The following is a 144,179-nucleotide window of genomic DNA, read 5'->3' as shown; positions in this document are numbered from 1 at the left end:
CAAACAGCTTTTATTAGAACACTCCACATGCTGAGGAGAGCCTGCTGCCTCGTAGCCAGGAGCTGTCACACCCACCCCAGGGGGGGCATGCATGGTGTTTATATGGAAATACATTCCATCGCGAAAAGGTGCAGCCGTAGAGCTCTCCTCTCTTTTCTTCAGAGGGGTGGAATTGCATGGTGTAAAAGGGTAGAAGAGGTTGTGAGGTGTGTGTGTGGGGGGGGTACCTGTGTCTGTTGAGGCTGCGAGTATGCAGGCGGTTCTTCCGTAGGCTTCATGATGGCTGGCTGTGTGTTGGTGGTGGTGGGGGCAGGTACTTTGGGTGCCGTGCCAGAAGGGACCTGGGAGAAAAAAGAATCATCACACACTGGTTTAGTGTCAACCCACACCCTATTCTCCATGTAGTACACTACTTCTGACAAGAACCCCATGTAGCTCAGCTCAAAACAAGGTAGTGTACTAGTGGTCCTCTGTTGGTAGAACATGGTGCTTGCAACCCCAGGATAGTGGGTTCAATTCCCGGGACCACTTAAAATGTATGCACATATGACTAAATTGCTTTGGATAAAAGGGTCTGCTAAATGTCATATAATATATCACTAATGAGGGAATAGGGTGTTAGCTGAGAAGCAGACATTCAGGAATCAGAATCTTCAACCACTCATCCTGGAAGTTAACGCTGAATATAATACCATAACGAACACTAATCATCTGTAGTCACCATCAGTACCATATCAGCTCTTCTATTTATCTCATCAATGGTGTCGCTATCTCACATCCAACAGCTCAACTCTCCTCAACACTTCTAACAGTGTGCAGTGTACTGTGCAGTTCTCACCGGCTTGGCATCTGTGAAGGGGTTGTACTCTTCCAACCCTGGAGGAGCATTTTGTGTTACTTGTGTCACTGACGGATCCTGAGAGGAAAGGAAAAGAGAGAACAAAGTCAGTGTTCATACAGTATATCACCAGGAGCAGTGAGGCCGTCAACAGGCTGCACTCCCATGTAGTAAATCAGGCCTTAATAACAGGCTCTCAAATTGCCTTGAATGAACTCTGAAGCCACTCCAGTGTGACGTGAACGGATCATCTGTAGTGGATGCTAGCCTAGCCTAAGCTTACTTCAACCCAATCTATGATGTCTGCTTACAAATCAAGAGCAACACCAGCCTCATCTACCTAACCTGGCCTCAGGTTTTCAAAATAACAAACAGAATGTACTTTTCATCTGAAGAAGAGAATTCCTCCACAATTACAAGGCTGCAGACAGACAGACAGACCGACCCAAACAGCAGGCTACCCTTCACTGTCAACCCAGGGCTATAATCCAAAACTGGCAAAGACAGGATGATTCCAATCATTTTCCCCACCACAGAGAGCTATAAATATGGCAGAGCCCACTAGTTAGAGAAGAGAATGCCTTCCTCTGCTAAGAAAAAAAGACTGGGTACTGCTGCTGGCATGCTGTGCTGTGTAGACAGATACAGTCTAGGCTAATCATTATATTTCATCAACCTTTATTTTAGGCCATGCAGATTCAATGTTGGTATCAGTCAGTTAAAACTTCAGTTTCATTGGCCTACTTTGTTCTCCAGTCTCCTTGTAAATCCAGGAGGCTACAGGTAGGCTATTTGCCAAGTGCTAAAAGTAGGCCTATAGGTGCACCTCCCAGGACTGATGCATTGTTTAACTACTGTGTGTCCACTGTGTCTACAGGTGTGTGCTGCGATCAGCTCTGAAACAGAGAATAAGGTGTGCTTTGGTGTAGGCTATATCATCACTGTGTGTGCATGGATGCACGCGTGTGTAGGGTGCATTTCAGGTAGCAAGCTCACAATGACAAGAAGTTTCACTCATGCAGCATAAATTCAGATGAGACTCAGGTTCAGTGCAGTCCAATATAGCAGTTTATACTGGATTCATTGGCTACAGACTAGTGCAGTATAGCCAGTTACAGCCGGTACAGTCCAGTATCAGAAAGTCTGTCCCAGTCCAACCCTCCTCCTCTGTGCTGACTGAGTCTCATGTCTGTGTTTAACAGAAGCAGGCTGCTCCTTGTCCCGAGGACAGGCCAGTCATCAATATTTCAGGGTATATCGTGATGAATCTGTAATACGGTCCTGACGCACAGCCACAAACACACATCGCTTAAGTATAAGCACACCCCATGGAACTTCAAAAATACAAGATAAGCTACTGCTTTTGTTAGCCTACAGTACAACAGATTCAACAGGTTGGACCGATCTAGGTTATGTGAAACACAAAAAACATCTCAGTTAATATTAGAAATGAGGGGCCGTTAACATAGCTCCACTAGAAGGTGAAGTATTCCTCTCCTTCTGAGAGCATCTCACAGAGAGAAAGCAGCCGTACAGGCAGTCACTACTGCCACAGCAACAATGATGCTGACTCGCACAATGTAAACACACAAACACGTGGGTGTGTGTGTGTTAGATAGGGATAACTTGTAGCCTCTACAAGCCTCTCATCAATCTCACGGAGACACTGCAACAACGACTTCTTCATCAGCTATTTGGTAGATGGGTTTTAGGAAGGCAAATGATTTGATAAGAGAAACTACCATGAAAGAACGGGATGCAAGTCAGGGGAAAGCAGCCAAAAATACCCTAAGCACCAGCTGTCGCCATGACAGCACCATATGATTTCATGAACTATTGAAGAGAGCCCGGAGTTGCAGGGAATTAATCACTAGGCTACTGGCTTCAAGGCTAAAACAGGCTGAAATGGGGAGTCAATGAAAAGCGGCTATGAAAAGTAAACTGACATTTACTCCTGAGGTACTGACCTGTTGCACCCTCTAGAACCACTGATTATTATTTGACCCTGCTGGTCATCTATGAACATCTTGAAGAACAATCTGGCCTTAAATGGTCATGTACTCTTATAATCTACACCTGGCACAGCCAGGGTTCCCAAGTGGCGCAGCAATCTAAGGCACTGCATCTCAGGGCTAGAGGTGTCACTACAGACCCCGGTTCGATTCCAGGCTGTATCACAACAGACCATGATTGGGAGTCCCATAGGGCGGCACACAATTGGCCCAGCGTCGACCAGGTTGTCATTGAAAATAAGAATTTGTTCTTAACTGATTTGCCAAGTTAAATAAAGGTTAAATAAAAATAAAGAGGACTAACTACCACCCAGACCCTGGTTCCTCTCTAGGTTTCTTCCTAGGGTCCTGCCTTTCTAGGGAATTTTTCCTAGCCACCGTGCTTCTACATCTGCATTGCTTGCCGTTTGGGGTTTTAGGCTGAGTTTCTGTATAGCACTGTGACATCTGCTGATGTAAAAAGGGCTTTATAAATACATTTGATTGATTTAACTAACAATGCCATTACCGACAGTGGTCTGTTAGGTTAGCCTAGACCTAATTCTGGGGTGCACAGATTTGGTCATTGAGGACAGCAGTCCCTGCTGCTTTTCATCCATGCCTTTTAATCACTTTGAGAAACTAGGTGTGTGCTGTGCACTCTGTGCAATATGTGATTTATTGATCCATGACAGGGAGGAGCCAAACAACAGGACAGCGGCCCACTAGGACTGGGGTAAGGCAGGCACTCGTGTCCCAATTCAAGTGACTGAGTGACAAATGGGAGCACTTCAGATGGAATCACTACTGCCTTCCAGCTCTGAAATCTGACCAATCCTGTATGTTCACACACACACACACACACCTGAGATTATATATACAGTACCAGTCAAAAGTTGACACACCTACTCATTCAAGGGTTTCTCTTTATTTTATACACATTTCTACATTGTAGAATAATAGTGAAGACATCAAAACTATGAAATAACACATATGGAATCATGTAGTAACCAAAAAGTGTTAAACAAATCAAAATATATTAAAGATTCTTCAAAGTAGCCACCCTTTGCCTTGATGACAGCTTTGCACACTCTTGGCATTCTTTCAAACAGCTTCATGAGGAATGCTTTTCCAACAGTCTTGAAGCAGTTCCCACATATGCTGAGAACTTGTTGGCTGTTTTCCTTCACTCTGCGGTCCAACTCATCCCAAACCATCTCAATTGGGTTTAGGTTGGTTAATTGTGGAGGCCATGTCATCTGATGCAGCACTCCATCACACTCCTTCTTGGTCAATGAGCCCTTACACTGCCTGGAGGTGTGTTATGGGCCATTGTCCTGTTGAAAAACAAATGATAATCCCACTAAGCGCAAAACAGATGGGTTGCCGTATTGCTGCAGAATGCTGTGGTAGCCATGCTGGTTAAGGATGCCTTAAATTCTAAATAAATCACAGACAGTATCACCAGCAAAGCACCATCACACCTCCATGCTTCATGGTGGGAACCACACATGCGGAGATAATCCGTTCACCTACTCTGCGTCGGCAGTTGGAACCAAAAATCTAAAATTTGACCAAAGGACAGATTTCCACCGATCTAATGTCCATTGCTCATGTTTCTTGGCCCAAGCAAATATTTTATTCTTCTTATTGGGGGCCCTTTAGTGGTTTCTTTGCAGCAATTCGACCATGGAGGCCTGATTCACACAGCCTCCTCTGAACAGTTGATGTTGAGATCTGTCTGTTACTTGAACTCTGTGAAACATTTATTTGGGATGCAATTTCTGAGGCTGGTAATTCTAATGAACTTATTCTCTGCAGCAGAGGTAACCCTGGGTCTTCCTTTCCAGTGTCAGGCCTCATGAGAGCCAATTTTATCATAGCACTTGATGGGTTTTGCAACTGCACTTGAAGAAACTTTCAAAGTTCTTAATTTTCCGGATTGTCAGACCTTCCTGTCTTAAAGTAAAGTAATGATGGACTGTTGTTTCTCTTTGCTTATTTGAGCTGTTCTTGTCATAGTATGGACTTTTACCAAATAGGGCTGTCTTCTGTATGCCACCTTTACCTTGTTACAACACAATTGATTGGCTCAAACGCATTAAGGAAAGAAATTCCACAAATGAACAAGGGACACCTGTTAGTTGTAATGCATTCCAGGTGACTACCTCATGAAGCTGGTTGAGAGAATGCCAAGAATGTGCAAAGCTGTCAAGGCAAAGGGTGGCTACTTTGAAGCTCAAATATTTTGATTTGTTTAACACTTTTTTGGTTACTACATGATTCCATATGTGTAATTTCAGTTGAAATCTTCACTATTAATCTACAATGTAGTTAAAAAATAAAGAAAAACCCTGGAATGAGTAGGTGTGTCCAAACTTGATTGGTACTATATATCTTTTTTAGGATCCCATTAGCTGTTGCAATAGCAGCAGCTACTCTTCCTGGTGTCCACAATCTGCAGCAATACGTGAGAGCAGAGAAATGCAGAGAGGGACTAATCGTGTATAGCCCAATAAATAAATTACTGTTTGTGGCACTGTGGTCAGCACACCACTCCACAACTCGTGTTGAGTTACACACATTTCTATACAGCACAGGTAGCTGTGGGAAGTACACCATTCATTCCTTCTCTAACAATAAAACCATGCTTACGATCAATTATCAATAATCCTTACACATAGGCCTAAGCATCAACCTACAGACCAAGCCACATTATTCAAACAGCAAGGAGGGGACAGAATTTAATGAGGGCAACTCTGCTGCTCCCAGGGTGACAAAGCAATGATTAAAGGACAAGAGTGTATGTGTCTCAGAGTTGAGAGCTAGCAAGTAACCGTGGCAGTGATTAAACTATAATTTAATTGAAACAGAGAGAGAAAGGGCGAGAGAGAAAGCGATAAAGGAAGAATGAGGTTTGTGTCTAAAACAAGGAACAACTAGCCTGGGAAGTAACCTAACCAAGTAAAACTCAACTCTGCGATGCAGGCCTATTTCTCATCAACGGAGTTAAGCGGCGCCTAGTGTGGGCGGACTGCAGGTCACGACATCACATAAAATTAAGTTATCAAAACTACAGATTTCAGCAACCAAATAGCCCACAATTACACAGGTAAATGTCCATGTGATGTTGCGAGCTCCAGTCCGCCCACACTAGTCGCCACTCAACTCTGTTGATATGAAGTTGGCTACATCATCGAGTTGAGTTTTACTTAGATAGGAAGCAGCCTAGGCAAACAATACAAAGCAGGACCTGTTTACCAAGCAAACAGGGTAAAATGTGCTGTGAGGATCAAATACACAGTTTCTCCCTGGTGAGACACTTCTACATTGACAGTCTACAGATCTAAGTAATAGTGTTACGTTCCTCAGTTTCTGTGTTGTGGTTTTGTTTGTGTGTGTGTGTGTTTCAGGATGGCTTCCCGGATTCCTCTAAGCAGCTGATTGGTCGGCCCCATTGATTTGTCATCCTTACTCACACCTACAATCCCATACCACTTTCACTCAACGGGGAGTTGAGTTGTAGCAGGGTGTTGTGTTCCCTCTTCCTAGAGGCGTACGTAACAAATAGGCTACCATTATCATAATGAAAGCAATGCAACATCTCATCTTTCAACCACCACAGTAGCAGGTATCAATGCAGAATTCCTGGAAAGCAAATGTGGTAGTGGGGTTGGGGGGGATTTGGGTCGCAGAATTATTATATTTTTTACCTTTACATTTTCCTAGGCAAGTCAGTTAAGAACAAATTCTTATTTACAATGATGGCCTACCCCGGCCAAACCCGGACGGCGCCTATGGGACTCCCAATCACGACCTGATGTGATTCAGCCTGGATTTGAACCAGGGACTGTAGTGCCTTAGACTGCTGCGCCACTCAGGACATCACAGCAGCACATCAAATGACTGTAGGCATTCATCATATCATGTTTTGATTAAACGACTTAAACTATTGGCTTGAATAGAGTAATCTGCCTGTCAATCACAATGAGGTGACAACATTGTTAAGACAACAGTTAAGACAGCGGGCTACCATTAGACCATACACATCATGCGAGACTTCCTACCACAAAATCTACCACTGTTTACACAGCAGGAATATGGTGCAGTTTGGACAAAGTTGGATTCAGATGTTTATTTGATAGCGAAAGACATTTCACTTCATGTCTGGTAAATACAGTTCTTAGAAATTATACATATGCTTTTGTTGCCAGGAAACGTTTTTTTTGGTGATGTCAGTTATATTGTGGTATTGTTATTTTCCATCACCAAACACCAGAAGGATGACCATCTCAGGGAGTCCAACCAATTCACAAACTACCTATGTTGTGTCCAAAGCGATCTGAGCCGATGGACACCCTCAAAGACTGGGATTATCATTCCCAGAATCACTGACAACAAAAGGTGCCCCCACAGTTCTCCCATTCACCCCTTCTTCAAATCCCCTGGATTATTTCTTCCAAATACATCACACACGTTTTCATAGCATGTGGGTTGTGCTCAGACTTCTACTCTGCAGACTTTACATTAGTAAGCATCAGCGTGTGGCCATTGAAGATTAACCTACATTGTGTCAGTTGTGAAAGGGCGTGTTTTGGACTTTGGACATATAAAGGTATGTTGTTTCCCATAACATAAAAAATGGTCAATGTTACACACAGTCCAATACAAGCAACACTTTTGCCCGATGAAGTTTGTAACACTGCTGTCATGTCCACCATGTCTGTAACACTGCTGTCATATGTAACGCCAGGCACTAACTGCCTACCAACATCAATTTCAATGAGTTGTCCTAAATTAATAACTCACAAGTGCTTAATGAATCAACATGAGATAAGGCCACATAAGTGTGTGTGTGTGTGTGTGTGTGTGTGTGTGTGTGTGTGTGTGTGTGTGTGTGTGTGTGTGTTAGACCATATACGCTGCCGGTCTATCAGAGATAAACAGTTCAGGTGAAGACGCACCACAACAGATGGGTGGCAAATCATAAGCAAGTTAACGTTAGCTAGCTAGATGTAGCAGCTAGTATACTGACACTGATAACATCACACATGACAAGAATACGCCAAATCATCTAGCTAGCTAGTTTACTGTACTGGCTAATATCGTTTGTAAATAATTGCCTGATATAGTACAACTTTATATTTTTTCAAAAATAACGAATTGCTAGTTACTGTATTGTTAACGTCTAGGTTGAAGATGACAATATATTTTCAACCTAGGCTAATGTTAAACGTTTGCTAAAAAGTATTGCAAGCTAGCTAGCTGACGTTACTGCTGCTATGTTGTCAGTCATGCCAGGAGAAACGACCTGACACTACTATGGCTAGAAAGCTAGCTAACGTTAGTTTAGTAAGATAAAATGCACTCAACAGAGATGACATAGCTTGCTAGTTATAATAATCAGACTAACCAATTAGCATAGCCAAATGACAGACCGGTGAGTATTACACCTACCTGAAAAGGATTATTGAATTCAGGGTCCGCGAACGGGTTGTGGTCGAAATCTGACATCGTACTTCGATGATGTCTTCAATTATTAAAAACCGAAGTGGTAGTAAAAAATAAACAGCTGTACTTCAAAACAACGGCTGCAGCAAGTCTTGTCGCGGATTGCGTTGACCTCCGTTCCACCAGCAAGAATAAGCAAGACCTAGCCAGAATAAGGCCGTGTCCTCGGCGATTGTCCTTCAAAATAAAAGTTCCACAATGAAGATTGTGAAAAATATTAAAAATGGTCGAAAATCTTAACATTTTATGAGGAAATGTTAGCAGACGTATGTTGTTTAACAATATAAAAAAGGGAATAAAGTGAATCGCCTTTATAGCACAAATAACAATATAGCATTGACAATGTTAACATCATTAAAAGTAATGATTACCAGATAGTTATAACTGTAACAGTAATACAAATAAAAAAACATTTGTTATAATGCTACTATTAATACTAATAATAACAATAGTAATAATAATATTATAATTATAATAATCAACTTTAGAAAACACTTTTAAATCCCCATTGTTAATTAGCCCATTGTTGGTATTGCACAATGTTCAGTACGTTTTTCATATTGGACATACTACACCATTGTGTCGCAGAAAAAGGGGGTTCCATTCTACTCAGGAGTACTTACAAATAAACAAAAACAAAACATGGCTCACATTTGGGAACACACACAAACGGCTTCACCAGGAGGAGGGGAAAGGATTGGTATTTTTGAAGGCCGATGTTCAGCCCATCCAATCAAGCAGCTCAGTTTACCAGCTCTTACCTGCTTGTGTACTTGTATCCAACAACGGATCAGTAGAGACGGCTGGATGCGCTTGCATCGCTGGCCTTGGAAAGTCATGCAGCCTCAATTTTGTGGAAGGTAGGTTAAAAACTTCTTGTCAATAGGGGTGCGCTGTTTTCACTTTGAAAAAAATCGTGCCCAAATTAAACGGCCTCGTACTCTCTTCTAGATCATACAATATGCATATTATTATTACTATTGGATAGAAAACACTCTCAAGTTTCTAAAACTGTTTGAATTATATCTGTGAGTAAAACAGAACTCATTTGGGAGCAAACTTCCATATAGGAAGTGAAAAATCTGAAAACGAGGCTCTGTTTCAGGGCCTGCCTATTCAACTGGCTTTTAATCACTTTGAGAAACTAGGTGTGTGCTGTGCACTCTGTGCAATATGTGATTTATTGATCCATGACAGGGAGGAGCCAAACAACAGGACAGCGGCCCACTAGGACTGGGGTAAGGCAGGCAATCATGTCCCAATTCAAGTGACTGAGTGACAAATGTGAGCACTTCAGATGGAATCACTACTGCCTTCCAGCTCTGAAATCTGACCAATCCTGTATGTTCACACACACACACACACACACACACCTGAGATTATATATACAGTACCAGTCAAAAGTTGACACACCTACTCATTCAAGGGTTTCTCTTTATTTTATATACATTTCTACATTGTAGAATAATAGTGAAGACATCAAAACTATGAAATAACACATATGGAATCATGTAGTAACCAAAAAGTGTTAAACAAATCAAAATATATTAAAGATTCTTCAAAGTAGCCACCCTTTGCCTTGATGACAGCTTTGCACACTCTTGGCATTCTTTCAAACAGCTTCATGAGGAATGCTTTTCCAACAGTCTTGAAGCAGTTCCCACATATGCTGAGAACTTGTTGGCTGTTTTCCTTCACTCTGCGGTCCAACTCATCCCAAACCATCTCAATTGGGTTTAGGTTGGTTAATTGTGGAGGCCATGTCATCTGATGCAGCACTCCATCACACTCCTTCTTGGTCAATGAGCCCTTACACTGCCTGGAGGTGTGTTATGGGCCATTGTCCTGTTGAAAAACAAATGATAGTCCCACTAAGCGCAAAACAGATGGGTTGGCTATTGCTGCAGAATGCTGTGGTAGCCATGCTGGTTAAGGATGCCTTAAATTCTAAATAAATCACAGACAGTATCACCAGCAAAGCACCATCACACCTCCATGCTTCATGGTGGGAACCACACATGCGGAGATAATCCGTTCACCTACTCTGCGTCGGCAGTTGGAACCAAAAATCTACAATTTGACCAAAGGACAGATTTCCACCGATCTAATGTCCATTGCTCATGTTTCTTGGCCCAAGCAAATATTTTATTCTTCTTATTGGGGGCCCTTTAGTGGTTTCTTTGCAGCAATTCGACCATGGAGGCCTGATTCACACAGCCTCCTCTGAACAGTTGATGTTGAGATCTGTCTGTTACTTGAACTCTGTGAAACATTTATTTGGGATGCAATTTCTGAGGCTGGTAATTCTAATGAACTTATTCTCTGCAGCAGAGGTAACTCTGGGTCTTCCTTTCCAGTGTCAGGCCTCATGAGAGCCAATTTTATCATAGCACTTGATGGGTTTTGCAACTGCACTTGAAGAAACTTTTATTTATCGATATGTATGCACTTCATACGCCTTCCACTAGATGTCAACAGGCAGTGGAAGGTTGAATGGGGTGTCTAGCTTGATCTGAGGCCGAATAAGAGCTTTTGGAGTGACAGGTCCGGTATTTTCTTTGTCTTCGACGGCGCGCGGGGGAGCTCGACATTGTCTTCTGAAAAGCGTTCGGTATACACAGCGAATATCTCCGGCTCTGATTTTATTTGATACATATGAGAAAAACATCATAAAGTAGGTTTTTTCAACGAGTTTTATCAGTTTATTCAACGTTTAATGGGACTTTTGGAATTTTCCGTTCTTTGCGCCAAGAGAGGATGGGAATGTTCGCGCCACAATGCTAGCCAAGGTTGCTAATTCGACAGAAGAAATGGACATTCTAAAACCAAACAACGATTTATTCTGGAAATAGGACTCCTTGTACAACATTCTGATGGAAGCTCAGCAAAAGTAAGAAAACATTTATGATGTTATTTCGTATTTCTGTGTAATATGTTGATGCCTATTCTCCGCCGTGTTGGTGAGCGCTGTCTCACAATAACCCAAGCTGTATGTTGTGGTAAAGTTATTTTTTTAAATCTAACACAGCGGTTTTATTAAGAACCAGTGCATCTTTCATTTGCCATACAACAAGTATTTTTATGTAAAGTTTATGATGAGTTCTTTGGTCAGATTAGGTGAGTGTCCAAAATATCTCCGGACATTCTGGGGAAATGTTGCTACGTATTCACAATGTATAACCACGATTTGCAGTTCTAAATATGCACATTTTCGAACAAAACATAAATGTATTGTATAACATGATGTTATAAGACTGTCATCTGATGAAGTTGTCCAAAGGTTAGTGATTAATTTTATAACTATTGCTGTTTTTTGCGAAAGCTACCTTTGCGGTGAATAAATGCCTTTGTGTGTTTGGCTATTGTGGTAAGCTAATATAATTCTATATTGTGTTTTTGCTGTAAAACACTTAAAAAATCGGAAATATTGGCTGGATTCACAAGATGTTTATCTTTCATTTGCTGTACACCATGTATTTTTCATAAATGTTTTATGATGAGTATTTATGTATTTCACGTTGCTCTCTGTAATTATTCTGGCTGCTTTGGTGCTATTTTTGATGGTGGCTGCAATGTAAAACTATGATTTATACCTCAAATATGCACATTTTCGAACAAAACATAAATGTATTGTATAACATGTTATAAGACTGTCATCTGATGAAGTTGTTCAAGGTTAGTGATTAATTTTATCTCTATTTTGTCGGTTTTGTGAAAGCTACCTATGCGGTGGAAACATGGTGAAAATATGCAGTTGTGTGTTTGGCTATTGTGGTTAGCTAATAGAAATACATATTGTGTTTTCGCTGTAAAACATTTAAAAAATCGGAAATGATGGCTGGATTCACAAGATGTTTATTTTTAATTTGCTGTATTGGACTTGTGATTTCATGAAAATTATATTATATGATATCCCTGTTCCGTTAGGCTAGGCTATGCTAGTCAGCTTTTTTGATGAGGAGGATCCCGGATCCGGGAGGGTGATGAAGTAGAGGTTAATAAGCAAAGCCACTTACATTTCTAAGTCTAACATTACTTAACATAAGCGATTACAGCATACAAGCAGCCTACATGTGTTGTGGTGACAGTTACTATAATCCATAGGCTAACATTATGATAGAGTTCTTAGACGATATGATCAATCTCCGCATTACTTTTCTATTTAACCAGGAAGCGCTCATTGAGATTTGAAATCTCTTTTTCAAGAGCGTCCTGGCCAAGATAGGCAGCACCAAGTCATTACACAATTACAGACAGACAACATGAAAAACTACAAGTAATCTAGTAAAAAATATAGAATTCACAAGAGTATAACAAAATCGTAAAACAGCAAATTAAAAACATTGACAGGTCAGGGAATCAGCCTCAAAATCCTGCGTCAGTGATTTAAAAACACCAATCGGGACAAGTTCTTCCAGTTTAAAAGTATTTTGTAAGGCGTTCCAAGCCGATTGCGCAGAGTACATAAAAGCCCTTTTACCAAATTCAGCTCGGACATTTGGTCTTGTAATTGATGTTTCTAGCCTATTTTCTTCGTTCCTTGTATAGATGAAAGTGCGCAATACTGCCTTACACATAATGATAAGATAGTCAGGCTTAACATTTTTATTGAACCTTTATTTTTATTTAACTAGGCAAGTCAGTTAAGCACAAATTCCTATTTACAATGACGGCCTACCCCTGACAAACCCGGATGACGCTGGGCCAATTGTGCGCAATCAGCCTGGAATCGAACCAGGGACCTCTTGCACTGAGAGTCCCTTAGACCGCTGCGCCACTCAGGACATCACAGCAGCACATCAAATGACTGTAGGCATCCATCATATCATGGTGTTTTGATGAAATTACTATTGGCTTGAATAGAGTATTCTGAAAAAACAAACAAACATAGCAGTTAGACCAAACGTTTTGTTGGATGAAAGCTGAATTGAGAATGTCATGATGTATTGGTTATGTTAACATGTATTTGTGGATCAACAGAACTGCTGTATTAATGTAGGGAATCTGTAAGTATTCTGTCAAATCTCATGTTGGTGAAGCAAGGTAGGTTAATTTAGTCCAGGTGAGTAGGGTATAAAATGTATTTAAACATGTTAGCATCATGCTTTTTTAGTGTTATTAGTGTCTAGTGTTATTGTTTTTCTGGGTGAATAAGGTTTGTAAAATATCCTTGTAGTTGGGCGGTAATGCTTAAAGTATGGTAAGTATAAGTGGTCTCATCTCATTGGGAACAATAGCAAGGTAAGTTTATGATGAGACTTGCATGTGTTTTGATTAAATTGATCACATAGTCCTGAGTCACACAATTGTTAGTAATGAGATTTTCTCTGAATGTCTTTTTTGTAACAATCATTCTATCACAGGTGCAGAATGCAGTGTCCAGTGGGCTAACAGGCATAGCCTGCACAGTTGAGCAGCGACAATGGAATGCAGGGACTCGGAGGAACCTTGAGCCAAAGCAGTTAAACAGCATTGACTTCACACACCATAAGGCCAGTGACCAATATGCAGAAAAACATCCAGAATGTCCACCCCTGGTTCCCACTCCTGCATTCCACTCACAGGGGGAATTGAATAGGAGCCTGAGACACCTGAATCTGCCTGTGGGGAGTCTGCTCTATAAGTGTGTTAATGCTCAACCGACAACAATATCACAGCCAGTAGCATCCCAGGTAAAATTGGACTGAAAGGAATATTTATTTGTGACTGTACCATTTTAATGTATTTGATGATGCTGATGGCCTCCCAGTGGCTGGAAGACTGTGGATACTCTGTGGACCACAGAGGCACTGTTGTCAGTGTTGAAGAGCCATGGCTATCAGCAAGCCCTGACAGAGTGCTGAACTCCAAGGAGCTGTTGGAGATCAAGTGTCCTGTCATGGGGACGGGCTGTGATTCTCTGGATGATGGCTTCAATGGGAAAGCCTGTGATGTGAAGGTGGTGGAGGGCACATCCCAACTGCAACCACATGGGCCACGTGGCTACTACATGCAGCTACAAATTGGTATGTTTTGCACAGGACTGAGAGAAAGTAAGGTGCTCATCTGGACTCCGTCCCAGCGAGTTGTCATCCCTGTTCCCTATGATGCACAGTCCTGTGCAGAGGCTGTCATGAGGTTGAAGGCATTCTACTCAACACACATGCTGCCATTTATCTTTGAGGAGCATCACTGAGTGACAAATACATGCAGCTCTGTAGAAGTATGTAGTCAGATGTCTCTCCTGTTTGCAGTTACTATTAACAAATAGTTTTCAATTAAAAAGCCTGATTTAATGCATCAACAGTTTCAGTATTGCGGATATTGTTTTTATGGTTTTGTTTTTTATTAACTTCTTATGGCTGCAGGGGCAGTATTGAGTAGCTTGGATGAAAGGTGCCCAGAGTAAACGGCCTGCTCCTCAGTCCCAGTTACTAATATATGCATATTATTATTAGTATTGGATAGAAAACACTCTGAAGTTTCTAAAACTGTTTGAATTATGTCTGTCAGTATAACATAACTCATATGGCAGGCAAAAACCTGAGAAAAAATCCAAACAGGAAGTGGAAATTCTGAGGCTGGTCGATGTTAAACTCATCGCCTATTCAATTCCCTGTAATATATGGATCTGTTTGCACTTCCTACGCCTTCCACTAGATGGCAACAGTCGGTAGAACGTTGAATGAAGTTTATACTGTGTTGTGGGGCCAGATGAGAGGGGAATGAGTCAGTGGTCTGACAGATTGCCAGTTCCTGGTCATGCGCATTCCTCATGATATCGCCTTGCGTTCCATAACTTCTACAGACAGGAAGGAATGCTCCGGTTGGAACGTTATTGGATATATATGATAACAACTTCCTGAAGATTATCTACTTAGTTTGACCAGTTTATTCGACTTGTAATATAACTTTTTGAAGTTTTTGTCCGACGTTTGCCTGCATCTGCGCGAGTATTTGGACACGTGTACTACACATGCAAGCAAAAGTAGCTACTTGGACATAAGTAATGGACATTATCGAACAAAACAACGATTTATTGTGGAACTAGGATTCCTGGGAGTGCATTCTGATAAAGATCATCAACGGTAAGGGAATATTTATCATGTAATTTCTGGTTTCTGTTGACTCCAACATGGCTGCTAATTTGGCTATTGTTCTGAGCTCCTTCTCAGATTATTGCATGGTTTGCTTTTTCCGTAAAGTTTTTTTGAAATCTGACACAGCGGTTGCATTAAGGAGAGGTATATCTATAATTCCATGTGTATAACTTGTATTATCATCTACATTTATGATGAGTATTTCTGTTGAAACGATGTGGCTATGCAAAATCACTTGATGTTTTTGGAACTAGTGAATGTAACGCGCCAATGTAAACTCAGATTTGTTTATATAAATATGAACTTTATCAAACAAAACATACATGTATTGTGTAACATGAAGTCCTATGAGTGTCATCTGATGAAGATCATCAAAGGTTAGTGATGAATTTTATCTCTATTTCTGCCTTTTGTGACTGCTATCTTTCGCTGGAAAAATGGCTGTGCTTATTGTGGTTTGGTGTGACCTAACAATCGTTTGTAGTGCTTTCGCTGAAAAGCATATTTGAAATCGGACACTTTGGTGGGATTAACAACAAGATTACATTTAAAATGGTATAAGACACATGTATGTCTGAGGAATTTTAATTATGAGATTTCTGGTTTTTGAATTTGGCACCCTGCACTTTCACTGGATGTTGTCATATCATCCCGTTACCGGGATTGCAGCCATAAGAGGTTTTTAATAAGTATGTAAAACAAATAATTAAGTTGAGTTGTTATAGAATGAATTGACATTTATTTAACGTAACTTTTGACAACTTTAATTCATATTGGGAAATCGACATTGAAAATGGCATTTGACTAGTCAGTTCATTCAGCATCTTCATGATTGATATCACCACGCAGGTTACACAGGGCTGCACAGATTCTAAGTATTTTGTCCATTTTAGATGAGAGGTTGATTGGTATTGTTTGTGATGATTCTAAACCGTTTGAGCCTTTGAATTACGCGTTCCACATGAACCCTCACGTTAGCTATCCGTCTTGTACATGTGGTGTCCTCCTCTGATAGCTGTGCGCCTCTTTTTGTGAAGGCAGGAATTGTTCATTTAACCTTCCTCTCGTGTAGCAGATCATGGATTGTGAAGCCATGACCTCATCATCTGGACAGAGGTACTCCAGGAACCTAGAATCCGATGTTATATATTTGTTGCTACATTTACCTCCATGTGCTGAGGAGATGAACATCACTAGACCACAAGGTGCAATGGCCACCAGGTACTTGATAGTGTTCTGGGCGTAGTAATGGCTGAATTACTCCCACCTTGAATCCAGATTCTTGCACTTCTGTAAAGCAGTTAATAATGCAGGTTGTTCCTGGCTAGTGGTCCTTAAAACATTGTCACTGCCACGTATACTCCCTCTCCGGCCTTACTGACACTCACCTGGACTCCATCACCTCCTTGATTACCTGCCCTATTTATGTCACTCCCTTTGGTTCCTTCCCCAGGCGTTATTGTTTCTGTTTCATGTCGGTGAGCTGTTCGTGTTTCTTGGCTTTACATGATCACCTGAGCTGTAGTTGTGATCGCTTAGAGATGGGTCTTCCCATTGGGTTTGGGCATCCTCTGAAGGCATATCCATTTTTTCTATCTGTTGGCCAATCCCCATTTTCAATTTGGTGAACACTTGAGCCTGTCTTCTGTTAAGAAGTCAGTATGGCTTGTTAAACAAGTCAATTGACAAAACCGTACAATAAGACACCATACTGCATGAAAGCTCTTAATATTTAATAATCATATATATATCAAATGGGATTTGATTTTGAGTTGTAGAGGAAATAAATTGTGCCATTATGAGACTATGCTTAGATGCAAGAGGGAGACACAATGAGAGCTTGCAAACTGCTCAAGCTTTTGGCTTACCTGTCACTGATAACTGCCTGACCGACGCTTCTTCACGAGTGGAGCATCGTGGCCAAACCATTTTTCTGAGTAAGGATGCTCGACTGTAGGCTTCTTGTCAAAGAAGTGGTAGGAGCACACAAAGGGACGTTTTGATGGTTTCTTTGGGTTCAACGCTTTGAGCCAGAGCCGCAAAGACTATGTCTCTTTAGGAGGTGGGTGCAGGTCGTATGGGGCTCCACAGGTGCATTCAGAGAGACGTAGAGGTTGGTGTTAAAAACATTGTTGTTGTAAAAACTGTCTCTTCATCCAATTATTGTGACAGGCTCGTACTGAACATATAATGCTTGTCATGATCGAGTTTAGAATTTTGTGCGGTTCTGTCAGTGTAAAACTATTAAGCTTTCAACTAAAAGTGCCACTTTCGCCTCCCGCCTCTAGCATCCGCCAGCGTAGCAAACACAATTGCAACTAAATCGCCGAGATTACTGTGACGTTCCAGAATAAGGCAAATAAGGGCCGCCAAATGAGCAGCGACACTCCTCTGGGTGTAACCTCTGTGGATTAGGAACTAGAATGACAATATCTTATAGAAATACTTGTAGTTATTCTTTGTATGATAACTACTATAAAATATTGATAATTGTGCACCTTTTCCATCATTTTCGCCCTAACTATTCATTTACAAAGTATACAGGATGGGACTTTTATTCTGAATGATTCCAAAAATCAGTGACCTGGAAGTACTTAGTTATTCTTGCTTGTTTCACAGCGGTCTTGTTTAGCCTCGGCAACAAAATGGCTAACATGGATACCAGTCTCTTTAGCGAACGTTCCACTTCTTGCCACTCATTGTCATTGCCAAAGAAACTTACTTGCCTTTCCGCAATCTTCAAATATGAACATTATATCAGGAATGAGCTCGAAGAGATAAGAAGAGTTGATCCTGATATAACCCGCACAGCTATCATCCAATCACAATATTTATGCAAATTAGATTGATAGGAAAACGTTCTAAAGTTTAATTCATACATTTGATTGGAAACATTTAAACATTGGATATTCTGACGTAATACATGTAATTTTAAACATAAAAATTGGGCGAGGGAGAAAAGAGGATTCACGTTTATTGCATTTTTACCACCAGCCAATGTGATCACAATCACACCAAAGAAACTCTAGCCATTCAAACGTTCTCGCCAGTTCATTGTGAACGCTGTAGCCTATTTTATATCCATCAAGCAAGAGCAAGGTATTGATATATTATATTGATATATTTCTAGGAACGCATTGGGCTAGGCTACTGGTTGAAGAGCTATAAACTGAAGAGAGAGAGAGGCCAGTGGAGCTGCCAACAGAGATGCATAAATTGCGCAAGAATGAAACAGTGAAGACAGATGTTTAATTAGAAATGAATTAATAGGCTGGACTATTAATGCAGCATTCGTACACTAGCCTATATAAACTCAGCAAAAATAGAAACGTCCACTCAGTGTCAACTGCGTTTATTTTCAGCAAACTTAACATGTATAAATATTTGTATGAACATAACAAGATTCAACAACTGCGACAGACATGTGACTAACAGAAGTTGAATAATGTGTCCCTGAACAAAGAGGGGTTAAAATCAAAAGTAACAGTCAGTATCTGGTGTGGCCACCAGCTGCATTAAGTACTGCAGTGCATCTCCTCCTCATGGACTGCACCAGATTTGCCAGTTCTTGCTATGAGATGTTTCCCCACTCTTCCACCAAGGCACCTGCAAGTTCCTGGACATTTCTGGGGGAATGGCCCTAGCCCTCACCCTCCGATGCAACAGGTCCCAGACGTGCTCAATGGGATTGAGATCCGGGGTCTTCGCTGGCCATGGCAGAACACTGACATTCCTGTCTTGCCGGAAATCACACACAGAACGAGCAGTATGGCTGGTGGCATTGTCATGCTGGAGGGTCCTGTCAGGATGAGCCTGCAGGGAGGGTACCACATGAGGGTGGAGGATGTCTTCCCTGTAATGCACAGCGTTGAGATTGCCTGCAATGACAACAAGCTCAGTCCGATGATGCTGTTACACACCGCCCCAGACCATAACGGACCCTCCACCTCCAAATCGATCCTGCTCCAGAGTACAGGCCTCGGTGTAACGCTCATTCCTTCGACGATAAACGCGAATCCGACAAACACCCCTGGTGAGACAAAACCACGACTCGTCAGTGAAGAGCACTTTTTGCCAGTCCTGTCTGGTCCAGCGACGGTGGGTTTGTGCCCATAGGCGACGCTGTTGCCGGTGATGTCTGGTGAGGACCTGCCTTACAACAGGCCTACAAGCCCTCAGTCCAGCCTCTCTCAGCCTATTGCGGACAGTCTGAGCACTGATGGAGGGATTGTGCGTTGCTGGTGTAACTCTGGCAGTTGTTGTTGCCATCCTGTACCTGTCCTGCAGGTGTGATGTTCGGATGTACCGATCCTGTGCAGGTGTTGATACACGTGGTCTGCCACTGTGAGGACGATCAGCTGTCCGTCCTGTCTCCCTGTAGCGCTGTCTTAGGCGTCTCACAATTTGCAATTTATTGCCCTGGCCACATCTGCAGTCCTCATGCCTCCTTGCAGCATGCCTAAGGCACATTCAAGCAGATGAGCAGGGAGCCTGGGCATCTTTCTTTTGGTGTTTTTCAGAGTCAGTAGAAAGGCCTCTTTAGTGTCGTACATTTTCATAACTGTGACCTTAATTGCCTAAGCTGTTAGTGTCTTAACGACCGTTCCACAGGTGCATGTTCATTAATTGTTTAGGGTTCATTGAACAAGCATGGGAAACAGTGTTTAAACCCTTTACAATGAAGATCTGTGAAGTTATTTGGATTTTTACGAATTATCCTTTAAAGACAGGGTCCTGAAAGGGACGTTTATTTTTTTTAGCTGAGTTTATTAGGCTGGCCTACTACAGTGATATGCAAGCCAGAGACAGAAACATATTTTTGTCTGACGAACGTTTTGTGACGTTGAACCTTGCCAAATACGTCAGTTTAGTTAAATGTGCAATAAAAACGTATAGTGCCTATGCCTATTTAATGAAACCCTGGATGTAGATGTATGCATCAGATCGCAAAGCAGGGAATCCCCATTCCCCACTGAACTAATTTTTGGAAATGGCAAGTTCACTTTCTCACCCATAAATGCCCTATCAGATTCTGAGTGTTTAATAGTCACATGTACAGGGTTGCATGTGTGATTGCAGAGTACAATGAAAATCTTAGACCCCGAGCTCCAACATGCAGCACGAAGTGAAATAAAATAATGAAAATGGCAATAAAAAAACAACAATTGAAATGGAAATAGCACTATATACAGTACCAGTCAAAAGTTTGGACACACCTACTTATTCAAGGGTTTTTCTTAATTTTTTACTATTTTCTATATTGTAGAATAATAGTAAAGACATCAAAACAATGAAATAACACAAATGGAATCAAAAAAGTAACCAAAAAAGTGTTAAACAAATCAAAATATATTTTATATTAAAGATTCTTCAAAGTAGACACCCTTTGTCTTGACAGCTTTGCACACTCTTGGCACTCTTGTGATTTTTTGTATTTATTGATATTTGTATGTAATGGAGATTTTTCAGGGGGTGAGTGGGACTGAGAAAATGGCTTCCAGTTCCAGATCATCTCTCTCAGAGGAAAATGTATCCTCTGTGCTGTGACATCTTCAAGGATCCCGTCATCCTACAGTGTAGCCACCGCTACTGTAAAGTCTGTCTGCAGCAATGCTGGGAGTCGAAGGGGTTTCAGGAATGTACCATTTTCAGGAAGAGATTTTCAATGGGTAATCCTCCCTGTATCCTGGCTCTAAAAAACCTGTGTGAGGCCTGGCTTGAGGAGAGAGTTTCAGCAGAGTTGGAGTCTAAGGTCCTTTGCAGTCTGCACGGTGAGAAATTAACTCTATACTGCCTGGAGGATAAACAGCCCGTCTGTTTGGTGTGTCAATCAGAAGAGGCTGGTGGGAGGAGCTATAGGAGGACAGGCTTATTGTAATGGTTGGAGTGGAATAAATGGACTGGAGTCTAACACATGGTTTCCATATGTTTGATGTGTTTGATACCATTCCATTTCAGCCTACAATGCCTCCTGGCAGCCACAGTAATTTTCTGTGGATTATTTGGCTGCTCTTACAAGGCAGGAAAGACGACAGAAAAAATATGTTTACAGATTCCACCAAGGAGATAAGACTCAAGTCAGAAAAGCGAATACATTTTTTTGCCCATCAAGACCTGAACACAGACATCTGTCAGTACAGGGTCTGCTACGATAATTTCATCACTGGTAAATCTGATTGATTATTTCAAGTTTAGTTTATCTCTTTAGTTTATCTAACCAGGTGTTAACAACAACACTAAGTAAACCAAAATTAGCTAGCTCGATAGCTTGTAGTTTAGCTATTAGCATGTGTCGAATGAGTTTCAAGTTTTGGGGAAACAATTTTTTACCATAAAAAGGCACCTTTATAACAAATGATTGCATGCCTATATTGTCACATTTGCAGACTTATGTAAACCTACTATTCCATATTTAAGCTATTAATAAACTCGTAGTGGCATAGGTTTATATGCTATAATAGATATATTTATTTTCTTTCCACTGGAAAAATGTGGCCTTTGAAAAACATTTGATGCAATTCTATTACACTTTATATGACTGGAGACATTAGCAGAATCTTTTTTAATACGATGGTAGCGTAGGCCTACTCAACTGAGACTGACAACATATCAATAAAAACGACCTTGTCTTGAATGCAACCATGTAATCTAGAATATGACTTTAATTTGACAAAAACTGGATCCCTTCTAGCCATGACCATGAAAAGGGGAGAAGCAATTTGTACAACATCACATTCATATAGCCTGGAGGACATTATTGTCCCAAAAAAACTCCAGTGGTTATTATATAGTCATATGATAACCTATTGAGAACTTTATTCAGGTGGGAAAATGTATGGACATTACAACACAGGACAAAAACCTCAATGGGATAGGACAACCTGCCGTGTTGACTATTGGTTGTTCCAGCCCAACAATAGATTTAATCTTTATACAACATGAGAATTATGAGAATGAGAATTATGAGAATTATGTTTTGTTATGAGAATTACAACACCTGAATGAATTAAACACATCCAAACAATTAAGAGCCAGATGGTATAGGTGACCTAAAGAAGTGCTATTCTAACATCAGGTGTGTTTTTCGTTTGTTTATATTCTACTGTAGGTTCACCAGATGACCTCTATCAAGACACCCATGTTGACTGGATTCCCACTGTGAAGATGAGCAATGCTGCAGCAACATCAGCTTCTACTTCTACTTTGTCCTTTTCCAGATATGAAAGGAGACACCCCTCAGTTATACAAGATTGATTGTCACATGATTCTGTGCCATTTGAGTAGAAAGCACCTTCACCTTGTTCTCATGACAAAAGTACCACCTTAAACAATATGAATATATAAAACGTAATCTGGAACATGTAAAATACTATTGTTTATGATATTGTAAACATACTGTACTTTAATAATAGGCTATAATGGTGTATGGGTGAAATGAAAAGGATTGTCATCTCTGCTTTGCCTAGCCCCATTGAATAAAAACTATTTCTTATAGCCTGACTATTTTCTTTCTTTTACAATTTAAACATATTTAACATACACAATGTAATTGTTATGGTAGTCTTAGGAAAACCATCTTCATTATCATAGTAGCACCTCCAAGTGCCACTCAGACCTTCTGGGAGAAAAGTATCTGGCATTGAACTTGGTGGTAGTAGTTGTGTGTATGTTTGAAGCGAAGGGTCCCATCATCTCCTGCTTCCAGACATTTCACCACCTAGGTTACAAGGGTTGGATTTGCACTAAACAATTTCATGTCAGCACAAGGCATGTACAAAATCTTGCATAATGATTAGCCTCATAAATTGTCTACTGGTATACAGTGCATTCGGAACGTATTCAGACCCCTTGACTTTTTCCACATTTTGTTACCTTACAGCCTTATTTTAAAATTGATTTAATATTTTGTTATGAGAATTATGTTCTCAATATTCATAAACTCAATTCAATTAACTACTCAGCCTGAAACCCAGAATTTGTAGGAAACTGGTTGAAGTGAATCAGACGGAGGGCCAGCTACAATAGTCAGAATGTTTATTTACGAGAGCTCTGCCCATCCTTACATGTACATTGGTTTATATGCCTCTCATTTCGTCATAACTGTCCCTCCTCCTCTAAGACAATGACAATATAGTTCACAAGTCTTCTCCTTCTCATACATTATCTGCCACCTGTTATACAATCTACTACAAGCCCAAGGTCTCTCCCCTCCCTGGATGGGGACAGAATGTCCTGAAAGGAACACAGTAGTACAGCTTGTCTTTCGATAGCTCCTCTTATCTCATACATTATCTCACACTTGCACCCTGCTTACATACTAAAAAGGAACAAAAAGCCCTTGTTCTAGTTCTGACTAAAACTACACACATCAGATTTATAGATTTATGATTCTAATAAATTTCATAAAATCATACAGTGACATGGTAAAATTCTGTTAGTTATAGTTCTATGTTAAATGTATACATCATTTAGTCATTATTCATAAAAATCATAACATATTTATTTTTTCTCATCAATCTACACACAATACCCCATAATGACGAAGTGAAAACAGGTTTTTAGTCTTTTTTGCACATTTATTAAAAATAAAAACAGAAATACCTTATTTACATAAGTATTCAGACCCTTTACTATGAGACTCGAAATTGAGCTCAGATGCATCCTGTTTCCACTGATCATCCTTGAGATGTTTCTACAACTTGATTCGAGTCTACCTGTGGTAAATTCAATTGATTGGACATGATTTGGAAAGGCACACACCTGTCTATATAAAGTCCCACAGTTGACAGTGCATGTCAGAGCAAAAACCAAGCCATGTAGTCGAAGATATTGTCCATAGAGCTCTGAGACAGGATTGTGTCGAGGCACAGATCTGGGGAAGGGTACCAAAAAATGTCTGCAGCATTGAAGGTCCCCAAGAACACAGTGGCCTCCATCATTCTCAAATGGAAGAAGTTTGGAACCACCAAGACTCTTCCCAGAGTTGGCCGCTCAGCCAAACTGAGAAAACAGGGGAGAATGGCCTTGGTCAGGGAGATGACCAAGAACCCGATGGTCACTCTGACAGAGTTCCAGAGTTCTTCTGTGGAGATGGGAGAACCTTCCAGATGGACAACCATCTCTGCAGCACTCCACCAATCAGGCCTTTATGGTAGAGTGGCCAGACAGGAGCCACTCTTCAGTAAAAGGTACATGAAAACCCGCTTGGAGTTTGCCAAAAGGGACCTAAAGACTCTCAGACAATGAGAAACAATATTCTCTGGTCTGATGATACCAAGATTTAACTTTTTGGCCTGAATGCCAAGTGTCACGTCTGGAGGAAATCTGGCATCATCCCTATGGTGAAGCATGGTGGTTGCAGCATCATGCTGTGTGGATGTTTTTCAGCTGAGAGATCCTTGATGAAAACTTGCTCCATAGTGCTCAAGGACGTCAGACTGGGACAACGGGAGAACGACCCTAAGCACACAGACAAAAATAACACAGGAGTGGTCTCTGAATGTCCTTGAATGTCCCAGCCAGAGCCCGGACTTGAACCCTATCGAACATCTCAGGAGAGACCTGAAAATAGCTGTGCAGCAATGCTCCCCATCCAACCTGACAGAGCTTGAGAGGATCTGCAGAGAGGAATGGGAGAAACACCCCAAATACAGCTGTGCCAAGCTTGTAGCGTCATACCCAAGACGACAATATGTAAACTGAACAATATGTACAATATGTAAACAATGTGAGTTAAGCTATTCTCTGCTTCAGATGCACAATGTCAAGAGGTGCATTGCAAATGCTCATAAGGCTAATGCCATCATGGTTCCCAACTCCGGTCCTCGAGTACCCCCAACAGTACAGTTTATTGTAGCCCCGGACAAACATGCATACAGTGGGGAGAACAAGTATTTGATACACTGCCGATTTTGCAGGTTTTCCTACTTACAAAGCATGTAGAGGTCTGTAATTTTTATCATAGGTACACTTCAACTGTGAGAGACGGAATCTAAAACAAAAATCCAGAAAATCACATTGTATGATTTTTAAGTAATTAATTTGCATTTTATTGCATGACATAAGTATTTGATACATCAGAAAAGCAGAACTTAATATTTGGTACAGAAACCTTTGTTTGCAATTACAGAGATCATACGTTTCCTGTAGTCCTTGACCAGGTTTGCACACACTGCAGCAGGGATTTTGGCCCACTCCTCCATACAGACCTTCTCCAGATCCTTCAGGTTTCGGGGCTGTCGCTGGGCAATACGGACTTTCAGCTCCCTCCAAAGATATTCTATTGGGTTCAGGTCTGGAGACTGGCTAGGCCACTCCAAGACCTTGAGATGCTTCTTACAGAGCCACTCCTTAGTTGCCCTGGCTGTGTGTTTCGGGTCGTTGTCTTGCTGGAAGACCCAGCCACGACCCATCTTCAATGCTCTTACTGAGGGAAGGAGGTTGTTGGCCAAGATCTCGCGATACATGGCCCCATCCACCCTCCCCTCAATACGGTGCAGTCGTCCTGTCCCCTTTGCAGAAAAGCATCCCCAAAGAATGATGTTTCCACCTCCATGCTTCACGGTTGGGATGGTGTTCTTGGGGTTGTACTCATCCTTCTTCTTCCTCCAAACACGGCGAGTGGAGTTTAGACCAAAAAGCTCTATTTTTGTCTCATCAGACCACATGACCTTCTCCCATTCCTCCTCTGGATCATCCAGATGGTCATTGGCAAACTTCAGACGGGCCTGGACATGCGCTGGCTTGAGCAGGGGGACCTTGCGTGCGCTGCAGGATTTTAATCCATGACGGCGTAGTGTGTTACTAATGGTTTTCTTTGAGACTGTGGTCCCAGCTCTCTTCAGGTCATTGACCAGGTCCTGCCGTGTAGTTCTGGGCTGATCCCTCACCTTCCTCATGATCATTGATGCCCCACGAGGTGAGATCTTGCATGGAGCCCCAGACCGAGGGTGATTGACCGTCAACTTCAACTTCTTCCATTTTCTAATAATTGCGCCAACAGTTGTTGCCTTCTCACCAAGCTGCTTGCCTATTGTCCTGTAGCCCATCCCAGCCTTGTGCAGGTCTACAATTTTATCCCTGATGTCCTTACACAGCTCTCTGGTCTTGGCCATTGTGGAGAGGTTGGAGTCTGTTTGATTGAGTGTGTGGACAGGTGTCTTTTATACAGGTAACGAGTTCAAACAGGTGCAGTTAATACAGGTAATGAGTGGAGAACAGGAGGGCTTCTTAAAGAAAAACTAACAGGTCTGTGAGAGCCGGAATTCTTACTGGTTGGTAGGTGATCAAATACTTATGTCATGCAATAAAATGCAAATAATTTCCTTAAAAATCATACAATGTGATTTCCTGGATTTTTGTTTTAGATTCCGTCTCTCACAGTTGAAGTGTACCTATGATAAAAATTACAGACCTCTACATGCTTTGTAAGTAGGAAAACCTGCAAAATCGGCAGTGTATCAAATACTTGTTCTCCCCACTGTATTTCAACTTGTCAATTAATCATCAGGCCCTCTGAGTTGAATCAGGTATGTTTTTCCGGGGCTACAGCAAAAAATATGTGCTGTTGGGGGTATTAAAGGACTGGAGTTGGGAGCCACTGAACATGAAAAGTTCACGTTCCAGGTATTCAGGAGCTGGAATGCTAAAGCTAGTTGCTAACAGAGAAATGGCTGCCATGGTTGGATCGGTATCTCTTTTTGTATTCGATGATCAATCATGGGAGGAATACTGTGGAATACTTGGTCAAACTAAATAGAAGATGATGACAAGAAAAGAGACATTCTGTTGAGTTCAATGGGAAGCCAAACCTACAGTCGTATGAGAAATCTGCTTAGTCCTGGTCAGTGGCGATTTTAGGATGTAAATCTTGTTGGGGCAAACCATTTTTTTTTGTTGCGTGCCAGCAAAGCCACAACAAAGCCCATCATCTGTTAGGGCCTACATAAAGCAGTTTTTTTTAATTTTTTATTTATTTAACTAGGCAAGTCAGTTGTGAACAAATTCTTATTTACATTGACGGCCTACTAAAAGGCAAAAGGCCTCCGGCGGGGACGTGGGCTGGGATTAAAAATAAAATAAAAATATAGGACAAAACACTCATCACGACAAGAGAGACAACACAACACTACATAAAGAGAGACCTGTCCCAACAGCAGAGTCCCAACAGCAGTCCCAACACCTAACCACTGCTACACCTGGCTATCAGTGGAGTCTTGTCTGGCAGAGAAATAGTTCATTCAGCCTCATTTACTGACTTTTAAGAAAATCATAGCTGATATGGCTGATTTGCTTAACCAAATGTGGTTTCTTCTGACAATTGAGATGTAAAAACTATGGCATAAGGGGACGACGAGCAGATAAGAGGCAATCCGTAATTTAGATTAAGACATTAATGAGCGAGCTAGGACGGACGTAGTCAATATAACTATTTGTTCAGCACTTTTGAAATATACAGCGACAGAATTCAGAACATGGGCCGTTCTTACAGTATTCTCCCTGTACATCAAGTCAGAACCATAGGATAAATAAAAGGGGCAAATAAGCAGACAATGAAATCTCTTACAATAAATGTGCACCACCAAATCAGAACAGTGGGCTAAATTATATGGGGAAAAGGGACCAAATTGTTAGGGTGAGGCATAGGTGAGGCATAGGTAACTAACAGCTTATAATACACAACATACACTTAGTATTACTTTCTTAGCTACAGTATACATATCTCCCTGGCATATTACATAATGTATGCAGCAACATCCAATACATTTTTGGACTCACCTTGTTGTGCTGTGCTCACTTGAACAGGAAGGTGGCGTGGAGGTCTTTCATGGGCAAATTTTGTCATCAAACTTTGTCATCAAAGTCTATCATTCTCTGGATTTATGGTGCTTTCAAGACAACAGGGAACTCAGAAAAAAACTAGGTTGAATCATGATGTTACTGATCTTCAGGTCGGCGCTCTAGAAAGAGGCCCGAGTTCCCGACTTGGAATTCCAAGTTGGATGACTGTTTAAAGCGTATTTTCCCAGTTGGAGCTCGTTTTGTTCCCAGTTGTCTTGACCACACTGAAGTCTGAGATTACCCAGTTCCGAGTTTTCAGTTGTTTTGAAAGCAGCAGAAGTCATGCTGGATTGACAGCATAGCCAATGCTGAATGTTTATCCTTTTAAGCTTGGACAAGAGACCCTTAAACCCAGACTTGGACCATACATCCACTCCACTGAATAGTAGGGTAGTCATTGCTTTTTCAATGCTTGCAGTTAGCCACTGATTCCTTCCAAATCACTCATTGTTGAATTTGCGATTTCCAACTTCTTGTGTAATGTTTATGTCCAATGGCCAATGAGCACCGATATGTTTTATCTATAATTTCTCTTCATAATGTCTATCATATGACAATTCGCATACCGCCCCAGGAGATGACGCAATCTTAATCGTACTCCACACTGCCCTTTCCCACCTGGACAAAAGGAACACCTATGTGAGAATGCTGTTCATTGACTACAGTTGTGGCCAAAAGTTTTGAGAATGACACAAATATAAATTTTCACAAAGTTTGCTGCTTCAGTGTCTTTAGATATTCTTGTAAGATGTTACTATGGAATACTGAAGTATAATTACAAGCATTTCATAAGTGTCAAAGGCTTTTATTGACAATTACATGAAGTTGATGCAAAGAGTCAATATTTGCAGTGTTGACCCTTCTTTTTCAAGATCTCTGCAATCTGCCCTGGCATGCTGTCAATTAACTTCTGGGCCACATCCTGACTGATGGCAGCCCATTCTTGCGTAATCAATGCTTGGAGTTTGTCAGAATTTGTGGGTTTTTGTTTATCCACCCGCCTCTTGAAGATTGACCACAAGTTCTCAATGGGATTAAGGTCTGGTGAGTTTCCTGGCCATGGACCCAAAATATTGATGTTTTGTTCCCAGAGCCACTTAGTTATCACTTTTGCCTTATGGTAAGGCGCTCCATCATGCTGGAAAAGGCATGTTCATGGATGGTTGGGAGAAGTTGCTCTCGGAGGATGTGTTGGTACTGTCGTGTCTTTGCTATCATTAAATTGAAGACTTATAGTTTATATCAAAGATTCCTGTAATTAGGGATTACGCGATCAACTGATTAATAACGTAACTAATTAACTATGAATTTTGGGGGCACCAGGGAAAGTAGTCAGATTACAAAGTTATAATTTCCCAATATAACCTTTCAGATATTTTCATATCTGATCAATAGTCTTCTGATTAATGATTTATTTATTTTACCTCACGTTAGTCTCATTCCAAACGTCGTAAATTGTTGGTTATCTGCACGAACCCAGTCTTCACTATGAGTCATCCATACATCAATTGTCTTAAATCATTTATTTATTACTAACTAAGTAATTAACAGAAATGCATAAACAAATAAAAAAACTTAAAATGGTTACATGAAATGATGGGAGAAATATGCCCTAGTGGGCTGAACCGGCATGGCGGCTTGTTAGACAAAGGGAAAATTGGGGGTCGACTAGTTCATAACTATAACAATTGACATGCTAATCCTTTACACATGAACGCTCACTCATTCGGGAACAATTGCAATCAAGATATATATATTTACGCTGTGTGTCGTCTTGATCGCTGGAGAAAAGTTAGTTTCTGTTGGAGAGATTCGTCTGTCTCTGTCTTGGTTATGTGGATAGTTCAGAGTGACATTCGTTATAGAATGGATGTTTCGGCGGTTGTCTTTTTTCGCGTTCAATGATACCAAATTCCTAGCTGCAGACTAGTAGTCAATATCAAAGACTTGTTCTTATTCGTCTAAGAGTTTAACCACGTGGTATGGTTAAAGATTCAGCAATGGTACTTAACCTTCGTTCTCCTCCTATGGAGAAAAAACATGGTCTGTTGATAATTTCTCAGAGTTGGGTTTTATTCGGAATTGCAGAAAGGGGCTGTCCCAGGATGTCTGACCCTAACTGGGCTCAGGGGCGGTCCTTGGATTTAGTTCAAATCAAAAGGGATTTGTATTTTTCTTCATTAAACAGTCCAAAATCATATTACACAATTATACAAACAGTATCATACTCACTCATTCATTTTATACAACAAACAGATGTAAACCTCATATCTGAGGTTATTATACAAACAGCGGTATGGTAATGTAGCCACACAGTCTCCCATGAGTTTCCCACATTGTGACAAACGGACCGGTTAATAGCTGGAATCTTCACCGATCTTTTATACTTTTGCAGGAACATGAAATCTGTTCGTACCTCAAATTCTGTGAGGTGGAAGAAAACCCTTTGTCCTGAAAGTTTACCCTCTCTCTAATACTGTTTGGCCATGAGGAGATTCTCAGGAATTTACGACGTCTCTCTGTGACCACAGCATGGGTTGAAGGAGGAAAGGGGGAGGCAGGGAGTGGCAGGGAGAGGGGGGTGGGCTTTATGTACCTAAACAGGCAACGTCATGACAGTACCATTCTTTATTCATGGCTGTGTTCTTAGGCAAAATTGTGAGTGAGCCCACTCCCTTGGCTGAGAAGCAACCCCACACATGAATGGTCTCAGGATGCTTTACTGTTGGTGTGACACAGGACTGATGGTAGCGCTCACCTTGTCTTCTCCGGACAAGCTTTTTTCCGGATGCCACAAACAATCGGAAAGGGGATTCATCAGAGAAAATGACTTTACCCCAGTCCTCAGCAGTACAATCCCTGTACCTTTGCAGAATATCAGTCTGTTCCTGATGTTTTTCCTGGAGAGAAGTGGCTTCTTTGCTGCCCTTCTTGACCCCAGGCCATCCTCCAAAAGTCTTCGCCTCACTGTGTGTGCAGATGGACTCACACCTGCCTGCTGCCATTCCTGAGCAAGCTCTGTACTGGTGAGGCCCCAATCCCGCAGCTGAATAGACTTTAGGAGATGGTCCTGGCGCTTGCTGGACTTTCTTGGGCACCCTGAAGCCTTCTTCACAACATTTGAACCGCTCTCCTTGAAGTTCTTGATGATCCGATAAAGGGTTGATTTAGGAGCAATCTTACTGGCAGCAATATCCTTGCCTGTGAAGCCCTTTTTGTGCAAAGCAATGATGACGGCATGTGTTTCCTTGCAGGTAACCGTGGTTGACAGAGGAAGAACAATGGTTCCAAGCACCACCCTCCTTTTGAAGCTAGCAGACTGTTATTCGAACTCAATCAGCATGACAGAGTGATCTCCAGCCTTGTCCTCGTCAACACTTACACCTATGTTAACGAGAGAATCACTGACATGATGTCAGCCGGTCCTTTTGTGGCAGGGCTGAAATGCAGTGGAAATGTTTTTGGGGGATTCAGTTCATTTTCATGGCAAAGAGGGACTTTGCAATTATTTGCAATTCATCTGATCACGCTTCATAACATTCTGGACTATATGTAAATTGCCGTCATACAAACTGAGGCAGCAGACTGTGTGAAAATTAATATTTGTGTCATTCTCAAACTTTTGGCCATGACTGTACAGTGTTCAGTGTTCAACACCATAGTGCCCACAAAGCTCATCAGTAAGCTAAGGAACCTGGGACTAAACACCTCCCTCTGCAACTGGATCCTGGACTTCCGGACGGGCCGCCCCCAGATGGTAAGGGTAGGCAACAACACATCTGCCACGCTGATCCTCAACACGGGGGCCCCTCAGAAGTGCGTGCTTAGTTCCCTCCTGTACTCCCTGTTCACCCACAACTATGTGGCCAAGCACGACTCCAACACCACCATTAAGTTTGCTGACAACACAACAGTGGTAGGCCTGATCACCTACAACGATGAGATAGCCTATAAGGAGGAGGTCAGAGACCTGGCTGTGTGGTACAAGGACAATAACCGCTCCCTGAACATGAGCAAGACAAAGGAGCTTATCGTGGACTACAGGAAAAGGAGGGCCGAACACGCCTCCATTCACATTGACAGGGCTGTAGTGGAGCGGGTCGATATTTTCAAGTTCCTTGGTGTCCACATCACCAACAAACTATCATGGTCCAAACACACCAAGACAGTCGTGAAGAGGGCACAACAACACATTTTCCCACTCAGGAGACTGAAAAGATTAGGCAGGGGTCCCCAGATCCTCAAAGACTTCTACAGCTGCACCATCGAGAGCATTCTGACCGGTTGCATCACTGCCTGGTATGGCAACGGCTCGGCATCCGACCATAAGGCGCTACAGAGGGTAGTGCATACAGCCCAGTACATCACTGGGGCCAAGCTTCCTGCCATCCAGGACCTCTATACCAGGCGGTGTCAGAGGGCCCTAAAAACTGTCAAAGACTCCAGTCACCCTAGTAATAGACTGTTCTCTCTGCTACTGCACGGCAAGCTGTACCGGAGCGCCAAGTCTAGGTCCAAGAGGCTTCAAAATAGCTTCTACCCCTAAGCCATAAGACTCCTGAACATCTAATCAAATGGCCACCCGGACTATATACATTAACCCCACCTTTGTTTTTATACTGCTGCTACTCTCTATCTATGCATAGTCACTTTAATAACTCTACCTACATGTACATATTACCTCAATTACCTTCTGAGGTGCATATTGAAGATATTGGAAGAACTGTTTACATTTACTTTTCGTCAGCCAACAAGATGAGTAGGACTAAGGAACAGCAAAAGCACTAGCCTATGTCAATTTACTATCCCCCATAGTACAAAAGTTTACGTATTCTATTCTGTGCGAGAAATAAATATTCTAAGCATAGTCTGGGACAGTTATGGGATGCGATACATCCCAAATTAATACAACCGCTGGCATAAAAAAAAAATGTTTATGCAATGTGGCTGACGCAACAGATCAGAACATTTAGCTTAAAATGTTGATAAACTATTGGCCAATTTTTTCACATTATAAATGCAGCAATACGTACATGGTAGTAGGCTATAAGCGCAAATGTTCTATTACCGGAAAGACGTGCTACCTGTCCCAGAGCTGCTGTTTTCAACTCTCTAGAGACCGCAGGAGTGGTAGAGATACTCTTAATGATCGGCTATGAAAAGCCAACTGACATTTACTCCTGAGGTGCTGACTTGCTACACCCTCGATAACTACTGTGATTATTATTATTTGACCATGCTGGTCATTTATGAACATTTGAACATCTTGGCCATGTTCTGTTATAATCTCCACCCGGCACAGCCAGAAGAGGACTGGCCACCCCTCATAGCCTGGTTCCTCTCTAGGTTTCTTCCTAGGTTTTGGCCTTTCTAGGGAGTTTTTCCTAGCCACCGTGCTTCTACACCTGCATTGCTTGCTGTTTGGGGTTTTAGGCTGGGTGTCTGTACAGCACTTCAAGATATTAGCTGATGTACGAAGGGCTATATAAATAAATTTGATTTGATTTGATCAAAAGTGACCACAAATGCAATTATGCTTTTATTATAAAGGTGCATTTTTATGGTGAAAATTATCTTCCCCAAACTTGAAACTCATGCGCTGCTTACATATGCCAGTTAGGCTCTACACCCCTTGTAAAGCAGATTCATGTGCTTAATTTTAAGAAGTTATTTGGCCACTTTAGTTGTGATACAAACCTTATTAAAACATATAAGTCTATGAGCTTGGCTACATGAAGTGTGCGACTATGATTTGAACATGTCGCAAAAAAAAGGCATTGTTTCTTATGCTGGGCCTTTTAATTTTATTTACTCGGCAAGTCAGTTAAAAACAAATTCTTATTTACAATGACTGACTACACCGGCCAAACCCGGACGACGCTGGGCCAATTGTGTGCCGCCCTATGGGACTCCAATCACGGCCGATTGTGATACAGCCTTGATTCAAACCAGGGTGTCTGTAGTGACGCCTCTAGCCTTAGACCGCTGCGCCACTCAGGAGCTCATTCACAAGTGATTATATATACTGTAACTCACAAGTGATAGGCTAATATTGTCACCCATCAGACAATTCTTGATTTAATCTTGTCTTTACATATACTAAATAATATATGTGTGACATTTGTTTTGATTTAGAATGGACCATTATCATGCACCTGAGAAAAAATACATGTCATCTATGCACTTAAATAGCGAATGGAGGAGGTTTTTCCCCGTGGGTATTTTCATGCCAGCCAGGTAGGCTATACTCCTGTTGTAAATATAAGCAATGTGCTTAATATTAGGAAGGTTGAGAAATATATATAGTAGGCCTAGCCTATAGAAAGCGGATGGGATCCCCCTCTTTTCATCACAACATTTGCATTGATGTCAGACTGATTAGAGGGACAATAGAGTCTAGAGTACCAGGCAGTTAGCAAGTTTGTAGGCCACTAATGACCAGTAGCAGCATCAGAGCTTGGAGAAGCCTAATTATCGTGACTAAACGGTAATGTGGAATTTGACTGCCTTCATGACTCGTGACCACCGGTGTGGGGGTAACACGGTCACTGCAACAGCCCTAGTTGTGACCAAGAAGGGGTTCTGGATGAGCAGCAGCAGTTTTCTTCCAACAGTGAAGTCATCAAAGCAAGCCTTGAAGTTATCCATCAGCTTCTGGGTGAAATCAACATAGTTGGGAACATCTTTGTCTCCCTGCGTTTGCACCAGAAGATTGGGGAAGTGGACAAGTTCTCCCTGGAGATAATTCTTGAAAAGCTCCAATTTCCTCCTTGGACTGCTACTCTCTGTCCAGTGATCCTGCCGACCAAGGTTGGGTCTGAGGAGCTATTTGGTAGCTAGCTGCCTATCGAGCCAACGGGGTTTCTTGAAGTCTTGAATGCAGCCCAAGACGCGGTTAGCCATTGTGGCTTGGACCGTGGATTGTCCCGGGTTTGTCTAGAACCCTGCTGTTTGTTGTTTTCAATCTTCCCTGTGACCTGCCCTGTCTGGAACTTCAAGGAGTAACAGCGTAACTAACGTTGCTAGCTACCATGACAAAGACCAAAACCGGCGATCAAAAACAGTTCTACAAGCAGTTGTTACAACAACAAGAAAATAGCTTTAAGTGTTTTGTCCAAATACTGGTGGATTCAGCTAATAAAAGAATGGATGACCTGACCAGAGAGGTCCAGGACCTGAAGAACAGCTTGCAGTTCTCCCAGAGTCAGCTCGATGATTTTAAACATGAGAATGGCAAAATGACAGAAATCTTTAAGTAATTTAGAGAAGACATCAGTTCTGTGTGGGAATCCATGATAACAATAATGGATAAATCAGACTATCTCAAGGGACAATCAAGGTGGAATAACATGGTTGTGGATGGAATTGCAGATTCTCCACATGAGACCTGGACGGAGTCTGAGGACAAAGTGAGGGAAATATTCTCAGAGAAATTGAAAATGGACCACAGGAAGTTTGAGGTGGAGCGCACCCACAGAACTGAAAAACATACCACCGGCCAAGGTGACAGACCCAGGCCAATAGTTGTCAAGTTCCTGAGGTTCAAGGACATGGTAGCTGTTCTGGAAAGAGTGAAGAACTTGAGAGGAACGAATACAGTGGCTTGCGAAAGTATTCAACTCCCTTGGCATTTTCCCTATTTTGTTGCATTACAAACTGGAATTAAATTTGATTTTGGGGGGGGTTGTATCATGTAATTTACACAACATGCCTACCACTTTGAAGATTTTTATTGTGAAACAAACAAGAAATAAGACAAAAAAACAGAAGCGTGCATAACTATTCACCCCCCCCCCCCCAAAGTCAATACTTTGTAGAGCCACCTTTTGCAGCAATTACAGCTGCAAGTCTCTTGGGGTATGTCTCTATAAGCTTGGCACATCTAGCCACTGGGATTTTTGCCCATTCTTCAAGGCAAAACTGCTCCAGCTTCTTCAAGTTGGATTGGTTCTGCTGGTGTACAGCAATATTTAAGTCATACCACAGATTCTCAATTGGATTGAGGTCTGGCTTTGACTAGGCCATTCTAAGACAAGACATTTAAATGTTTCCCCTTAACCACTTGAGTGTTACTTAGCAGTATGTTTAGGGTCATTGTCCTGCTGGAAGGTGAACCTCCGTCCCAGTCTCAAATCTCTGGAAGACTGAAACAGGTTTCCCTCAAGAATTTCCCTGTATTTAGCTCCATTCATAATTTCTTCAATTCTGACCAGTTTCCCAGTCCCTGCCGATGAAAAACATCCCCACAGCATGATACTGCCACCACCATGCTTCATTTTAGAAGATGTTCTCGGGGTGATGAGAGGTGTTGGGTTTGCGTCAGTCATAGCATTTTCATTGATGGCCAAAAAGCTCAGTTTTTGTTTCATCTGACCAGAGTACCTTCTTCCATATGTTTGGGGAGTCTCCCACATGCCTTTTGGTGAACACCAAACGTGTTTGCTTATTTTTTCTTTAAGCAATGGCTTTATTCTGGCCACTCTTCTGTAAAGCCCAGCTCTGTGGAGTGTACGGCCTAAAGTGGTCCTATGGACAGATACTACAATCTCCGCTGTGGAGCTTTGCAGCTCCTTCAGGGTTATCTTTGGTCTCTTTGTTGGCTCTCTGATTAATGCCCTCCTTGTCTGGTCCGTGAGTTTTGGTGGGCGGCCCTCTCTTGGCATGTTTGTTGCGGTGCCATATTCTTTCCATTTTTTAAGAACGGATTTAATGGTGCTATGTGGGATGTTCAAAGTTTCAGATATTTTTTTATAACCCACAACTTTGTCCCTGACCTGTTTGGAGAGCTCATTGGTCTTCATGGTGCCGCTTGCTTGGTGGTGCCCCATGCTTAGTGGTGTTGCAGACTCTGGGGCCTTTCAGAACAGGTGTATATATACTGAGATCATGTGACACTTAGATTGCACACAGGTGGACTCTATTTAACTAATTATGTGACTTCTGAAGGTAATTGGTTGCACCAAATCTTATTTAGGGGCTTCATAGCAAAGGGGGTGAATACATATGCACGCACCAATTTTCCATTTTGAATTTTTATTTTTATTTTTTACAAGTTATATTTTTCATTTCACTTCACCAATTTGGACTATTTTGTGTATGTCCATTACATGAAATCCAAATAAAAATCTATTTAAATTACAGGTTGTTGCAGGATGAATACTTTTGCAAGACACTGTATCTTCCTCAATGAGGACTATCCTGAAGCTGTGCGCCAGAAGAGGAAAGAACTTATCCCAGCCATGAAAGCTGACAGAGAGCGTGGGGACATTGCTTACATTCGCTGACAGGCTCATTGTCCACCCTCCCTCCCAGAAGCCTGGAAGGGATGAGAGAGCCAAGTTTGACCAAATACAATGCTATTTCTTTGTAAACAAATTAACAACAGACTTGCAGCATGTTTATAGAGAAGGGCACTCAAACATGTACTGCACTGACACAAATGACTGAAGATTGGTTGAAAGAAATTGATAATAAGAAGATTGTGGGAGCTGTACTGTTAGATTTCAGTGCAGCCTTTGATATTTTTTACCATAACCTGTTGTTGAAAAAACGTATGTGTTATGGCTTTTCAACCTCTGCCATATCGTGGATTCAGAACTATCTATCTAATAGAACTCAAAGGGTTTTATTTTATGGAAGCTTCTCTAATGTCAAGTGTGGCGTACCGCAGGGTAGCTCTCTCGGCCCTCTACTCTTTCTATTTTTTACCAATGACCTGCCACTGGCATTAAACAAAGCATCTGTGTCCATGTATGCTGATGATTCAACCATACACCTATCAGCAACCACAGCTAATAAAGTCACTGAAACCCTTAACAAAGAGCAGTCTGTTTTGGAATGGGTGGCCAGTAATAAACTGGTCCTGAACATCTCTAAAACTAAGAACATTGTATTTGGTACAAATCATTCTCTAAGTTCTAGACCTCAGCTGAATCTGGTAATGAGTGGTGTGGTTTTTGAACTATTTCAGGAGACTAAATTACTTGGCGTTACATTAGATTGTAAACTGTCATCGTCAAACATATAGATTCAATGGTTGTAAAGATGGGGAGTGGTCTGTCCGTAATAAAGATGTGATCTGCTTTTTGACACCACACTCCAAAAAGCAAGTCCCCTAGGCTCTAGTTTATTCTTATCTTGATTATTGTCCAGTCGTGTGGTCAAGTGCTGCAAGGAAAGACCTAGTTAAGCTGCAGCTGGCCCAGAACAGAGCATGTCTTGCTCTTCATTGTAATCAGAGGGTTGATATAAATACTATGCATGTGTTGGTGGAATTTATAGCTTTAAAGGAATGATTAGAATACTCCAGTCTGAAACCATATAATTGTAGACATTGACTAGAATCATAAAGTTATAATTAATGATGTATGTAGTTATAGTCAGTCAAACAATATGTCTATTATAGTGTCTTGAACACAGACTGTCTGAGAAAGATTCGGGGCCGACCTTGGCTAGGGGCCACTGAGAGATTGGGGAGAGGACAGGGAGTGATTCTCACGGTGTTCTCACGGTCCCTAATCTTTGTCGGCTGGGTAGCAGGACAGTGTGGGCGTAAGATACTGTAACGGTTTTCGTCCTCTGAAGAAGAGGAATCAAACCAAAGCGCAGCTTGGTAAGTGTTCATGCTTTTTATTGAAAACTGAAGACTAATACAAAATAACAAAGTGAATAACCGAAACCGAAACAGTCCTGTAAGGTGCAAAACACTAAACAGAAAATAACTACCCACAAAAACCATGTGGGAAAAAGCTACCTAAGTATGGTTCTCAATCAGAGACAACGATAGACAGCTGCCTCTGATTGAGAACCACACCCGGCCATACAACAAAGAAATACAAAACATAGAAAATGAACATAGAATGCCCACCCAAATCACACCCTGACCAAACCATAATAGAGACATAAAAAGCTCTCTACGGTCAGGGCGTGACAGATACCTACTGTTTGTGTGCAAATGTATGTGCGTAGCTATAAAATGGATGTCTTTGTATTCTTGACTTTAGAACGTTCCCGTGAATAAACCTTATTGACTATTTTAGCTGGGCCTCTGTCTGCTTCATTTCAATCAGTATCTTACAAATCCTGATTAGCAGACTGAGTAGTTTGACTGAATTGGTTTATGAACACTGAGAACATAATTCTCTTGACAACATGCCAGTCTCTCTTGGTTAAGAGTTGAGGAGAGTCTAACTGCATCACTTCTTTTTATAAGAAAATTGTTTGCATAGTCAACTTACACACAGCTCTGACATTCACACTTACCCCAGCAGACATACTACCAGGGGTCTTTTCACAGTCCCCAAATCCAGAACAAATTCAAGAAGGCGTACAGTATTATATAGAGCCATTATTGTATGGAACTCCCTTCCATCTCATATTGCTCAAGTGAACAGTCATCCTGGTTACAAAAAACAGATAAAGCAACACCTCACGGCACAACACCTCTCCCCTATTTGATCTAGATAGTTTGTGTGTATGTACTGATACAGTATGTAGGCTATGTGTGCCTTTTGTATTTTAGATTTTATGTAGTTCTGTCCTTGAGCTATTCTTGTCTATTAATGTTCTGTATTATCTCATGTTGTCACGATTGTCCAAGGGAGAGAGAGAGGACCAAGGCGCAGCGTGTAAAAAATACATCTTCTCTTTATTTAGGAGATGAACGAACGAAGCAAAACAACAAATAGACGACCGTGAAGCTATAACCGAACAAAATGCAAACATGCGACCTAGACACAGACACAGACCTAGACAGTGACCCATCAAAAACATGATGCCTATGGCTGCCTAAAATATGGCTCCCAATCAGAGACAAATGAACGACATCTGTCTCTGATTGAGAACCACTCAGGCAACCATAGACATACCTAGAAACATTCACTCAACCATAGACATACCTAGAAACATTCACACAACACAAACCCATACACTAAACCCAACACCCCCTTTTCCATATAACCACCCGAAACGAGACAAAACACAAACATTCCCCATGTCACACCCTGACCTAACTAAAATAATAAAGAAAACAAAGATAACTAAGGCCAGGGTGTGACACATGTTTCATGTTTTGTGTTGACTCCAGGAAGAGTAGCTGCTGCTTTTTGCAACAGCTAATGGGATCCTAATAAAATACCAATTACAACAAGCCTGGACTGCTGTTATCATATCACACACTGTGTTGTCCTGTCCCTGCAGCTAAACATTCAGTTGGTTAACATGCGATGTAATGTCTGTCAAAAATGCAACTGTTTCCATCTTCTCCTCATCTTCCAAAAACTCTATAAACTGAGTTGCCTTGTCACTCTTTTGCTCTGATAATAAAGCTTAGATTTCGCCCGAATGGCCCAATAGATTTCCAAAACCCTGCCTTTGCTGAGCCATCTGACATTGTTGTCATCAAAACTGGCATTGGCCTCTGTCAGAATGCCTCGTAGCATGCGGTGTTGTAGGGATGATGTTGCTCTCAAAAAGTTTATCATTTTCATTATCGTTGTCATGACTTCAGAATACTCTTTTCCCCCACTGGCACACAGGACAGATTGATGGATGATGCAGTGATATGATGTCTGGTCAGGGTGGTCCTCTTTCAAAAGTGCAACCAGTCCCCTCCCTTTCCTATCATGGTTGGAGCTCCATCTGTGGAGACCACTGATTTCAGAACTATCCCCCTTTTTGTCGGAATCCCTTTGATGGCCTCATGGATATCCTCTACCCGTGTGTGTGCTTCTAGATTTGTTAAGCCCAACAGTTCCTCACAGAATTCCTTCTTTGTTTCGTTATAAAATCTGGCAATCACCAGAAGCTGGGCAATTATCAGTGTTATAAAATCAAATTGTATTGGTCACATACGCATATTTAGCAGATGTTATTGCGGGTGTAGCGAAATGCTTGTGTTCCTAGCGCCAACAGTGCAGTAATATCTAGCAATTCACAACAATGCACACAAATCTAAAAGTAAACTAATGGAATTAAGAAATATATAAATATTAGGACAAGCAATGTCAGAATGGCATTGACTAAAATACAGTAGAAAGTTGTATTCCTGGTCGTAATGCTGGTGATTTACCGCCGGTATACAAAAGTTCTTTCCGGCTGTATGTAATAACACAAAAAATGTTTTGGGCTAATAATATAACAAATAACACACAAAAAAATAATACTGCAAAGTTGCTTAGCAGCTAGAAGCAGAGCTGCCATGTCTGTCGGCAACATCTTTTCTCCTTATCTAATTAAATGCATGTTGCATTCTGAATGGCCTCATCACGTTGTGAAGTTAAATCTTCAGCTAATATTTCAGTTCTACTCATTGCTTTGGAATCTGACAGTGGGATCTGTTTGATCTTTCCCTGAGCTCATCTTTTTCTTTACCTTCCAGCAAGGTGTCAGCAACTTCACACATGCATTTGTTTACCATCTCAGCGTCTGAAATGTTTTTTTTGTGTGTTTTCACAAAACCCAAGCTATCCTCAGTGAACACTCCATTGCATGTTGTTGGGCTGCCAGGGAATTGACAAGGATTTTGCAGGACCTCTCATATTGGGATGTGAGTTGGTTAATCTTGTTTGTTCTCACCTCTGTGTTCAGGGGATACGTCTGATCGAAATTACTATGCCTGGTGTCATAATGGCGCTTAACATTGGACTCGCTGCATATCAAGCACATTGGTTTTGTGCTGCAGTAGTTGCGGGGCGAATGAATACATACTGTTCCGTCCATTCGTCTTTGAATATACCGTTTTCAGCGTGAACTTTTTAAAATGTTTTACCAGACATATTAACAAAGATACTGGTAACTAAGCTCCTTTTATCTGTGATATTTTTGAGCCGTGGTCAAATCTTTCTGTTTCTTTTTGCCTGCTTGTCCCAAGGTTCCGCAGAGGAAATTATGGATTGATGTGAATGGGTAAGATGCTGCCTGTTATATTTGCATATAACCATGCGATTGGATTAGACGGGGCACTGGTAAAGGTGGGCGTTGCTTCGAGAGAGAGCGAAAAAGAGGTTGCTGAGTTAGAGAGGCCGCTGCACTCGGTTGAATTTTTAAAGCTGTCTAAAAAATCATTTATTCACTTCTATAGAACAAAATGCGATGTTGTCCGTATTGGCCATTATCTGGGTCCGGGTCCAGACCATGGTCAGCCAGTTGAGTTTGGCTGATGTACAGCACGTCAGAGAACATTCCAAAAGTGGCTCCTATCAAATCAAATCAAAATCAAATAAAATGTTATTGACCACATACACATGTTTAGCACATAAAAATGTAAAGTCAATTAATCAGATTTGAAGTTTGAAGTGGATACAGCGTGCAGTGTAATCATAATGAATAGATCAGAGTACTCAAAGTTGTGGGACAGTGCAAAAGTTCCAGACTTAAATATTTGTTCTCTACATCTCAAAACGTACACAAGTGAGAGAGTAGACTAGACACATTTGGTGCATCTAATGTAACTGTGCAGCACAGAGACACAATGACTCAGCTACCTGTAGTAATCGTATCAAGCAACGGACCAAACCTGCTAGGTCGGGGCTGAATAAAATAACTGAGGAACAGTAAACCAGATTGATGAGGGTCAACAGTGGACATTGGAAAAAGGTGTTGACAAAGCATGAGAATGTGTTCAAAGAGGAACTTGGAACATTGAAAGGCCGCCCAGCTAAAATATATGTAGACAAGGAGGACACACCAAGGTTTTACAAACCAAGACCTGTGCCTTATGCCATAAAGTCAAAGGTAGAGGCAGAGATTGACCGTCTCTTGAAAGAGGACATTATGGAACCAGTCAAATTCTCAGAATGGGCAGCTCCCATAGTGCATGTTTTGAAACCTGCCAATACTGTGAGAATCTGTGGGGATTACAAACTGACTGTTAACAGAGTATCCAAGTTAGAGCACTATCCTATTACAAAAACAGGGAATTTATTTGCAAATATGTCTAGTGGACAGAAGTTTACAAAGTTAGATATGAGCCATGCATATCAACAGATCACTCTGGATGAGGAATCTAATAAGTATTGTAAAGTAAACACACACAAAGGGTTGTTTATGTATAAACATTTACCTTTTGGTGTCTCCAGTAGTTCTGCTATTTTTCAGAGCACCAACGAGGGCGTCCTTCAAGGAATTCCACGTTGCCATTTACTTGGATGACATCCTAGTGACGGGGAGGAGTGACCAGGAGCATCTGTGCACACTGACTGAGGTACTACAGAGATTGGAAAGTGTAGGCTTAAGTCTCAAGCGGAGTAAGTGTACCTTCACGAGGAACGAGGCAGTGTTCCTAGGACAAAGAGTGGACGCCACGAGTATCCATTTACTCAATGACAAGGTCCAAGCAATCCAGAACGCACCTGCTCCTACAAATGTGACTGAGTTAAAAGCTTGCTTGGGACTGCTAAACTATTATAACAGGGTTTTGCCAAACTTGTCAACAGTGTTAGCACCGCTTCAAACACTACTGTGTAAAGAGACAGTGGCAGTGGGGGCGAGAGCAGGAGGCTTGGGGTTCAGAGATTCCACAAATATATACAGTGTATGGCAGGAAGTTTACCATTTGTACAGATCATAAACCTTTACTGTTAATTTTCAATGAAACGAAGGCAGTTCCACAGATGGTGTCTCTGAGATTCCAGAGGTGGGTAGTGATGTTGCGGCCATACGAGTATGTCACCGTTTTCAAGGCAGGAACGTACCATGGCAACGCAGATGCCTTGAGCCGTCTTCCGCTGCCGTACACGCCCATCATAACAGCTCAGGAGTGCAGATGTTTGTGGACACAGACACAGCACTCGTGACTGCAGAGCAAGTGAGAACCTGGACAGGTAAAGATCCAGTGCTGTCTAGAGTTAGAGAATATGTGGTAAGGGGATGACCACAACAAACAGAAGTAACTGAACTCACACCACACAGTGTCAGGAAAGCAGAGATGAGTGTACAAGATGGTAGCGTTTTGTGGGGAGAACGAGTGATTTTCCACAGCCAGCATGCCAGGATATGCTACAGCACATCAGAGTCACCTGGGGGTCTTGCATATGAAAGATCAGGAGATGGAGAATTGAGTCAAGACATGTAACACGTGTTAGGAACACAGAAAGGCAACAGCTACACTCCACCCTTGGGAGTTTCCAGAAAAACCTTGGAAAAATTGCAAATGGATTACGCAAGGCCATTAATGGGGAAAATGTTCCAATGCACATTCAAAATGCATGAATGTGTATCCTGTTAGTTCTGCTTCATCCACCACTACTATAGATGGCCTACAATAGAGCTTTAGTAACCAAGGGATACCGGAGATGGTGGTGAGCAACAATGCGACCTGTTTCGTGAGTACAGAAACACAAGAATTCTTCAGAAACAACAGTATTGTGCATGTGACATCTGCTCCACATCATCCATCTTCAAATGGACTGGCGGAACAGGCAGTACAGACATTCAAAGAAATGATGACGAAAAGTGCAGAAGGGAGCATAGCAGCAAAGTTGTCACGTGTTCTGTGTAGCTACAGAATAACACCCCAATCCACAACAGAACTTTCTCCTGCTGAGATGTTATTAGGTATATCTACACTCCACATTGTACCTAGTCTATCCAGACCTGAAAAGGAAAGTTGTCCCCAAACAAAACAGAGAGAAAGAGAACAATGACAAACGCACCAAGGGCCGGAGTTTTGGAGACACGGACCCTGTCCTGACCAGAAATTTCAGTCATGGGCAAAAATGGATTCCTGGATTCATAGACTCAGTGACTGGTCCTGTCTCCTACAAAGTCATGTTGGGAGATGATAAAATGGTTCGTAGACATGTTGATCGGATTCTTGTCAGACGAGAAGGAACAACCATTTAGTTACCAGTTGTGATGACAGGCTGTTCTCTAGCTATCCAAGTGCTTCTGTGGTGCAGCTTCTGCAGACTGTAACAGAGGAAACAGTTCACCAAGAGTAGAATCCAATTTCATACTCAGAGCCCGGCTCAGAAACAGTTGGTGGCTTTTCAACCATTGAGAATGAACACTACCCCAAGTGTTCGTCGATCCCAGAGGCATGCAAAGCTTCCAAGCCGCTTCAAATTTGATCTCCGAACAAGAAAAAAAAAGAACGGTGATATAAATTGTTTTTAAAAGACAACTGAAAGACTCACAGTAAAAGACTCAAGTGTTAAATACTCAGCTTCCCATGCATTTTAAAATCGAATTATTGTGAACATGTGAAATGTGGTATAAACGTCATTACACATACACAACACCTGGTGGTGTAGCACTTGGGTATCTATTGGTGTCTTTGTTAGAGTGTTGGAATGCACAGCTGACACACAGAGTGTAGCTGCGACTGCCTACCTGTAACACCATGCTCTGGGTTAGTAATATATATATATGTATATATATATTTTTTTCTTCTCACTTTTATTTAACTAGGCAAGTCAGTTAAAAACTCATTCTTATTTACAATGATGGCCTACCCCAGACATCATTGGGCACTGCCCTATGGGACTCCCAATCATAGCTGGATGTGATTCAGCCTGGATTTGAACCAGGGACTGTAGTCTCACCTCTTGCACTGAGATGCAGTGCCTTAGACCACTGAGCCAAGTAATACATTTACTGCAAACCTAACCCCTCACTCCTTCCAAGGTATAAAGAGTTCCATGGGTTATTACAATCGATAATTTGATATAATTTTGATATCATTATATTTTCTCCTAACCTACATTATTATGTAAAAAAAGCATACATGACTCTTCCTGCATGTACAAAACCCTGTCACAGACGTTCTCATACGCTCTCAACTTAAATGGGGCATCAACAGTAGGGCAACAAAAATACTGCACGCTCCCACTTCCGTTTAGCGCGCATGCGCGTCATTGAATACGCCCCTCAGCTAATTTGATTGGCTTGCGACCATATTTACCGTGGCGGTCAGGTGCTTCATCGTTCCCTCCTGTCATGTGACTAAAAGTTATCCAACTCATACTTCCGGTTCTGGATGGATGAGGGGAAAAAAGTTGCATGTTCATGATAAAGTTTTGTATCGCTTCCCCTTCTAATTAGCATCATAAAACTGTCAACGACGGCAATTTTGTTTTACGATAGTTTAGCTTTCCACAATAAACATTTCTGCACACTTGCAAAACGTCAAATGTTGAGTATGTCGACGAACAATTTGTCGTACAGCGACCAAGGAGGAACTGGTTCAGCGGTGGAGGTTGGGCAGGAGACTACCCCGACCACCTCCAACGCTGGGGCTGGATTTGGCCTGTTCAGCGTCGACTTTAAAAAGTAAGCCAGTTAGCTAGAAAGCATTTTAGTAACTTGCTTGTGTGTAAGCTGTGTTTGCAATTTAATTAGCTAGCTAACATGGCTGGTGGTGGTAGCTAGCTAGATATACAGCTGTCAACCCAGTTGCATCTTTACCTAGTCTAGCTGGCAATAGATTTTATGGTAGCTTCAGGCTTGAAAACGCGTTTGTTGATAGCCAGCACTTATCAAAGATGCAGTTTGCGTGGAAGACATGTTGACATAAACAAAAAAAAGATCACAAATAAGCACCCTTTTTTTATACTAGCACACATTTTACGTTACACACCATCACGTCGTTTTATGTTATAGAGCTGTACTGCGTCAGATTATTCTAAATGAATAGCTACATCAAAATAGTGCTTGCTGTGCTCTATGCACATAGGCTACCCTCAGTTGTAGAAAAAATACCACATCTTCTTCCCCTCTCACTGTCATAAACTAAAGTGACTACTATACATTCCCAACACTTGTAAATGTTTGTAAACTACCCATTCAGACCCTTTCAATTTGAAAAAGAGAGATGAAATGGAACTGACAAAGTGTACAAGGTGGTCCTCCGCTGTCAGCGTCAAGTGATCATACCACTAGAGGGCAGTCCATCATCAGTTTGGCCATCCTGTTGTCATGTGGCTTTACTGTAAATCAGGGCCTGTATTCACGTAGGATCTCAGGGAAGGTGTGCTGAATTAGGATCCGTTTTGTATAGCCTAATCTTATTCATTATGATCTTGAATATGAGCCCAATAGTTTAGTTACTCAGTTGTATGATTTGAGAGGGATAACTGTGTTTCCCAAACCATGCGCTGGGTGTTGGGATCAGTTATTATTTTACTATCAGTAGGCTAATCTTTCCCCAGCTGGCTAAAGACAAGGCTATTTTGTCTCGCAAAGTCTCACAGTCAGCCCATTATATGACATTTCTTTCAACCTGAGTATCTTTGAAGCTTTGAATTAGCCACTTAGTTTGTCTGTATTTCTCTACAATTGGGCCTATTTCCCATGTAGACTAATCATTCTAGCAGTTTTAAGAGGTACCAGTATAAAGGTTTCATGTTTGCGCTGTGCAAATGCCATCATAGAATGGAATGTCTCTACTTCTATCTGTTCTCCAGTGTTACATGTAGCCTATTGTTGCTCTTTTTAGCAGCGGACAGTAGAACAGCTTCAACTATCTCAATTTCCATCAAGCAGTGACTTGTCAGCCTAATGTTTAATGTGGTGTGGCCCTCAGTGAATTCTTGAATTCCTCTCACATGACAGTTGGCCTGTTTGGTGGTTCAGGGCCAGTAGGCCAGGTCTGGTAATGGAGACTAGATTACCCTTGGTTGGGCTGCAGGGCTTGTGGGTGTGAATGATTCTACTCTCTCTCTACAAACTATGACACATGATACCTAGGCTTTACTCTGAGATCTAGTAGGGAGTCTGTCCTAAAGGATTATCAGTATCACATAAGCTAGTAACCTAACCTTGGCTAATGTCAGGCATCCATACATTATCTCACTCTTTCACAGGCATTAGTCTAATTCCCTTGACATTATATTGTTCAAATGAAGAGGTTTTTTTCCGGAACTTCCCAAACTCAAGTCAGTGACCGATAGCATGTGTATTAAACCAACTCACTAGCCCCACACCTCTTGTATATCTGTATTGATTGAATGGGTGTTAGTATAGGGTAGTTGAAGGTTTTATCCCATTTAATACTTTTAGACCTACTGGAAGATGGATTTCTGAGAATGTTGCTCTGTAGTTCTCTATTTTGCAATGATTGTACCATAACCATAACACTAGATGGCAGACTTGAATGGTAAAGCGGTGAATCACTGATAGTTTTTATGGCTTTTTTTAACTTGCCTTTGTTATGCATTTATTGGCAGTAAACTTAATCCTGTCTTGCACCTTTTTGCTCATAAAGATATTAATAGATGGCTTTTGTTTGAGTCGGCTTTCTCCAATGAAATAAAATTAGTCAGTTTGCGGTTTTATATAATGTTTGTCGTGTGACACAGTCAGGGGCAAAGCCACATTCCTGTGGATTATCCTTATTAGCCTGGGCTCTTGTTACCTCACGGTCTACTCTGCTTCTCTGCTTGCTGGCCCTGACTGCATCACAGCACAGCAACATGTGACTGACTGGCTGGTTGTCCTCAAGTGATCAGCTGCATCCTATAATGCCATATTATTTTATTGTGGTTCAGTCTCCCATGATGTTATAGGGATTTTATGAGGACCTGGTTTATGTCAATGGGGCGGGCATTTCCCTTTTAACTTCTTTGGGGTAGGGGGCAGTATTTTCACGTCCGGATGAAAAGCGTGCCCAGAGTAAACTGCCTGCTACTCCGGCCCAGATCCTAGGATATGCATATTATTAGTAGACTTGGATAGAAAACACTCTGAAGTTTCTAAAACTGTTTGAATGATGTCTGTGAGTATAACAGAACTCATATGGCAGGCAAAAACCTGAGAGAAAATCCAACCAGGAAGTGGGAAATCTGAGGTTTGTAGGTTTTCAACTCTTTGCTTATCCAAGATACAGTGGAAATGGGGTCATGTTGCACTTCCTAAGGCTTCCACTAGATGTCAACAGTCTTTAGAACCTTGTTTGATGCTTCTACTGTGAAGTGGGGGCGAGAGGAGATTGAGTAAGTTCTCTCCCAGAGTGCCACGAGCTGACCATGCGCGTTCATGTGAGAGTTAGCTGCGATCCATCGCATTTCTGAATACAAAGGAATTCTCCGGTTGGAACATTATTGAAGATTTATGTTAAAAACATCCTAAAGATTGACTCTATACATCGTTTGACATGTTTCTACGGACTGTAACGGAACTTTTTGGACTTTTCGTCCGTACTCTCTTTGGGTTGATTTGTCGTCTGAGCGCCGTACTCAGATTATTGCATGGTTTGCTTTTTCCGTAAAGTTTTTTTGAAATCTGACACAGCGGTTGCATTAAGGAGAAGTGGATCTAAAATTCCATGTATAACACTTGTATTTTCATCAACATTTATGATGACTATTTCTGTAAATTGATGTGGCTCTCTGCAAAATCACCGGATGTTTTGGAACTACTGAACGTAAGGTGCCAATGTAAACTCAGATTTTTGGATATAAATATGATCTTTACCGAACAAAACATACATGTATTGTGTAACATGAAGTCCTATGAGTGTCATCTGATGAAGATCATCAAAGGTTAGTGATTCATTTTATCTATATTTCTGCTTTTTGTGACTCCTCTCTTTGGCTGGAAAAATGGCTGTGTTTTTCTGTGAATAGGCACTCATCTAACATAATCGTTTGGTTTGCTTTCGTCGTAAAGCCTATTTGAAATCGGACACTGTGGCTGGATTTACAACAAGTGTTTCTTTAAAATGGTGTAAAATACATGTATGTTTGAGGAATTTTAATAATGGGATTTCTGTTCTGAATTTGGCGCCCTGCAGTTTCACTGGCTGTTGACGAGGTGAGACGCTACCGTCCCACATACCCTAGAGAGGTTAAAGGACCTCTGTGCACCATTTTTTTTTTTACTAAGGCATATGTGCATTTTTCAACAACTTCCCATCCTAGAAATTAGGAATAAGCAAAGGCTTTAATTTCTGGTCAAACAGATGGAAAAGGGGTTTTAGAAATATTCAAGAAAAAGTCTTAAAGGGTATTAGAAATACATTGAAACACAAATACCCCTGCCAACTAATATCAACACTTATATTTCGTTTTGGATAAATGATTTGCCTTCTTGAAGTTTAAGAAACATTGCCTTGTAATTCCTTACCAAAAACCCACATCTTTAAGATATTTAAACATTTCTAATGAAAGTTCACAGAAGTAACAAGTAAAGGTAGACTACTGTACCAATTAGTTAGTGTTTTTACTGATATCAAGCTTGTTTATGAATTATTAAGTAATTAAAACTCGTAATTCTATTACCAAATCGCTAATCATAGTAGTCACAAACCACAGTTGGGTCACCTGCTATTGTCCTCCTTTCCACTGGCATACTGTTATGTTTTCTGTCATCTGGTGGTCAAAGCAAGACGGATAACAGTCTCCCTCTCGCTCTCTTCCGCGCTGTCTCCTCCCTTTCTTCAGTTGATGTCACATCTCCTGGCTCTTACTGACACATACCATGACACCTATCAAATCAAACTTTATTTGCCATATGTGCCTGAATACAAGTGTAGACTTTACCGTGAAATGCTTACTTACAAGCCGTTAACCAACAGTGCAGTTCAAGAAGAAGAACATATTTACCAAGTAGGCTAAAATAAAAAGTAATAATAAAAAGTAACACAATAAGAATAACAATAACGATGCTATATACAGGGGGCACCGGTATCGAGTCAGTGTGCGGGGGTACAGGCTAGTTGAGGTAACCTGTACATGTAGGTGGGGTCCATGTGACTATGCATAGGTAACAAACGAACAGCGAGAAGCAGCAGTGTACAAGAGGTGGGGGGGGTCAATGTAAATTGTGCAGTGGTGATTTTTATGAATTGTTCAGCAGTCTAATGGCTTGGGGGTAGAAGTTGTTGAGAAGCCTTTTGGTCCAAGACTTGGTGCTCCGGTAGAGCTTGCTATGCGGTAGCAGAGAAAACAGTCTATATCTTGGGTGACTAGAGTCTGACAATTTTATGGGCTTTCCTCTGACACCGCCAATTATATAGGTCCTGGATGGCAGGAAGCTTGGCCCCAGTGAAGTACTGGGCCGTTCGCACTACCTTCTGTAGCACCTTACGGACAGATGCCAAGCAGTTGCCATACCAGGCGGTGATGCAACCGGTCAGGATGCTCTCAATGGTGCAGCTGTAGAAACTTTTGAGGATCTGGGGACCCATGCCAAATCTTTTCAGTCTCCTGAGGGGGTAAAGGTGTTGTCGTGCCCTCTTCACAACTGTCTTGGTATGTTTGGACCATGATAGTTCGTTGGTGATGTGGACACCAAGGAACTTGAAACTCTCGACCCGCTCCACTACAGCCCCGTCGATGTTAATGGGGGCCTGTTCATCCCGCCTTTTCCTGTAGTCCACGATAAGCTCCTTTGTCTTGCTCACATTGAGGGTGACCAACCCTCTTTGCATTTACTATAGCAAGCAATATCACCCACTGAGCAACGGACGTCCATGGACATTGAAAAGTCAACCAATCATAGACGTCTATGTTTCACAAGTTTGGACAGCACAGTAGAGTACTGTACAGAAAAGTAGAGTACAGTAGAGCACAGAGAACTTTCATGTACCTTAATAGCAAACTTGTATGCCATCTGTAAATAAGAATAAAATGGATAAATTACAAGCCTAGTTGGTTTAGCCACAGAAAAAGGAAGCAACCTTCCCGCTAGCCGTAATTGGCTGAGATAATGAGTGGGCTGGACTTGCCGAGAGATGAGTTTTGGATTGTGTCTGCCATATAGCATGCCTCTATTTGAGCTGTTCTGTTTGTCTAGGTAATCCTGTCTAACACTGCTTTAAAAACAAAAAATTGTATTGTGTAGTAAAACTGCATAAGTGTTGCTCTCCACTTTCTGGACGACAGATTTTTGAAATCAGTGGAATTTGAGTATGATAGCTAAGGAGAAAACGCCTGTCTCTGGATTACATCTTCAAACTAAGGGCAACCATGGCATCCGACAGGAGACGCGTCCATCCATGATGTATGCAGCTAGCTAGCTACATTTTCAGATATTACACATTGGCTATCCACTCCAATTTCAGACCATGGATAAGGTAGTCTAGCTAGCTACATTTTCAGATATTACACATTTCTAATTTTGACAAATTATTTTCATTTAAAGTGTACGATCATATTATTCGTATCTGAGCCATTTGCTTGGCTAGTTATAGCCTTAATGTTAGCTAGCTAACATTGAACCTGGTTGGTTAGCTACCTGCATATTCATGCAGGGTAGTAACGTCATGAGTTGGGATTATGGTTCATTGTTTAGCTAGCTAGCTAACAGAAGACTCCACTTTGCAAATAACCATTTCGGGTGCGTTTGTAAATTCGGGCTGGCCATCTACACCGATTTCAGAGCACTCTCACCTGAGTGTGCCAGAGCGCAGAATAACTGATGAATTTACGAACGCTCAACACCCGTTGAATATGGCTGGTGTCAGTAAACGTCAGGAACAGTTTGCAGCACAGTTAGACACCAACGCTCTGGATAACATGAAAACAGCCTAACCAGCTCTGCTTGGGCGAGTAAAATGGGGTGTTCTCTCATTTGTCTGGAAGTAGCTAGCCAATGTTAGCCAGTTAACTTAGGTGCTTGACTGCCGTTGTTAGGTCAGTCCGTTCGGATCAACCCTACTCATCGGCCAGAGCGTCCAGTGTGCACTCTGAATGCTCCGAATTTATGAACGGACAATCTGACAGCACAGTTGCAATCACCAACGCTCTGGATAACATAGCAGGCTAACCAGCTCTGCTTGGGTGGGAAATGTTCAGTGAGCTGTTCTCATATTTGTGTCTGGAAGTAGCTAGAAAGTTAACTTGGGTGCTTGACTGCTGCTGTTAGTACAGAACGCTTGGATCAACCCTTAAAGAGATGGGAGGTGCTACAGTTTAAGAGGGTGCGAACAATGCTGAATGGGTGTAGACAAAGAAGGGCTCTCCAGTAGTAGTATCAACAAATTAAAAGGCCATCTTCTCAAAAGTGAGTTTACAAGTTTATCAACTTTCAAAGCAGAATTACTTTCCCATTGTTCCTCAACTGTAGTGTATGATATACCATTTTGTAGCTCTGAGTCTCTACTTCTATCCAATGTAAAAAGAAAAAAGAAGAAAAAAAAGACACCATTTCAAATTTTATACCTAAGACTGATTTCAGTCGGTCGGTCACATTTGACTGTTTTTGGATTTTTTGTTAATTTACTGTTCATTTTTTATAGTTAGTTGGCAGCAAAATGGAACAAAATTTGCATCCCTAATTTCTACCTTTTGTATACCTATTAAGAATACATCACCATGAAGACAATGATATTCATATCCATAATTATGCATTTCTGTATAGTACAGAACAGGGACCCATGATGTAATTCCGTTACAGTAATTCCGTTACCGAATGTAAATCCACTTCCCTTGCTGTAATTCCATATTCAAAAAAATTTGTTCAAATATATAGCTGACACCCCATTCTTTCTGCAGACATCTTTGAATCATAATTCAAAGCAGATATTTGAGTTTTTTTGGTCACATAAAAAAGTGAGGTAGATTTGACTAATTCTGTTACTAAACTTTGCATCTGCACAGTTCTTCCAGTAAATGTATTTTTGTGAAATGATCTATGTAAATTGTTCAAAATAGTCCTTGTCCATGGAGTTTGTTAAACTTTGAAATCAATGGCAGACAATAGTAGCCTATGTAACGGCAGCTAATAAACCAGCTGATTGGAGCAGTTTACAGCACCTTATCCTGCTGGTCGCCTTTATCTAGCCCAGCCCTGGCATCTGTTCCCTGGGAGGGCACAAGGCAGGCGTGGGTGTAAAGTGGTGTATTGTGCTCTGGACAGAGGTGGTGAAAGCTTCTGTGTGTTTACCCTGAGGCTGATAAGGCCCTCCCGTTTCCCCTAGAGGGAAGTAGTCACAGGCAGAGACACAGAGAACTAAACTACCACCCTACAAGCACCGACTCTGGCAGACAGAACCAACTGAGCTACCACCCTACAGCTACACACGGACAGAGAACTAATGTACGTCCAGAGAAGAGGAGGAGAAGCGGACGAAGTAGCCGTTGACTGGTGGGCTAAGGATCTGTCAGACAGGGAACTTCATCCCTTCTCCAGATTGGATTTAAAACTGTGAAGACTGAGTCATACTAGTAGTCTGCAAAGAGGGCAACTTCAACTTGCAACTCCCTCTATCGACATCGAGCTAAGGAGATGGTTCTCAATAGTTTAGTAGCCTGATGTGGGAGAGCTAGAGAGAGAGCTGGGGAGAGGGAGAGCTGGGGAGAGCTGGGGAGAGGGATAGCTGGGGAGAGAGCTGGATAGAGAGAGAGAGAGCTAGGGAGAGAGAGAGAGCTGGGGGGAGAGAGCTAGGGAGAGAGAGGGAGCTGGAGGTGGAGAGAAAGCTAGAGTGAGAGAGAGAGCTGAGGAGAGATCTAGGGAGAGAGAGAGAAAGCTGGGGGGGAGAGAGAGAAAGCAGGAGAGCGAGATGACAGGCAGGAAATGCCTGGAGTCACAGGACTGAAATAAAGCAGAAGAGAGTATAACTGGATGTCCAGGGGGAGCTGTCTGTGCCAGGGAGAGGGCCAGAGGTTTAGCCAGCTGCAAGGGCATCCTGTGTCTCCCCTTACCTACTGACAGAAGTGGAGAAAGAAGACTGACAGAGAGACGAGAGGAGAGCAACAGACAGGCCTGTAGAAGCTGTAGCAGTATGAATGGTCACCGGGGTTTCTCTGTGCTGCGTTCTGAGGCAGCAGGAGCTGTGAGGACAGCTCTGGTGTCTGCTGAGAACCTCCAGCTCACCTTAAAGACTGAACTCAGCCAGGAGGAGCAGCACCTCACACCCCACACACACACCAATGGAGGCCCTGATGAGACACACACCAAAGGGTACTGTACAGAAGTGTGAGTCTTGGCACTTGCTTGTGATGTGTGTCTTCAAGTTTACCAAATAGCTTAGCGTTTCCTGATCTCTAGCTGATTAGTGTTAGTTGATTGTGACATTATTGTGAGTCACTCACGACCTGACATTGCTTTCTCTGCGCCTGGTAACAACACCCAATATGGTTAAGTTGTGTTTTGTGGTTTTCGTTCTCTCTACCCATCCCCCTCTCTCCCTCATGTTGTTCAATTTGATTTATTTGATTTATTAGGATCCACATTAGCCGACGCCATTGGCGACATCTAGTCTTACTAGGGACTAAAAAGACATTACAGACAAAATACTTTACAATTTACGTACATATAAAAACATGAACAGTTACACATGTCAGTACATACACACAACAAGTAAGTCACATGGGGAGGGGCGTTGTGCCGTGAGGTGTTGCTTTATTCGTTTTTTTAAAACCAGGTTTGCTGTTCACTTGCGCAATATAAGATGGGAGTTCCATGCAATCATGGCTCTTTATAATACTGTATGTTTCCTTGAATTTGTTCTGGACCTGGGGACTGTGAAAAGACCCCTGGTGACATGTCTGTTGGGGTAAGTGTGTGTCTAAGTTGACTATGCAAACACAATTTCCAAGTCAAACTCTCTGTGCACCACAGTTTTCCATTCTTTAGTTAATGAAATTCATTAATCAATTCCTGGCTACATCAGTGAGAGTTGTCTGGTGTACAAGCGCATTCTGCTATGCAAATAAGCAGTGTGATAATATTAAATAGCGTATTGTACATTTTCTAATCTCTTTCTCCCCCTCCAGGAATGATGACCTTAAAGAGATGCTTGAGAGCAACAAGGAGTCACTTAAACTGGAGGCCATGAAGAGGGTTGTTGGGGTGAGTAGTAGAACCTATACACACATTCCAAGCCTGATAAGTGCACATCAGCTAAGTGCACTGCAAACTCAGTTCAAGTGTACTTCAGTTTTATAGTCTCAATTCATTTACTGATTTTTTTTTTTTTTATCCTCCTTTGAAAAAGTATAAATAGATGCAGTACATTGCTGTAGTATGATATGTACAATGCAATAGTAAATTGAATACTGTGGTGAAACATGTAAGTGATTTTCTGTTTACAGCTGATCGCAAAGGGGAAGAATGCCTCTGAGCTGTTCCCAGCAGTGGTGAAGAACGTGGCTAGTAAGAATATAGAGGTAGGGCATCATCCACACACACATACACTGAGCATCCATTCTATTTGCACAACATGGTTGAAAACATTTAGAAGGCTCTATCTAAAAGAACATGGAGGACATCTCCCCACTGCAAGTATGAGACCACAGAACCACTGCCCGGCCAGATGAGTTCCCCACTCCTGGTAATATTGATCAGGAGAATAAACATGCAGTAGGAAAGGGTGTGTGTGTGTGACAGGGCAGCCAATGGTAGGGAACTGGAGCAGGTTGGTGGGGGTAATTGGCAGAGGAGAGCCCATGGTCACGTCCTCTCTCCCCCCTCACACACACCAGCTGCTAGGGTAGTGCTAGATCCCTCTCTGGGCCTCTTTGCATCTCTCTGTCTGTCTTCACCTCTCTTTCCACCCTCTCTCTCACCCCCTTGCTTGTTCTCTCCTCCACAGGCCTGTGTAGTGCTGTGTGTTATTGATTGTCTCTAATCAGAAAGCAGCACAGGACACAGAGTATTGAAGGAATAATGTGATTTAATATCAGGATGCTTTGTTTTCTTCAACTAGTTCTAGGAACAACACCCTGATACTAGACATCCTGGAGGTGTGTGTATGAGTGGGAAAATGAGGGTAGTATGGAGGGGGAGGGGGGCTAGACTATATGATGACTGATCTAATAATGGATATTCAATCACTAGCTTATTTGATTAGTATTCCTAGTTTTGAACATCTATTTTCTGTGATGTCGATATGATGTGATTCCCTTAAAACGGGGCCAAATGGGTTATGTCCCCTCTTAGTCATTAATGCTGTTAATTCACCCACTAATTACTGCAATGATTGAGAACTGTTTCACCACAGCTGAACCTCCCCGTACACACACCGAATAATACTGGTGAATCATGAAAGGGCCAACCTTTAACCCCCAGTCGGACACTGTACAAATATTAGCTCAGTCTCCTACGTGTGAAGTGAGAGAGGAGGAGGAGAGGGGGAGGGAAGGAAGTGAGGGAGGAGGAGAGAGGGGGAGGGAAGGAAGTGAGGGAGGAGGAAGGGAGGAAGCGATAACGCTACTGAAACTTTCTGAATTCAAACAAAAAATAGTTTTGCTCATTCTCTGCTCTCCCTGAAACAACATGGATCTAGACTGTTATAATATCAAACAGGAACACTTTCAACCTCCGCTTTCCCCCTTTAAAACAACTAAACCAAGACGTACATCTGACGTCTAGCCAAAGCACTGTTCTCTCCACTGTCAAAGAATAGTGTTACCTACATATTCTGTAATGTGGATGGTCTGTGCTCAACCCGAAAGCTAATGAATGAATGGATTTAGGATTTGTTTTAAAATAAGGGTGTATTAATAACTAATTCAAAGTATGTGTGTTTTCCAGCTGAAGAAGTTGGTGTATGTGTACCTGGTGAGGTATGCAGAGGAGCAGCAGGACCTGGCTCTACTGTCCATCAGCACCTTTCAGAGAGCCCTCAAGGTAATGTGTGTGTGTGTGCGCGAGAGCCCTCAAGGTAATGTGTGTGTGTGTGCGCGCAGCAGGATTTGATGCTGAGGGTTCTACCGTTTAAATTTCCACGCACTTGTACTCTTAGACGAAGGTGTCATGTTTGGTGTGTGTATGCATGTGTTTTAAAGGTGTGTGTGTGTGTGTTGTGGAGAAGTATTGAGCCGTTAAAGAGTCTGTCTGTCTCTATGTGAGGTCACGGGCCAACAATGGGGTTTTTAGAGGCTACCCCATCATCATCATACACCAGAGCTGGAAAGCTACTTTCAACCCCTGATTTCAACCCCTGCTAGCTCCATACCATGCTTCACTTCCTACCTGTGTGGGTGGGTGTGATGTCGTTTTAGTGTAGTGCTGTATCATGTCTTCAGTATCTCACACCACATGATTTCTGTCTCCATTCCTTTCTTTCTATTTTACTTTCCTCTGTCTCAAAGTGTAGATAATACTAATACCGGCTATCTCTCCCTCTGCCAGGACCCTAACCAGCTGATCAGAGCCAGTGCTCTCAGGGTTCTGTCCAGTATCAGAGTCCCCATCATCGTTCCCATCATGATGCTGGCCATCAAGGAGGCCGCCTCCGACATGTCCCCTTACGTCAGGAAAACATCCGCCCACGCCATCCAGAAACTCTACAGGTGGGGTGTGGGTGGGTGTGTTTGTGCACGTGTGAGTGTTTTTCTGTGTGTGTGTTTGGACCTTGGAGTTGTATCAAAGCTTTCCTCCTCCTCCTCAGCCTGGACCAGGATCAGAAGGAACTCCTGATAGAAGTCATTGAGAAACTGCTGAAGGACAAAAGCACAGTGAGTAGAACCAGTTTACAGTACCAGATCATATATAATTATCCACAGGAGACCGCTTACAAGACCTCAGTAGACAACATGCTCTCCATACAGTGTTAATTTTGTCAACAATAGCTATGATGTAAAATACTGTCAACAATATATTTTTCCTGGCTAAAACTATGACGATAGTTTAGATACGTTTTCTCTGTGCTCCTGTCCAGGGCGAACAATTTACTGTTAATACTTGACCAACACTCTCTACCGTGTTAATTTTGTAACATTTAATTAGGAATCAAATCCAATTCACTAATTAGCCTATTTTTTTCTGACATTTTTGGCCTTTTCATCGTAAAATGTCGAAACAACAACGGCCACGAGTCACATCGCGCTCTAGCAACTCCTGTGGCGGGCCAGGCGCATGCACGCTGACACGGTCGCCAAGTGTACAGGGTTTCTTGTGATGCATTGGTGCGGCTGGCTTCTGGGTTAAGCAGGCATTGTGTCAAGAAGCAGTCGTTTTTCGGTGGACGTGTGGCTCTCAACCTTCGCCTCTCCCGAGTCCGTACGGGAGTTGCAGCGATGGGACAAGACTGTAACTACCAATTGGATTCCATGAGATTGGGGAGCAAAAAAAAAGATATATATATTTTTGTAAATAAACGTGCCTCCACCCTGCTGCCAAAAAATTACAATTATTCTTCCAGTAACTTAATGTTATGAACAATGATGGTATGTATAGGGTGACATATTCTCACAAGAACAATATAGTTTGAATAGTATTTTATTTGCTGTTCTGATTATTGTCTTATTTCACTGTAGAGCCTCTAGCCCTGCTCAATATGCCTTAGCCAACCCTTTAGTTCCATCTCCCAAACATGCAGTGACATCAGCTGGTATAAAAACAATATCTCTCTCATCATCACACAATGCCTAGGTTTACCTCCAATGTATTCACATCCTACCATACCTTTATCTGTACATTATGCCTTGAATATATTCTATCGCACCCAGAAACCTGCTCCTTTTACTCTCTGTTCCGAACATACTAGACGACCAGTTCTTATAGCCTTTAGCCGTACCCTTATCCTACTCCTCCTCTGTTCCTCTGGTGATGTAGAGGTTAATCCAGGCCCTGCAGTGCCTAGCTCCACTCCTATTCCTCAGGTGCTCTCATTTGTTGACTTCTGTAACCGTAAAAGATTTGGTTTCATGCATGTTAACATTAGAAGCCTTCTCTCTAAGTTTGTTTTATTCACTGCTTTAGCACACTCTGCCAACCTGGATGTCCTAGCCGTGTCTGAATCCTGGCTTAGGAAGACCACCAAAAACCCTGAAATTTCCATCCCTAACTATAACATTTTCCGAAAAGATAGAACTGCCAAAGGGGGCGTAGTTAGCCTGCAGAGTTCTGTCTTACTATCCAGGTCTGTACCCAAACAATTCGAGCTTCTTCTTTTAAAAATCCACCTTTCCAGAAACAAGTCTCTCACCGTTGCCGCTTGCTATAGACCACACTCTGCCCCCAGCTGTGCCCTGGACACCATATGTGAATTGATAGCCCCCCCCATCTACCTTCAGAGCTCGTGCTGCTAGGTGACCTAAACTGGGACATGCTTAACACCCCGGCCATCCTACAATCCAAGCTTGATGCCCTCAATCTCACACAAATTATCAATGAACCTTCATAGATATCATCCTAACCAACTTGCCCTCCAAATACACCTATGCTGATTTCAACCAAGATCTTAGCGATCACTGCCTCTTTGCCTGCATCCGCAATGGGTCTGCGGTCAAACGACCACCCCTCATCACTGTCAAACGCTCCATAAAACACTTCAACGAGCAGGCCTTTCTTATCGACCTGGCCCAGGTATCCTGGAAGGATATTGACCTCATCCCGTCAGTAGAGGATGCCTGGTTATTCTTTAAAAGTGCCTTCATCACCATCTTAAATAAGCATGCCACATTAGAAAAATTTAGAACCAGGAACATATATAACCCATGGTTCACTCCAGACCTGTCTGTCCTTGACCAGCACAAAAACATCCTGTGGCGTACTGCATTAGCATCGAATAGCCCCCATGATATGCACATTTTCAGGGAAGTTAGGAACCAATATACACAGGCAGTTAGGAAAGCTAAGGCTAGCTTTTTCAAACAGAAATTTGCATCCTGTAGCACAAACTCAAAATAGTTCTAGGACACTGTAAAGTCCATGGAGAATAAGAGCACCTCCTCCCAGCTGCCTACTGCACTGAGGCTAGGAAACATTGTCACCACTGATAAATCCACTATAATTGAGAATTTCAATAAGCATTTTTCTACGGCTTTCCACCTGGCTACCCCTACCCCGGTCAACTGCCCTGCACCCCCCACAGCAACTCGCCCAAGCATCCCCCATTTCTCCTTCACCCAAATCCGGATAGCTGATATTCTGAAAGAGCTGCAAAATCTGGACCCCGACAAATCAGCCGGGCTAGACAATCTGGACCCTCTCTTCCTAAAATGATCTGCCAAAATTGTTGCAACCCCTATTACTAGCCTGTTCAACCTCTTTCGTATCATCTGAGATTCCCAAAGATTGGAAAGCTGCCGCGATCATCACCCTCTTCAAAGGGGGAGACACTCTAAACCCAAACTGCTACAGACCTATATCTATCCTACCCTGCCTTTCTAAGGTCTTCGAAAGCCAAGTTAACAAACAGATTACCAACCATTTCGAATCCCACTGTACCTTCACCGCTATGCAATCTGGTTTCAGAGCTGGTCATGGGTGCACCTCAGCCACGCTCAAGGTCCTAAACGATATCATAACCGCCATCGATAAGAGACATTACTGTGCAGCCGTATTCATCAACCTGGCCAAGGCTCTCGACTCTGTCAATCACCACATTCTTATCGGCAGACTCAACAGCCTTGGTTTCTCAAATGACTGCCTCGCCTGGTTCAGCAACTACTTCTCAGATGGAGTTCAGTGTGTCAAATCGGAGGGCCTGTTGTCCGGACCTCTGGCAGTCTCTATGGGATTGCCACAGGGTTCAATTCTCGGGCCGACTCTCTTCTCTGTATACATCAATGATGTCGCTCTCGCTGCTGGTAATTCTCTGAACCACCTATACGCAGACGACACTATTCTGTATACTTCTGGCCCTTCTTTGGACACTGTGTTAACTAACCTCCAGACGAGCTTCAATGCCATACAACTCTCCTTCCGTTGCCTCCAACTGCTCTTAAATGCAAGTATAACTAAATGCATGCTCTTCAACCGATCGCTGCCCGCACGCCCAGCATCACTACTCTGGACGGTTCTGACTTATGTGGACAAGTACAAATAGCTAGGTGTCTGGCTAGACTGTAAACTCTCCTTCCAGACTCACATTAAGCATCTCCAATCCAAAATGAAATGTAGAATCGGCTTCCTATTTCGCAAAACAAAGCATCCTTCACTCATGCTGCCAAATATACCCTTGTAAAACTGACCATTCTACCGATCCTCGACTTCGGCGATGTCATCTACAAAATAGCCTTCAACAAATTGGATGCAGTCTATCACAGTGCCATCCATTTTGTCACCAAAGCCCCATATACTACCCACCACTGCGACATGTACGCTCTCGTTGGCTGGCCCTCGCTTCATACTCGTCGCCAAACCCACTGGCTCCAGGTCATCTACAAGTCTTTGCTAGGTAAAGCCCCGCCTTATCTCAGCTCACTGGTCACCATAGCAGCACCCACCTGTAGCATGCGCTCCAGCAGGTATATCTCACTGGTCACCCCCAAAGCCAATTCCTCCTTTGGCTGCCTTTCCTTGAAGTTCTCTGCTGCCAATGACTGGAACGAACTGCAAAAATCACTGAAGCTGGAGACTCATATCTCCCTCACTAGCTTTAAGCTCCAGCTGTCAGAGCAGCTCACAGATCACTACACCTGTACATAGCCCATCTGCAAATAGCCCATCCAACTACCTCATCCCCATACTGTATTTATTTATTTATCTTGCTCCTTTGCACCCCAGTATCTCTACTTGCACATTCGTCTTCTGCACATCTATCACTCCAGTGTTTAATTGGTATATTGTAATTTCTTCGCCAACATGGCCTATTTATTGCCTTACCTCCCGTACATTTGTTTTTACAGTACATGGCACAATTAGCTTTTACCAACTAGCTGTGGCTAGACAGCCTCTATGCTAGATGGGGTGGTGGTAATTAGGCTAGTCGCTACCTAGGGCTTGCCGCTGAGCTGTCTCTTTCCATGCCTCAATAGGATACCCTACTGACATACTGTGAGCATGTTTAATACCTACAATTTTATACTCCCAAAGGACCACGTGTATTATTTTTTACTATTTGACTAGTTGGTCCGCTTTGTTGCTTAGTGGCTGCTGGCACGGGACTGCCGGTTGTACAGATGGTAATTAATACCTCAGGATGGGGGGCGGACAGACATATACCTCTTTTTTTGTATAATATATATTCTTTCTTATCCTTCAAATATGCATATTGCATAAGATACATTAGAGAACTGAGGTGGTTCCCTCCAGAATCCCCTTCCCTATGTGTAAACTTGATTATGTTGGCCCTGGATTGAGCTCTACTGAGGTTCAGTTTAACATGGTAGTATTGCTCTAGCCTAGGAGAGGTATATGCAGCCTTCAAACAGGGGGAAGGCCAGCAGAGGGGTCCAAGGTTTTCTTCTGTGTATTTTGTTGTTTTTAGCAGTTTATTTTCTTTATATTTTATTGTTCTGACCTTTCAGCACACTGGCCATGTGAGTATACGAACATTCATTTCTAATTACTATGACTATGCCTAATTCACATACTCTAGGCTCCACTTGCTTTATCACCTGGAACTTAAAAGGAATTAGCCATGTGGTCAAGCATAGCCGAGTGTATGCTCATCTTAAGTCTTTAAGTCCGGACATTGTTTTTCTCCAAGAGACCAATCTCCAGTCTAGCAACCATGATAAACTAAAAAGAGGATGGGTCGACCAAATATTTCACTCCAACTTTATTGTGAAGGCCAGAGGTTTAGCCATCCTTATCAGAAAAGGCACCCCGTTTGTCTCCTCCAAAGTAATTTTCAGATCATAATATATTATAGTGATGGGGAAATAGTTTAGGACACAGGCTGTTCTGGCTAACCCCTAATTGGTATGACGCTCAATTTTTTAGACCTCATTGTAACACTTCCCGACCTTAATGCTCATCATTTGATACTGGGTGGAGATTTCAATTCTGTATTACATCCAATTTTAGACAGATCCAGATGGAAGCCCAACAATGTAATTTCAAAATCAGGTGCAGTATTCAATTCCTTTCTATAATCCTTTAATTTGTCTGTTCCATGGAGGAGGAGCTGTTAAACAGTACTTCTTTTTTTTTCTCCAGTCCACCACTCATACTCTAGGATGTACTTTTTCCTGCTGGACAATATAATTCTTCCTTTTGTAGCTAATAACCCATATCACAGTATCGTTATCTCAGACCATAGCCCTGTCTAGCTAGATATCCGCTTTCCGGACAGCACTGTGTCACAACGGCGTGCCGACTTGACCCACTACTACTATCCTGTAGTGTCTTTAAAAAATGCATATCAACTCACATTGATGTCTTTTTTCAGATCAACTGCACCCCTGACGTGTCTCACTCTACTGTGTGGGAGTTGTTAAAAGCATATCTAAGGGGACAAATTATTTCATACACAGTGTATGACAATAAACAGCGCACTAAACGCTTATCGGAGCTATCTCAACTCATTCTAGGTGTGGACAAGGACAACAGATATGCCTCTTCTCCGACTCCTGAACTCTACAGAGGGAGACTGCTACACCAATCAGAATTTGACAATCTTTCTACTAAACAAACGGAGCAGCTTCTGTTTAAGTCGAGGCAGACATTTTATGAACAAGGCAACTGGCAAGTTATTTCACCAGCTTCAACAATCCGCTGCTAGCAGCACCATACCTGAAATCTGTGTTGCAGCTGATTTATATTCTACCAATCCCAAAGAAATCAACAATCAATTTAAGCAATTCTACTTTGCTCTTTACTCATCAGAGGCTCTTCCTGACGCATCTCTTATGCAGGCATTTCTATACAATCTGGACATCCCCTGTCTCAATTCAGATAGAACAAACAAACATGGATGCCTCAATAAGTGATGATGAAGCTACTCTGGCAATCCAGTCCATGCAGAGCGGTAAAGCTCCTGGGCCTGAGGGCTTCCCTATTGAAATTTATAAAGCATTCTCCTCTATACTATCCCCTATCCTCAGCTCAATGTACAATGAAATCCTTTCTAGTCAGAAGCTGCCCCAGACACTTACCCAAGCGACTATTTCAGTTTTGCTTAAAAAGGACAAGAATCCCCTAGACTGTGGCTCATACTGCCCTATAAGCCTTTTGTGCTGTGATTATAACAATCTCACTAAGGTCTTCTCGCGCTGTTTAGAGACATTGTTGCCTAATATAATTAACTCTGACCAAACCGGATTTATCTCAGGAGGGCAATCTTTCTATAATATGCGCCGGCTATTTAATGTTCTTTATTCTGCCCACTCAACTCTACAGCCAGAGGTTGTCATCTCTCTTGATGCTGAGGCTTTAGACCTGGTTGAGTGGGAATATCTATTTACAGTACTGGAGAGTTTTGGGTTTGGCCGGTCATTCCTTTCCTGGATTAAGATTTTGTACTCGTCCCCAATGACTACTGTTCGCACCAACAGTGTTACTTCCAGCTACTTCCCTCTCCACAGGGGGGCTAGGCAGGGTTGCTGTTTATCCCCTTTCCTATTTGATATGGCTATTCAGCCTCTTGCTATCGCCCTGTGCGTGGAGGAGAGGATTAAGGTAATACTAAGGGGCAACATAACTTGCAAGGTGTCCTTATATGCAGACAAACTTATTTTATACATATCTAACCCTGTGGAGTCTATACCCTATCTATTGGATATGCTACAAGGTTTTGGGACATTCTCTGGTTATAACCAAACAAAACGTGTGCTCCTCTTGTCGTGGTGTATCTAATCAAAGTGAGGAGAGATTGCAGATTCTTTCAACACTTTATCATAAGATTTGCAAAAATGGAGCATCAACAACCCACTAAACAGTGCATAGTTGAAAAGCTCAACGAACAGTGCTGGTTCAATGCTTTTATAGAGAAAATGCATACAACCACTTTCTGTATACGTGGCAGTCATCAGATAGTGTGTAAAAGGTCATTCGTTGTCTGTGTAAATTTAAGATAGCACAAGGTTGATAGCCCGAGGGCTCAACCGTCTAACTGCGTTCACAACAAGAAACACGATATTGTACTCCTTTCTCCAAGGTTCCATACATGTGACTTTCTGTAGATGGTAAACCCACGGGATTTCACATGCTGCAGTTGCACCCAAATGTATCTTAGCTGTAAGCCCAGTCTTAAAACTTGTCTTGGTGTGACTTAGTCATATCAGGTTAGAAAAACACTAGCATATAACAAGACTATTCTTTAAGCAGTAAAACATGGGATAGCATGACTAATTATGTAATTTTTCACGACATATTCTCCCTTTTGAGACTAAGTCTCAACCTAATAGAAAATGACTTACAATTATTTCCATTAAACAAGCATTAACATGAGGGGAAAGAAAATACTTTCTTATACTTAGTACATTACAATTGTAAATGACCTCTGTTGTCAGTGAGTTTCAACCCTTCGTATAGTGCAATTCATTCTCAGAAGGGGGAAAGGAACATATGTATTCAAACGTCCGTACATTATCACCACACAGAAGGCAATAGCTTCGTTGAGACTGTCTATTGTCTCAGGGTCACCATGACGGTAGGCCCTTAACCCTACCTTGGGAGCACCATTCACATAACCCACGCCGTGAGCATGGCCTATGGACTGCACCATTGACTCAATATGTTTACCTCTGTGTTATGGATTATCATAGTCTTCATCAGACATGTAATCAGGCATAGGAAATAAATCAGGTAAATAGGGTTCTGAGGCATCTCCTTCAGGGGTCAGTAATGGCATTGCAAGAATAGTCTTAACGGCTTTGCTGCACAATTTCTTAACACAAGTTATATTCAGCATTATTGTAAAAAAAATAAAAATAACTAAGCCATAAATCAACCATTTAAATATTGTACCTCCCATAACACCAGATATTTACTGAACCCATCCAAACTGATTCCAATCACCACTGAGCTTTTTCAGATGTTCCACCACAATAGTGAAGTTACCCTCACCCTGGGGTATGAATGTACAGTAATGGTCACCTATCATTTGGCACACTCTTAAGCGAACATTCTGTCCCCGTATGTACTTAGCCTCCGGCTACAAATACATGTTGCACAATGAATCATTCTATCTAATTCATAAAACGTTAGTCACTACTGCTAGTCCACTTACATAGTTAAACATACTAAAGTCAATTGTACTGTATCATCCAGAAAGCCATATGTTTCTTTATTAGAATTCTGATAACATGGTAAAATAAAACCACTACTATCAATGTTATTCAACCCAAATTTAGTTCTCCACGTTGAGTCGATCACTTAAATTCAAGACCCATAACTTCTTATGGCTGGGGGCAGTATTGAGTAGCTTGGATGAATAAGGTGCCCAAAGTAAACTGCCTGCTACTCAGGTCCAGTTGCTAATATATGCATAGTATTAGTAGATTTGGATAGAAAACACTCTGAAGTTTCTAAAACTGTTTGAATGATGTCTGTGAGTATAACAGAACTCATATGGCAGGCAAAAACCTTAGAAAGAATCCAACCAGGAAGTGGGAAATCTGAGGTTTGTAGGTTTTCAACTCATCGCCTATCGAATATACAGTGGGATATTGGTCATATTGCACTTCCTAAGGCTTCCACTAGATGTCAACAGTCTTTAGAACCTTGTTTGCTGCTTCTACTGTGAAGGAGGGGGGAATGAGGGCTCTTTCAGGGGTCTGGCAGAGTGCCATGAGCTGACCACGCGCGTTCACGTGAGAGTTAGACCTGCGTTCCATCGCATTTCTACAGACAAAGGAATTCCCCAGGTTGGAACATTATTGAAGATTTATGTTAAAAACATCCTAAAGATTGATTCTATACTTCGTTTGACATGTTTCTACGAACTGTAATATGACTTTTCATCTGAACTTTCGCATGGATTTGCTCGCGCGTCGTGAGTTTGCATTGTGTACTGAACGTGCTAACAAAAAGGAGGTATTTGGACATAAATGATGGACTTTATTGAACAAATCAAACATTTATTGTGGAACTGGGATTCCTGGGAGTGCATTCTGATGAAGATCATCAAAGGTAAGTGAATATTTATAATACTATTTCTGACTCCACAACATGGCGGATATCTTTATGGCTTGTTTGGGCTCTGAGCGCTGTACTCAGATTATAGCATGGTGTGCTTTTTCCGTAAAGTTGTTTTGAAATCTGACACAGCGGTTGCATTAAGGAGAGGTTTATCTAAAGTTGCATGTATAATACTTGTATCTTTTATCAATGTTTGAGTATTTCTGTAAATTGATGTGGCTCTGCAAAATCACGGGATGTTTTGGAGGCAAAACATATAGCGGCAATGTAAACTGAGATTTTTTTTATATAAATATGAACTTTATCGAACAAAACATACATGTATTGTGTAACATGAAGTCCTAGAAGTGTCATCCGATGAAGAAGGTTAGTGATTAATTTTATCTCTATTTCTGCTTTTTGTGGCTCCTCTCTTTGGCTGGAAAAATGGCTGTGTTTTTCTGTGAATAGGTGCTGACCTAACATAATGATATGTTGTGCTTTCGTCGTAAAGCCTTTTTGAAATCGGACACTGTGGTGGGATTAACAACAAGTTTATCTTTAAAATGGTGTAAAATACTTGTATGTTTGAGGAATTTTAATTGAGATTTCTGTTTTGAATTTGGCGCCCTGCACTTTCACTTTCACAGCCATAAGAAGTTAACTTAGCACACACCAATACAGTTAGAACATACATTTTCAAACGGGACCATATACAGTTGAAGTCAGAAGTTTACATACACTTAGGTTAGAGTCATTAAAACTTGTTTTTCAACCACTCCAATTAATGGGATCCGTGCTTCACGGTTGGGATGGTGTTCTTTGGGTTGCAAGCCTCCCCCTTTTTCCTCCAAACATAACGATGGTCATTATGGCAAAACAGTTCTATTTTTGTTTCATCAGACCAGAGGACATTTCTCCAAAACGTACAATCTTTCTCCCCGTGTGCAGTTGCAAACCGTTAAAAAAAAGTCTGTCTTTTTTATGGCGGTTTTGGAGCAGTGGCACCTTCCTTGCTGAGCGGCCTTTCATCAGGTTATGTCGATATAGAACTTGTTTTACTGTGGATATAGATACTTTTGTACCTGTTTCCTCCAGCATCTTCACAAGGCCCTTTGCTGCTGTTCTGGGATTGATTTTCACTTTTCGCACCAAAGTACGTTCATCTCTAGGAGACAGAAGGCGTCTCCTTCCTGAGCGGTATGATGGCTGTTTGGTCCCATGGTGTTTATACTTGCATACTATTGTTTGTACAGATGAACGTGGCACCTTCAGGTGTTTGGAAATTGCTCCCAAGGGTGAACCAGACTTGTAGAGGTATCCAATTTTTTTTCTGAAGTCTTGGCTGATTTCTTTTGTTTTTCCCATGATGTCAAGCAAAGAGGCACTGAGTTTGAAGGTAGGCCTTGAAATACATCCACAGGTACACCTCCAATTGACTCAAATTATGTCAATTAGCCTATCAGAAGCTTCTAAAGCCATGACATAATTTTCTGGAATCTTCCAAGCTGTTTAAAGGCACAGTCAACTTAGTGTATGTAAAATTCTGACCCACTGGAATTGTGATACAGCGAATTATAAGTGAAATAATCTGTCTGTAAACAATTGTTGGAAAAATGACTTGTGTCATGCACAAAGTAGATGTCCTATCCGACTTGCCAAAACTATAGTTTGTTAACAAGAAATGTGTGGAGTGGTTGAAAAACAAGTTTTAATGACTCCAACGTAAGTGTATGTAAACTTCCGACTTCAACTGCACTTCATACTGTATACTATTAGTTAATTTTAGTATATTGTAACCTTTATGTTGAGCTTTGCATGTCTACCAGAAGTTGATGCTGTAGCTATGCAGCCTCTTGCTAGCTCGTTAGCATAACAAATAATAGTTAGTCATTTTACTACTTTGTGTGTTTTGGAAATTCGGACTGTTTAGAGCACACACTGCCCGCTCTGACCAATGAGCAGTGTTGATCCAAGCTCTCTGACCTCAAAGGCTGTCAATCACCCAAGATAACTGGCTAAAGTTGGCTAGCTTGCTTGCTACTTCCAGACACAAATAAGAGAACACATCCTCACTTTGACCATTTACTCACCCTAGCAGAGCTGGTTAGGCTTTTGTCATGTTATCCAAAGCGTTGGTGACTAACTGTGCTCCTGGCAACAATTTAATTACATTCTTTCCCTGATGTTTACTGACACCGGCCATATTCAACCGGTGTTGACCATTCATCAGTTATTCTGCGCTCTGGTACATTCAGAAAAGAGTGTTCTGACATCCGAACAAATAGCCAGAGGGAATTTACAAAGCACCATATCTAATAATGTCCATTGAGAACGCACAACGACTATACCATTTAGCTAAGATGAGAATGATGTGAATAATCAAGTCAATAAACGTTGGATAGCATATAGTTAATATACTAGCAAGTTCGATGCAATGATATGCTATGCGGTTCATAAGGACAGCGTAACCAACAAATTTGTCAGCCAACATAACGTATAACGCAACTTGATTTGAAAAGTCATTACTTTATAATATTGCTCAACATTTTCTTAACATTTGTCATAATTAGTTAAAGCAATGAATTTGTATTTATGTCAAATAAGCATACTACATACTCAATTTACTTCACAAATAGAGCGGTTATGCTCTAGTACAAATATTACTACTGTTGGTTCTAGCGATTTTTCTCCTCTGCCGATAGAACGGTGACATCAAAACGCTGATGTATTGAGCCTTAGACTTTCATTTCATGTCATTGTGCCAACTCACAATAGCATCTGAATTCTTTATTATATTGGAGTTTTCCGTCAGCAGGGAAATGCTGCCCAATTTTATCCGTAATTTAGATTTCTTCTCCCCATATTCTAGCCAAATTGGTAGAATGCTCTTGCTCTTCTTTTAGTACCTCTATGGCTTTGCTATAGTTTTCCTCTTCCTGACCGTGGCCAGAGTGTTTTAGATTTACTCATTCACTGCTCTAATATATGCCAATTTAACAATTTTCGAAGGTAGTGATACCCACTTCTCTGGAGAGTAGTTATGGTATATTTGCCTTTTAATTGGTAACGGTTTTGATACCTTGTATTAGAACCAATACTGGAACGTCTGCCAATTTACTACTGGAGAATGTGTTCCTTTATTCGATCCCACAGTGCAGCCAGTCGGGCTGATAGGGTCCATCGTCCGTCCATAATATAAATCTCTCGTCAATACACACAGTCAGGAAACCAAAACAAACAAACAGTATTTGGTTAGGAACGTCTTCCTTTCTTATAATTTGAAAAGAGTAATTTCTCCTCCATCAAAATATTTTTTTACTCTGTCATTTTAAATGTTGTACCCACATGGTAGTTCCTCCTATGCACATTTCCGTATAGGGTTTAAATGTATAGCTGGTTTCCCTATCATAACCAACTGTTTTACCAGTACACTGATTCATTTTATTTTAAAGTGTTTATATATATTTATTTTTTCCTGTCATTTTTCTTTACATTTTTTTTATTTATTTTTAGCAGGAATAGGTTTTCTATCTCAGGATTGTGCCGTGGAATCACATAACTCGTAACCGTGTCATATCATCCCATGACTGCTTTTCTGCTTCAACAGAGAAACACAACCCCTGTCTCTAACCAGGATACTTCTGCTTCAACAAAGAAATCCCAATCGGAGATTTCCCCTGCTCCTACAGGGTCACCCTGCTTAAACAGGATGTTTGCCCTAGAATTACTTCTAGGACTTTCCCTATTCAGAAATAACTCTGCTACAACTAGGGGTGTCTTTTCTACAACAAAGACATAATGTGTACAACCTGTTCTTAGAACAGGATTTTCGATGTTTAAAAGAAAATCAGTCTCACTCTGAATTTATCTTATCTGTCCGGAATGACGTATCCCCTCACTGACACTCCTGACAGGTCCGAGGTGGGTCCCCCTCTGCTCCGTTTTAGTAGTCGGAGTGTGTGGTACCCTGAGTCACGTCTAACGAAGCCCCTGCGCGCAGTTTAACCTCTGTCTCCTGGGAGCAATCGGAAAGCGAAGTTAGCATCCCACCGCTGTCACCAATTTGTCGTGGAATATCTAATCAAAGGGAAGAGAGACTAGATTCTTTCAAACAACACTTTATCATAAGATTAGCAAAAATTGTGAATCAAGGTAGAGCATCAGGTGCATAGTTGAAAGCTCAACGAACAGTGCTGGTTGAATGCTTTTATTGAGAAAATACATACAACCCCTTTCTGTATACGTGGCAGTCAGCAGATAGTGTGTAAAAGGTCATTCGTTGTCTGTGTAAATTTAAGATAGCACAAGGTTGATAGCCCGAGGGCTCAACTGTCTAACTGCGTTCACAACAAGAAACACGATATTGTACTCCTTTCTCCAAGGTTCCATACATGTGACTTTCTGTAGATGGTAAACCCACGGGATTTCACATGCTGCAGTTGCACCCAAATGTATCTTAGCTGTAAGCCCAGTCTTATGACTAAGTCACACCAAGACAAGTTTGTATCAGGTTAGAAAATCACTAGCATATAACAAGAGACTATTCTTTAAGCAGTAAAACACGGGATAGCATGACTAATTATGTAATTTTCCACGACACTCCATTAATCAGTTAGCAGAAGGAATTGGGTATGCCGATTTCCCATTTAAGGTGGAGCTTCAGCTCTTTACTAATTTGGGGATAAAGGTCACAGACTCATTCAAGGCTCTGTTTAAACAACTTAAAAACACTCCTGGAGCGCATTAAGCAGGATTTCATAATGTGGTTAGGTACACTGTGCTTGGGTCCCGATTTTAAAGTTAGTCTTAACCTGGTCCCCATTAATACAATATGTTGAGCACCTGTTGGTGGAGGGATGGGATGGGAGGGAGTGGTGGTGGAGGGATGGGAGTGAGGGGTAGAGGGATGACAGAGAGGGGTGGATGGGGGGGGTTGTACTGTTTTTCTGTTCTCATATCTGAAAATGTATAAATTAATAAAGTTGACGAGATGCCCTGGGAAAAACAAATTACTTTTTATTTTCGTCTTCAAAAATGTGACGAGACGAGAATTCCACGTGAGACTAATGGACATTTAATTTGACATGAAGCTCCTTTTCATCTGTTTTGTCCAGTCACGAGCATGCATGCATGAAGAATATTTCATGCAATCCTCTCATTGGCAGAATTGACATCTTTCAGTTGCACAGTCTGATTGAGCTGATATGCCCTGCTCTCTCTCACAGCTCCCAGTCGGTCACTTCCGTCACTCGTCAATCTTTTGAACTGATTCGATGCCAGGACACTTGACTTGTAACTAACTTCAACTAGAAACAATGTTTACTCTTACTTTCATGTAAGTTTTTTTTGCTTTGATCACATCGGAAGATCTATTAGTCATTCCTCTGTGTCGCTGCTCTCGAGCCACAGTCCACAAATGCGAGTTGTGGTTGCTTTTTTCCTATGGGGAAAAACAAATGATATTAGTTTAGTAGTATGACTACAGTAATACTTCTGGCATTTTTGTAAAGATCAAATGCTTACTCACCCCCCTTGACCGTTATGATGGGGAGAAATTCAGAGCTGTAAATTGTTTAACCTGTAGCCAAGGATTTTATAACCTATATTGTTAATTATGGCTGCAATCTGCCGCAATATCAATGTTGCCAGCTAAGGTATATGAGGAGATAGTAGGCCTAGTTGACAGGCCTACTACTGAATGAAACGGAGGGACCTACTTGAATTTGTCCAATAGGAACTCTGGTTTTTGTTGGAAAAAGTGTGCTAGTGCTTTAAATGTATCTGAATGTGCACATAATGGAAGTTAGTTAGCCTAAAGTTAGTCTAAATATTCATTATTTAATAGAAAAAATGCCCTGACCAATGTGACTAAAATGGCTGCGACTAAAACTAGACTAAAATTGTCCCGAGTTTTAGTCGACTGATAATAACTAAAAATAACGAAGGATGAAATGACTCAAATGTGTTTTTAGACTAAAACTAAAATAGCTACCAAAATGAATGTCTCCATACACAAAAACCTGCAATGAACAAAGCAGCAATGCAATAAGCATGGATTAAATATATTGTATTCAGTCTGAAATCAGATGGGGTGTCATCTATTTAATATCATATCTGTTCAACAGTCAGTCCCTCTCTCTTACTTAATTCAAACCAAATCCATGATGTCACTACTATCACTAGGTGCAGTAATCCCATTCAGCCACCGGAGGGTGCTCCAGTCCAACAGAACAGTCCCCCCCAATCTTTAGGCGTCTCTCCCCTCAGCTTAGCTCATTCACCAATGCAATGCTTTGTTAGCACCCACTTAAACCCACATCCTTAGACTCCCCCAGTTAACTGTCCATTTAGAAAGGCATTCTCCCACTGATGCTGGTGTCACCTTAATTTGCTTTCTACGGTTAAGTTATTTTTTCTAGATTAGCTTGATGGCATTCTCCAACTCCAGTGTTTTAAAGCAGCCCAGCCCATCACAAATACAGCATCTCCTTCCCCTATTAGGATAATAGATAGGCGCATACTCTTCAGAAAGTCACCATAAATACATAGCTAAATGCTCTTATCAAGGCTGTTTAAATGTCAATTGTGTACGTGCTGAAGTTAGCATATAGAATGCCCTGTACATTTTAAAACATTTTAGCAGACACTTTTATCCAAAGCGACTTAATCATGTGGGCATACATGTTTTACATATGGGTGGTTCCAGGAATTGAACCCACTATTCTGGCGTTGTAAGCACCATGCTCTACCAACTGAGCTACAGAGGACCACATACAGGCCATACACGCTCTCCCCCTCTCAATTATGTATTCATTGCATACATTTCTCATTATATAAACAAATCCGTAGCACTAAGGCCAGTGGGGGCTGGAGAGCCCAGGACCAGATGCATAGCATATTTGGCTTCAGTCACTAACGAAGATAGATGATTTCTCCCCATTGTAACACTCTCGCTGGCTGGCTGGCTGGCTGGCTGGGGGACAGAGAGAGATAGAGGGCACAGTCACAGAAGTGCTAGTGCTGTGATTAAAAAGAGAGGAATGCTAATGTATTTTCAGGGGTATTTTTGTGTTACGATTGTTATAATAATTTCAGAGCTTTTATATCATATTTATTGTCGGTTTAGTCTCTTTGTTTTTTGTCGGTGATCTATCGTATTGCCTTTGGTCTTTCATTCAAAGTGTAGGCCTATTTGGATTTATTCACTCTTAGGAGTATCATAACAATCACTTCTGGATATATTTTACATGCGTCTTAAATTACCTGCTTTATGACTGTTGATCCCACAGCAGTATTTCAAGTGCATTTGATGTATGTGTCACAAAATGCTCTTTGCAGACATAAACACCTAAGGTGATATTTCCCTTCACGTTCAGATTTAGAATTTCAGATCTGCCGTAACTAGACTCCTTTACATGGTGTGATTAGCCTAATGAGGGAATGTATAAAGCTGAGGTGACAGACATGCGGCTCGGTAGTCGTTTATGGTCTACCATCCATACCCAAATTGTACTCTAAAACTAGTCTTGATTATTCTAGGTGATTGGGTGTTGCGAAAATTTGAATTCTCAGAAGAAAAAAAGTGAATTCCCAGTTATGCTGTTAAGACAATGGGGTAGTTTGATGTAAGTAGTATAAATCTGTATAGGTGTAAAAAATATAATACACTTTGTTATTGAGCCAATAAGTGGCCTTCCTGACGTTGGTCTGAACATTGATGGCCCCTTTAGGCTAAATGTGTGTGACACCCCTGGTTAAAGAGGGGATGGTATAAACAGAATGAGAAGAGAAGGGCTGTTGAGAGAGAAACAACACAGGAGGTTGTGCAGCTGTTTTACTGTGATGGATCTATTATCCAGCCATTACAAGATAAATGATCGATCCCTCCCATCCCATCCCCCCGCGCCACCCCCTGCAAAATTGAAATGAGACAGAGAGGTGTGTGTGTGTGGTATGATTATGGGCTAGGTGGGATACCCATTAATTTAAGAGAAAAAGCGAGGGAGGAGAGAGAGAATGCAAGGAGGGTAGGCCCACCGACCCTGCACCATGCCATCAATCAAGGCGTCGTCTCTGGTGTGATGACCCAGCACTCGCCACCTCCCTGGCGCCTCCCTGGCGCCTCCCTGGCGCCTCCCTGGCACCCTAATTAGAATTCATGACAAAATAGATGCAAGGAAACGGTTTGGGCCCTTCATAATTTTATAGGAAATGTATTGTTATTAGAGGAACCATTTGCTTAGTGTGATTTTTCCATTACTGGCTTGTCACACAGTGTAGATAATATGTTGGTGGATGAGGGAGGGAGGGCGAAGGAGGGGTGTGGAAGGAGGGAGGGAGGGTGAAGGGGAGAGGAAGGGAGGATGGGTGCCAACTCCATAGATTGGGGTGTCAGTTTTGTTGATGGTGCATGTAGTTTACCTTGGAGCTGTGTCTAATGGGGGTAGTTGAGAGAGGGGGAGGGAGCACAACAGGCCTGAGATACTAGGAACATCAGTGTATCCACTGATACACACACTTACACTCACAACGTTCAAGTCCTGTCACTACTGTACTCCAACATGAGGTCGCTAAACTAGATAAAGTTTGCAGAGTTGGAACTTTACATCCAGCATCTGTTAGTTCTGAGACCAAGCACACTGTGCAAAACAATTAAAAACCACACACTACCCAATTAGGTCGCTTTCCAATTATAAACCACAAGCTCTGTTAAACTCTGCTTATGAGTTTTCTTATTGCCTGTGGATTTCCTAATTGCTTGCTAAACTGAGTGCTTAAACAATGTTACGTTCCTTGCCTCTGTGTTGATTCATTTCGTCCATATGGTTGTTTTTGTACACAACAGCTTGTTTTTGGTTGAAAAACGTACTTGTGGTTGCAAAGTTAGGCTGCTCCCAAACAACATGCATTTTATCTCACACACCTTTCTATTTAAGTGATAATGCCCATGAAGCTGGTGTTTGGAGGATATATTGGCACGGGTGTTGTTAGGTCTGAGACTAACTCGAGGGCCGGCACAAACGGGTTACCAACATATTCAAATTATTTTCATACTATTTCATCCTTCCACAATATATAGTCCCGACACAAATCTAGGGTTGCTAGCCAAGTCGGTTGGCTGATCGTTCGTTCGTTCGTTCTATCAGTTCGGTTGTCAGAGACGTGACCCAGTTGTTAGTTTTAAATGTTCTTATCCCTTGCTTGCTAACTAGTCAACTAAGGCTAACTTACAGTTATGCCAAACAGTGCAGCCAGAATAACAGCAAAGTAGCTGCATTTGCCTTTGTTTAAGCTGTTTTCTAGTGCCATTTATTTGGAGACATCCATAACAATAAGCTAATGTGTGATTTCCCCTGGCAAAGAAAATGTGCTCTCTCGTCAGGACACTGTTGTTCAGATCAGCTAGCCAACAACACAGCTAACACAATCACTTCAAACTGAAGCTGGAAAGACTGCAAACAAGCTGCATTTTGTTTCATTTGAACTGTTTTCTATTGAAATTACTTCGTATATATCCATAAAATGATGCTGATTCATGATTTTGACTGGCTGAGAAAATCTGCCTGCCTGTTTGTCTCTTCCCGACCCCTTCACATTCATTACTATGGGAAAGCCGGAGATAGAATTTCAATATTGAAACAATGTTGCCAATGTCAGAGAGACAGACAAGGTATATACACATCTCCGTTATTGAAAACCAATTGCTAGTCTAAAAGAAATGGGAAATAATATCTACATGCTTTTTACAGTGGAGTTCAAGTTTATACAATTTCTGGTTGGGCTGATGAGACAGTGGATTGCGCAGTGAGATGGAACAGCGTAAATAGGCATTTCAACATCATAGCTTTAGCCGGTGGTAACTTGTGGCATAGACAATTGCTGGAATGCGGTTTTAACCAATCAGCGTCCAGGGTTAGACACACCCATTGTATAAAGTTTTAAAAGTCATGTAGCAGCCTACTCTCTAAAGCTGTCCATATTGTTGAATGATTAACACTTTGCTACCCAGTTGTAAGAGGGCCTCAAACACACACACACACACACACACACACACACACACACACACACACATACACAATCAACGCAGCTGCATGGCGAGGCTGATGGGTAAATGTACAGGGTTTCCGCAGTGGCCACCAGGGTCCTGTCTGTTGTAATGAGAGAGACCGAATCCCGCTCCCTATCTCCTTCATTCTCCCCCTCGCCTCTGTGTTGAAACTGTTTGCATATTAATACATAGCCATGTCAATCAGCCAGCCAGTCAGCCAGCCAGCAGCACTATAGGGATAGAACATGGACCAGACAAATGGATTTTTTTCTCCCAATAAAATGTACTTGATTGCCCCCCTCCCCTTCCTCTCTCCTCCTGCTTCCCCCTTTCTCTTGTCTCATGAATAGAACATTCAATTAGTTATGAGCTGAAATAATAATTATGAGAAAATATGAGAAATGTTGGACATGTTATGTTAGTGATGGATTTATTTGATTTATTTTTATTTAACTAGGCAAGTCAGTTAAGAACAAATTCTTATTTACAACGATGCTGGGCCAATTGTGCGCCGTCATATGGGACTCCCAATCACGGCCGGTTGTGAAACAGCCTGGGATCGAACCAGGTTATCTAGTGACGCCTCTAGCACTGCCTTAGACCGCTGTGCCACTCGGGAGCACAGGGCAATGAGAAGTTAGATTAGTTTAGTGAAGACTTAAAATGCTCTAGTTTTCTACCCAGTTATTCCTCTCCTGTGTGGTGCCTGAGTTTTTCTTTATTATAATCTAACTGTACATCCTAATTATTTCTGTTAGATCAGGAAGTACAGTCTTTCTAACCAAGGTGGCTTATGATGTGACCAGGCTAGAGCATGGGTCTCCAATGCCGATTCTGGAGTTAATGAGGCTTTTGCTCCAGCCCTACAGTAACACACCTCCTCTCTCTCCTCCTGTCCTCTAGTTGGTAGCAGGCAGCGTTGTGATGGCCTTTGAGGAGGTGTGTCCGGACCGTATTGACCTGATCCATAAGAACTACCGTAAACTCTGTAACCTGCTAGTGGACGTGGAGGAGTGGGGTCAGGTGGTCATCATCTCCATGTTGACACGCTACGCCAGGACACAGTTCACCAGCCCCTGGAAAGAGGTGAGAGATGGAGGGAAGGGGAGAGGAAGCAAAGGGGAAACATGGTTTATAAGATTGTACAAGAACAGTGTGAGATGTGGTGTGATCATTTAAAGTGGAACTCAGCAGTTAAAACAGTAACAAAGCGGTTTCCCTGTTTCTGTAAAAAGCTGAGAGATGGGGCTGGAGAAATGTAACCACTCTCAAATTCATTGACTGTTATGTATGCAAGGACTGACAATGCATGATATCAAAATTATAGTTTTTGTTTACATTTACTTTGTTTACAAATATTGGAGTAACAGGCTTATATTTTGGAGTGAGCTTATATATTGGAGTAACAGGCTTATATTTTGGAGTGAGCTTATATATTGGAGTAACAGGCTTATATTTTGGAGTGAGCTTATATATTGGAGTAACAGGCTTATATTGTGGAGTGAGCTTATATATTGGAGTAACAGGCTTATATTTTGCATTCTGATGGGGTACGACAGTTGAACTAAGCTCATGAGGCATTCATAAGTTATATTCTTCAAGAATAAATGGGTACAAATAATTAAGTCCAAAAATGTATGTAGCAACTGCAGATTGCCCCTTTAAATAATGGCTTGTCTTGAATGTCTCTTTAAAGCCAACCAGGAAATGTCTCAGGTAAAGGACCAATAGACATCATCACTAAAGTAATAAAGAAATCATTTCTTCAATATGATGAGTCAAATATAACCTACAGTAAATAAATCACAAAGTTAGACATTTGTCTACTGGGAGACATTTGTCAGTAAGTATGTGTTGGTAATGTAAGTCTATATTCAGTTATTTTTCACCCAGCGTTGCAGTTATTGTGTGAACATAATAAAGGAAACCCCTACACAAAACGTGTCCTCAGTAGCTGTTGAAAGGCAAAACATTTGCAATTAGCACAGTAAAAAATCTAGTGATATTTTGTGAGCACAGTGTGCAAAGTTTCTTTACCTTTTAACTGTTGTACAGGTGTCCAGCTCATCTTCAAGCAACCTCTAGATGTGTGTGTGCATCTGGCTTTGAATATGATGAGTTGACACCTGGTGGTAAAGATGTGGCTGATGTGCTATCAGATTGACGTTTATGGTGGTTGTGTGTGTGCTGTGTTTCACAGTGAAAGTAAATGTGTGTGCTGTGAAAAGCAGAGTGAAAGGAAATGTGTAATGTGTGTGTGTTTCAGGACGGTGTGTTTGATGAGCACAGTGAGAGGGCGTTCTATGAGTCTGATGAGGAAAAGACTAGAGATGAGACGGAGGCTAAGCCCTACATGATGGACCCCGACCACAGACTGCTGCTCAGGAACACCAAGCCTCTACTACAGAGCAGAAACACTGCCGTGAGTCAAACACCACACACACACACACACACACACACACACACACACACACAGTTGTATAAACACACACACATAGAAATATACACATACACAGCAGTAAGTGGTGTGTGTGTGTGTCTGCTCTTCAACCTGCTGTGAGGGATACAGGCAGCCTTGATGAAACCGTCTGAGCGTGTGGTTCAGTTCTCACTCCTTCCTCAATGCTGTCTCTGGAACCAAGGCTACGCCGTGCCACCACTGATTCTGCCGCTGCTACACAGGAACACACCCATTGTGTAACACACACACACACATTGTGAGCAGAGCTCCATCACCCAGGAGACTCAAGGTCTGTGTGGCAGTGTAGCAGCAGGAGGAAAAATGGTCCCAAATGAGTGTGTTGATTACAATGTGACATGTTATGTCTTTACCAGAGAAAACACACTGCGGCCCTCCGTCTTACCGACACTTACCGTCACTTCTTCCAAATGTGACTCCTCAGTTCTTACTCCGGCTATCTGTTACCTTCTAAATGACACGTCTCGTCTTAAAAACACATGGCACTTTACTTACTTAGCTGTTTGATATATGGAGCTTTAAAGAGCTTTGTGTCCTGAGTGAAGAGAGACTCATCCTAAATAAGAAGAGTGGGAACAGTATGACTGGAGTTGAAAAACACTGTCTGTATTTGAGGTGTTGCTAAGCGGCCATGTTGGATGTGTCTGTTGTCCTCGGTCTGTCAGGTGGTGATGTCTGTAGCCCAGCTATACTGGCACCTGGCTCCTAAAAACGAGGTCAGCATCGTCACCAAATCTCTGATCAGACTGCTCAGAAGCCACAGGTAATCTCTATCTCTATCCATTTTTCCCCCTCATTTTTTTCCTGAGGATTTCCGACGGCTTAATATTTTCTCTCTCTCCCTCTTAGAGAGGTGCAATACATTGTATTACAGAACATAGCCACCATGTCCATCCAGAGAAAGGTAAGGACTAGGGATGCAAATCTTGTTCCATTTTGTTGCTGACAAACCAACCCCCATTAACCGGTTAGCAAACAGTTATATTTATTCCAAACAGTAAAATGACAACAAAAAATACTATGCATGGAAGGAACAGCCATTTTTCATTAAGAGCTTAAAAAAACTTGCGACAATAGCAAGCCTATCCTCTCATTATTGAACATGCAACTACTGCCGTGAAGTAGAGAATGGAATAGATAATTTTCAACATATGCCAAAATGCAATTAGCAGGAAGACACTGTTCTAAAAGACACCTGTTGCAATCCATTTCATGTGACAGAGATCTCGGTTAGAAGCAAATGTAAGTATGCAACAACTAGGCTGGGTTGTTAATATGACTAGGATTGTGCCTTTGGCTTCTGGACAACGAAATAAAGTTGATATGAAAACCAGTAGAACAGGAGAGAAAGGCTGTGAAACTTTTTTGGTTGCTAGCTTAGCTGCTGCTGTTGGCTGCTTCATGCTGCTCCTCTCTCTCCCACTGCTCCCTGCAGCCTGCATCTGTGAGTTGCCTAGCAACGAGTCTCTGGCTTGCTTGCGGCTCAGCCGAGACAGCCATATCGGTTTAGTTATAAAAATCTTTGACCATATAGTTGACATAAGAAAGCTACTTTCTGACTCTAAACCCCCCTTACATTACAAATGTCTGCAAAATAATAATTCTAGTTGACCCAGACACTGTTCCTGTTTTGACTGAGGATTTTGTTAAATTCTGATCCAATTTAATTACACAAAATTGTGCAGATTAACCTATAGACTGTTAAGGAGAGACTGGCTGAAAATTCCAAATTGTTTGCATAGTCAACTTACACACAGCTCTGACACACACACTTACCCCACCAGACATACTACCAGGGGTCTTTTCACAGTCCCCAAATCCAGAACAAATTCAAGAAAGCATACAGTATTATATAGCTATTATTGCATGGAACTCCCTTCCATTTCATATTTCTCAAATGAACAGCAAACATGGTTTAAAAAAAAAAAAAAAAAAAAACAGATAAATCAATACCTCACGGCACAACGCCTCTCCCCTCTTTGATCTAGATAGTTTGTATGTATTGATATGTAGGCTACGTGTGCTATTTTTAAATTGATGAAATTCTGTCCTTGGGCTGTTCTTGTCTATTAATGTTTTGTTTTTATGTCATGTTTCATGTTTTGTGTGGACCCCAGGAAGAGTAGCTGCTGCTTTCGCAACAGTTAACGGGGATCCTAATAAATACCAAAATACCAAGCATGACTGGTCAAATGTATTTTCAGTGGCTAACTGACTAACGGTTAACCATTTAAAATCCCTAGTCAGGACAGACACCCTCTTAATTTGATTACTATTTTGTTGCTGATAATTTTCCTGCAGGAAATGTAGATGAGATTGGATATAGATAAATTCACTGAAAACCCACACTAACACACGGTTACAGTGCGTTCGGAAAGAATTACAACCCCTTGACTTTTTCCAGATTTTGTTATGTTACAGCCTTATTCTAGAATGGATTAAATCGTTTTTTCCCTCCCATAAATCTACAAACAATACCCCATAATGACAAAGCAAAAACTGTTTTTTAGAAATTTATGAAATAAAAACTGAGCTAACACATTTACATAAGTATTCAGACCCTTTACTCAGTACTTTGTTGAAGCACCTTTGGCAGCAATTACAGGCTCGTGTCTTCTTGACACCCCTGTATTTGGGGAGTTTCACCCATTCTTCTCTGCAGATCCTCTCAAGCTCTGTCAGGCTGGATGGGGAGCGTCGCTGCACAGCTATTTTCAGGTCTCCAGAGATGTTCGATCAAGTCCGGGCTCTGGCTAGGCCTCTCAATAACATTCAGAGACTTGTCCCGAAGCCACTCCTGCGTTGTCTTGGCTGTGTGCTTAGGGTCGTTGTCCTGTTGGAGGGTGAACCTTCACCCCAGTCTGAGGTCCTGAGTGCTCTGAAGCAGGTTTTCATCAAGGATCTCTCTGTACTTTGCTCCGTTCATCTTTTTTTTTATATTTTTTTTTTTTTTTGGGGGGGTGGATCAGCTTAATATTGCGGAAAGAATGTTGTTTCCAATGTAATTGTCTGCATCATTTCCAATCCCCCATATTTTTTTGGGCAAATATATATATCCATTCACGTATGCATACATATACACATATATACATACACATACCTACATAGACATACATACTTATTTTTAAAGAGTATACCTTTATTATTATTCCCTGCAAACCCTACCACCGATCCCCCAATTGGAGTAAACTGATAAATATTTCTGTTTTTACCTTCAATTTATACATCTTATACACATTTACAGACACAGTCTACTTTATAATAGTTCTCTCTTGTTTGTTCTTAGTCCTTCCTCTATTTCTGTTGTCCATCCAGTTTGATTTCCACTTGTAACTGTGCTATTTCACAATAGCTCCGCACCTATACACATTTCACAGATCCCGTATGCCCTACATTGTTTATCTTGTTATTAGTCCCACCCTTCAGCTCCACTCAACCTTTCCCATCTATCTTCCAACATCATCCATTTCGGATTTTTATTTGCCATATATTTTTCAGCTGTGCTGTGATGCTTCACAAAAGATTTGAATCTTCCTATTCTCATAGCTTCCACGGATTGTAAATTAAAAATAAACATTTTTGCTAAAATAATTATTATATTATTGATTGATTGACTATGGCTTTTCAAATCCCCCAGTATTGCTATCTGTAGCGTTAGTTCTACGCAAATGTTGCAATTCTTCAACCATTCCTGGACCTGTGACCAAAAACGAGCTACATGCGGACAATACCAAAATAAATGGTCTAATGACTCTGCCTCCTCACAGCAGAATCTACAGAGCTGAGAAGATTGTATCCCCCATATATATAACATTCTATTAGTTGCAAGAATTTTGTACAATAATTTAAATTGAAAAATTCGAAGTTTTGAATCCGGCGTTGTTTTGCGTATCAATTCATAAACCATGTGCCATGGAATGGGTACATCGAAAATCTCTTCCCAACTATTTTGCAATTTATATGGCACAGCTGTAAGTTTTTTGGTCCTTAAATGAAATTGGTATGTTTTTATTTATCACACTTTTCTTTAACCATTTATGTTCTTTAATATAAGGCCGACATACAAGTTCCTTACTTTTATCCCCTTCCACCTGCCTCTTCCATTTTTGTGGTAATGCTGCAATTAATTGGTTGTAATTTTGGGTAGAGCAGACATTTCCATATGTCTGTGTTAGCTGCATGTGTGACATTACTCCACCAGTCCTATTTATGATATCATTCACAAAAATTATACCTTTTTTAAACATTTCTTCGATAAATACAGTTTTTTTTATCAATTACTATATTTGAATTTAACCACAAGATTTGTTGTACTATTTGTTCCGTCCTTTCAGGTGGATTAAACTGAAATTGCAACCAACTTTCTAAGGCTTGTTTAAAAAATAGAGATATTTTGGAGATTATTTCCTTTTCAAGCAACCGAAAGTGAGCAGGTGTAATCTGAATAAAGGGAAAAAGGCCCTTCTTGAACATAGGATGAGACATTCGTACCAATCTACTAGAGAACCAGTTTGGATTTAAGTATAACTTTTGTATGACTGATGCCTTTAGTGAGAGGTCTAATGCTTTAATATTTAATAATTTCTGCCCTCCGAATTCATATTCGTTATATAAATAGGCCCTTTTAATTTTATCTGGCTTGCCGTTCCAAATAAAATTGAATATTTTTTGTTCATATAATTTAAAAAGCAGGTCACTAGGTGTAGGCAAAACCATAAGCAAATAGGTAAACTGTGATATGATTAAAGAGTTAATCAGGGTGATTTTCCCACAGATAGACAGGTATTTTCCTTTCCATGGTAGCAAGATCTTATCTATTTTTGCTAACTTTCTATAAAAATTTATTGGAGTGAGATCATTTCTTTCTTTTGGGATTTGTATACCGAGTATGTCCACATCACCGTCAGACCATTTAATTGGTAAACTACATGGCAATGTAAAATGTGTATTTTTTAGTGATCCAATACGTAATATGGTACATTTATCATAATTTGGTTTTAATCCAGAGAGGATAGCAAATGTATCTAGATCCTCTAAGAGGCCGTGGAGAGATTCTAGTTGTGGTTTTAAAAGAAAACATGAATCATCAGCGTACAATGACACCTTAGTTTTTAGGCCCTGGATTTCTAATCCCTTAATATTAATGTTTGATCTAATTTTAACAGCTAACATTTCGATGGCAATAATAAATAGATATGCCGATAGTGGACAACCTTGTTTTACTCCTCTAGATAGTTTAAAACTTTCTGAGATGTAGCCATTATTTACTATTTTACACCTAGGGTTACTATACATAATTTTTACCCATTTTATAAGAGATTCCCCAAAATTGAAATATTCTAGGCATTTATATATAAACTCCAGTCGTACTTTATCAAAAGCCTTTTCAAAATCAGCTATGAAAACCAGGCCTGGTGTCCCCGATATTTCATAGTGTTCTATTGTTTCCAGTACTTGCCTTATATTATCTCCAATGTATCGTCCATGTAAAAAACCTGTCTGATTAGGATGAATAATATCTGACAAAACTTTTTTTATTCTATGCGCCAAGCATTTTGCTAGGATTTTTGCATCACAACACTGAAGTGTAAGAGGTCTCCAATTTTTTAAATGGACTGGATCTTTATATATACCACTTGGGTCCTGTTTCAGTAATAATGATATCACACCTTCTTGTTGCGTGTCTGATAATCTATCATTTATATAGGAGTGGTTAAAACAAGCTAATAGTGGTCCTTTGAGTATATAAAAAAAAAGTTTGTATACTTCCACTGGTATGCCATCCAGTCCTGGAGTTTTCCCATCCTTAAAGGCCCCAATTGCATCAAGTAGTTCCTCCTCTGTAATTAGGCCTTCACATGAGTCTTTCTGTACAGATGTTAATTTTACATTATTATTAGGGAAAAAATCCATACAATTAGTTTCAGTTAGTGGAGATGGAGGAGCCTGAAACGAAAATATATTCTTAAAGTACTTTACTTCCTCTTTCAAAATATCATTTGGTGAATCATGCGTGACTCCATCATTTGTAACAAGTTTTAATACGTTTTTTTTGGTAGCATTTCTATATTGAAGATTGAAAAAGAATTTGGTGCATTTTTCCCCATATTCCATCCAGTTAGCTTTATTTTTGTAATATATTACACTGGATCTTTCTTGAATAAGTTCCTCCATTTCTTTTTGTTTTTCCTCTAACTTATTCTGTGCCTCTATGGTACCGTTTTTATTGTTATCTAACTGTACTGTTAGTCCTTCAATTTCCTTTGTTAATATGGACTCTTTTGATCGAAATTGCTTTTGTTTTATAGATGAGTACTGAATTGCATGGCCTCTAAAGGCACACTTAAAAGTGTCCCATACAATATGGGGATCTGCTGTACCTATGTTATGTCTAAAAAAGTCAGTTATAAATTCTTCTGTCCTAGTTCTAAACAATTTATCATCTAGTAAGCTTTGATTAAATTTCCAATATCCTCGCCCACGTGGAAATTCTGTAAGAGTAATATATATGCCAATTATGTGATGGTCCGACCGCATTCTGTCCCCTATCAAACACTTTTTAACTTTTGGTGCCAGAGAGAATGATATAAGAAAGTAGTCAAGGCGACTAGCTTGATTAAGCCTCCGCCATGTATATCTCACTAGGTCAGGGTATTTAAGTCTCCATATATCCACTAATTCCAATATATCCATGACATTCCTGATTTCCTTAAGTGCCTGAGGGTGATAGTTTGTAGTGTGATTTCCTTTCCGGTCCATAGAGGTATTTAAGACCGTATTAAAATCTCCCACTATAATAATAGAGTCTAGTGTTGCTTGTAGAGTTGATACATTCTTATATATATTGTCAAAGAAGCTTGGATCATCATTATTCGGACCGTATAGGTTAATAAGCCATATATGTTTATTGTCCAATAACATATTTAAAATAATCCATCTACCTTGAGGATCTGTTTGGACAAGTTGCACATTTGGATCAAAGTTATTATTAATTAAAACCATCACCCCTTTTGAATTTCTTTGCCCATGGGAGAAATATATTTCGCCCCCCCAGTTCTTTTTCCACAAAACTTCATCTAAAACTGTTGAATGGGTTTCCTGTAAACAGTAGATATTATAATCCTTCTCTTTTAGCCAGGTAAATACTGATCGTCTTTTCTTATTATCTGCTAAGCCATTACAATTGTAACTGGCTATACTTATTTCACCACTTACCATAATGAGACACACCTTTCAATTATTTTTATCAAAATATATGTTTGTAAACGTCCTATTAAAAAGTAACATAATGATTGAGTGTCTATATAGTTGTACCATGACATTTGCATCTCCACTAAGCAAACCTCCAATTGGTCCCCACTATTCCACCCGCCAAAAGCCCCCATCTCGAGTTGGGTTGTCATCCCAATGCCCGGCAGACCACCCCCGACCCCCCGCATCGCACAGCCCCGGACCGACTGGGATCCATCCTTCGAAAAGTGCACACAGCACCATCCACCGAACCGAAGCAGATCCATTGCCAAATGCATTTCCATCGCCCTCACCTCGATTTTTATTACATATTGCTGTGAATCATCCTCTATAGTCCCTAACATCTTTTACTTCTTCCTTCGCAACAGTTGTGGGATACACACATACACCCACACACATTCAGCCCTTACCCCCACACAACCATAAGCTCACCCTCTCAACAATTGCACCATCCCAGAGCCCAACTCAAGATGGGTCATGATTTACAAATGTACTTGCAGTTGCAGCTGCATGAGAAGGCCTGCAAGACTGCGCAAAAAATGAGCATAAATGTAGAGATTTATTTACCATTGTCACATCCTAGATGATGGAGGTCAAATGTACACCTTCTTCCTGAAACACCCACAATACGGTCATCCATTTTGACCATGTTCCCAAGCCTCTCCATGCAGTCCGATTGGTTTCGTGCCACCAGGGCCACAATAATATACCCCCTCTCTGAATGTCCGAGTGTGACCCCCTCCCCATGGGTTACTGCAGCTAGTGTTGCCAGCACTGCCACTGCCTGGGTGGGGGCACCCCACCGGAATCCCCACCGGCTAGGTACAAGGTCATCAAGGTTCTCATTAGCAGCTTTGAGAATTTCCTTGTTTATTATGCTCTCCCTTTAGGGGGCTTTGGCTTGCAGGACCAACCCTGCCAAGCAGGCTCAGAATCTTGAGGGGGCAGTGCTGCTCTTGGTCCCTGACCTCATTTTGGCTGCATACAGACCGCATACAGCATGCACATAAAACAGTTAGGGACTTCTCCTTAGTATCTGGGCTATTCATGTGGGTGTATAGGGCCAAGGACCGTACCATTAAAATAGGATAATAAATAATTAGATATAATTTATTTTAAGAATGTAATTCCCCATGATAGGACAATAAATAAATAAGACGTGTAATTCATTATAAAAGTATATCCATCATCTGAACAACATTGAAAGCCCTCTCATACCCGGCCCACAGCAATACACTGGCTCTGGGATATGCAACTATTTCATTACTCACTCACTCAACTTTTCAAACATAACAAATAAAAATAAACACACACCACACCATCCACACATACTGTGCCTTCTGTTTACTTAGTTTTTATCTTCACTATATAGAAATAGTGCTTGTGTTCAATTAGTTATATGTGAAGATTTATAGAAAAGCTATATTTTGTATTGTATTGTTACAATCAGTAACCGGGCTTGAATTGTGTTTATTTTCCTCATCTATGAGAACTTTGTAATTTTTAAAATAACCATGGAGTAATCTTTGTGTCTCTGAACAACTGGTTATCAATATATAGTTTATCAACGACGAGAGCTACTCGTTTCGCTTTTAATCTATTTTCTTTGAAAATTGGATACAGAACTTTGCGCCGTTCTGCAATTTCTTTCGGAAACTGATCATTCATGCCAATTTTGGTCCCAGCAAGTCTTTTACCCAGGCTTTTAACCATTATTTTATCTTTAAATGAAGCAAATTTGGCAACGATTGGGCGTTCGTACCTCTGCCCTCTCTGTCCGAGGCGGTGTACACGTTCAAGTTGGATCTTATCGATAACTTCGCGCGGTATCTGAAGCGCTGCAAAAAGGAACTCTCTAACTACAGATTCAGGAACCTCTCCTTCTTTCTCTTGGATACCTGTAAGTACCAAATTCTCTCTCATGGATCTAGTTTGTATGTCCAGTAAGCATTCCTTCAGAACGTTGTTCTCCTTTTTAAATTCATTCATTTCGGTTTCAATCTTATTGACCGTCCCTTTTAGCGCGTGTGTTTCCTTCTCCAAAGCCGCAGCTTTTTCATCACTCATCTCTAGGCTTGCCTTCAACTCTTTTATATCTTTACTAACTAATTCAAGTATACCCAGTTTGTCATTTATTGATTTTAACAGATCGGTTTCGACCTTTACCATTGCCGGTGTTGAGAATATTACATCATCCGTATCAGTTGAGGAGTCACGTTTTCGTTTTTGATTCGGTTCCCCTGTCTTATTCTCCGTCATTTTTGGGTGTTGCTTGTTTTCGTAATATTTGTCGATAAATGTCTCTAGTCTTAGGATTTGTTTTGTGTTATTATCCAGATTGAAGGTTATCACCCACCAGATTATTTAGTGCTAATATTTTAGTCTAATTTAGCAGATATTTCGAATATTATGTTTTATCTTGAGGTGCTCTACATAACTTCGCTCAGTCCGCCATTACCTTTACGTTACCTTTACGTCCGCCGTCCTTACCTTTACGTGCTCCGTTCATCTTTCCTGCAATCCTGACTAGTCTCCCAGTCCCTGCTGCTGAAAAACATTCCCACAGCATAATGCTGCCACCACCATGCTTCACTGTAGCGATGGTGCAGTAGAAACATCTCAAGGATGAACAAGGGAAACAGGATGCACCTGAGCTCAATTTCGAGTCTCATAGGTGTCTGAATACTTATTAGGTATTTTATTTATTTATTTTTTATACATTTGCAAAAATGTCTAAACCTGTTTTCGCTATGTCATTATGGGGTATTGTGTGTAGATTGATGAGGGAAGAAAATAGAATAAGGCTGTAACAAAATGTGGAAAAAGGGAAGGGGTCTGAATACTGTCCGAGTGCACTGTATATTAACAGTATTGCACCTTTCATGTAACCTACATATGGCCAGCTAATAGCCTAACCACCAATCAAGCAACATTATGGATTAAACGTTAAAATCCTGTTGCTGCAGGATTATTTTGATGTGACAATATCTAGGTCAAATTAAGATCCTACATCTGTAGTAGTAGGTCATTTTAGTTGTAGTTTAGCGTGCATAGATGTATTGGCACACTGTATGTTTTGAACTGTATGTTTTGGTGTTGTCTCACTAGGGCATGTTTGAACCTTACATGAAGAGTTTTTATGTGAGATCCACAGATGCCACTCACATCAAATCACTCAAGGTAAGCTCCCTCATGATGACCTAGTTAATGTAAAAGTAAACTGTGAGATGTGTTCAGGTGTGTGATCAGATCTTTCTTGACTCCCCAGCTGGAGATCTTGACCAGCCTGGCCAACGAAGCCAACATCTCCACCATCCTTAGAGAGTTCCAGGTACGTTTTTCTCTCCTCGTTCTTTTTTCTCTCTCTTTCTTGCTCTCTTTTCCTCTTTTTTACATTCAAACCCTTTACCCTTCTCTGGCACATGTTTTTATTGCCTTTTACAGTGAATGGCTCCAACTTGTGCTTTGGTTTTTCCAGACCTATGTGAAGAGCCAGGACAAGCAGTTTGCTGCCGGTACCATCCAGGCCATAGGCAGGTGTGCCACCAACATCTCTGAGGTCACAGACACCTGCCTCAATGGACTGGTGCTGCTGCTCTCTAACAGAGACGGTATGGGGGAGGGATCCAGTCCATTGGTTTAATTGATCGACTGATTGGTTCTTTGTCCAGCTTCTTTCCAAAGTTTGATGTGTGTGAAATCCTCTTGTAGGTTTTGTTTTAAATGTAACCGTATGAAGTCATTACAGAGACGGTGGTGGCGGAGAGCGTGGTGGTGATCAGGAAGCTGCTCCAGACCCAGCCCACCCAGCACAGTGATATCATCAAACACATGGCCAAACTCTTTGACAACATCACTGTACGTCTACCACTATCTGAACATTTGTGTGTCTGTGTCCGAGTGTGTATTTCATGAGACTGAGCTTGTGTGAGTTGAAACATTTAATTGTCTGCACAATCTTAACATAGAGTAACCCGTGCCAAAGGTGCTGATGGCACGGGCCAGTATCCTGTGGCTGATAGGAGAGTACAGTGAGGACTAACCCCTCTGTGTCTCCAGGTGCCGATGGCGCGGGCCAGCATCCTGTGGCTGATGGGAGAGTATTGTGAGAGGGTCCCTAAGATCGCCCCTGACGTCCTCCGCAAGATGGCCAAGAGCTTCACCTCTGAGGAGGACATCGTCAAGCTCCAGACTGTCAACCTGGCTGCCAAACTCTACCTCACCAACTCCAAACAGGTAAAACATACCTACATACATAGTCTACGCTAAACTGTGCAGTAGCCTATAAGATGTTATTAAGCTGTTATTACCATGTCAATTCAGCTTATGATGACTTCCAGTTGTTCTAGTTATTTGGCTACTTAGGCACTAGCTGCTAATATAGTTTCGCCAGTGTCTTTCCTAAGTATTCCGGTTTGGTTCAGCCTGCTGGGTCTAACAGAAGTCCTATATCATAACCTCAGAGCTAAATGCTTTGTTGAGAGCAGGCTTCAATGTAGCGCATTCTCCCATCTCCCTGCCTCCCCTCCTATGAGAACTGAAGGCCCATTCTATCAGATGGGAGGCAATATGGCTGCCAAGCTGGGATTATGACCACACTGCAGACGCTGCTGCTGCAGCCTCAAATGAGCACATTATTACACCGGTATCCCCTGGTAATGTTTCAGAGAGGGGGTGGGGAGAGAGAGGTGTAATGTTGCTGTTCAGGTAGTAACTCTTGTTTTTATTCCTCTCTAAATAATATATGTTAGTGTAAGGAAAGCACTTCCCATCTCAGACCATAAAGCCACCTGGTACAGGGAGAGGTTGTCACTCATACAGCTAGTGAGGAGCAGTCTCAGCTGTAGAAAGACGAGGAGAGAGGAGAAGAGGGAACATTTAGTGTGATGCCCCAGCGCTGTGTGTGTGTTTTCTCCCCATTTCCCTCCATCTCCTTCAATATCTTACCATATCCCTCCATCTTTCCCCTGATCTTTTTCCTGCCCCGTCCCCTCTATCTTTCTCTCCCTCTCCTCCTTCCCTCTCTCCCACCATATCTTCCCATCTCCCTCCCATCTCTCCTTCCCTCCATCCCCCCTCTCTCCCTCCTTTCTTCCATCCAGACTAAGCTGTTGACCCAGTACATTCTGAACCTGGGGAAATATGACCAGAACTATGACATCAGAGACCGCACGCGATTCATCCGCCAGCTCATTGTGCCCAATGACAAGAACGGAGCGCTCAGCAAGTACGCCCACCGCATTCTGCTGGCTCCCAAACCAGCACCTGTCCTCAAGTCTGCCTACAAAGGTACCTTTTTAAATAGCGCACTAGATAGGGAATTGTGTGGGTCTCTCTGAATGGCATTGGGGTCAGGGCTCTCTCTCTGGCTCATATGAGATGGATGAATTACCTGGCTAATACTAACCTTTCTGAGACGCAGAGAACACACACATACACACACACACACTTGACTTTAATCCAGATAAGAGACAGAAGCAGCCTCCTAAACATTATTATTCTGCGGAGGTCTCTGCGTCTGCTAGATGTTTATGGAAAACGTTAACCGCTCCTGTCATTCTTAATATTCACACTTTAACGCCTCTTTTTTCTCTCCATCTTTTTAGTTAGAGAAAGCCTGTTTTGAAGGCAGACCTCCCCAGGCACTTTGACTGATTACACCTCCTATATTCACCATTAGGGAGGGAGAATCCTTTTAATCTGTTTGCCCGCTGCCGTGTATGTGCTCCTGTGGGCTCCTGGACCCTTTGTGTATGAGTTGTGTATGTGTTTATATAGTGACATTTCAGAGTGTTTAAGGCCAATTACTCTCTGTCCTGCATATTGAGGGAGCACTGCTGTGACATTGAGACCCCTGCCTCTCAACCCTTCTCCCCCCTCCAATGTTAATCATTGTTTCCTTCTTTTCTCTTCCTCTCTCCCTAACTCCAATGTTTCTCCTCTGACACGTTTTCTCCTCTATTTCTCCATCGCTCTTGTTCCTCTTTCTCCTCCCTCCATCTTGCCCTCTCCCCATCTTTTTCTCTTCTCCTCTTCCCTGTGTCTCCCCCTCTACCTCTCTTTACCTCTCTCTGTCTCTCTCCCTCTGTCAGACCGCGATCGTTACCAGTTGGGAACCCTGTCCCACACCATCAACACCAAAGCCAGTGGCTACCTGGAGCTTTCTGATTGGCCTGCCGTGGCTCCTGACCAGTCAGTGAGGAATGTGGAGGTGATTGAGCCGGTAAAGATCCATCATTCCATCTTTTCTTCTACTGCTCACCTCACCCCGGCCCTACACCAAGGGTGGTCATGGTCAACTCTGTCACCCAAACTACAAATCCATTTTGCTACGTTTCAATACGTTTGCAGTTCTCCCAACTCTCCTCCCTTCTCTTACTTTACTTCCTCTTACTGTACCTCACTTCCTCTGACGTCACTTCCTGTTCTGTTGCCAGGTGAAGGAGTGGGCTCCATCTCTAGGGAAGACTGGTAAATCCAAGCCTGCCAAGTCATCAGATGACAAGTTCTACTCTGACTCTGGAGAGGAGGAGAAGGGACCAGGGAGCAGTAGCAGTGAGGATGGCAGTAGCAGTAGTAGTAGTGAAGGTGTGTGTGTCCACGTGTGTAACATAAAGTTCTCTTGTGAGTGTTTGCATTGCCAGTCCAATCCATTTTATCTGTAAGACTGCACATCTTACAAAATGAACATGTGTGTCCAGAGTCAGGCAGCGATGCAGAGAGCCGTGTCGAGAAGAACAGCAGTCAGAGCAGTGAGGAGTCAGACAAGTCCTCCAGCCAATCAGAGAAGAGTTCCAGTGAATCTGACTCTGACTCTGAAAAGAAGAAGAGGAAAACTAAGACCCCACTACAGAAGAAGACAGTCAAACCAACGGCCAAAGACGGGTACCACACTATCATGGAAAACTCCCCTGACTAGGTCCTTGGTTTGGAACCTATATGTATTGTGTGTCTATCATTTCTCTTCTTGCTGAATTTATCTATTGAGGTCTTACCTGTTTTATCGAAGGCTGAGCGTGATAATTAGGCAAGGGTTGTGTGTGTGTGTGTGTGTGTGTGTGTGTGTGTGTGTGTGTGTGGTCGCTCATACAACAGTGCAGCTGTCTGAAGTCATGGTCACAGTCAGCAACGTGATCAGTGCATTGTGGCATCAATAATCTCATTCTCCATCTGTTCACTTTCTCTGTCTCTCACACACATTCTCTCTGGTCATGTTGAAGACATACGATGACACCTACTGTACACACACGTTCAGAGCAGTTAGAATGTAGTTAGTGTGAGCTCCATCAGCAGTGGTCCAGATTTACATGGCTGATAGATAATGACTGTGGATTGGTCATTTAGCTGCCTGGTGGTACCAATGAATGAGATCTGAGTCATTACTGCTGAATACACACACACGCACACTGTTACACACTGGCAAATTTTGTCCCTGACACGTTCTATTTCACTCACCCCAGCTTTCTTTCGCACACACACACCCTACCTGCTCGCGCTGTATGACAGGCCGGCAGCTGACCTTGTTCCCTCCATTAGAGTGTAATTAGAGCAGCTCACCCCAGTGATTTCACACACACACACACACACTGACACACACTATCCCACACACACACACAATCTCTCTCGCAAACACACACACCGACACACACACAGTAATTATCCCAGCTCACCCCAGTGCTTCCACAACAAACCCAGCATAATGCCCTCATTACAGCCCAGTCATTCCAGGCAGGGCTTAATCAGGCCCACTCTGATTTATATCGCTTTTTCCTGTTCGAAACAAATGAAATCTGTAGGCCAAATTAATACTGGCTTCTCATCATCGGCCAAGTTAAAAAGCCAGTTACCGTCACAATTCTCCTCGTTAATTTAACAGCTGAAAATCCCAGGCAGCCCCAGTAAACACTCATTATCAGGACAAATTGAAGAGAGAGGGAGATGGAGGGAGGGAGGAGGATAACTTTTTAGCCAAAGCGATATTAAATTAAGTGGGCGAACCAAAACAGATTGATCTAGGTTGTTCTGACAGAGTTTGAGTGTGAGCTCCAGCAGACTGCACTACGTGGTGCAGAATGGAAAGTGTTTGAATGGATAGATGCGTAACACTTTCCCCTTCGTCTTGAAACTTTGTCATGTTTTTTATGTTTTGGTTATAGGAAACACGCGTTAATGTATTACACTCTTCAGTTTAAGATATGTTAAAGGTGCCCTATTCCTTAGATTTCCTCATGGGAAATCATCTTTAAACACTCCTTTATCAGTTACAGATTGAAAAGTGTTGGAATGTGATTTGGAGGTTGAACTCTTACAACCTTTTGTGTTCTCTCTCCTCAACGTGCATGTGTGTTCGTTTATGTGTGTGCGTGTTCCTGTGTCAGTGATTCAGATGAGAATGGGAACGTTGCTAAAGAAGCCAACAGTTCGTCTGCAGAAGAGAGCTCCTCTGATTCAGAATCAGACTCTGACACCCACACAGACTCTGACTCAGGCACCGAACACAAGAAGAAGACCAAGTCTAAAGCCAAACCCAAGGTGAGACAACCAACCAACTGGGAGGGAAACAGCTTGCTAGGTGTGTCAGTTCTAGCATGCTTAACATCTAAGATACAGCTAGCGTTAACTCTCTTGAGTGTTCCTTTATCGGCAGTTGATTGAATTGAGGCCGTGGTCTGACTCTGAACAGATGAAGGTCTGTTGACCTGTGTCCAATCTGAGCTGTTCTCCACACCGTAAATAAGAGAGTATGAATCAACCCGCTGTTCATCATGGTACAACAGTATACAGTGTGTTAGTGAGTGTGAACAGTGTCTTTGAAGAGCTACTGGAGGCAGAGAAATCACATTTTACACAGCGGAATATGATTTGGTCTGCTTATTTGTTTCTTCTTGCTTTTTCTCTCACCTCATCCTTCCCTGCCTCTTTCTGATTCTCTCCCACCCTCTTTCTGATTCTCTCCCACCCTCTTTCTGATTCTCTCCCACCCTCTTTCTGATTCTCTCTCTCTCTCTTTCTGATTCTCTCTCTCTCTTTCTGATTCTCTCCCACTCTTTCTGATTCTCCCACTCTCTTTCTGATTCTCTCCCACTCTCTTTCTGATTCTCTCTTTCTGATTCTCTTTCTGATTATCCCTGGCTGCATTCCAAACACTTAACAGACACACCCTCAGGCCTCAAATTAAGTGGACACTTCTGATGACATCTGACGAGTTTACACTTGCAAGGGGGGAAGGAATTCATTTTAAATGGACCGCCCTTGCCCGGAAGTACATCACTCGTTCATCCCGCGACAATTGTGTTTTCAGCCACCGGTAGTTTGTGGGTGCTTTATATGCGCTACAGTCAATTATGATTGCATGTCTACTTATATTAACTATATAATTATGAATATACGCCTACTGTATGATAGCTAGCAAATTAATTAGCTAACTAACGTTTTCATGCCTAGCTGGAACTTCTGAAGAAGGAAGAACATTTATTTCTACAATTTCCAAAAGCTAACCAAACAAAAACGTCATACATTTTATGAGACGTGTTTGTGCATTAGTAGCACAATTTCTAACTTATTTACATTTGTTTTTACTTATACTTGTATGTTTACTTCTCCATATTGACGTTGAGGTTTTAAGTTTTGGCAGAGTTTTCTTAGCGGATGTGCAATCATCGCAAATTGAATTATGGGGTGTTTCAGGCCCCGAAGTGAACATAATTGTACACTCGCAAACTCTATCAAAAATAGGGGCTTACGTTGCGAAGTTCCCTTGTTTGGCTAATCGTTTGGACCGATGGCCAAGATGGTGACGGAGATTCCCCCAAGGGCATAAGACTAGAGTCAGTGGGGGAGGGTGTGTCTTTTATGAGTTTGAAACGCAGCCCCTGTCACTTTCTGATTCTCCCCCTCTCTCTTTCTGATTCTCTCTTTGATTCTCCCCCTCTCTCTTTCTGATTCTCTCTTTGATTCTCCCCCTCTCTCTTTCTGATTCACTCTCTTTCTGATTCCCTCTTTTCTGCACTGACATTTTCATTTTACACACTTTGCTCCTACGACCTATGCATTATGCATCTCTCTGTCTTTTCTCTCCCTCTTTCTCTCTTCTCTTTCTCTCTCTCACTCCGCCTGTTAACAAGGGTTTCTTCTTTGCCACCAAGCATCTATCAGAGACGATCTGAGAAGATACACCCTCTAACATAATTGTTTGTTTTCACTAATATGCCTTCTCACACACTCCTCCATTTGTGGATCCTGCAGTAAGCAGAGTGGAATTTTATGGTTCTTTATGAGAAGTGAACATGGCTGTGGGTGGTTAGGAGGGCATGGAGAGACAGAGGGCCTGTTGTGTTGTATATGTGACGATGCACGTCCTAATATTCTGAGTCGCCTTTTGACAAGCCTGGCCTAGTTGTAGGAGGTAGAGTCAATGGAGTGTATCTATGGATTGTGACACGACATGTCTCATGGCTGGCCCATGTAGATCATACAGACCCTACAGATGTGTATATATACACAGCAGCCTGAGAAATATAATATATTTTATGCACATAGCAGACTTGTTTAGGAATATCATGTTACTGCATTGTATAGACACTGTCAGTCAAATAGGGCAGTGTGTAGGCTACATTCCCACAAATACATACAGATAGACTTTACTTTAATATTCTGCCTGTCATCTTTCTCTCTTTCCCACTAGTTCTTCTTTCTCTTTCATCTATAGCCTTCATTCATCTGCCATTCATGTTGGAATATTTGCTAAAAAAGAAAACTCTTATGTTATGATATACTGTGCTGTACTCTGCCAAGTGTTTTTACTATAAATATGTTTGACAATGTGACACAGACCTAAGGGTCGACCATTAATTAATATTTTATCCAGCACCTGTTCAAAGTCAGTCTAGGGACAGTATGTTTCTCATGTAGGATTCTGCTGGTCTTTTCTCCAGGTGGAGGTGAAGTCAATGAAGGAGGTGTGTCTGTTGGATCTGGGCGACTGTGAGTTTTCTGTCTGTAAAACAGCATGTAGCTGGGAAAAATACCACAAGATTTCCAGTTGGAGTTCATCTCATAAGTGTTCTGTGTGTGTGTCCTGTAGTCACTCCTGCACCAGTGACCCAGCACAAGTCTTCTGTCCTCTCCCCTAGCCTGCTAGGAGACCTGGAGGGCCTGTCACTCTCCAATGTCTCTTCCACCATCCAGGTGAGAGTGTGTGTGGATCTGTCTGTCTGTTTATCCATCCCTTGGTGTGTGTGTGTGTGTGTGTGTGTGTGACGGCTGAGAGAGAAACGTGTTGGATCATACTGTACAGTAGAGTGTCTTTAAAAGACTGTCTCTCTAGTGGCTGGAATCTCCTTCTGGAGTTGGCTGTTGACCCTTTCCTCCTTCTTGGACATATTTATAAATCATCTCCCCTTTCCTCCTTCCTGGACATATTTATAAATCATCTCCCCTTTCCTCCTTCCTGGACATATTTATAAATCATCTCCCTTTCCTCCTTCCTGGACATATTTATAAATCATCTCCCCTTTCCTCCTTCCTGGACATATTTATAAATCATCTCCCTTTCCTCCTTCCTGGACATATTTATAAATCATCTCCCTTTCCTCCTTCTTGGACATATTTATAAATCATCTCCCCTTTCCTCCTTCCTGGACATATTTATAAATCATCTCCCCTTTCCTCCTTCCTGGACATATTTATAAATCATCTCCCCTTTCCTCCTTCCTGGACATATTTATAAATCATCTCCCCTTTCCTCCTTCCTGGACATATTTATAAATCATCTCCCCTTTCCTCCTTCCTGAACATATTTATAAATCATCTCCCTTTCCTCCTTCCTGGACATATTTATAAATCATCTCCCTTTCCTCCTTCCTGGACATATTTATAAATCATCTCCCTTTCCTCCTTCCTGGACATATTTATAAATCATCTCCCTTTCCTCCTTCTTGGACATATTTATAAATCATCTCCCCTTTCCTCCTTCCTGGACATATTTATAAATCATCTCCCCTTTCCTCCTTCCTGAACATATTTATAAATCATCTCCCCTTTCCTCCTTCCTGGACATATTTATAAATCATCTCCCCTTTCCTCCTTCCTGGACATATTTATAAATCATCTCCCTTTCCTCCTTCCTGGACATATTTATAAATCATCTCCCTTTCCTCCTTCCTGGACATATTTATAAATCATCTCCCCTTTCCTCCTTCCTGGACATATTTATAAATCATCTCCCTTTCCTCCTTCCTGGACATATTTATAAATCATCTCCCTTTCCTCCTTCCTGGACATATTTATAAATCATCTCCCTTTCCTCCTTCCTGGACATATTTATAAATCATCTCCCCTTTCCTCCTTCCTGGACATATTTATAAATCATCTCCCCTTTCCTCCTTCCTGGACATATTTACAGTGCCTTCGGAAAGTATTCAGACCTCTTGAATTTTTCCACATTTTATTACATTACAGCCTTATTCTAAAATATATTAAATAAAACAATTTCATTTACATTTACATTTAAGTCATTTAGCAGACGCTCTTATCCAGAGCGACTTACAAATTGGTGCATTCACCTTATGATATCCAGTGGAACAACCACTTTACAATAGTGCATCTAACTCCTCATCAATCTACACACAATACCCCATAATGACGAAGCAAAAAATCGTATTCAGATAAGTATTCAGACCCTCTGCTATGAGACTCAAAATTGAGCTCAGGTGCACACTGTTTCCATTGATAATCCTTAAAATGTATCTACAACTTGATTGGAGCCCACCTGTGGAAAATTCAATTGATTGGACATGATTTGGAGGGGCACACACCTGTCTATACAAGGTCCCACAGTTGACGGTGCATGTCAAAGCAAAAACCAAGCCATGAGGTTGAAGGAATTGTCCATAGAGCTCCAAGACACGATTGTGTCGAAGCACAGATCTGAGGAAGGGTACCAAAGCATTTCTGCAGCATTGAAGGTACCCAAGAACACAGTGGCCTCCATCAATCTTAAATGGAATAAGTTGGAACCACCAAGACCCTTCCTAGAGCTGGCCGCATGGTCAAACTGAGCAATCGGAGAAGAAGGGCCTTGGTCAGGGAGGTGACGAAGAACCCGATGGTCACTCTGACAGAGCTCCAGAGTTCTTCTGTGGAGGTGGGAGAACCTTCCAGATGGACAACCATCTCTGCAGCACTCCAAGAATCAGGCCTTTATGTTAGAGTGGCCAGACGGAAGCCACTCCTCAGTCAAAGGCACATGACAGCCAGGGACTGGGACTGGGAGACCAGTCAGGATCAAGGCGAAGATGAACGGAGCAAAGTACAGAGAGGTCCTTGATTACAACCTGCTCCTGAGCACTCAGGACCTCAGACTGGGGCGAAGGTTCACTTTCCAACAGGATACCGACCCTAAGAACACAGCCAAGACAACGCAGGAGTGGCTTTCGGGACTAGTCTCTGAATTTCCTTGAGTGGCCCAGCCAGAGCCCGGACTTGAAACAGATCGAAGATCTCTGGAGAGACTTGAGAATATCTGTGCAGCAACGCTCCCCATCCAACCTGATAGAGCTTGAGAGGATCTGCAGAGAAGAATGGAAGAAACTTCCCAAATACAGGTGTGCCAAGCTTGTAGCGTCACACCCAAAAAGACTTGAGGTGATAATAGCTGCCAATGGTGCTTCCACAAAGTAGTGAGTGAAGGGTCTGAATGCGTAAATGTGATATTTCAGTTTTTTTATTTTCAATTAATTAGCAAAGAATTCTCAAAGTTTTTGCTTTGTCATTATGGGGTATTGTGTGTCGATTGATGAGGGGGGAAACAATTTAATCCATTTTAGAGTAAGGCTGTAACCTAACAAAATGTGGAAAAAGTCAAGGGGTCTGAATACTTTCCAAAGGCACTGTATAAATCATCTCCCTTTCCTCCTTTCTGGACATACAGTACCAGTCAAAGGTTTGGACTCATGCAAGGGTTTTTCTTTCTTTTTACTATTTTCTACATTGTAGAATAATAGTGAAGACATCAAAACTATGAAATAATCATGTTGTAACCAAAAAAGTGTTAAGCAAATCAAAATATATTTTATATTTGAGATTCTTCAATGTAGACACCCTTTGCCTGAATGACAGCTTTGCACACTCTTGGCATTCTCTCAACCAGCTTCACGAGGTACTTACCTGGAATGCATTTCAATTAACAGGTGTTCCTTGTTAAAAGTTAATTTGTGGAATTTCTTTCCTTAATGCATTTGAGCCAATCAGTTGTGTTGTGAGTCCATATTTTGGCAAGAACAGCTCAAATAAGCAAAGAGTAACTACAGTCCATATAAGACATGGGGTGGCAGCGTAGCCTAGTGGCAGCAGCGTAGCCTAGTGGTTAGAGCGTTGGACTAGTAACCGGAAGGTTGCTAGATCGAATCCCTGAGCTGACAAGGTAAAAATCTGTTGTTCTGCCTCTGAACAAGGCAGTTAACCCACTGTTCCTAGGCCGTCATTGAAAATAAGAATTTGTTCTTAACTGACTTGCCTAGTTAAATAAAGAAAAAAAAACATGAAAGCCACTCACTCCGGAACATTTCAAGAACTTTGAACATTTCTTCAAGTGCAGTCGCAAAAACCATCAAGTGCTATGATGAAACTGGATCTCATGAGAACCGCCATAGGAAAGGAAGTGTTACCTCTGCTGCAGAGGATAAGTTCATTATCCTCTGCACCGAGGATTGCAGCCTAAATAAATGCTCCACAGAGTTCAAGTAACATCAACTGTTCAGAGGAGACTGCATGAATCAGGCCTTCATGGTCAAATTGCTGCAAAGAAACCACTACTAAAGGACACCAATAAGAAGGGACCTCGTGGTGACATTATACCGGTGGAAATCGTTCCTTTGGTCTGATGAGTCCAAATTTGAGATTTTTGGTTCCAACCTCTGTGAGATGCAGAGTACAGTAGGTGAACGGATTATCTCTGCATGTGTGGTTCCCACTGTGAAGCATGGAGGAGGTGTGATGATATGGGAGTGATTTGCTGGTGACACTGTCTGTGATTTATTTAGAATTCAAGGCGTTTAGCGTTTTACCACCGTTTTGCAGCGATACCATCTGGTTTGGGCTTAGGGGGACTGTGATTTGTTTTTCAACAGGACAATGACCCAACACACCTCCAGGTTGTGTAAGGGCTATTTGACCAAGAAGGAGAGTGATGGAGTGCTGCATCAGATGACCTGGCCTCCACAATCACCCGACCTCAACCCAATTGTGGTGGTTTGGGATGAGATGGACTGCAGAGTGAAGGAAAAGCAGCCAACAAGAGCTCAGCATATGTGGGAACTCCTTCAAGACTGTTGGAAAAGCATTCCAGGTGAAGCTGGTTGAGAGAATGCCAAGCGTGTGCAAAGCTGTCATCACTGCGAAGGGTGGCTACTTTGAAGAATCTCAAATATAAAATATATTTTGATTTGTTTAACACTTTTTTGGTTACTACATGATTCCATATGTGTTATTTCATAGTTTTGATGTCTTCACTATTATTCAACAATGTAGAAAATAGTGAAATAAAGAAAACCCCTTGAATGAGTAGGTGTGTCCAAACTTTTGACTGGTACTGTATTTATAAATCATCTCCCTTTCCTCCTTCTTGGACATATTTATAAATAATATCCCTCTCCACTCATACAATTGCATTTCCTGTGTTTTACAGTCTTTCTGTTTTCCTCTCTCCATGTGCCCTGTTCATACAACGCTCAGTGCCAACCTCCATCCACCTCCCTCTCGAACTCCCTCTCTGTCTCTCTCTCCACCTCCCTCTCTGTCTCTCTCTCCACCTCCCTCTCTGTCTCTCTCTCCACCTCCCTCTCTGTCTCTCTCTCCACCTCCCTCTCTGTCAGTTGTTCTCTCCCTGGTGTCTCTGTAGTCTACAGTGTGTCTATCTATGCATTATGGTTGACCTTTTCCCAGTTGAATGGCTCTTTTTCTCTTTGGTGTTAGATTTATGTGTTTTAGCTGAGGAGCATGTGTGACCAATCAACCAATATGAGCTAATTCTATAGAGAGTAGATATGTCCCTATAACATCACTATAACGTCCCATAATGTTCCCATTACATTCATTGTCTTACCGACAAATAATAAGTTCTCTCTCGTACGTATACAATCTTTTCGTACTTTTTTTTTCAGTCTTCACTCATCCAGTGCGTTTGTATCAGTGTGCGCGTGCGTGTGTGTGTGTGTGTGATTGACAGGGTGTCTCAGGCAGAGTGGTGTGTTTACTGATAGGTTAAGGCCAGGCAGTAATAGACAATAGAAATGCAGATTTAACAGGGTGCTGTTTGCACATCAGCATCTGATTGAGAGTCAATCCTATGCATAAATACATGATGGCCATCAGGATTCATAGACTGGGGTAAATAACCTCACAACCCTCTCGCTACATATTTCAAAGATGTGCGAGCAGACACACACACACACACACACACACACACACACACACACACACACACACACACACACACACACACACACACATAGTATCACCCACTCACTTTCTATCTCTCTCTCTCTCTCTCTCACTCTCTCTCACACACACACACACACACCAATATCCTTCACAGACACACACTTGCCCCGGTGTCATTTCTATTTCTCACCAATCAGCCCACAGAAGCGGTGAGTGTGTCTCAGCTGAGCGCTTCGGCCCTTTTAGAGAATTACTGCCTGGTTATCAAAGACATTTACATTAACCCTGGTCACTGTCTCTGACCCCTCCTCTCCTCGATCTCCCTCTCCCCCCTATTTTTCCCTTTCTCTCTCCCTCTCTTCTTTCCTACTTTCTCTCTCTTTTCATTCTCCCTCTCTCTAATAACATTTTGACATTAGAGGATCTCTCACAAATGCCTTTTAAACCATCCCACCCCTCCAAACACACACCCTCCTTCCGTTGTCTGTGTGTAGGGGGGGAATTGTCAAAGGCTGATAACGTTTCATTCATAATTAGCATTGGGCGAATGAGGCTGCGTTGGGGGGAAATTGAACTGTCAGCGGCGGGGCGCGGGCCGTTTGACCCCATCACGCCCAGAGGGGGCCATCATAATTTGTTCATTTGGTGCCCATCAGGCAGACCGCACCTCCCCGCGCCTCACCCCCCTGACCTCCCCCAGTGTGGGTGTGCTGGGTTCAGGTCTAATTATGAATCAGCAGTGGACTGGGAGAGGCAGGAATATAGCAGACCTGCCCTCCACACACCCCTACCTGCCACTCTCTCACACACACACACACACACACACACACACACACACACACACACACACACACACACACACACACACACTGTCTGGGTATAAATAGGTTTAAATGCCCTGTAGGAAATATGCAATTGGTTGATTTGGATGGGATGTGTGTGTGTGAGAGAGTGTGTGTTTAGCAGAACATGATATGTGCGTGTGAATTTCACAATTTTCAAGAGAACATGTGGTCATCCCTACTGCCTATGTTCTGGCGGACTTACTAAACACAAATGCATCATTTGTAAATAATGTATTGAGTGTTGGAGTGTGCCCCTGGCTATCCATACATTTTTAAAACAAGAAAATGGTGCTGTCTGCTTTCCTTAATAGAAGACATTTTAAATTATTTATATATATTAAGTACATTTTAGAAATTACAATTACTTTTGATACTTAAGTATTTCTAAAAACCAAATACTTTTAGTGAAGTAGTATTTTACTGGGTGACTTTCACTTTTACTTGAGTAACTTTCTATTAAGTTATCTATACTTTTACTTATGTATGACATTTGGGTACTTTTTCCACCACAGGTAGGGGGTTGTCTGTCTGTCTGAATCAAGCACCTGATGCAAAGACTTCAATTCAACTGATGCCACCTTGTCTTGGTGTACCATAACTGTCCATGTTTCTTTGAAAGTACCAAGATTAATCACTTTTTTTTTTTCAATCTAATTTTGTGATGAATAGTCCCAGGTGAGCTAACCTCTGTCTGTGTGCTTTGAGCTAACTAACTCCTGTTGGCTTAATATGGTTGTAGGTGACTGCAGTGACATCTTGCTGACTCCTTCTAGTCAAGGTCTTCTGATAGACTGACTCAATTAATTGTCATCTCCTGACTGACTGAGGGAACAATTAAAATCAAGTCAAACACACGTCTCTTACACCTCTCTCTCTCTCTCTCATACAATCTCACGACATAATGAAATCGTCTTTCTGAAGTAACAAGCAGCCAATGTCACAAAAACAGAAATGGATTTTCAATACATCCCCATACATCTCCTAACACACACTCGTTCTCTTAAATTGGACATGTTATGCGTTCACATGCTCGCCAGATGCCAAGTTACGGTTAGCCCCTTTTGAATATGTCAGCGAGATTTTCAGGTAATTTACCAGAGAGGATGCTGGGAGGGGGTGAGCGTGTCATCCCACGGCGTGGGTGTGTGTGTCCGGGCTCTGAAGGTGACTGGAGTGTGTGTCATCCATCACAGTAGCTTCCTTTAAGTTGAGACATAATAGAGCCTCTCAATCAACTTCCTCTCCCGTTGTCACCTTCCCCCAAGTCCAGGAGAACAGACAAAAAGAGATCCACCAAGGGGGTGTGTGACACGGGAGGCAAGGTTACATCCCTATTCTGCTGTTATTTACACTTTGGGTTTGGAGGATGCGTCCTGCATCACAGGCCAACAGTGACAGAAGACTGGGCGAGGGTGTGTGTGTGTGTGTGTGTGTGTGTGTTAGGTCATTACTGTCTGCTGTGTCAAATTGGTGATGATAAGCAGTTTGAAACCCTGTCCTATCCTCCCTCCATCCCTCCCTCCTCGCTGGGGTGTTAAACAGGACCTTGAGTGCGGAGGGAGCAGGATGTGCTTGTCAGGAAGGTAAATCTGCTCTGTGAAGGCGTGGCAGACATTACGGCCAGCTTTATCGACAACGACTGCTCTGACACGAACAAAAGTGGCCCGATAAATTTCCCCCGTTGGCGTGACGGGCGAGTGTGAGGGCGCCGCACCGTGACAAATGTTTGTTTGACCCCCTTCCTGTCTGGGGGTACACGACACGTCTGGGCTGGCTATTACCAGGGGAGGATGGGGATAACCTGCTCTCCTCTACTATGTGTTATTGTAGGAGGAAAAACTGGACTTTTTGAATGTGATTAGCCAGCCTGTTTCTGTTTACTAACTTGTTTTGTCAGCACTTTGAGTTCCACCCTCTTGTATTTCAAACTGATTCTCCACACTCACACACCATGACAGTCCTGAGAATGTCTCACACACATCTCTTCTCCTATCAGTATAATCTGAAAGAGACTGGCGAATATGTCCACCCACCTCCATCTCCTGTCAACAACTTAGACACTCTTTCCCATGTCATATCACATCACAAGTCAGAAATTAGGAGTTATATTCATCCCCTTGTTTGACTCTCACCGTTGCGCACGTGTTTACTTGGACCCTTTTTATCTTTGTTGACTGTGAGGTTTTTTGACACTGTTGTGAGATTTCTCACACCTCTTTTTATAATTTCCCTCTCTCTCCCCCACACTCCCTCGTCCCCCCCTCGTCTCTCTGTCCCCCCCTCACTCTCTCGTCCCCCCCTCGTTTCTCTCTCCACCCCTCACTCTGTCCATCTCTCAGCTTGTCAACATAGCACCAACAGCAGCAGGTGTAACAGAAGGATTCAGGAGGTGTTAACTACTTGTTTTAGCGTTCTCTCACTTTACTCTCAACACAGGGTTGATATCCATGTGTCTGTCTGAGAGAGGCAGGGAGGAGCCTACTTAGTAGCGTACTTAGTATATGGGCAATATACAGTGCATTCTGAAAGTATTCAGACCCCTTCCCTTTTCCCACATTTTTTTACGCCAAAATGAGCAATCAGGGGAGACGGGCCTTGGTCAGGGAGGTGACGAAGAACCCGATGGTCACTCTGACAGAGCTCCAGAGTTCCTCTGTGGAGATGGGAGAACCTTCCAGATGGACAACCATCTCTGCAGCACTCCACCAATCAGGCCTTTATGGTAGAGTGGCCAGACGGAAGCCACTCTTCAGTAAAAGGCACATGACAGCCCGCTTGGAGTTTGCCAAAAGGCACCTAAAGACTCTGACTATGAGAAACAAGATTCTTTGGTCTGATGAAATCTAGATTGAAGTCTTTGGCCTGAATGCAAAGCGTCACATCTGGAGGAAACCTGGCACCATCCCTATGGTGAAGTACAGAGATCCTTGATGAAAACCTGCTCCAGAGCGCTCAGGACCTCAGACTGGGGCGATGGTTCACCTTCCAACGTGACAACGACCCTAAGCACACAGCCAAGACAGTGGCTTTGGGACAAGTCTCCATGTGCTTGAGTGGCCCAGCTAGAGCCTGGACTACAAGCCAGATCCAACCTGACAGAGCTTGAGAGGATCTGCGGAGAAGAATGGAAGAAACTCCCCAAATGATGTGATGTGCCAAGCTTGTAGCGTCATACCCAAGAAGACTCAAGGCTGTAATCGCTGCCAAACGGTGCTTCAACAAAGTACTGAGTAAAGGATCTGAATACTTATGTGATATTTCTATTTCATTTCTACATTTGCAAAAAAAATATCTAAAAACCTGTTCCTGCCTTGTCATTATGGGGTAGTGTGTGTAGATTGATGGGGGGAAAAAACAATTGAATCCATTTTAGAATAAGGTTGTAACGTAACAAAATACGGAAAAAGTCAAGGGGTCTGAATTCTTTCCGAATGCACTGTATGGCTATGATTGTCCTGATGTTGAGACAGACAGTTCTGTCACTGCATGGCTGGGCTGGGTGTCAACAAGGTAGCCTTTTACTGTTAATGAAGATTGAGCCACTAAACAGTGTAAAAAAAAAAAAAAAAGACGATTTTATTCGCCTTTTCACACATGAATGAGACATGATGTGGGCATCCGATAACTCAAAATGATGAGAGTGTAACACCATTTAGGCCTAGTAGCTTCAATCTTCATTAAAAGTAGCATTTTGTAACAGTTGTTGATGGGGATATTGCAGTGGAGTGTAGTTTTGTGCCGATGCGAAGTGTTATGAAACCACCTAGCCAGCTTACGTATATTTGTTTTTTTGCATGCAGCCTAATTGTGATTGCTTGCGTCTGTCTGTCTGTGTGAAGTAGATGGCTTGTACCACTATACTTAGACTAGATTATCTTGAGTCGAGAGGACTCCATTGCCACTGTCAAATCAACAATTCAAAAGAGAGTCAGGCCGGTTAATCAGAATAAGAATGCACAGAAAATAGAATGAATGAAAGAACGAACAGAATACAGAATGAACGAGGGACCATGTTAATGTTGCTAGGGGAAAATAAAGAACAAGAAAAACACTCCTCTTAACCCCCAGAATTGATCAGTAAGTTTCTCCCTCTTCTCCTCCTGACAGGGTGTTTTGTCTTGCCTCTCTATGCTATGGTAATTACAGTTCCTGCTATTGAAAAGGTAAAAGCTCTGTTAATAGAAAGCTGAATGGCAGGCTAGGCCCAGAGCAGTCCTCTAGTGTTCCCATTCATTAAGCCAGAGCAGTCCTTCAGCCTGCCGTGGAGCCGCATCAGACTATCCCACCCACTCACTACTAACCTGCCTGATTGGGGACATACTATATAGGAGTAATAATAATACATTGGGTTTATATGGCACTTTTCTAGGACATGGCTGAAATGGGCCTTTTTCCAGGAAGAATGGTTGATGGTTAATGAACAGAGCTAGGCATAAGTTGTCAACAAAACCTCAGTTATCCTGCAGTCGTAAGTGGAGTAGCCTATGGTAAGTAGATATTTAATGAAGAGAGCTGGACCTACGTTACCAAACAACATACCTACTTCTATGTGGGGTTATCTGGGTTTGGTTACCTGACAAAGACCATATTTGTCAAAATGTTATCAACCAACATTCTGTTCTTCAGACCTTTTCATATTCTCATTGGTCCACTCTGTGTGTGTGTGTGTCCCTGTTTACTCAGCTCTGTCCCCTTTCTCTCGCCTTTCCTGTCCAGGTGAGAGGTCCAGCGTTTGTCCCAGAGAAGAGCCATGACCTGCTGCACCGTATGACAGGTAAAGGTCTGTCAGCCCAGTACCAGTTCCCCAGACAGCCCTGTCTCTACCAGCCCACCATGGTCTCAGTCCAGATCAGCCTGACCAACACCACAGACCACCCTCTGGAACAGATCCACATTGGAGACAGGAGCCCCACAGGACTCAACATACACTGCTTCAATACTATAGGTGAGTTACATAACATAATACACTGCTTCAAAACAAAGTTTATTTGTCATGTGCGCTGAATACAACAGGTGTAGACCTTACAGTGAAATATTTACATACAGGTTCAAACCAATAGTGCAAAAAAGGTATTAGGTGAACAATAGGTAGGTAAAGAAATAAAACAACAGTAAAAAGACAGACTATATACAGTAGCGAGGCTACATACAGACACCGGTTAGTCAGGCTGATTGAGGTAGTATGTACATACTATAGGGGAGTTAGATAACATAATACACTACCTGACCTTACCTAAGTATGTGGACACCCCTTCAAATGAGTAGATTTGGCTATTACAGCCACACCCATTGCTGACAGGTGTATAAAATCCAGCACACAGCCATCCAATCTCCATAGATAAACATTGTCAGTAGAATGGCCCATACTGAAAATCTGTGACTTTCAACATGGCCCCGTCATAGGATGCCACCTTTTCAGTTCGTCAAATTTCTTCCCTGCTATAGCTGCCCCGGGCAACTGTAAGTGCTGTTATTGTGAAGTGGAAACGTCTAGGAGCAACAACGGCTCAGTGTTGGTGGCCACACAAGCTTACAGAACGGAACCGCCGAGTGTTGTAGTGCGTAAAAATCGTGTGCCAACTGTAAAGTTTGGTGGAGGAGGAATAATGGTCTGGGGCTGTTTTTCATGGTTCTGGCTAGGCCCCTTAGTTTCAGTGAAGGGTAATCTTAAATCTACAGCATACAATGACATTCTAGACGATTCTGTGCTTCCAACTTTGTGGCAGGCCCTTTCCGGTTTCAGCATGACAATGACCCGTGCACAAAGCGAGGTCCATACAGAAATGTCGAGATCGGTGTGGAAGAACTTGACTGGCCTGCACAGAGCCCTGACCTCAAATCCATCGAACACCTTTGGGATGAACTGGAACACCGACTGCGAGCCAGGACTAATATCAGTGCCCAACCTCACTAATGCTCTTGTGGCTGAATGGAAGCAAGTCCCCGCAACAATGTTCCAACATATAGTGGAAAGCCTTCCCTGAAGAGTGAAGGCTGTCAGAGGAGCAAAGGGGGACTAACTCCATATTATTGCTCATGATTTTGGGATGTTCGACGAGCACGTGTCCACATACTTTTGGCCATGTAGTGTATATGCACTAAACAAAAATATAAACGCAACGTGTAAAGTGTTGGTTTCATGAGCTGAAATAAAATTCCCCGAAATGTTCCATGCGCACAAAAATGTATTTCTCTAAAATTGTGTACAAATGTGTTTACATCCCTGTTAGTGAGCATTTCTCCTTTGCCAAGATAAGCCATCCACCTGACAGGTGTGGCATACCAAGAAGCTGATTAAGTTCACAAGTAAACATTTGCTTAACAAGTCAAGTTGCATGGACTCACTCTGTGTGCAATAATAGTTTTTATCATTTTTTTTATTACTACCTCATCTCTGTACGCCAAACATACAATTATCTGTAAGGTCCTCAGTCGAGCGGGGAATTTTTAAACACAGATTCAACCACAAAGACCAGGGAGGTTTTCCAATGCCTCGCAAAGAAGGGCACCTATTGGTAGATGGGTAAAAATAATAAAAACAGACATTGAAAATCCCCTTTGAGCATGTGAAGTTATTAATTACGCTTTGGATGGTGTATCAATACACCCAGTCACTACAAAGATACAGGTGTCCTTCCTAACTCATTTGCCAGAGAGGAAGGAAACCGCTCAGGGATTTCACCATGAGGCCAATGGTGACTAAAACAGTTACATCGTTTAATGGCTGTGATAGGAGACAACTGAGGATGGATCCACAACATTGTAGTTAATCCACAATACTAACCTAAATGACAGAGTGAAAAGACTGAAGCCTGGACAGAATAAAACTATTCTAAAACATGTATCCTGTTTGCAACAAGTCACTAAAGTAATACTGCAAATAATGTGGCAAAGCAAGTAACTTTTAGTCCTGAATACAAAGTGTTATGTTTGGAGGAAATCCAATACGGCACATTACTTAGTACCATTCTCAAAATTTTTAAGCATAGTGATGGCTGCATCATGTTATGGGTATGTTTGATATCAATCGTTAAGGACTGGGGAGTTTTCAGGATAAAACATTTACGGAATGGAGCTAAGCACAGGCAAAATCTTAGAGGAAAACCTGCTTTCCACCAGGAACCTTTCAGCAGGACAACAACCTAAAAAACAATGCCAAAACTACATTTGAGTTGCTTACCAAGAAGACAGTGAATGATCCTGACTGGCCGGGTTACAGTTTTGACTTAAATCTATGACCTGAAAATGGTTGTCTAGCAATGATCAACAAACAATTTGACAGAGCTTGAAGAATCTTGAAAAGAATAATGAGAAAATGTTGCACAATCCAGGTGTGGGAAGCGCTTAGATTTACAGCTGTAAACACTGCCAACGGTGACTCTAACATGTATTGATTGACTCGGAGTTGAATATTTATCTAATCAACCTTTTTATTTTTCATGATATTCTTTTACAAATGTTAGAATTTTTCTTCGACTTTGACATGACATTTTTTGTAGATCGTTGATTTAAAAAATGACTATTAAATCCATCTTAATCCCACTTTGTAACACAATAAAATGTGGAATAAGTCGAGGGTGTACACTGAGTGTACAAAACAATAAGAACATCAGCTCTTTCAATGAGACTGACCAGATGAAAGCTATGATTCCTTACTGATGTCACAAATCCACTTCAATCAGTGTTGATGTAACTCAATATTACAACGACGGTGTTTTTAATGTTTTGTACACTGTGTATTTAGGACGGGCTCATTGTAATGGCTGGAATGGAATATATGGAGCGGTATCGTGTGGCTCAGTTGGTAGAGCATGGCGCTTGCAACGCCAGGGTTGTGGGTTCAATTCCCACGGGGGGACCAGGATGAATATGTATGAACTTTCCAATTTGTAAGTCGCTCTGGATAAGAGCGTCTGCTAAATGACTTAAATGTAAATGTATCAAACATATGAAAACCACATGTTTGACTCCTTCCATTAATTCCATTCCCGCCATTCCAATGAGCCCGTCCTCCTATAGCTCCTCCCACCAGAGCGAGAGAGCCAGAAACATCATCCAGGTTACGTATTACGCCAATATCGAGGGAAAGGCCTTAACTACCCTGCATTACACTGCCATCCAGGACCTAATGATTTTAATGTAAAACGAATTCATTTGCACATACAGGTATGACCTCTCTTTCTTACAATTCTATATGAGGCCTCTTATGTTCCGTGACATTTTAAAATAGGTGCTCTGCTGGTCACTCCAGACCCTGTATTAGTAGGTCATTATACTATGGAGGACTATAAGCCTATATGATAGGAAACCATCAAGACCTTGTTTTCTATTATAATCTTCTATAGCTGAGATTGGGCGTATTAATCCACATAATCCCTGGGAGGCCATATTGATTAGCGAATATCTCCATTCATAACACACACACACACACCTCTGGGCCAACTCTCCCTGCAGACATCAAAGAAAAGCAAAAGAAGAGATGAAAAAAGAAAAGTGGTGTGCGCTCAAGCACGTTAAAAGCTTCAATTGGCTGTGGATTGATTGGGCATTGAAGGAACTCAGGCTGCCAAACACTGGGTAATTGGGATCGATTGAGTTTGGTGTGTGTGTGTGTGTGTGTGTGTGTGTGTGTGTGTGTGTGTGTGTGGGGAGTCGGTTTTCAAATTGAGCAGGAGAAAGTGAATGCGGAAGAAATACCTTACTCTATCACAATGTCTTAAAAATAAATGATACAGAGCACTGTTCCTACAGTAGCATGGCTCACAATGTCTTTCAACATATCTGCCGCTTCCACACCTGCATCTACATGTATTCATCTACTGTAGTAAAGTCCACCTTCCTCTCAAAGCTAAAATGTAGAGGGGGATGAGGAGGAGAAAAAGAGTGAGATGAGGGAAGAAGTTAAAGAGATGGGGCAAAAGGAAAAGAGAGAAAGAGGGGTGACATAAAGCACCTTTGAGGCAGGAGTGTTGATAAGAGGAGTGTTTGATGTCTCTGTTTTTAGTGTCTGGCCTCTGGTGTCCAGGGTCCTCCTCTGTGTGAAACAGAGTTCCACGCTAAAACACCTCCACTCCACAGAGAAACACAGGGCTGCTCAGGAGAGCATAGAGGATGACTCTGTCGATCTGTCTCTTCTAGGCCTCTTTCTCCCTCATCCTCATCCTTCTTACTTTCTCTACCTCACAGATCTCTCTGCTCCATGTCTTTCTCCTTCTCTTCCTTCCTCATCTCTCTCTCATCCCTCTCTCTTGTCCTACTTTATACATAGCCATCTCCTCCCTCTCTGTCTCTCTCTCTTTTCCTCTCCTTCACTCTCCCTTCATACCCTGACGTTCTCTTTGACAATCCTGTTGTTTTGGAAATAGGCTATTCTTTTTTTGGTTTCGTTGTTGCGGAGGATGAGATTGAAAGATGGATTTCTCACACGCAGTGGCCTGGCTTTGTGAAGTAGAAAACACAAGTAGTGTCTGTCTGCATGCCTGTCTGTCTGTTCCACTCTAATGCCCTCCTCTCTCTCATTCTGCCCCCTCCCTTGTCACTCTCTTCCTCTCTTGTCTTCCCTCTTCCATCTCTCTCTTCTTCCTTTGACCACTCCCTCGCTATCTGTTCTGGTCACTCACTTCTTTCTTCCTCTCTTCCCTTTCTTCTTCTGCCCTCTCCCTCCCCTCTGCCCTTGTAACTCATTCCTCTCTTCCTTTCCTCCTCTTCTCTCACTTCTGCCCCCATCCTCCCTCTCTGCCCTTTTCACTCACTCCTCTCTTCCTCTCATCCTCCTCTTCTCTGTTCTCAGAGTCTCTGGAGCCAGAGGCCTCAGTGACTGTTTTCATGGGCATCGACTTCAACGACTCAACACAAGCAGCCAACTTCCAGCTGTGGTAAGATACCCTGTCTTTATACACAGTGAGGCTGAAACAGCTATGGCTCTCTTCCTCTTCTCCCTCCTCTTCTTCTTCCTCCTCCTTCTATCCCTAACTTGCTTTTCTTCTAGCTGTAGAAGAAAACTCCCCTTTTCCGGTCTGTTATCTCCATCTCTTCTCTACCCCCCCTCTTCCTCCTCTCCTCTCTGACCTGACTCCCAGGTGAGGCATCACCCACCATTGATCCTGTTTCAGAGATAACAATTATCCCCCTCATTAATGAACTCTGCTCTGACTTCCCAGAACAGAACAGCAGTCTATGCCACCACCTTTCTGCGCTGCTCCGTTCGCTGATCAATAGGCTGATCAGAATTTTTGGGGGGACAGAGCAAATCAATCCGTGCCAAAATGCCAATCACCCAGTTTGTTTTGTATGGCAATCAGAAAAGAGAAAATGTCACATACACACCCCTAATTTCAATTTTTTTTAGCATTACCGGTAGCTTGATTTTGTTATTAGGTATATTGCAAAACACTACAGTACTATTATACACACAGACAGAAACATAACACAGTAACATAGTTGTGGCCCTTCGACACTCACTGTTGTCCTGTTTGTCCATCAGTACGAAGGAGGACCATTTCAGTGTGTCCATCCAGCCTGCCATAGGGGAACTCTTCCTGCCCATCACCATGACCGAACTGGACTTCCGCAAGGAGCAAGGTGAGCTTTCATACCGCGTTAACTACAAAAAATATCATAATCATTATCTTACACAGTCAGACTAAACATTATCTACATTATCATCAACATGACCAATCACTCCGTATTTCATGGTGTTTAGGATAAGTCACTGTTAAAAAAAAAGTGCTACTGAGCCGTGTGCTGTAGTCAGACCAGTCAAAGCAGCAACAAAGGCAGTTTGTTGTTAATGGCTTCATAAGTGATGCCAATAATACAGGCCTGCTTTTTATGGAGGCTTTAATGCAGAAATGCGTCATAATAAAGATACATTTTCCATTCAACTTCAATGGTCCTCCAAGAGTGGCTGAAATATCTTGTAAACACACACACTCACATACACACACCGAGGAGAGCTGTTGAGAGAATGTGGTATGTAGGCCACCACTCTTCTCTAAGTGTCTACTAATGCCTTCCTCGTCTGGTTAATTCATTAATGAATCTTCATTCACTAGATTCGTATTCTGATCTCTACTCCTCACAGCAATCAGGGAGAAGAGGAGACAAAGGCTAGATTTAACCCACCCCTCTCTTTTTAAAGAAGATTCTTTAAACTGAACAACTTTCCTTCTCTTTAGGCGGTCTTTAAACAGATTTGTTATTTTGACCTGAATGGAGTAGTGTGTGTCCCCACACACACACACCACTCACTCTAACCTGCCTCCATCCCTCCCTCTGCCATTCACTCCAGTCCTCATTAAAAACTATTTCTGGCATGTTGGGTGCACTTTCTTTCTTCATCTTCCACACAGTCAAGCTCTCAAGCACTATGTTCATTTCCTGTCATCTGTCAGAATGAGGAGAGTGTGCTGGCTGTGTGTCACCGGGTATTGAGTGCAGTCAATGAATATTATTCTCCAGCGCACCTGCAAAGCAACCTCTAGATGTGATGTGAGTGCATCATTTCACTTAACTGTTTCTCACCCAATCAGGTAAACTGCTGGGCATGAACGAGAGCTCGGCAACCATCACCATGGCAGCAGAGAACATGACCAGCCAACCAATCAGCAGACCAGTGGCAACCGTGGCCAACCTGGGAGTGGTTCCATCCGGTCAAGACAATGTCCACAGGTGTGTGTGTTTTTGTTTTTTGTGTGGCTATTTAAGGTTAGGGATTGGCATTTTGAATGGGAATGAATTGTTTGGTCCCCACAACGATAGTAAAACAAACGTGTGTGTGTGTGTGTGTTTGTTTTTTCGGCTCTGCTTTGCACGTATGTGTATGACTATCTGTGTGTGTCCCTGCCTGAGACGGCTCTGCCAGGGGAATGCCTAGAGAACGGTGTGTGTGAAGTCTTGCTGTGTAATTGGTGTACACAGGGTGTGCTAATGAGCTTCCTTCTCCGTCACGCACACACACACACCTGACGGATAATTACCCCTCCATCTATCTCTCTCCTGCTCTCTCTCTCCGTTTCCTCACCTGTCTCTCTTTCACTTCCTCTTTGTCCCTCTTTCTGTCTCTCCTATCTTTCCATCTGTCTCCCACTTTGTCCCTCTTTTACTTTGTCTCTACCTCCCTCCCTGTCTATCCAACTGTCTGAAAATAAGGGATCTTAGGGGGAGAGAGGGAGGACAGGGGATAAACAGAAGGGGATAGAAAAACCAAGGGGGAGAAAGGGAGAGATGGAGAGAAGGAAAAAGAAAGAGGAGGAATGAGACACTAGCACAAGGTTACAGGGAGCTGGGAGGAGTGGAGGAGAGGAGAGTGAGTGGAAATCAATGTTAGCCGGTGGGAGAGGCCTGCCTCCAATAAGCCCATACTTCATTTAGAATAACCAATAGGACAAATGACTCTGGGCTATCAATCTCTCTCTGCTGCCTGGCTGGCTGGCTGACGGCTGGGGAGGAAGCTACACTCTCCTCACTGTCCTTTAATGACGACACGCTCTCCTCTGGTCTCGCAATGATGACATGGACCTGGTCCAAAGACGACCCCTGAGCTAGCAGCCTCCCCTTCTGCACATCTGAAGGAGTCAGATAGGTGTACTGGAAGTTAGGTTAGGTGGAGCCGTCCACGGTTTTCTTGAGATCTGAAAGTACCGAAGAGGTATCTCATAGGTGGGGTTATATTGATGCTGCACAACTACTAGTGCACACTCTTTCTCTCTCTCACACACACACACACACACACACACACACACACACACACACACACACACACACACACACACACACACACACACACACACACACAGACCAGTGTTGACACAAATGCACACAGGAAGGATCGATGTGAGGGGAGACACACACTGAGAGCTCATTGTGGAGGTCACACTGCATTAATGTTACTGTGATGGAGGTGAACTCCACTAGGACCCCCTCTCCTCCTCCCTAGGGACAGGCCTCTCCTGCCTGGGCACCAGCACACAAATGAGGCGCTCTCCCTGGAGGTCAGGGTTCAGCCTTGAAGTGATGATCTTACATGGTATCATGTTTATATTGTGTGGTGGTATTAGCCACAATATTATATTACATTTGATATTGTGGCTATTAGAATAATTTAAGGAAGAATGCTAGCTGCATATCAGGTTCTTTGGTTTGTGCGCATGTGCACATGGGTGTATAGTGCACCTCTTCTCCCTCTCAGCCATGCAGTCCTGTTCATCACCAGCAGGGTGCAGCACTGCTACTCTCTACAAGCTGCCCTTACTAACGGAGGAAAACCTAACCACCTCAATACAGCCCAATAGATTGATGGAAAGGAGGCTGGCAATAAATCAAGCAGAAAAGAAAATGTAGAAAAAGCTGTTCTTGTTTGTGTCTAAACAGGGGGAATAGAATAAATCTGCTCTATTTTTCACTCCGTTTGAAAGCAAATGTGATCGTATTTGTATGCATTGGTTGGTTAGAGACCTTCATTTTTAAAAGTGAATTTTAAGATGTGTGTTTACTTTGCTTCAATATAACATATTTATATATCCAATTTTATTTCCATTTGGTGATGACTGAAATGGAGTTAAATGCAAATATACTTTTTGTTCTATTAGTCTTAAATTAATGAGGATGTTCAGTATTTTATCCCATAATTTTATTACTCGTAAAAATCATTATTTGATTATCACCTATAATACGAACAAATTGCAGCCCAAAGCGCTTTTAGGCTTAATAATATTTATTTGTTTTTTATTATTTTGTTTTTAGTGGGTTTGTGAGCTTTATTGTTGAATGTGCCACCAAATAATAACAATTATAACAGAAGTAGCAATTTATTTTATTTTTATTTATTTTTATTTCACCTTTATTTAACCAGGTAGGCTAGTTGAGAACAAGTTCTCATTTGCAACTGCGACCTGGCCAAGATAAAGCATAGCAGTGTGAACAGACAACACAGAGTTACACATGGAGTAAACAATAAACAAGTCAATAACATGGTAGAAAAAAAGAGAATCTATATACAATGTGTGCAAAAGGCATGAGGTAGGCAATAAATCGAATAATTACAATTTAGCAGATTAACACTGGAGTGATAAATCATCAGATGATCATGTGCAAGAAGAGATACTGGTGTGCAAAAGAGCAGAAAAGTAAATAAATAAAAGCAGTATGGGGGGTGAGGTAGGTAAATTGGGTGGGTAGTTTACAGATGGACTATGTACAGCTGCAGCGATCGGTTAGCTGCTCGGATAGCAGATTTTTAAAGTTGTTGAGGGAGATAAAGGTCTCCAACTTCAGAGATTTTTGCAATTCGTTCCAGTCGCAGGCAGCAGAGAACTGGAAGGAGAGGCGTCCAAATGAGGTTTTAGCTTTAGGGATGATCAGTGAGATACACCTGCTGGAGCGCGTGCTGCGGGTGGGTGTAGCCATCGTGACCAGTGAACTGAGATAAGGCGGCACTTTACCTAGCATAGCCTTGTAGATGACCTGGAGCCAGTGGGTCTGACGACGAACATGTAGCGAGGGCCAGCCGACTAGGGCATACAGGTCGCAGTGGTGGGTCGTATAAGGTGCTTTAGTAACAAAACGAATGGCACTGTGATAAACTGCATCCAGTTTGCTGAGTAGAGTGTTGGAAGCTATTTTGTAGATGACATCGCCGAAGTCGAGGATCGGTAGGATAGTCAGTTTTACTAGGGTAAGTTTGGCGGCGTGAGTGAAGGAGGCTTTGTTGCGGAATAGAAAGCCGATTCTTGATTTGATTTTGGATTGGAGATGTTTGATATGAGTCTGGAAGGAGAGTTTGCAGTCTAGCCAGACACCTAGGTACTTATAGATGTCCACATATTCTAGGTCGGAACCGTCCAGGGTGGTGATGCTAGTCGGGCGTGCGGGTGCAGGCAGCGAACGGTTGAAAAGCATGCATTTGGTTTTACTAGCGTTTAAGAGCAGTTGGAGGCCACGGAAGGAGTGTTGTATGGCATTGAAGCTCGTTTGGAGGTTAGATAGCACAGTGTCCAAGGAAGGGCCGGAAGTATATAGAATGGTGTCGTCTGCGTAGAGGTGGATCAGGGAATCGCCCGCAGCAAGAGCAACATCATTGATGTATACAGAGAAAAGAGTCGGCCCGAGAATTGAACCCTGTGGTACCCCCATAGAGACTGCCAGAGGACCGGACAACATGCCCTCCGATTTGACACACTGAACTCTGTCTGCAAAGTAGTTGGTGAACCAGGCAAGGCAGTCATTAGAAAAACCGAGGCTACTGAGTCTGCCGATAAGAATATGGTGATTGACAGAGTCGAAAGCCTTGGCCAGGTCGATGAAGACGGCTGCACAGTAATGTATTTTATCGATGGCGGTTATGATATCGTTTAGTACCTTGAGCGTGGCTGAGGTGCACCCGTGACCGGCTCGGAAACCGGATTGCACAGCGGAGAAGGTACGGTGGGATTCGAGATGGTCAGTGATCTGTTTGTTGACTTGGCTTTCGAAGACCTTAGATAGGCAGGGCAGGATGGATATAGGTCTGTAACAGTTTGGGTCCAGGGTGTCTCCCCCTTTGAAGAGGGGGATGACCGCGGCAGCTTTCCAATCCTTGGGGATCTCAGATGATACGAAGGAGAGGTTGAACAGGCTGGTAATAGGGGGTGCGACAATGGCGGCGGACAGTATCAGAAATAGGGGGTCCAGATTGTCAAGCCCAGCTGATTTGTATGGGTCCAGGTTTTCCAGCTCTTTCAGAACATCTGCTATCTGGATTTGGGTAAAGGAGAAGCTGGGGAGGCTTGGGCGAGTAGCAGCGGGGGGGGCGGGGCTGTTGGCCAAGGTTGGAGTCGCCAGGAGGAAGGCATGGCCAGCCATTGAGAAATGCTTGTTGAAGTCTTCGATTATCACGGATTTATCGGTGGTGACCGTGTTACCTAGCCTCAGTGCAGTGGGCAGCTGGGAGGAGGTGCTCTTGTTCTCCATGGACTTTACAGTATCCCAGAACTTTTTGGAGTTAGAGCTACAGGATGCGAATTTCTGCTTGAAAAAGCTGGCCTTTGCTTTCCTGACTGACTGCGTGTATTGGTTCCTGACTTCCCTGAACAGTTGCATATCGCGGGGGCTCTTCGATGCTATTGCAGTTCGCCACAGGATGTTTTTGTGCTGGTCGAGGGCAGTCAGGTCTGGAGTGAACCAAGGGCTATATCTGTTCTTGGTTCTGCATTTTTTGAACGGAGCATGCTTGTCTAATATGGTGAGGAAGTAACATTTAAAGAATGACCAGGCATCCTCAACTGACGGGATGAGGTCAATATCCTTCCAGGGTACCCGGGCCAGGTCGATTAGAAAGGCCTGCTCGCAGAAGTGTTTTAGGGAGCGTTTGACAGTGATGAGGGGTGGTCGTTTGACCGCGGACCCGTGGCGGATACAGGCAATGAGGCAGTGATCGCTGAGATCTTGATTGAAGACAGCAGAGGTGTATTTGGAGGGCAGGTTGGTCAGGATAATGTCTATTAGGGTGCCCATGTTTACGGATTTAGGGTTGTACCTGGTGGGTTCCTTGATGATTTGTGTGAGATTGAGGGCATCAAGCTTGGATTGTAGGACTGCCGGGGTGTTAAGCATATCCCAGTTGAGGTCACCTAACAGAACAAACTCTGAAGCTAGATGGGGAGCGATCAATTCACAGATGGTGTCCAGGGCACAGCTGGGAGCTGAGGGGGGTCGGTAGCAGGCGGCAACAGTGAGAGACTTATTTCTGGAGAGATTAATTTTTAAAATTAGAAGTTCGAACTGTTTGGGCATAGACCTGGAAAGTATGACAGAACTTTGCAGGCTATCTCTGCAGTAGATTGCAACTCCTCCCCCTTTGGCAGTTCTATCTTGACGGAAAGTGTTATAGTTGGGTATGGAAATCTCAGAATTTTTGGTGGCCTTCCTAAGCCAGGATTCGGACACGGCAAGGACATCAGGATTGGCAGAGTGTGCTAAAGCGGTGAGTAAGGCAAACTTAGGGAGGAGGCTTCTGATGTTGACATGCATGAGGCCAAGGCTTTTTCGATCACAGAAGTCAACAAATGAGGGTGACTGGGGACATGCAGGGCCTGGGTTTACCTCCACATCACCCGAGGAACAGAGGAGTAGTAGGATGAGGGTGCGGCTAAAGGCTATCAAAACTGGTCGCCTAGAGCGTTGGGGACAAAGAATAAAAGGAGCAGATTTATGGGCGTGGTAGAATAGATTCTGGGCATAATGTGCAGACAGGGGTATGGAGGGGCGCGGGTACAGCGGAGGCAAGCCCAGGCACTGGGTGATGATAAGAGAGGTGGTTATGAACATATCCAATGACACTGCTAACAATGTCTGTGTTTGAGTGTCAGTCTTCTCTCTTCCCAATCCCCAACTCTGCATTAGTTAACACATCTGTATACTGTCCTTGTGAAGTGTTCTTTATCCCTTCATCTCCCCCTGTTGTGTAGTGGTCAACACACACACACCTCTACCTCCCTCTCTCTAGTGGTCATCAGTGTTCATATGGGCTGCAGTGTGGTCACTCAGTGTCCGTATGGCGGTGTTCTGGGAAATGTACTGCTCTCTAATAGGGGTTAATAGCAGTACCCATCTGGCTGTAGCTGGTCTGATCTGACCACCCTGCTGAAGGACACTTGGTCTTGGACACTCATCTGACCACATGGCCAGTGAAGCCCAGTTAAGCTCAGCTCAGTGTGGGGTTGATGGGCGCATGCTGCTGCATTAATGGCTTTAACCAGCCAGGGCCTGTTAGTGTTGTCTACCAGGCAGCCGCTATATGTCGGACCAGTCAAAACACCATTCATGTTTACTTCAAATGTTTGCTTGAATGTTTTTCTGGAATTTTTGGTTGAATATTCATATAATGTAAAGTGCTGGAAAAGCTCTACATAAATCCAATCCAGTAACGTCTCTCGTGCAGCCAGTCGGTTGTGGTGGGTGGCAGACTGATCCTTGTTCTTCCTGACCCAGCCTGAGGTTGAATGTAAAGGTGAAGCCCACTTAGTGTTTGCATGGTGGGGTGTTGGAGGTGTACTGGAGGCAGATGGCATCAGGGAGAGGTTCTTTCCACTGAGGAGAATCACACATAATTGGAGAGTGATGCTTAGCAGCAGTCTGCCGATCGATGCCAATCCCTCCTCTCTAAGTCCGGGGGTTATCGTTTGCTTTTCTTTTCATACGCTGCAATTAATCCAGTGTTTAGCCCCTCTCACTCCTGCCTGGGGAGAGCATGGGCATACCAATGACCTGGTTAGGACCACTATCACCCCTACTGTGTGTGTGTGTGTGTGTGTGTGTGTGTGTGTGTGTGTGTGTGTGTGTGTGTGTGTGTGTGTGTGTGTGTGTGTGTGTGTGTGTGTGAATTTGGGCTCACATCTGGTTTGTAAATGGATGCTCCTCGGGGCTTCACTGTGCCCCGTTACGTTTTTTATTTTTTTTATGAGTGGGTGTGTGTGTCACCTCAGTGTGTGTCCTCTAGTCCTCGGTGTGAAATCAGAACCAGGGAGAATCCTGCCCAGAGGCCTACAGCTCAGAACTATAGGATAAAATGTTTCACCATGCACCAACCAGACAGACCTGTACACAGAAGTAACACACTCACAGAGACACTTAAAGCACACCAACCAGTGACAAATCAAACATACTGTTTTCTGGCCTGAAGAGAGAGCGAGAGATACCCCCCCCACCATCCCTAAAATCCTTAAGCCACAGTGACCACACATCTCAGGCAGCTTACGTGGAAAGAGGTTATAGCACAGGACACAGTGGCTGGGTAGGGCTAGGGCAGTTTTTTTAAACATATCTAAAGCTCTGTTTTTGGTAGCCGGAGCTTTTAGATTGGAGTCGTTAGATTGGTATATTTGAAAAATGACATATTTAGGCCTACACATTTGCTAAACGAGAAGAGAAAATGAAAGAGTGGAGGGGTAGAATGAAAGAGTGGAGGGGTAGAATGAAAGAGTGGAGGGGTAGAATGAAGGACAGAGGGATTAGTGGTGTTTTCAGTGGAGTGTGTCCTGTTGAAGTGGCTAATATTTTAATTAAGTCTGAGAGGACTGAGAGCTGCCTGATAAACTCCCTCTCCTCTGTTGATGGTAATTTAGCTGCTCCCCAGAGCCACAGCCAGACACACTGTTGTGTGTGTGTGTGTGTGTGCACATATGTGTGTCCTCCTCCCTATCCCATAGGGTGTGTCCTCCTCCCTATCCCATAGGGTGTGTCCTCCTCCCTATCCCATAAGGTGTGTCCTCCTCCCTATCCCATAGGGTGTGTCCTCCTCCCTATCCCATAGGGTGTGTCCTCCTCCCTATCCCATAGGGTGTGTCCTCCTCCCTATCCCATAGGGTGTGTCCTCCTCCCTATCCCATAGGGTGTGTCCTCCTCCCTATCCCATAGGGTGTGTCCTCCTCCCTATCCCATAGGGTGTGTCCTCCTCCCTATCCCATAGGGTGTGTCCTCCTCCCTATCCCATAGGGTGTGTCCTCCTCCCTATCCCATAGGGTGTGTCCTCCTCCCTATCCCATAGGGTGTTAGTTGGTGGGGGTGTTGTTTAGCTGTACCCAGAGACAGAGCCAGCCCAGTGGCCCCTGGTCCTGTCTACAGGCCTGTTCCTAACATGCTCTGAGCCTTCTCTATCTGCTGTGGGGGGCTCCTCTCCTCTTCACTGAGGTATTGCCAGGCCTGAGGGAGGGCTGCTTGTCAGTTCTAAGAGCGGGTCTTTGTGAGGTATTTGTCAGGCCTAACCAGGGGTCCACGGGGGGCCTTTGTCCCAGGGATGTAGTGCTAAACGGAGGCAGATGGCTGGGTGGTGTCAGCCTGTCAGCCACGTGGGGCACCAGAGGGGACAGGGAAGAGGGAGAAGGGGGCCCAGCACAGGCCTGTCACCCTAAAGAGGGGTTGGGTCACCCCGGGTCAGGCCCGCTGCCTGGCTCTTGTTAGCACCCTCAATGGGCACCATGTGTGCCCCATTTTAGTCCCCCTGTCTGTGGGGCTCGTATCCTAGGAAACCGGGCTGCTGAGAATTCTCCTGGGGGAGGGAGGGTCCCCCCACACACACTCTCTATTGCTCTCTCTGGGGAAAGGGGGTGAATGTTTGATTGACAAAAGGAGTGTGTCTCCTCCTTAATGGCTTTTTAGTCAGCTGGATAATAGACTGGCTATCTCTCTCTCTCTCTCCCTCTCTCTGACACCCCCTCACTAATGCTGGGTAATTACATGATTTGTAGTGTTTGGGAATTGTATTAATGGAGGATTTATGAGGGCCTGCTTGGTGTGTGTTAAAGGAAAGTTTCAGCCATTTCGAATGTTATATTGTTTTTGTGCATCTCTGAGTGATGTTCTATCGATTCCCTGGGTAATTTCAGTTTTCATGTGTATCTGAGTTATTGCCGTTCACGCAGGCAGAAATCTGGCCAGTATGACGTAGCACTGTGATAAAGTCACTTTCACTACACTGGAAGTTAATAGGAATACGACATTTAGATCGCAAAAACGTCTCATACATGTCAGATTTGAATACTGTCTGATGTCATAACTTGGAAGGATGTCTTCTCTCGAATGAGCCATTGATCATAATTTTGTGATATTCCTTCCTCGAGAAATGTCTAACTTAACGGTTGGTCTAGCACATTTTTCCTGTTTGTCTGACACTTTAGTCCAGGGTGCATTGCATGGTGCAGTTGCCAGAGATATTATAGAAAGGAGATGGGAATCAGATGAAATAAGGAACGTATAACACCCCACCCAGCAGACTTTCGACCAATTGCATTCACGTTGTCATGCTGTGTCACGCGATTGCTAAGCTAATCGCCACGCAATCCCTTCTCAAAGTCAGTGTATATGTCGAGAAGCGTGTCTATTTTCCTCTAAAGTACATAATGTCACGATTCCAAAGCTATACGATACTACAGATAGCATGTTAATTATCTCACATTTCGGAAAAGATTTGTAAAGATTTCTAATGCAATATTAGCATGAATTTCATCAACAAGAATGTTGATGAAATTCATGCTAATATTGGGTTTTTGAGCTAGCACCCAATAGACTCACATTCACTCCTTGAAGGAGAGCGATCCTTGTACCAGAATTGCCCAGAATGCACCGCGCGGCCCATTGACGTAGCATGGGCAACTGCCTTGTTCAGGGGCAGAACGACCGATTTTTACCTTGTCAGCTCTGGGATTCGATCTAGCAACCTTTCAGTTACTGGCCCAAAGCTCTAACCACTAGCCTACCTGCCGTCCCAACATGGTGAGATTGTAGACTCCTAAATTGATAGCTGTAGCTGGTCCCGTGTGGCTCAGTTGGTAGAGCATGGCGCTTGCAACGCCAGGGTTGTGGGTTCATTCCCCACGGGGGGACCAGGATGAATATGTATGAACTTTCCAATTTGTAAGTCGCTCTGGATAAGAGCGTCAGCTAAATGACTTAAATGTAAATGTAAATGTAAAATTGCCTAAACAAATTGCACTAACTTAACTCCCTTTTTCAGGACAATGTCTTTCAAAGATAATTTGTAAAAATCCAAATAACTTCACAGATCTTCATTGTAAAGGGTTTAAACACTGTTTCCCATGCTTGTTCAATGAACCATAAACAATTAATGAACATGCACCTGTGGAACGGTCGTTAAGACACTAACAGCTTACAGACGGTAGGATATTAAGGTCACAGTTATGAAAACGTAGGACACTAAAGAGGCCTTTCTACTGACTCTGAAAAACACAAAAAGAAAGATGCCCAGGGTCCCTGCTCATCTGCGTGAACATGCCTTAGGCATGCTGCAAGGAGGCATGAGGACTGCAGATGTGGCCAGGGCAATAAATTGCAATGTCCGTACTGTGAGATGCCTAAGACAGCGCTACAGGAGGGACAGCTGATCGTCCTCACAATGGCAGACCACGTGTAGCAACACCTGCACAGGATCGGTACATCTGAACATCACACCTGGGGGACAGGTACAGGATGGCAACAACAACTGCCCGAGTTACACCAGGAATTCACAATCCCTCCATCAGTGCTCAGACTGTCCGCAATAGGCTGAGAGAGGCTGGACTGAGGGCTTGTAGACCTGTTGTAAGGCAGGTCCTCACCAGACATCACCGTCAACAATGTCGCCTATGGGCACAAACCCACCTTAGCTGGACCAGACAAGGCTGGCAAAAAGTGTTCTTCACTGACGAGTCGTGGTTTTGTTTCACCAGGGGTGATGGTCAGATTCGTGTTTATCGTCGAAGGAATGAGCATTACACCGAGGCCTGTACTCTGGAGCGGCATCGATTTGGAGGTGGAGGGTCCGTCATGGTCTGGGGCGTTGTGTCACAGCATCATCGGACTGAGCTTGTTGTCATTGCAGACAATCTCAACGCTGTGCGTTACAGGGAAGACCTCCTCCTCCCTCATGTGGTACCCTTCCTGCAGGCTCATCATGACATGGCCCTCCAGCATGACAATGCCACCAGCCATACTGCTCGTTCTGTGCATGATTTCCTACAAGACAGGCATGTCAGTGTTCTGCCATGGCCAGCGAAGAGCCCAGATATCAATCCCATTGAGCACATCTGGGACCCGTTGGATTGGAGGGTGAGGGTTAGGGCCATTCCCTCCAGAAATGTTCGGGAACTTGCAGGTGCCTTGGTGGAAGAGTGGGGTAACATCTCACAGCAAGAACTGGCAAATCTGGTGCAGTCCATGAGGAGGAGATGCACTGCAGTACTTAATGCAGCTGGTGGCCACACCATATACTGACTGTTACTTTTGATTTTGACACCCCCCCCCCCCTTTGTTCAGGGACACATTATTCAATTTCTGTTAGTCACATGTCTGTGGAACTTGTTCAGTTTATGTCTCAGTTGTTGAATCTTATGTTCATACAAATATTTACACATGTTAAGTTTGCTAAAAATAAATGCAGTTGACAGTGAGCGGACGTTTCTTTTTTTGTTGATTTTAGCTCCGTTACATGCTGATATTGTCTTTGGTATTATTGTGTGTAGCTAGCCAGCCCATAGAAAGAGCATTGCATTGTGGATTTTGTAGTGGACTTGAGCAGCAACAGATTTCCACAACGCTTTTCCATGTTGCCACCAACCTTATTATAACACCAAAATGCTACATTTGTTCACAAAAAAATATTGTTCACACATATTAATGTTATTTAACACTGTAAATTAAAGGAATGAGTGGATTCTTCCTTTAAGAGTATAGGCAGCTGAAACACACATTGGTTGTTAATTTCATGAAGTTATAGGTCAGCTATGCAACCTTAACTTACATCCCTAAACTTAGTGCTACCCTAGACTGAAAGACTAAATGTGTATTATCATAATTCATGTTACCTTGTATCTAGTCATTCCTGTATTTAGTTGGTACTGTTACTGTTTCTTGCCACTGTAGAAGACAGGGTATGTGAACCATTTGGAATTACCTGGATTTCTGCATAAATTGGTCATCGAATTTGATCCGATCTTCATCTAAGTCACAACAATAGACAAACATAGTGTGCTTAAACTAATAACACACAAATGATTGTGTTTTTCTTGTCTATATTGAATACATAATTTACACATTCACAGTGTAGGTTGGAAAAAGTATGTGAACCCCTTGGCTAATGACTTCTCCAAAAGCTCATTGGAGTCAGCTAACCTGGAGCCCAATCAATGAGACGAGATTGGAGATGTTGGTTGGGGCTCCCTTGCCCTATAAAAAACACTCACAAAAAAATAGTTTGCTATTCACAAGAAGCATTGCCTGATGTGAACCATGCCTCGAACAAAAGAGATTTCAGAAGACCTAAGATTAAGAGTTGTTGACTTGCATAAAGATGGAAAGGGTTACAAAAGTATCTCTAAAAACCTTGATGTTCATCAGTTCACGGTAAGACAAAATGTCTATAAATGGAGAAAGTTCAGCTCTGTTGCTACTCTCCTTAGGAGTGGCCATCCTGCAAAGATGAATGCAAGAGCACAGCGCAGAATGCTCAGTGAGGTTAAGAAGAATCCTATAGTGTCAGCTAAAGACGGAATTCTCTGGAACATGCTAACATCTCTGTTGACAAGTCTACGATATGTAAAACACTAAACAAGAAGGGTGTTCATGGAAGGACACCACGGAAGAAGCCACTGCTGTCCCAAAAAAACATTGCTGCATGTCTGAAGTTTGAAAAAGTGCACCTGGATGTTGTTCAGCGCTACTGGCAAAATATTCTATGGACAGATGAAAATACAGTTGAGTTGTTTGGAAGGAACACACAACACTGTGTGGAGAAAAAAATGCACAGCACACCAACATCAAAACCTCATCCCAACTGTAAAGTATGGTGGAGGGAGCATTGTGGTTTGGGGCTGCTTTGCTGCCTCGGCCTGGACAGCTTGCTATCATCGACGGAAAAATGAATTCCCAAGTTTATCAAGACATTTTGCAGGAGAATGTTAGGCTACCTGTCCGCCAAAGCTCAACAGAAGTTGGGTGATGCAAAAGGACAACGACCCAAAACACAGAAGTAAATCAACAACAGAATGGCTTCAACAGATGAAAATACGCCTTCTGGAGTGGCCCAGTCAGAGTCCTGACCTCAACCCGATGGAGATGCTGTGGCATGACCTCGAGAGCAGTTCACACCAGACATCCCAAGAATATTGCTGAAACAGTTTTGTAAAGAGGAATGGTCCAAAATTACTCTTGACTGTTGTGCAGGTCTCATCCACAACTACAGAAAACGTTTGGTTGAGGTTATTGCTGCCAAAGGATGGTGAACCAGTTATTAAATCCAAGGGTTCACATACTTTTTCCACCCCGCACTCTGAATGTTTACACTGTGTTCAATAAAGACATGAAAACGTATAATTGTTTGTGTGTTATTAGTTTAAGCAGACTGTGTTTGTATATTGTTGTGACCTAGATGAAGATCAGATCAAATTTTATGACCAATTTATGCAGAAATCCAGGTATTTCCAAAGGGTTCACATACTTTTTCTTGCCGCTGTATATCCAGTCAGTCCTGTAACCCTGTATCTGGTATCCAGTCAGTCCTGTAACCCACTATCCTGTTCGTGCTGTAACCCAGTCTTGTATCTCCTGTTCCCTGTAGGTTTGCTGGTAAGACGGCCAGTAGTGGAGCTGTGGTGCTGGTGACGGTGGAGCTGAGGGAGTCGTCTACAGCCCTGATCACCATCAACACAGAGAAGAGTGTCATGGGCTCCATGCTGCTCCGAGACCTTAAACTGGCCCTGGCCCAGGCCTAGAGTCTACAGCGCCCCCTAGCCCCAGTCCTCCAACACAGGGAGAAATGCACAGCTGCCATGGAGAGGTCTCATACACATGCATGCAAAAACACACATACACAACATTTATTTCTGTCTCCCAATCTCAATTCTTCTTCCTCTCTTTCATTCTCTGTCACGCAAATACACACTTACATGCAGGCAAAAAGATTGATATTGTTTCTCTCATGCTTACACATCCTCTCATACGGTACACACACTCATACACACACCTCATCATATTTTTTTACACTGTGACAATCTATTGTCAGCAATGAGCATCAATGTTTCTGCTGCATTTCATTTCAACAGGACTCTTGTTTCTCCCTAGACCAGAGACTCTGTGTCTCCCTAGACCAGAGACTCTGTGTCTCCCTAGACCAGAGACTCTGTGTCTCCCTAGACCAGAGACTCTGTGTCTCCCTAGACCAGAGACTCTGTGTCTCCCTAGACCAGAGACTCCGTGTCTCCCTAGACCAGAGACTCTGTGTCTCCCCAGACCAGGTAACCAAAAATGTGTTCATCAATCAATGTGGTCTGTATCACTTTTGGTGAAAATAACTGAATATATTAAAACTGTAACGTGAACTATGGTTGTTGACGGTTGTTTTGAATGAGTCTCTCTTGATTGTGGTGCGTTGTATGTTCGGTTAGTGTGTCGGGTTGTTTTCCAGTGTGTTTGTGGGTAGGGTTACTTCATAGTGTGTGTTGGGTTGTGGTGCAGTGTGACTGACTGGGTCTTGGGTTTCGGTGCGTTGGCTATGTGTGTGTTGGGTTAGGATGCAATGTTGGGTTGGGTTAGGATGCGTTGTGTTGGGTTAGGGTGCCGTGTGATTTGTGTCTGGCTGTGTTTTGGGTTAGAGTATAGTACGTTTGTGTGTTGGGTGCAGTGTGTGTGTTGTGTTGAGTTTGGGTGCGGTGTGTGTGTTGTGGTTTGTGTCTGGCTGTGTTTTCCAGCTCATAAGCGAGGTGTCTCTGAGGGCTGTAGAGAGCACCTGTTAGATCATCCATCACCTCTCCCTACGCACTTATTCCCCCTGCCAGCTGTTCATCACACACACAGGCCATAGACAAACACTACAACAGTCCGCAAAATATTTTTTCACACCCACTTCTTCTGCCATTTTCCCCTCTCAGACACACACAGCGAGAGCTGCTGTAACTGGCAGTGTATAGAAACGGCTTTATCTGCCATTATGACACAAGCCGTTAAGGCCTACTGCAGCTGTAACTTACAGCTCCGTCTGACCCACACACACACACACAAATCTGGAGCTTTTACACTCCCGGCTTGACATTTTTATGTCACATTTAGAGAGGGAATGGTCTGATGCTAAATCAGACTACTCAACACAGACGGACTGCTGCTTCATACTTGTAGCTTACTGGGCTGAACTGAAGTTATGTATGTTTGCTTTAAATATTGTTCCCACTATGGAGATTGGTTCTGTGTTGTTGTAATGAATATGTACGGTATCTTAGATGCTTTCTTTCATGTTCCAGTTAACATTAGGGAAAGGGGGATACCTAGTCAGTTGTACAACTGAATGTCTTCAACTGAAATGTGTCTTCCGCATTTAACCCAACCCCTCTAAATCAGAGAGGTGCGGGGGGCTGCCTTAATCGACATCCACGTCTTCAGGTGCCCGGGGAACAGTGGGTTAACTGCCTTGCTCCGGCAGAACGACAGATATCTACCTTGTCTGCTCAGGGATTCGATCCAGCAACCTTTCGGTTACTGGCCCAACGCGCTAACCACTAGGCTACCATTATCAGACATATTTATAGGAATTTGTGTGAGAGACTGGGTTTGAGCTGGGATTGACCGCAGATCACAAGACTGTGTAAGCCCGCTAAACGGAAGCTTAAGTACTGTGAATGCAATTTCCCTTCACGTTTGGGCATTAGAAGGTGTAGTGTAGTAAAGAGCCTTGTGTGTGTGTGGGGGGGGCCTTACGTCTGTTTTAGCAACACTAAGTCAACATCCAACAGACTGTACATTTTACTAGATTGGCATTTTCCATTAAAACACAAATCAGGAAATACGTGAGAGCGGACAATTATTTATCAGTTGATAACAACAAACAAAGGTGGTACCACCAGCATGTTCATTTAATTATTCTGAGTGACCTGATTCTCTGGACGCCTCTCCCCAATAGCTAAACAACCATACCTTCTGTGCATGTGCTACTTTATTGTGAAAGGTATGTTGTACAAACCTCTTAGTCTGCTGTTACTATAAACGACATGATGATCAACATGTCGTACAACGGTCTGCGAGAGAAACTCTGAAATGAACACTTATTTCATAGTAGCCACTAGAGGCAGTTATAATAAACAGAGTGGTGTCTGTTTTCTTCCTACAAATGTGGCTCTTGAATGGTTTATTAAGCTACAACATATTATGACCCCATCACTGAAAAGATAAGACTCTCAGGAACACGTGTCTCTTCTGTTTCCCTCTACAATGACCACAAGCTGTTCAAGACTCATTAGAACAGAGTGGACAGGATCAGTCACTAAATCAGAGGAGGAAAAGAAAATCATCAATGATGACACTGAAGATCATACAAAATGATTGCCTGATGATCTTCTGAACTTCCCAATACCTTTCTGATGCATTTCAGTTATTTCAAACCATACTTACTTCAGATTACTAGCCGGAAGCTGGTACTTCCGACAGAGATGGCCGCCTCGCTTCGCGTTCCTAGGAAACTATGCAGTATTTTGTTTTTTTTACGTGTTATTTATTACATTGGTACCCCAGGTAATCTTGGGTTTTATTACATACAGTCGGGAGGAACTACTGGATATAAGAGCAACATCAACTCACCATCATTACGACCAGGAATACGACTTTCCCGAAGCGGATCCTGTGTTTTGCCCACCACCCGGGACAATGGATCAGATCCCAGCCGGCGAACCAATACAACGACGCCGTAAAAGGGGCAGACGAAGCGGTCTTCTGGTCAGGCTCCGGAGACGGGCACATCGCGCACCACTCCCGAGCATACTACTCGCCAATGTCCAGTCTCTTGACAACAAGGTTGATGAAATCCGAGCAAGGGTAGCATTCCAGAGAGACATCAGAGACTGTAACGTTCTTTGCTTCACGGAAACATGGCTCAATCGAGACACGCTATTGGAGTCGGTACAGTCAGCTGGTTTCTTCACGCATCGCTCCGACAGAAACAAACATCTTTCTGGTAAGAAGAGGGGTGGGGGGGTATGCCTTATGATTAACGAGACGTGGTGTGATCAGAACAACATACAGGAACTCATGTCCTTCTGTTGACCTGACTTAGAATTCCTCACAATCAAATGTCGACCGCATTATCTACCAAGAGAATTCTCTTCGTTTATAATCACAGCCACATATATTCCCCCCCAAGCAGACACATCGATGGCCCTGAACGAACTTTATTTGACTCTATGTAAACTGGAAACCACATATCTTGAGGCTGCATTCATTGTAGCTGGGGATTTTAACAAGGCTAATCTGAAAACAAGACTCCCTAAATTCTATCAGCATATCGATTGTGCTACCAGGGCTGGTAAAACCCTGGATCATTGTTATTCTAACTTCCGCGACGCATATAAGGCCCTCCCCCGCCCTCCTTTCGGAAAAGCTGACCACGACTCCATTTTGTTGCTTCCAGCCTATAGACAGAAACTAAAACAGGAAGCTCCCGCGCTCAGGTCTGTTCAACGCTGGTCCGACCAATCTGATTCCACGCTTCAAGATTGCTTCGATCACGTGGATTGGGATATGTTCCGCATTGCGTCAAACAACAACATTGACGAATACGCTGATTCGGTGAACAACTTCATTAGCAAGTGCATTGGCGATGTCGTACCCACAGCAACTATTAAAACATTCCCCAACCAGAAACCGTGGATTGATGGCAGCATTCGCGCGAAACTGAAAGCGCGAACCACTGCTTTTAACCAGAGCAAGGTGACCGAAAACATGACCGAATACAAACAGTGTAGCTATTCCCTCCGCAAGGCAATCAACAAGCTAAGCGTCAGTATAGAGACAAAGTAGAGTCGAAATTCAACGGCTCAGACACAAGAGGTATGTGGCAGGGTCTACAGTCAATCACGGACTAAAAAAGGAAACCAGCCCCGTCGCGGACCAGGATGTCTTGCTCCCAGACAGACTAAACAACTTCTTTGCTCGCTTTGAGGACAATACAGTGCCACTGACACGGCCCGCTACCAAAACCTGCGGACTCTCCTTCACTGCAGCCGACGTGAGTAAAACATTTAAACGTGTTAACCCTCGCAGAGCTGCAGGCCCAGACAGCATCCCCAGCCGCGTCCTCAGAGCATGCGCAGACCAGCTGGCTGGTGTGTTTACGGACATATTCAATCAATCCTTATCCCAGTCTGCTGTTCCCACATGCTTCAAGAGGGCCACCATTGTTCCTGTTCCCAAGAAAGCGAAGGTAACTGAGCTAAACGACTACCGCCCCGTAGCACTCACTTCCATCATCATGAAGTGCTTTGAGAGACTAGTCAAGGACCATATCACCTCCACCCTACCTGACACCCTAGACCCACTCCAATTTGCTTACCGCCCCAATAGGTCCACAGACGACGCAATCGCAACCACACTGCACACTGCCCTAACCCATCTGGACAAGAGGAATACCTATGTGAGAATGCTGTTCATCGACTACAGCTTAGCATTTAACACCATAGTACCCTCCAAACTCGTCATCAAGCTCGAGACCCTGGGTCTCGACCCCGCCCTGTGCAACTGGGTCCTGCACTTCCTGACGGGCCGCCCCCAGGTGGTGAGGGTAGGTAACAACATCTCCACCCCGCTGATACTCAACATTGGGGCCCCACAAGGGTGCGTTCTGAGCCCTCTCCTGTACTCCCTGTTCACCCACGACTGCGTGGCCATGCACGCCTCCAACTCAATCATCAAGTTTGCGGACGACACTACAGTGGTAGGCTCGATTACCAACAACGACGAGACGGCATACAGGGAGGAGGCGAGGGCCCTCGGAGTGTGGTGTCAGGAAAATAACCTCACACTCAACGTCAACAAAACAAAGGAGATGATTGTGGACTTCAGGAAACAGCAGAGGGAGCACCCCCCTATCCACATCGACGGGACAGTAGTGGAGAAGGTGGAAAGTTTTAAGTTCCTCGGTGTACACATCACGGACAAACTGAATTGGTCCACCCACACAGACAGCGTTGTGAAGAAGGCGCAGCAGCGCCTCTTCAACCTCAGGAGGCTGAAGAAATTCGGCTTGTCACCAAAAGCACTCACAAACTTCTACAGATGCACAATCGAGAGCATCCTGTCGGGCTGTATCACCGCCTGGTACGGCAACTGCTCCGCCCACAACCGTAAGGCTCTCCAGAGGGTAGTGAGATCTGCACAACGCATCACCAGGGGCAAACTACCTGCCCTCCAGGACACCTACACCACCCGATGTCACAGGAAGGCCATAAAGATCATCAAGGACAACAACCAACCGAGCCACTGCCTGTTCACCCCGCTATCATCCAGAAGGCGAGGTCAGTACAGGTGCATCAAAGCAGGGACCGAGAGACTGAAAAACAGCTTCTATCTCAAGGCCATCAGACTGTTAAACAGCCACCACTAACATTGAGTGGCTGCTGCCATACACATAAAAAATGTATCACTAGCCACTTTAAACAATGCCACTTAATATAATGTTTACATACCCTACATTACGCATCTCATATGTATATACTGTACTCTATACCATTTACTGCATCTTGCCATCTTTATGTAATACATGGATCACTAGCCACTTTAAACAATGCCACTTAATATAATGTTTACATACCCTACATTACTCATCTCATATGTATATACTGTACTCGATACCATCTACTGCATCTTGCCTATGCCGTTCTGTACCATCACTCATTCGTATATCTTTATGTACATATTCTTTATCCCTTTACTATTGTGTGTATAAGGCAGCTGTTGTGAAATTGTTAGGTTAGATTACTCGTTGGTTATTACTGCATTGTCGGAACTAGAAGCACAAGTATTTCGCTACACTCGCATTAACATCTGCTAACCATGTGTATGTGAAATAAAATTTGATTTGATTTTGAGATTGAATACTGTCAAAAGTACTGTTGGGCTGATTTGTAATAGCTCCAATTAAAGAAGTAAACATTGGCCGTTGATTACATAATGTTTTGTTACATGGTGGTGTTGTGATTTTATTTTAAAATTTTTTGCAAAATGGGGTCGCACACCAAAAAAGTTTGGGATCCCCTATTGTACGAACTTTCTTTTGTCTGCTATTAGTATAAACGACATCATCAACATGTTGGACAAACGTCTTTGTCTGTTGTAACTATAATGACGTTGTAATACAGAATACAAGCAGGACACAGACAGGTAGTCTAAGTAGCAATTTAATGCTCTTAATTATTTCATATTCATTTGATTTATTTTCCTCAATAAAACAAAAGTTTATTTTTGGTGATTGGCAAAATTGAAGCATGATAGCAGACATATCTGAGATAGTTATGTTGATAATGTTTTCATCTGACTAGCTACCTGATCTGACTGATTAAAGGAACGGAAATATTACAGGGCCTATTATACCAGACGTTGGTGGTTGTTTTGCTCCTCCTTGATGTGATCATCACCACGGCAACAGCTCCACATCTATCTCAAAGTTCAGTCATCTTCCTAATTTGATGTAGGCAGCGGCTAAGTTGTGTGAATGGAAACAATACGAAGAACAACTGAACTGGGCCTTCTTGGTCTTGTATTCAATGTCTTTGACTGAATGTTAGACTGGATAAGAAACTGTAGAAAGGCTGATGTAGACAAACTAAGAAGCACACACACACACACACACCCACTAGTCTACTCTCCCTGCATGTGTGATCCATCTCCCAGGTTGGCACCTACTATAATGGGCTGGGGGTGAGGGGGGTGAGGGGCCTGCCTCTCTCCCTCCTCCCCTTCTCTCCCTCTCCCCTCTGTGGTGACAGCTTGATTTCGTGCTCGCTCTCTCAGGGCGACATGATGGGCCTGTTAATATGGACTTTTCATGGTGTCTGTCTGAGAATAGGAGAGAGGGAGGGAAAAAGAAGGTCCCAGTTAAGGACACGCCTGTCTTATTGCCAAAGGGAGGGATGGGGTAGAAAGGGGGATAGAAAGAGGGATAGAGAGGGTCCCAGACAGACACTAAAGGAAACTGCTGTCTGACCTGAGCAGATAAGGCACTTTTCATTAACCACAGTGTCTCCCTGTGCACAGATGTGCAGACACACACATTACAATTCAAAGACACCTTCCCTAGCGAGCTTGCACTCTCTAACACACCTTTGAATATCAGTAATATACGGTATAATATAGGGCCATATTACCAGAAAAAAAGATGAAGCCTATACCTGAACTGAAAGGTGACGTTTTGACCTTTTAGGTCTTCATCCGTACACTAACAGGAACTGTAGATAGTCATGGCCTTTAATCCAGAATCCTTCCTCACAGTCAGGGCCTCTATTTCAGACTCCTTCCTCACAGTCAGGGCCTCTATTCCAGACTCCTTCCTCACACTCAGGGCTTCTATTTCAGACTCCTTCCTCACACTCAGGGCCTCTATTCCAGACTCCTTCCTCACAGTCAGGGCCTCTATTCCAGACTCCTTCCTCAGTCAGGGCCTCTATTCCAGACTCCTTCCTCACAGTCAGGGCCTCTATTCCAGACTCCTTCCTCACAGTCAGGGCCTCTATTCCAGACTCCTTCCTCACAGGCAGGGCCTCTATTCCAGACTCCTTCCTCACAGTCAGGGCCTCTATTCCAGACTCCTTCCTCACAGTCAGGGTCTCTATTCCAGACTCCTTCCTCAGTCAAGGCCTCTATTCCAGACTCCTTCCACAGTCAGACCTCCTGCTCTTAATTCCTCAGCAACTTCAAGGTTTTTCCTTCTCTCCCACCACTTATTTTACCTGTACATCCAAACATTTATTACAGCAGATGTATTTGAAGCTGTACATTGTCTATCCACATTGATTACCCTCCAATATGATAACTAATCAAAATAAATACTTGCAAACAAAAACTCACATGTTCAGTCAATGCAGATACAATTTACAAACCATAATACTTAAATTTTGATTTTATTCATTTGTGAGATAAAGTGGAACAGAATAGGGTTTGATGAATACTATATTTTGGAGGGAAGTGGAAAGTGTCATATCCACCCCAAATACAATCTTCTCCCCCAAACCCATCTCTGTCTGTCACCAGGGGACCCCTGGGGATGGTGATTGTGGTGATTAGGCTTAAATTGATGCTTCACAGCTATTGTGTGACTCTCCTTTATTGTAATTAGATTTTTTTCTGCACTGAAGTTTCTTTTAAATGCTGCTCTGAAGCGTGGAGACTAATGAACTACATCTTCCCACTCAGAAATGTTCAATCAGGTCTTCGTTAGGACGACACACACATTCAGGCTTTCAGTACATTAGATTTTTCACTTTACTTTTTTCTGGTTTCACATGTGTATCTATCTTCTGTGTGCAGACTGGAGTAGGGGAAGAAAATGTTCTGTTGAGATGGGGGGGGGGGGGTGGAATGCGTGCATTTGTACCTGTGAGCACACACACTAATAGAAATGTCCATAGTGATAGAGCAACCCAGTCTCATGAGATATACATTTACTTTAAATGTATTTGCCAAGTACTTGCATTTGAACTTTTTTGCAGTAAAACGTTCCACTACAACGTTTTCGAAATGTAACATATCAACCTTTTTTATATATTTTATAATCGATTTATAAACCCTTTATAAAGTATACTTTAATGTAAAGTGTTAGCAAACCAAGTAATTTGAGGAGCGGCATGCAGCCAGGTGCATTCTGCCTCTCCTCTCTTCTCTGTGCTCTCTAAGTGAACGCACAATGGAAACATAGAATGCCTTTATGATGGCTCTCTGTAAGAAGCCACCCCCTCCACCCTCCCCAGTTCTTAATTAGCGTTTGATTGCGCTGTAAAAACCAGCGGAGTGCATTAAAGAGTGATCAACGCAGTCCAAACGGAGATTGGCTTCATTAACGAGGATGAGGGGATAAAAAGATTTAGTGTGTTGATTCAAGCCGAGGTAAACACATTTTGCGCCCCACCTACACAAGCACTTTATTTACCGTGATAATAATTTATTTGAAAGCAGTGAGGAGCTAGGCATGAGGCCCCTGACAGGTTAAAATGTGTTAATGTAAGGTAATAAGTTAAAAGGGGTGAGAGGAAGGTGAGTGGCGTTAAAGTGCTTGACTGTCCTATTCAGTAGCAATTTGGGCCTATAAATGCTTGCACTAAAACAGACTCAGTCTGAAATAGTGGAGTATTAGCCACACAAAAGACGCATAAACCTCTGTGATTCACACTCACAAAGCCCCTGGCGGCACTCCTCTCCAGGCAGGCCCCTAATGAAGACCTGTATTTCACAGGGCCTACACAATAAAGCATAGCGGAGTGGAGTGCTCAGGGCTGGTACCCTTCCTGGCCTATACAAGCACTTTGCATTTACCTCTTCCTCCCTCTCTAGCCTCGACTGTAAAAGTCATAGCGGAGAAAAGGAGAACACACAGCCAGGCAATATCTATTTGGGTTGATCCGCCATGTAGCTTTTTAAATTAGGGGTCTCATTGGCAGACCATTAGGGTTGAAAAGGTTCTGAGCTGAGATACATGTGTTTGTTCAAAAGCATGAAAAGATGCAAAGTGGGTACAAAAGGTAAATAATACTTTCTCATTTGCACCAAATGAAAAAGGAAATGGTCTGTTTTTGAATTAAAAACGTTTCCTCAAATGTGTTATTTTAGGGCCCATGTTAATTCAGTGTATTTTATTTTTGTGAACTGAGAAGACTGTACATAACATGGTTGGCAGCAGCAAAGCAGTGAGGTCTCCTCAATCCATGGACCCTTCACATGTTTGCATTAAATCTTTTAACATGTTTCTTCACCAAATTTTGGTTGTCTTATAGAGTGAATGTATCATTATACAGGCCCAAGTCCAACAAGACAAGAAATGAGGGATACATATTTTTTCCATTCAATATTAATTGTGTAAAGATGATAAATGTTGGTCAATATGACAGAGCATTTGACATTTGGAGTCAGTGACTCTATGAATGGTGAGGAGATTAATAGAATTTGTATTGAGAACAAACAATTAGCCAGCTGTAATTTATATTGGGAACAACCAGCTCAAACCGTGTAAATCCCATTCCAGGCACAACCACACACCAACCTCGCTAGATCAGAATGTTTGACAAATTGCCTATTTGTGTGTGAACTTAGAACCGATCCAGCGGGGGACTATGCCTATAGCGTGTCGATGGAGAACTCCCATTTTAGCACGGCGTTTGGAGATTATGTCACGGGAGTGCGCGTGGAGTCATTAATATACCTCAAACCTGCTCCCTCTCTTTCTGAGGCCTCCCCGTCCGAGTGCCTCGCTCCATGCATGCGCTCTCATCTGAATGCTAATTTCCTATTTAAAATCCTCCCTCACGCGCGTAGATGGGGTGTGTGGAGGGGGACTGAATGTTTCTTCTAAAAAAAAACAGATGTAGAGTATCAAACCCTCGCTGCTGCTGGCTGCTTCTCCTCGCGCTTGTTCGCATTCAGGCCCAATTAATTAACCCACGGACCTTGTGGGGCGGGCAGGTATACTCCTGCAGTGGCCACAGGCGGTGGACTCGCTCGCGCTCTCAGATTTAAATGCGCATCTCATTTTCATGATGATGAGCATGCAAGCACCGCACAGACTGCCACTTTGTTTGGAGAGAGAGAAAAAAATGACAGTTTTGATACCTCTCCAAACCTCCATGTCCACCCCTTAATCCCCTTGAGGTCCCTGGCCTGCGGTTTAGAGGTTCTCCGATGCGGCTCTTGGGCCAGTCCAGTTCGATCTGCAGTTTGGGGAAATAAAACTCTTTTAAAGGGTTTTATTGTTCTCTCCACGTACCCGCCTGGCTCTCCATGGAACGTCTCAAATAGAAAGTGACTGGCCTTTAATTGGAGTGGTCGGTAAGCACTTGTCATATGGAAATATTTGAATAGAGATTATGTGCTGTACTTCACTCAAATCCACTCCGTTTAGAGAATTAGAAGTAACCTATTGGAAAGGCAGCGGCGAAGCCATGGGGATTATATAAATGGACTATATTCAGACAATTAATACTTTAACGAGATCAGGAACAGGCTGGTTAACATTTGAAAGGAGTTCGGGGCACTTCGGTAGAGACAGTGTCGTGTGGTGAAAGACAGATGTGTCTAAATACCGGGGATTACTCGCCTAATAGTTGTAAACTTGTCACTCTTCACGCTCTCCTATTCTAGACTAGACCTGTGACCAAATCACTCCAAGGCCTAAATGGACGACTATAAAATAAACAGTAGGCTTCAGCCTTCTATTTGAAAATGTGTTACTAATCGTCAATGTCATCTAGTTTTTGATTGGAAGTAATATGAAATAATTTTCAATCGACGACTAGGAAAAGCGGAAACAGCCAGGCAGTGTATCGGCTGTAGTTATACGGCATCCCTAATCATGTCGTTTCCAATTGTGTGATTTATGTGGGTTCCCTAAATGTAGGCTATGATTAGGGGCCTTGGTGATGGCGAGGCGCTGCGTGCAGTTTGGATGACTCCACGAGGCGGTGGAGTAAATGGGCGTTTTATTTATCGCAGTGCCAGGGCCCCCCTTAGCGGAAGAGCGCTCTCCCAAATTGAAATATAGCGGAGTTTACTCTCCTGATTAGTGGCTCGCGCAGCCCAAGGCTATCATCAAACAGAGAAGCCCTGCGCGTTCTGACATCTAATTGCGTGTGAATTAATGTGGCCGAGAGTGACAGCGGCAAAGCCTCAGTCTCCGTCCCTCCCTGCTTCTCTCCTCCCTCCCTGCATCTCTCCTCCCTCCCCCCGACACAATAACCACAGCAGTGCCATAACTCGAGGACTGGTGCACCTCAACAGTGACCTGATATTCTACCAAATTTAGCCTTTTTAATAAAACGATTAATTCATATCTGAATGGTCATTTCTTTGATGACGCCACATTAGATTTTGAGAAATATATTTTTATATATACAGACAGACAGACCCATGTGTTGCCTATTCTATGAATGGCTGCCTTCTACGAAAAGTCACACACATCCCTCCCAAGAGGCTATGTCAGGTGTAGTGTCAGGAGACTATCAAAAGCAGTTGGATGCTCAGATGGTTAGAGTGACTTTTTTCCATAAACGTTTATTTTCAAAGACGGTGATAAAAACAGCACTTAATGTGGAAAAGTCCTTTCAGATCAAACTCTGATCCGCCACTGTTATGACATGTTCTTTAATTAATTCAGTAATCTAAACAAATTATTAAAAGTAGCGTAATTGGATAATCAACTCAGAATATTGTTCGCTTCAGAGCTCGAACCAACCGAAACGACTCCATCGATTTGTGTGTATTGAATCATCAATAAAGGCAATGCGTTGTTTTCCTTTAAAACTTTTCGGTACCATTTCAGAACCACTGGCTGCGACAAAATCGGGGCTCTTGTATGATGTTCAGCACCACAAGTCAGTGGATAGCGACTGTTTTATGTGACGCTGCACATTACTGACCTCTGGGATAAGCCCATGTAGAGGCCTACACCGCTACAAGTAGTTGGCTCCCCATGGTACTCCATTCAGCCATACTAGTTAAACACTTTAGAATTGTAAAAAGGGAGGCTACATCTGCGAATAATTGAAACAGAGTTATCCAGTGTAACTTTATTAAAGTTGACGTTGAAAATATCTGAAGTTCAGACCATACAACAGCCATTTAGGGCACCCTGCCTGCCTCTGCCCCTCGGGTGAGAAAGCCGTTAATAACCTGAACGGAAATGTGTCAGCGGCGCGAGGCCCTGGAGTAGCTCACCTGAGCGTTGCTGTGTGAACCGGAGATCGCTCCTATAAAGTCCCAGCAGTCTGTGACCTTTACTGTAATTCATCAGGCGCCACAGTGACGGGGAGGCCCTTCACACGCCGATAATTTGATTACTATAACATCTGTAACATCAATAATGTCCGATGAGATTGTTTTGCGCAACCAAACATGCAGAGGCTGTAAAGGAGGGGAGGAGGGGGTCATATCGTCATTCACATTTAACCCACAGCATAGGCGCACCACGCCATTAAAACTGGGTTGGATGATCTCGCTGAAGAGGGTGTGATTTTTAAAGGTAACTTCCTCAGATGATGATGACGATGTAGTCTAATGGCACACGCCAAGAAAATAATTGTGCCCCCATTACGCATGAATCTGAACTATTTTGGCACAGCAGCGTTAAAACATTTATCCAAACCAACTTTAATCAATGAAGCGTTATAGGCCTGATTACCATCATCATGCTGTAACTGCCATGGACGGCCAGTTACGCGTCGAACAAGGGCAAGCTAAATAGCCTATCCCTGTAATGCAAACCAACAGTGAAGTGAAAGCGTGCACCACCCAAAGAAGGGTTTTATTTTGGGCCTCATTGTGCGCACGTGCATCTCCGGAAGCCCTGTTCCACGGTTTCCACTTCTCACAGAGAGAGAAGGGGGAATGTGGAGGATATAAATGTTTTGCTTAACCAGAGGAAACATCGCTGCCGCTAACCGATCGCCGGATCCATTAAGCTAATTTATTAAACGCAATTTGCCTTGTGTCATTGGGCTGAGTAGCTCTGGAGAGAGAGAGGGTTGAAAACGGGGAGACAAGGGGCTGCTGGCGGGACAGCGGGGGGAACACGGTTCTGACACACAGAATTAGAGGCGAATTAAGATCCTCAATGAAGAGGAAGTTCCAGGATAGACAGAAAAGAGAGGAGTATAAGAAACGATAGATAGGAGGGGACTGAATGGTTGTTCATGTTTTACTTGAGGTCGGGTGTCAAACAAAGAATAGCCGCCACCTGTAATATTACACTAAACAAA

The 144,179-nt window shown here is 42.6% G+C and overlaps 2 protein-coding genes across 7 annotated transcripts in view; one reads left to right on the top strand and one right to left on the bottom strand.

Annotated features, from left to right (window-relative positions):
- The window catches only part of LOC139544114 (secretory carrier-associated membrane protein 1-like), a 25,577-nt gene extending 17,105 nt beyond the window's left edge, over nucleotides 1–8,472 (bottom strand). The window contains exons 1-3 of the mRNA XM_071350881.1: nucleotides 8,287–8,472; nucleotides 839–916; nucleotides 228–341 (exon numbers count right to left, since the gene is read on the bottom strand). Of these exons, the coding sequence (XP_071206982.1) occupies nucleotides 228–341; nucleotides 839–916; nucleotides 8,287–8,343 (249 nt within the window). The 5' untranslated portion in view covers nucleotides 8,344–8,472. The remainder of the gene's footprint in view (nucleotides 1–227; nucleotides 342–838; nucleotides 917–8,286) is intronic.
- Nucleotides 8,473–46,222: 37,750 nt separating this feature from the next.
- Nucleotides 46,223–130,787, top strand: ap3b1a (adaptor related protein complex 3 subunit beta 1a). Of its 6 annotated transcripts, XM_071350931.1 has the most exons (28): nucleotides 54,134–55,115; nucleotides 55,672–55,695; nucleotides 55,916–55,991; nucleotides 56,234–56,308; nucleotides 57,675–57,770; nucleotides 58,275–58,435; nucleotides 58,534–58,600; nucleotides 78,832–79,014; nucleotides 80,195–80,350; nucleotides 81,073–81,170; nucleotides 81,257–81,311; nucleotides 90,767–90,838; nucleotides 90,927–90,989; nucleotides 91,137–91,269; nucleotides 91,407–91,516; nucleotides 91,718–91,894; nucleotides 92,761–92,947; nucleotides 93,751–93,881; nucleotides 94,096–94,246; nucleotides 94,360–94,543; nucleotides 96,037–96,190; nucleotides 98,593–98,641; nucleotides 98,742–98,845; nucleotides 109,660–109,888; nucleotides 114,734–114,818; nucleotides 115,427–115,524; nucleotides 116,475–116,613; nucleotides 130,028–130,787. In XM_071350931.1, the coding sequence occupies exons 1-28, from the start codon at nucleotides 54,922–54,924 to the stop codon at nucleotides 130,179–130,181; spliced, it is 3,405 nt and encodes a 1,134-aa protein (XP_071207032.1). In that variant the 5' UTR covers nucleotides 54,134–54,921; the 3' UTR covers nucleotides 130,182–130,787. The 6 variants fall into 6 exon arrangements, with proteins under 6 accessions (XP_071207035.1, XP_071207032.1, XP_071207034.1 ...); XM_071350934.1 differs by lacking the exons at nucleotides 54,134–55,115; nucleotides 55,672–55,695 and adding an exon at nucleotides 46,223–46,529; XM_071350933.1 differs by lacking the exon at nucleotides 55,672–55,695 and having other exon boundaries at nucleotides 54,135–55,100.
- Nucleotides 130,788–144,179: the final 13,392 nt, after the last annotated feature.

Source organism: Salvelinus alpinus, chromosome 18 (assembly GCF_045679555.1).
Source record: "Salvelinus alpinus chromosome 18, SLU_Salpinus.1, whole genome shotgun sequence".
In the NCBI taxonomy this organism is placed as follows: Eukaryota; Metazoa; Chordata; class Actinopteri; order Salmoniformes; family Salmonidae; genus Salvelinus; species Salvelinus alpinus.
The sequence above is the reverse complement of the archived record's forward strand: the minus strand, read 5'-3'. Positions and strand labels throughout refer to the sequence as shown.

Bases quoted from the DNA above. Each gene is read 5' to 3' on its own strand.
- ap3b1a (XM_071350930.1), top strand. From the start codon at position 55,463: ATGAACAGTTACACATGTCAGTACATACACACAACAAGTAAGTCACAT. The intron at 90,990-91,136 runs GTACGTTTTTCT...TGGTTTTTCCAG, and splicing joins CCATCCTTAGAGAGTTCCAG to ACCTATGTGAAGAGCCAGGA. The intron at 96,191-98,592 runs GTGAGACAACCA...TCTTTTCTCCAG, and splicing joins AGTCTAAAGCCAAACCCAAG to GTGGAGGTGAAGTCAATGAA.